At 43.2% G+C, this 144,179-nt stretch overlaps 6 protein-coding genes and 1 pseudogene across 9 annotated transcripts; 5 read left to right on the forward strand and 2 right to left on the reverse strand.

Moving 5' to 3' along the window:
• Positions 1–16,944: 16,944 nt before the first annotated feature.
• On the forward strand, positions 16,945–39,094 carry LOC133918703 (actin-related protein 2/3 complex subunit 3-like). Of its 4 annotated transcripts, none has more exons than XM_062362720.1 (5): positions 16,945–17,179; positions 18,641–18,749; positions 18,840–19,109; positions 19,380–19,544; positions 38,840–39,094. In XM_062362720.1, exons 1-4 carry the CDS (start codon positions 17,177–17,179, stop codon positions 19,520–19,522), a joined length of 525 nt encoding a protein of 174 aa, XP_062218704.1. In that variant the 5' UTR covers positions 16,945–17,176; the 3' UTR covers positions 19,523–19,544; positions 38,840–39,094. The 4 variants fall into 4 exon arrangements, with proteins under 4 accessions (XP_062218704.1, XP_062218702.1, XP_062218703.1 ...); XM_062362718.1 differs by lacking the exon at positions 38,840–39,094 and adding an exon at positions 27,613–27,824; XM_062362719.1 differs by lacking the exon at positions 38,840–39,094 and adding an exon at positions 26,430–26,537.
• A 2,272-nt stretch (positions 39,095–41,366) lies between these two features.
• LOC133918704 (large ribosomal subunit protein uL5-like) lies at positions 41,367–43,271 on the forward strand. The gene is made up of 4 exons (XM_062362721.1): positions 41,367–41,520; positions 41,620–41,770; positions 41,879–42,074; positions 42,843–43,271. The coding sequence occupies exons 1-4, from the start codon at positions 41,518–41,520 to the stop codon at positions 43,039–43,041; spliced, it is 549 nt and encodes a 182-aa protein (XP_062218705.1). The 5' UTR covers positions 41,367–41,517; the 3' UTR covers positions 43,042–43,271.
• An 868-nt stretch (positions 43,272–44,139) lies between these two features.
• LOC133918706 (tetrahydroberberine oxidase-like) lies at positions 44,140–46,305 on the forward strand. The gene has a single exon (XM_062362722.1). It carries the CDS (start codon positions 44,408–44,410, stop codon positions 46,124–46,126), a length of 1,719 nt encoding a protein of 572 aa, XP_062218706.1. The 5' UTR covers positions 44,140–44,407; the 3' UTR covers positions 46,127–46,305.
• Positions 46,306–51,221: 4,916 nt separating this feature from the next.
• On the forward strand, positions 51,222–55,625 carry LOC133918707 (aspartate aminotransferase, mitochondrial). The gene is made up of 10 exons (XM_062362723.1): positions 51,222–51,558; positions 51,660–51,745; positions 52,067–52,273; positions 52,510–52,615; positions 52,957–53,061; positions 53,156–53,328; positions 53,716–53,875; positions 53,989–54,084; positions 55,057–55,151; positions 55,261–55,625. Exons 1-10 carry the CDS (start codon positions 51,367–51,369, stop codon positions 55,331–55,333), a joined length of 1,293 nt encoding a protein of 430 aa, XP_062218707.1. The 5' UTR covers positions 51,222–51,366; the 3' UTR covers positions 55,334–55,625.
• Positions 55,626–58,833: 3,208 nt separating this feature from the next.
• On the reverse strand, positions 58,834–67,836 carry LOC133918708 (probable LRR receptor-like serine/threonine-protein kinase At5g45780). Its single transcript, XM_062362724.1, has 11 exons — positions 67,523–67,836; positions 67,302–67,434; positions 67,088–67,159; positions 61,387–61,530; positions 61,238–61,309; positions 61,083–61,142; positions 60,772–60,845; positions 60,541–60,690; positions 60,124–60,459; positions 59,550–59,941; positions 58,834–59,463 (listed from the first exon to the last, which is right to left on the reverse strand). The coding sequence occupies exons 1-11, from the start codon at positions 67,662–67,664 to the stop codon at positions 59,146–59,148; spliced, it is 1,893 nt and encodes a 630-aa protein (XP_062218708.1). The 5' UTR covers positions 67,665–67,836; the 3' UTR covers positions 58,834–59,145.
• Positions 67,837–72,705: 4,869 nt separating this feature from the next.
• Positions 72,706–79,390, reverse strand: LOC133918709 (shaggy-related protein kinase eta-like). Its single transcript, XM_062362726.1, has 12 exons — positions 79,139–79,390; positions 76,106–76,195; positions 75,947–76,006; positions 75,586–75,858; positions 75,411–75,485; positions 75,276–75,332; positions 74,656–74,796; positions 74,489–74,539; positions 74,302–74,397; positions 74,133–74,216; positions 73,400–73,501; positions 72,706–73,238 (listed from the first exon to the last, which is right to left on the reverse strand). The coding sequence occupies exons 1-12, from the start codon at positions 79,202–79,204 to the stop codon at positions 73,143–73,145; spliced, it is 1,191 nt and encodes a 396-aa protein (XP_062218710.1). The 5' UTR covers positions 79,205–79,390; the 3' UTR covers positions 72,706–73,142.
• A 20,561-nt stretch (positions 79,391–99,951) lies between these two features.
• Positions 99,952–104,859, forward strand: LOC133917803 (nuclear pore complex protein NUP214-like; annotated as a pseudogene).
• The last annotated feature ends 39,320 nt before the right edge of the window (positions 104,860–144,179 follow it).

The raw sequence follows: 144,179 nt of genomic DNA on the forward strand, positions 1-144,179 counted from the left end.
GTGAATATCTTGAAGCTCACATTCAACACACAAATTGGCCTATATTGTTGAATATGAACTGCCTCTTTTATTTTTGGAAGAAGCGTAATAACTCCGAAGTTAAGGCTGTCCAACCAGAGGTTCCCAACATGCAATTCATTGAATAAAGTCATCAAATCATCCTTGATGACATCCCAAAAAGTCTAGTAGAACTCAGCCGAAAAGCCATTAGGGCTAGGAGCTTTATTATGTTCCATTTGAAAGACTGCATCTCGTACTTCATTCTCTGTAAAAGGCGCAATGAGGAGGTCATTTTCTACATTAGTCACCTGAGTGATATCATCTCTACATGTTTCTAACAATGATAAGTGATTGTCATCAGGTAGAGCAATAAAGACATTTATAATATCTTGCGATGTACGCCTTTAATTACGCCTCACCCTTAGTTGTGGCTTCATTCTATTCATAACTGAAAATACGGTGCTTTCGATGGTTGACATTTGCAACCATGTGAAAAAAGCTTGTATTATTATCACCTAGAAGGACATATTTAACCTTGGCACATCGGTACCATTTTATCTTCTCTTTTCGGAGAAGCTTGACTAACTGTTTGTTAGACTAATTCTTTAGATTAATCTTGAAATCAATTAATCCACACACCTCAAATACTTCATAGAGATTATCAATGATGTCTAGAAGTTTTTTCTTTTCTTTTTTGTATGTTCCACCAGTATTCGTAGGCCAACCTCTGAGGTGTCTTCTTAGAGAGCTGAGTTTGTTGTTCCACTTTAGAATGATCGTCCGTCCTTTAGGAAGAAGATTCCACATCTTTGACCCAGTCCATGAACCCCTCATGACTTAGCCTTCCTAACTAGAGTTTGAAGGGTTTTTGATGCCAGTGAGAGGACGTCTCTCCAGTGTCAAGGAGTAGGGGAGCATGATCTGTCATCTCTGTCCACTCAAGACCATGAACATTTACTAATGGAATTTTTAATTCCTATTGATGATTTGTGAACCGCTGATCTAACAAACTTGTTGAGGAGATATGTGATGCTTTGAGTAGACGAATCACATAAGAACTGACAATGAATAATAGATAGTTACTATATCTGGGTACCTTAGAGTTTCCCATAATTCTCAGGTATATTTTTATCTCTAGAAAGGGGATCCCTGGAAGAAAGGAAACTACTCGCAGGTACCTAAGGTACCCCGTAACCGGGAAGGTCTATCTCCAAGAATAGAAAGGAAGAGTCCAGAGTATATACGACACCCCAATATATATACGGAACTAAGGGGACTTGCGGAGCAAAGCCTGAAGAAGTTTTCACAAGCAATACGAGTTCCACAAACCCATACAAGCCAACAAAAGCCAAGGAGGAAGTCGTCGATTAGGTTTTGATCTATCTAGGCTAGTTACACCTCCTTATAACAGGCTCAGATTAATACAAAATAAACATGACATAGGATTATTATCCTCAGGGGAGCCCGAACCTATCTAAAAACTCATGTGTGTTTCTCTTGTGATTCGTCTACTCAAAGTATCCCATTATTCTTCAACAAGTTCGTTAGATCGATGATTTACGAATTGTCGATAGCTGGCACTATTTGTTGGGATCATGAAAAAAGGCGTTGAAGAGTCTACACATGATATGCCATCGACATCACCTGAAGCTTTTCCAAAATCTAGTTTTTTGGATGAAGGGTTCTATGACAACTTTACCTCTCTTTCTGACGAACCAGTGATCGATCAGGTAGATTTTGGCGATGAACTTTCTAGTGACAATTCAAGCGATGAGGTAAGACAATTTATGGATCAATGCTCCAAACATTACGGTATCGAGTTTGAACAACTCGGTTGCCAAGACAACTGTGGATGTCCGATTCATAGCAAGTTAAGATCAATCCCTGTAATTTCTGACAACATGGATTGTCAAGATACCAATCCATAGCAATCCGATGAAGCATCCATGATCGATCTGGACACCTCTTCTAGCGAAGGTTACCCCCAAGAAGTTTTTTTCATCAGAAACATGGGTGATGATCTGGGTCATCTGATGACCCTGTAAATGCTCAGGGTCCTCTAGCCTTGACGACAGGCAATGGTCATTCTCACACGAACACACCACCTCTGGCCCTTATCGGAGCCCTGGTCATACAATAGTGGGGATGACACGAACACGATGTCTTTCCAGCCAGGCGAGAGGATGACCGACCACATGTTTGGTGGTTCAACGTCCTACGAGTCCAAGCAGCAGTACAAGATAGTGGCTGAGAAGTCTTTGCTTCTATTTCTAAGGGTCGTCATGCCGTGAAGTGGTCGGACACAGAAATTTCCTTCGACCAAGAAGACTGCCCTGATAACTTTGTACGATCAGGCCACTTTCCTATAGTGGTCGAGCCTACGATAAACAATTGTAAGTTTACCCGAATCCTTATCGATAGAGCAAGTTCCTTGAACATCTTCTTCGCTAATGCACTTGAAGGAATGTAGATCTCTAGGTCTGCAATCAAGCTGGCTACTCAAGCCTTCTATGGTATAGTACCTGGATTCTTGGCCACTTTAATCATGCATATATCGCTACCCGTCACCTTCGTGAAGCCTAACAATTTCTGAATAGAAAAAATATGTTTGATGTAGTCGATTTTGAGACAACATACAATGCCATCTATGGTAATAGCAAACCTAATATTTCTTAATTCTTCAGCAAATCAACCAAATGTGTAATCAATGGTTTGCCACTGATTTGAAACTGCGGAGTGCCGTATCATTGTATTATTCTTACGATGCTCCTTGTGCTACTGCATCAATTGAGACTCCTTTTTGTTCACGAACAAACGCTTCAAATAGAGAATTACAGGGAAATACCACATCACCTTCCTAAGAGTCCCTTTTCTCTTGCTGCCTTTCTCCGCATCACCACCATCATTTCTACGCTTATATCGATGGATTTCACAAACATGACATTGATTCAAGCCTGCATACTCTCCACGAAACAGGACACAATCCTCCTTACATGCATGCTTTTTTTTATTTCCAATCCCATTGGACAAATTATGTTCTTCACATCGTAGACAATCTTAGGCACCTTGTTCCCCTCTGATAGCATGTCCCTTAGCAGATGCAACAATACTTTGAAACTCCTATCAGACCAATGATGGGTTGCCTTCAATTGCAGAAGCGTAAGCACTGCAAACAACAGCGTGTATTTCTCCTTACAATCAGGATAAACTTGTGTCTTTGAGTCTCGCACCAGTTTCTAGAATTTGCAAACTCACCATCACTATAATCGTCGTGCCCCTCAGCATCGCGCACCATTTGGTCCACATTCTCCACCAAATCCATGTAGTCATCATTGATCGTCCCTGAGATCCCTATCACCGACTGGCAGGAGTCCTTGATCCATACTGTCATCCAGGGGGACCTAATCTATTTTCCCTTTGTTAAGGCCTTCCTAGCTGTGTTTATTTCAAATGTGATATCTCTCTTTGGATCCATGCCTTAACAAATGATCGTACATATTGTTAGGTTTTGAGAACTTCTTCTCATTCTTGCAATCGCATCATGGACACCACATTGCCATTTTACCCCAACCTTCCATATCCGCCACTACGACACTCATGAAAGACTCCACCCTGCTTATATACTTGTTACAAGTATGGAATTCGAGGTACATCCAACGGCTCGTCATCTACAAACAAAAAAAATTCATTGTTAATAGAAATGACAGAGTACATATAATTGAATAAGTATTAAAATTCTAACTAAATTTAACTAAATTAAGTCAATTTCTTATCTAAGGCGAATGATCCTAGCTACCTAATTTCTACATAGGCAAAGATAGGTTCTAATCACATTCGAGGATATGTGGCCCAAGTAGGTTTTTATTCTCTTGTATGGTTCTAGAGAAAATTTTGGCAGCATCTCCCCTCTATTCTTCAAATACACGTCGTGACAATGAGTCAAGAGGGTGTGTATCAGGAGAGCAACAAGGAGATGACACCGAAATTCTCTTTAGAACCATACAAGAGCACAAAAATCTACTACTCAGATCACATATTCTCGAACTGTCCAAAGTACGTGGATAATTCGAAAGCATCTTCTTATAAATATAACGAGTTGCCAAGTCATATTTATAATCAAACACTCCCGAACAGGAGACATAGGTTATGCAAACTGGGTTCATTTTTAGGAATATAATTAATATAATTGCATCATAAACATATCAAGATTCTCCTCAAACCCTACAATCTAGTAAATAGGAGCAAGATGAGAAGGAAAGGAGGATGAAAATCTTCAAAGGCCAAGAGAGACAATCCACATGTATCAAGATTTGGGAGATGGGGCAAAATTGTTGATTCCAACTCAAACCCTAGAATCCACCATATATGATCAAGAGGAGGAGGAGGAGAGGGGGAGGCAAACCTTCAAATGCCAATGGACAATCCCAACTTCAAATCATCAAGATTTGGTTCGTCCTTAACAGAATCGCCAAAAAAAATTGCCCCTTTGCCGAGCAGCCAGCGAACAGACACTATCTGGTCATGCTGCTCGGCGTAGTAAACATCACTTATTAGTGATGGGTGATAAGGACACCCGTCACTAATGACTACATCATTAATGACAGGTATCCTCATAACCCTTCACTAACGACACTGGTCTCGACCAGTCTAAGAACAACACATTAGTGACGGGTGTCCTCATTAACCCATCACTAATGAGTGGCTCTGGCTATGAATTAACCGCCTGAAGCTACATTTAGTGACGTATGCCCTATCTACCCGTCACTTATGACTACATCATTAGTTACTGACTTTTTGTGACACATCACTATTATCTTTAGTGACGAGTCGTTTCCTCCCCATCACTAATGACACCTTATTAGTGATGGGTCTTGGCTGGGTCCCAGCCCAGGCCACATATTAGTGATGGGTCATCACTGGACCCATCACTAATAGTGCATTAGTGATGGGTTCTGGTCGACCGTCACTAATGATGTGTATCCTTTGATGTTTTCTTATATAGTGTTCAACCCTTCGTCAACACATCATTAATTTCTCAAAGACATGAATGTATGAGTTCTAATGGTACTAAATTTCTCTCCTCAGTTACCTTGTGAGGCTTACAAGGTTTCTTGGATTGCACACAGTTTTGGCACTTAGAACCTTTGATAATGGAAAAATTAGAATTAAATTCAGGCTGGAAAGCTGAGACATACAACCAAAATTTATATGACATAATCGTAAGCGCCAAACACTAGCCTTATCTTGATTAATATTGCCAAAAATATGGTTTACAAATTTATTGCAAAAATCAGAAAGGAAAAAAACGGAACAAGCCTTTGCACTCATAGCCTTTACTAATAAAAAGTGCCTGCTTTGACACAACTACTTTATTGGACTCAAACACCAACTTAAACTCGTCTCTACAATGAAAAGAACCGCTAACTAGGTTCATGTTTCTTGAAGGGACATGCTGCATGTTCTTCAGCTAGATGATCTTTCCCAAAATAAATTTAGATCTACCGTGCCAATACAATGAACAGAAGCATATAGCCCATCCTCCATTAGGACGGAAGAATCCCGAGCGACCTGGTAAGAAGAGAACATTAAAATATCAACACACACATGTATATTAGCCCTAGTATCAATCCACCAACTGGTAGACTGACTCACTAAAATAATAGTAGTTAAATTACCATACCCAATAGCTCCATCTCCAGTGTTGCCAATGGTCACGTTGACAGACTTCGAGTTATGTCCTTGATTAACCTTTCTTCTTTTGTAGTGTGAACATTTTTAGCCCAATGTCCAACTTTGCTGCACACAAAGTAAGATTTATCTTCTGTATTCTTCTTCTTCTTTTAGAAGTTGGTGGTTTGTATGGCCTTATTATTTTTCCTTTTGTACTTACCGTTAGAGGGCTATTGCACCACATTTGTGTTAGAATGTCCCTTGTCTCCTTTGGTATGCACATCTTCAGCCCAAGATTTGTCCTCAAAATCAAGAGACGCGATCAGACTCTTAATAGAGATTTCTTATCTCTTGTGTTTTAGAGCAGTGGCAAAATTTCTCCATAAAGGAGATAATTTAGCAATAATGGCTCCAGCGATAAACTTGTCAGGTAATTCATACTTCAAGAGTTAGAATTCCTTTACAATGCACTAAATCACATGAGCCTATTCGACTACAACCGATTATCAGTCATCTTATAGTCATGATACTGCTCCATGATATATAATTCATTGCCTGCATCTGACATACCAAACTTAGCATTCATTGTGTCTCACAACTCCTTTGCATCCTTTATGTGTATATCATAGAGATGATCAGCAAGAACACTAAGAACGCATCCTACAAATAGTGTGTTGGCATCCTCAAACTTTTTCTCATTAGAGAAAAGAGTTCCTACATGCATGCCAGACGCAACCTGGTAGACGTTCATAGTTGTAAGCTACAAAGTGGCTTTGACCTGACATCTCTTAAAGTGCACACTGGTAAACCTATCTCTGGCTTTAGTGCCTCGGAAAAATGAGCCATAGTTAAATCAAAGCGCCTACCCTAATTTTTTTGGGATTGTTGGATATATGTGCACTTTCATATTTAATTTAATTCCTAAATATAACATAAACATATCGACTAGCATCATCATACTCAAGAGTCTATCATAGACATATATCTCTGTAATATATAGCAGGACGAAAATAGCAGGAAAACATGTATGATGGGCATGATGGATCACATTGAACATTACAGTTGGCGGTGTGAGATGCAGAGGTCCCAGTGATGGTGATGCAATAGACAATGATGAAGAGGACATAGAGGAAGTAGACCGTGATGATGTAAAGGAAGAAGATTGTGAGCAGTCGTGCTAAGCACTTCCTAAAAACCTTATTCGCCCTCTCCCAGTAAATGATCCCAAGAGTGATGGGTTCTAAAGACCTGCTCACCCTATCGCCAGTGCATACCGACAGAGCAAGGCAGAGCAAACTATATGTTGCGGTGCAGCAGAAAGAGAGGCAAAACCCTAATTCGTTGTATTCTATTAGGATGGCGGCCAACATATATATAGAGAATTGTGTGGTTAAGACATGCCATGATCGAACTCAGTTATGTGCCACAATCTGATTCTTAACCAACATGATTTTCATATATATTTGTTTGCCCACGCAATAAAAGAATAAAGCTGCAAAAGGAGGCCGCACCTATGCAAGCTATTGAACCCAATACTACCATAGAACTGAGCTTATATGGCAGCCCATCACTGCCGGTTCATTAGCCGCATGGGAAGAATCAGCCTTCGTGGCTTATGAACTGGCAGTGATAAAGGTCATCACTACTGGCTGATGGATTGAGCCGGTAGTGATGCACCCACCCTCATCACTGCCATCTTAATCTACTGACCGGTAGTGATATCTCTACATCACTTTTGGCGGAACATATGAGCCGACAGTGCTATCTCTGCATCATTGTTCGATCTTACTTGGTGCAGGTCGTAGGTTCGATTCTTTTTGCGCACACGTGAAACTAAAACAATTTTTTTGCATCCTGCGGCACTAGCAATGAAAAGGGTTTCACTACCGGTGGATATATTGGCCCGGCAGTGAAACTACTTTCACTACCAGTGGATTTATTGAGCTGGCAGTGAAAGTAGTTTCACTACGAGTCGTCCTCTTGAGTCGGCAGTGAAGGTACCCTTTCATTGTCGGTGAGCATATTGAGTCGGCAGTGAAAGCCCTCCTCAATAAAATGGCTCGATGCCCGCGCCCTCTGATACTTGAATTTTTCCCCCTTCCCTCCTATGCCCTCTGACGAAACGCCTCCCGATGCTGAGGAGCCCACGACACCGGAGGACCACGAGCTTGAGCCTGTTGTCCCTATCCTCCTCGACGTTGTTGTCCTCCTCCCCAGCGCCATCACCGTCCTCCTCCCTGGAGCCATTCCCGTCCTCCTTGACACCGTCATCCTCCTCCCTGGCCCGTGCTCCTCCCGACTCTGACCGCCTCCTTCCTGACTCTGGCCGCCTCCTCGACGATGACCGCCAAAGCCGTGGTGAGTAGCCATCCCCTTCCCGGCCGAGCCGTCATAGCCGATGCTCCGGTCGAGCCGTGTGATGCCCCTCCCTTCTTCTCTGTGTGATGCTGGCCATCGTGCCGCTGTGATGCCCGACCATTGTGACGCTGTCATGTTGCATTGTGCAATAAGGTGCATTCATATATCACATTTGCTCATATTTTTCCTAAATTAATGGATATCTGTCACTTTGTTCCTAGTGAGCTAGAAAGGTTTGATTATACAAACTTGAACAAAATGGAGACTAAACCAGCAAAACTAAATTATAGTGGCTTCCTTGCAGAAATTTGATGGTCTTATGGGCTTACATTGGTTTCTTTTTTCTAGTAAGTTATGGAGATTCTTCTCTAGCTTATTGCTTTGTATGTTTTATTTGTTTAGAAATGCAGTGAGAATGACATGTAGATATAGAATTACTAAAATGGAGTTGTGCTAGTCACAACTATTTGGGTTACCAAGCTTGTCTTTATCCTGTTTGGATTTTTTTGATGGTGTTATGCAACCAAATTATTTCTTAGGAAAGATTTATTTGTTTTCTACGTTTCAAGTAATTGGAACTTGACTTTTTTTAGTTAAGCTCAAATGTTATTTACAAGAGGTGTCAGTTTCTGTATATTGATATGATAGAATAGTGGAGGACATTGGTGCAAATTATCAAAGTCCTAATCATGCCATACTCTCTACAAAGAAGAAAACATTTCTTTTGAAATACAATAAAATAGTGGCGATGATGATATGGCTCGATGCTATATTTCTTTATTACTTCTAGGATTTTAGTACTGATTACCTATTCGGAGAGAAAGCTAGCATTCTTCTCAAGTACTGAAGTCCTAATAAGGCCATTTGCTTCCTTTCCGAACAGGTAATTAGTATTGAAGTCCTAATAAGGCCATTTGCTTGAGTCACTCTGCTGTAATGTAATATGAACACTATCTTTTCTTCGCAGTAATATTTTTTGGTGTTAGTGTGGTTTGTATAGTATATCATTTTTGCATATTCTCTAAAATTTAGGACTGCTATGATATGGTATGTTGTTCAACCCTGACATAGTTCAACTCCTGTTATGTGTTGTATTAAAAATTACACTGTTTTCGTACTTGTTTTACTTTTTTTGTAAGTGATGAAATTGGAGAACTATTTACCATACATATGACTGCAAAGCTCGATTGGGATGGTTATTACACATACACCCTGCACGTCTTTTCACTATCCTAGTCAAGCTTGCAGTTGTCTATAATTATCTCCATAATCTGATACAAATCAATCAAATAATAGGCTCTTTGTTAGATTGTGGTTGCGTATGATGCTGATGACTGATTTTTGTTTTTGTTTGTTGCTTTTCTTCTTATACACCCTAATATATAGATATTGATGTTATGCTTATTTTAGTACTGATCAATGCACTGTCATGATGAGTTTGTATGAAAAGCACTGCCCAATATATCATTTATGCATATTATATGAAATTTAGGACTGCTTTGACATGATATCGAGGAGAGAGATGGAGGATAGAGAGGACAGAGAGGGAGGATAGGGTCGGAGTAGAAGGGGGAGGCACAATACTACCGACTGAAGCTTTCAGCCGGTAGTGATGCCTTGGAAATCACTGCCAGCTGGTGGTATCAGCCGGCAGTGATAACCCCTTTCACTGCCGGTCTACGGAGTCGGCAGTGAAGGGGGTTTTGGAGCTGGCAGTGATGTACTGTTCTGTAAGTAGTGCAATTTTGGTGGATCATTCACGCATGTGTCATGCTCCCGCGCCCTTCGCCCATGCCCAGCTCAACGAGCGAGTATACGCGTATGTTCTGCTAGTCCTCACATCCACATATACTAAGTGGATGGATTAGACTATTCCTTTTAAGTTGGTCTCACTCCTCCTCTACTTAGCAAGGTGGGACTAAAAGAACTACAACCTTCTTTCACATGTTAGGATTTTAAGATTTATTTGGAGTTACACAAATATAATGACCAAACCTATATATTCTAACAGATAAAGTGAATATCTTTCACCTTATTAATGTGGTATAGTTGAGAGTGGAAATACTGACACAACTGTTCCTCATAGGACAAAATATTAAATTCTACTTCTCTTTGCATTTGCCTGTCACTGTGTCAGTTTTGACTTTAAGCTATTGAATTTGACTTGTTACTTTTAAAACGACAAAAAAAAATGAATAGCTCAAATTTTAGAATGTGATTAAATAAATTTTCATTACAAATCTAATAATATCAGTTTTATGCTACTCCCTCGGTTTTTTTGTTTGTTTGTGCTTTTAGGATTGTGCACATGTATTAAGAAAATGTATTTTGTATCTGCATCCCTCTAATAAAGCTACACTCATTAAATTTGTTTGTTCCCCAACTAACAATGATGACAAATGAAGAAAGGAATTAAAATTTGAAAAATGCGGCAAACATATGAGGAGGAGTTTGTAGCTATCTCTTGTCTTGAAATCCAATAGGGACAAATAAAAAATAACACCTTTCAAACTAAAAGGAAAAAGGAACAAAGAAGTACCAAATTACATATTGAAAAAAGATTTTGGTCAAAGTTTGATTAGTCAAAGTTAAAATGGGCAAGTAAATGAAAATAGAGGAGTATTTAGCACCACTTTTTCTCTTTTCACAATTGTTCTCTTTTCGTTGGTTCTAATAGAGGGCGTTAACATTCTTCATTGGATTCCCTCACGAAAAGAATTTGTCCATCATCGAAGAGTGGAGGCCTCTTGGTCAAAGGTTGCACTGAACCAAGGAAGATGTTAAATGACAATGCAGTTAGTGTGCAAATTACACTCGACATCCTTGGGGTCAGATAACCATTCAACGCGCCACGAGTTGCCTTCAACCTTTGTCGTTTTGTTGATTGCTCGTTCTCATCACTACATAAGCCATAAAAGGAGAAGATATTAGTGATGGCTGCTTAAGTACGTGTCACTAATACCTTATTATTGATGGGTTAAATGACGATCCGTCACTAATGTGTGATTCGGGTTGGGACTCGGCTAAAACTCATTACTAATGAGAGGTTATTAGTGACGGTGAGGGAATAATCCGTCACTAAATATAGTAGTGACGAGTTACCTCAAAACCCGTCACTAATGATATTATTAGTGATAGGTAGAGAGAGCACACTCATTAGTGATGAGTGATCTCAAAGTTTATCACTAATGATGGAGTCATTAGTGACAGATAAAGAGAGCACACTCATTAGTGACGGGTTACCTAAAGGCCCGTCACTAATGAGTCAGTAATAGAGAGAGCACACTCATAACCTCTCACTAATGAGTCAGTCATTAGTGACGGGTGATAAAGACACCCGTCACTAATGACTGACTCATTAGTGACGGGCTTTTAGGTGATCCGTCACTAATGACTGGTCAGATCACAAGTCATAGTTGGTCGGGTAAAAAATTCATAACTTTTTTATACTAACTCAGACGGGGAAAAATTTTATATGAAAATTGTAGCCCTCGACGAGGTCTACAACTTTGTAGTTGACCATTTTTTTATTTTAAGTCATATAGATGCACAAATAAATATATAAAGACCGTCAAAAGAACCACACACAGGGCCACAAACTAAAGTGCTGTATCTAGTATAAAACTAGTATGAATCATTGAAAAAGCCACACATAGGGTCATAAAGTTGAAAATTGCAAATTCAAGATTTTTATCATGAGTTTGGTAACTCGGATTGATGAAATGTCTGTGCAGCACTAACTTTTAAATGTAGTAATATGTCTCCAAAAATTTCTGGGCAAATCAGAGAAGGTCAATTTTCGACGAAAAACTTTAGAGGTCCTATCGAGGGTTTCTGAGCCTTTTTTAGGTCAAGAAAGGTAGAGATCTAAAGACCTATATTTTTTTGGATGCGCCTTCTCGTTAGCTTCGAAAGTAGAGGCCAAATGTCGAAATTGGTCTCCGTATGCAAAAGTTATGGCTGTTTTACTGAACATTGCACGAGTTAGACACAAATTTTTTCATGGAGTCAGTAAAGATAAACTTTATATGAACATTGTAGAATTCGATGAGATCTACAACTTTGTAGTTGACAAATTTTTCATTTAATATCATTTAGATGTTCAAATAGCCATTCAAATGTTCAATCAGAAGATGTCAAAAGGATTGATTTTGCTATTATACTCAATAATGAATTAGAGGTGAGATGATTAGAGGGGTACGCGCGCGGAGCTCACTTCTGAGGTCGTGAGTTTGAGTCCTGAAATCGCGTGACTTGTGAATGATCAGGTGCGGTTGGGTGAGCAGTGCCTGGTCGGGTGTCAAATTTTTTAGACAAAAAATTATTCCCTTTTTTGTTTTTTAAAACACATATTAGTGATGGGTGAAGACCAGATCCATCACTAATGTGAAGTCATTAGTGACGGGTCAGATCTAGACCCATCACTAATATTTGTCATCAGTGAGGGGTCGGGTCCAGACTCGTCACTAACGTGTAGTCATTAGTGACGGGTCGAGTCCAGGCTCGTAACTAATGTGTAGTCATTAATGACGGGTCCAGATCCGTCACTAATAAGTCTACATTAGTGACGTGTTAAGAGTGACAAGTAAAATATCCGTCACTAATGAGGCTTATCACCCATCACTTGTGGATTTCTCAGGTAGTGCATCCCACCATCCTCCTTCCGCCTCCGTGACCGTAGGCTGCCGCCTCGCTAGCTAACCTTTTACCTCCTCCACCGCTGGCACTACCTGCCGCCTGTTGCTCCAGAGGCACTAACACACTCTCACATTATCACCTCATGCTCCCTGAACATCTCTTTAAACCCAGGGACCTCCCAAACCTTGAAACCTAACCCTCCTTTCTAACCCCCATCCTCGAACCCTAGAGCTTGTCGATGTCATCGGGTGTAATCTCTACTATTTTCCATTGATTGATGGCTAGGAAAAATGTTTAATTAAACACCATCTAGTGCAATTAAAAAACACAGTTGGATGTTCATCACGCGGTTAGAGGGGCTTATGTCCTGTTTGTTTCAACTGTGGATTCTGAAAAGCAACTTGCGGATTCTGGATTATAGAAAGCTGGATTGTAGAAAGCTGAGGATCCAAAAGCTGATGATTGTTTGTTTACCTGGATTCTAGGTAGGTTGGATTGCTGTTTATACATGTCAAAAGTCAGTAATGCCCTCAACTATTTTGGATGCCATGTTTACCATTTTGTGACATGTTTCTCATTCGATTGAACTTGTAGCATATTTCTAAAATATGAAACTGCATAATTAAATAACAAAAGATACATCATTCATAAAAACTTGAATTTTTGTCCATACAAATATTCTCCTACAAACAATCTACTCTCTCATAACAAACAAAGCATTAGCAAGGTTATCATAGGAGATATTCATATCTCCCTCTTTATCTCCTAATTCACCATTGCCACCACTCCTTTGAGATAAAGATGCTTTAGGTATTGGCATGCAGTTTTCATCTTGATCACATATGTCAAAATCTTCATCACTCATAGCACTATCTCGAATGATGTTATGAAGTGTCATACATGCTAGTATTATTTTTGTTTGCTTTAGCATAGGATACCTTGGTAAGTCTAATAAAATTCTCCACTTTATCTTCAAAATACCAAATGAACGCTCAATCGTATTGCGAAGAGATGAATGCAAAATGTTGAATACATCTTTCTTACCACTAGGACGTGGGCCTTGTCGAAACTTTGGTAAACGGTACTTCGTCCCTTTGTATGGAGCTAGAAAACCCGCTCGATTAGGATACCTGAGTCAACAAGATAAAATTTTGTTGGGAAAACAACGTACGACATGAGAAATAGCTTCAATATTGAAACAAGTAAGATAACATCAAGGGAATATGTGACTATATCATGTGGAGGAAATAGGAACTTATCGACATATTTCTGTAAAGCATCATTGAACACCCTCATGTCATGTACCGATCTGGGTCATCCTGCAACAACAAAAGTGAACCTCATGTCAAAGTCGCATATAGCCAACACATTTTGAGTGGAATATCCATGGCATCACAAATGTTGAACCAACTTTGCCGAAGGCACAACGACTGAAATATGAGTACCATCTATTACACCTATGCCATTATTGAAATGTGGTGCAAAACAAGCACCTTGAAGTCTTGGACGCACTGTCGTGAATTCTAGATCCCTTGGTTTGACAAGATCTTTAGAGAGGAGATATATACTATCCAATACTTCATTGGATTTTCTACTAATTGTTCTTTTGACCTCTCAAACCGGTTTTCAACTTGCTTAAATGATTGAGAAGCACCAATAGTCCATAAAAAACATGCCTAAAGCTTCAATAAAGCTCATCTTGCAAGTTGACTTCAAGCCATAAGATGACACCAATAAGTTACGTAGCCTATCAAAAATTGGCCTACTCACACTAAACATGTCCTAGCAAGATGATGGAACATTAAGGGTATTCATAACCCATTCATGACCAGATACAACAAGTTCTCTTCTCTTAGACTTGTTCCAGAAAGTGTCAGCATAGTACATACCAAATGTGCATGATATTGCTCCATATTGTTCAAGCACATTAAGTTGGTTGTGTGCAACCTCAAATGCTTCATCGTCATCATCGCTTCCATATGTGTTCATCTACAAACAAACTAGCAATAGGTTACACATAATGTCAAGCATAGGTTGTTGTCAAACATAGGTTCAACCAAATTATTACATAGCCATTGTCAAACATAGGTTCAAGCAGAATAAATTGACATAAGCTAATATAGATGACTACTAGTAGTCTTCCTTGTTGCACCACATCTTCAACCAAGTGAGCCTCCCTTCCTTGGTGGTTATGGTGCGGAACACATCATGATTTTCAGCTTTGATAAAGAGTTCGCTAGCCATGAAATGCTCCACACTTCCTTCTGTTGCCCCGCAATCCACCGCAAAGGCCATCACTTCCTTAATGGACTCAAACCTCATTTCACCCTGCATCACCTTGTTGGCTATAACACTATTGGACTGCAAAGTATCCCAAATACCCTTCATTATCTTCACCTTGAGATTCTGTACTTTCTTCTTTGGGCTTGTAGCATTGCTACTACTACCTCTCTTCGATTGATTGCTGCCTTTTGAATTGCTCTCCTCATGACCATTTTCTGCACCTCCTTCATCTACCCCTTCTCCAATTTCTTCTTAAGGAACACAAGAAGAAGAACTATCCACTACAGTAAGATCAAACATGATATGAAGTTTGTCTAGGCATTCTGGTGGGTCATTCTTGAGCTTCCTCCATTCTGAATGATTCTGAAAGTATTAGAAGATAATATCAGGTTCACCTTGTCTATAATACATATACCGTAAATAATGGACATTATTAGATAATTAGTACCTTTGTATTATCTTTCCAATAAGTGTAACTTGCCGTCACCGTTCCTTTAGCATTGTCCCATCCAAGGCCAATATCTTTGTTAAGCCTTAGCCAGAAGTTGTACAAAACCTTAAGTGCATCCCGCCTGTTCTTCCATTGCGTTCTAGAGTGACACAACCTTGTGCTTAACAAGAACTTCTCAACTATGTTCTTATAGTCTCTAGTAGTCATAACTGCAATAGGCCTATTCTAATCTCTTATTTCCTCAACACATATTTAACAGAATGTTGTATTTTGAAGGTATTCCAATCAGCTTTGTCAAACTCATCCATCTATTCGGTAAAAAAAATAATAGAGGTAATGGTTGCTATGTAACAGGAACCAAAATTGTCTAATGCCAAAATATGAGATTTGTGTATGTTTAATGTTAACTACAATCTGATATATATATGTGTTCATGGTATCACATATCTATTGGTGAAATTAATTCCTAGATGAAGAGGTAGAACAATGCGACTGCAGTTTATGATCACAACATGCCCAAATTAGCTCACAACAGAAGCTAAAATACTACATAAAAATACACTAAACATGCCACTGCAGTTTGTGATCACAGCACACCCAAATTGCTTTCTAGTTGAAATTATGAGAAAATCAAGTTCAATATTAACTGAAATTCCATATTTTTTTTTTCTCTGAGCTTATTGTGCTTGGGATTGGAGTTACACCACATACGCCTAGGAGGGGAGTTGCGCCAACCACCAAGTCTTGGAGGGGACCAGCTTCGGTTGTCGCACGGGAGGGCTGAGACGCCCTATACCCGGCCACACCGAGCCACACCACCGCGCCGGGGATGTCAGGCCGCGTAGGCATGTCGGGCATCGCAGCCATGCCATCGTCGGAGAAGTAGGCCATCGTGCCACCTGTGAAGGAGCCCAGGTCGTTGCTTAGAACAAGGCCACCACCACACCTAGGAACTGTGCCGCGCGAGGAAGACAAGCCAAGCGAGGGAGTGCTGTCGTCGCCTGGGAAGTAGGTCATGCCACCGTCGCTGGGGAATGAGGACTGCGCTGCGCCTCGAAACAAGGCCGCCGCAGCGCCTTGGCCCACCATCGCGCCTCGGAACAACACCACGCTGAGAGTGGTTGTGGGTGAGGGAGAGGCGTTGGCCATGCTGTCTTGGTAGGAGAGGGCAGCGTCAAACTCGTCAGTGGCGGCTGCGCCGAACTCATCCATGGCGGCGATGCTAGGGTTCGACGATTGGGAGATGCGCTGGAGCGAGAGGTGTTGGAGGGAGTGCGTGGGTGGATTCGGGTCCAGGGACGCGTGGGTAGGGGGTAACAAAGGGGCAGTGATGGGTAATTCTACCCTAACATTGATAAACAGTTTGACCTTTTTGTAAATCAAAAGTTAAGCGAAGCCGATGGACAATAAAATATGAAATTGCTACAATCTAAAAGATATATTGTTAAAAGCTAAATTTATAATTTATTTATTTATTTATTTTTACTTTAGTAAATTATAAAAACGGCTTTCCACACCTAATACATCCACACGTCTGATCCGATATGCGTTGCCATTTCTGCACAAAGGACCCTAACATCATGAAAATTTACACATGCAGACCTCCTTCCCCAATCCTCCTCTCCCTCAGATTCCTCTCCGGCCACGGCCAGCCAGGGTTGATCCGCCCCCTGCAGCTCGGGGAACTGCTGCGCCGCCGCCGGGCCGTCCAGATCGCGGGCGCGGCCTTTCAGAGAGGTGCGGCAGCATCGGCTCCTCCTGGTTGGGACCAGCAAAATGGTGCGCACCTCTCTGTCTCGTCCTACCCATGCCAAGACTCCCCTTTGATTTCCTTTCTTGATTCGATCCCGCTGGAGGACGCTTCAATTCCCTATGCCCTCAAACCCTCGTACGAGCAAAACTCGGACCCATCCCTTTTGGGGATTTCCTTTTTCTTTCCTTGTCTTTCCCGAACTACACATTGTTTGCAGGATCTGAATATTGCGTAGCTACTAGTCTTGTTGTTGATGGATGCGGCTATTAGAGACTGAGCTGTGTGACCTGTCTGCGAGCACCAGAATTAGTCTTGATATTGGAATGCATTCGTTTAAAGATTCCGTGTACTTGATGTATTTCCCAGTGGATCAAGAATCAATCTTGCATTTCAATCCGTGGCAGCGTTAAATTCGGGATCCAAGGCTTGACCATTAGCAGTTTTAAATATGCTTATTGTGATTTGTGAACCGCTAATGAGAATAAATTGCTAGGACAGCCTATCACAAGGTAGATAGTTTACAGGTTCACAAGCGTCTTTAGTATCATGCCAGTTGTTCGTTGCATTGTCAAAAATGGAGGTCAAGTGTGTGTTCGATGTCACTGTCATGGTGATATCTGGAAACAAGAATGCGAGACTGTGTCACCTCTAGTTTAAAGTTAAACCAAACTAGTACACTTGTCATAAAAAAATAGGAAAAATATCTATTCAAGTTTTGTGGTTACTAGTGATTTAATCAAGTACCTTGAAATGTCTCTAGGAAGGTGATTCTAAAGTAGAGCAGTGGCTAGACAGATCTAGTGTGATTCACCATTAAGAGCTGCCAAACAACCTGCAGAATTGCATGAGATATCATTGGTACTGTATTGCCGCAAAAGCAATATTTTCTTGGGTTAAGTCAATATGTTGAAGTCCATGTGCAAAGTAAAGCTGGCAACATGTTTCAATGTTTGATTTTCAGATTAATGAAATCATTTTCTAGATTCAATATTGGCTTACTAGTTATAGCTACTGTATCCTATGATTAATCTACAAATCAATACTGAATGAAGTACATACTCAAAAAATATGATATTCTGCAAAAACACAAAATTATGAGTAACGAAATGGACGCAAATATAATGGAAACAGAATAAGAAAATTGTGATGCACATCAAGCCTAAATTATCTTTCCAGACGAGAACTGCTTTCCTGCTCTATTATATGGTTGGCTCTGGTTATAACTGTTGATGCAGTCCAACAGAAGAAAAGTAATACCACACAATAAATATTGTAGATCAAAATGCTTCACTTAAACTTTCATGGGTTTAATGGCTTAAGATGGGTGATGGAGACCAAATGAGCTTATCACCTTTTCTCCTTGTTTCTTCTGTACTGATTTTGTTAGCTAATTTTTGGTTCTGATAACTGGTGATATCTATGTAATGTATGGATTTCAAAAAAAAAAAAAAAAAAAATCACTCCATGTATTTGATCCTTGTGGGCAGGTTTATCACTCTAGTTTTGTTGATGATGATGGGGTCACCAAAGCTTGTGGTTGTCCTTTGCTTCCACTAAAAACTCATATAAAAGGCCCAGCCCCAGCCTCTGACCCAGGTATTCTGACAACACAGAACACATTTGATAATGTACTTCCATCACTACAAGAACATGATGAACTTCTTATTTATGTTGATGCTATTACAGATAAAGCGGATATACTTGATGAAGCCATTACATTCTTTCGAGCGAATGTTTTCTTCAAGAATTTTCACGTCAAAAGTCCAGCAGACAAATTACTGATATATCTGACATTTTACGTCAATATTGCCTTGAAAAGACTAGAAGGCTGCCGGACACTGGCTGTTGGGACCAAGGCAATCATTAATCTGGGCTTGGAGAAAGTTCCTGTGCCTGGGGAACCAGGGTTTCCTTTTCCTGGACTTTTCACTCTTCCCCAATCTCAGGAGGAAGCAGGTATACAATGTCGTCTGTGTTAACCGCATGTGCCATATGCTTTTCATTGAATTGAACCATGTCTTTTCTTGAGTACTAGCAGAAAAGCACCTATACCTAACAAAATGAAGTGAATACCCAAAATTGTAGTCAGTAGAAGTAATAAGTTGTTTCCTAGTATTTCACCTAAGTAGGATTTTTTTTTACACTGTGGACTAAGTTAGTAAACATTCCTGCCCCATGGATTGCGATGATAAATTGACGATTGGACATTTCTCTGTCTGAATGCAGAACTGTTGAGGAATTATTTGAAGCAGATCAGGGAGGAAACAAGTGGAAGACTCCTCAACTGTGCATACAGAGCTAATGGCTTTCCAAACAAATGGTGGTTGGCTTTTGCAAAGAGGAAGTTCATGAACATTGTCATCCTTTAGACGTAGGCGTTTTCAGCAACAGGTTAGATCTGTTTGTAGAAATACTTGTTATTTTCTTATGATTACGTGAAGTATTAGGGAAAAAAAGAGTTGTTCTTCATCTGGAGTGATATGCCAAATATTTGGATGAGATGATGGAAAGAATGCCCAAAAATCATTTCTCGCAATGTTGAACTGAAGGAAAACTTTAGCCATGTTGTCTTCCCTAAATTTTCCCATTTTGCGTCTTGGGTCTATAACCTAAAATTGGGCATATTTTCCAATAATGTGTCTAGGACGAGATGACATTTTGTACAGATGTACTGAATCTGTTACTTACAGTAAATGTGATATTTATGTTGTAATAATTATTAATTATCCATGGTAAACTCACTGCCCATCTTGCGGTTCTCAATACTGGTCTACAATATAACTAGGAGCATACAGAGAGATTTTAATCTTTTTGTAACCCAAGGTTGCCAAAGTATGCCAAACAATCTCGCCATTGCCTAACTTGTGACCAACAGAAAAGGCACCACAATTTAAGCTTGCCTAAATGAATCTTGCCACAACTCGGGGTCTATGAAACGTCGTGGGACCTTCATGGAAAAAGTTTGGCATGACTAAACTATGGCTAGAACTAAACACTTTGTGAACATGACTAAGAAAACTGTGGCTAAGCTTGACATCCAACCAAGCAACCCACTTTATAACAAGTAATATATAAAATTATACTTTTCCTAGATTACATTTGACTAAAATTTGAAGAATTTATGAGTGATGTTGCCGGCGAGAGGTTAGCGCTGGTGGTTTTGATTCGAGGGAGGCGTTCACTCGTGTTGGCCTTGGAGGGATGCTCTGGGAGGCATGTAGGGCTGGAAACGAGTCGAGCCGAGTTAGGCTCATCTCGGCTCACACGAGCTTGCCTTTAGGCGAGCCGAGTCTGGCTTGGCTCAACTACTTCACCAAGCTAGAAAACGGGCTCGTCACTGGCTCGCGAGCCGAGTCTGCTCCTCCTCAGTTCCTCGTCACCATCTCCTCTTCACCTCCTGTCGCACCTCCGCTCACGCGCTTCCATGTTCGACCTCGTCACAGGGCTCCTGTGGAAGTGTTGCACAGTGGCGCTGGCGTCGAACGCTGACAAGGTGATGCACATGAACTGCATCATCAATGACCACAGTGGCAAATCCGGTGCTGCAATCCTAGAAGGCTACTACGGCAATGCATTCGCGTTCCCGATGAGGGAAGGGGAAGAGGGGAATGGGGGGGGGGGGCGATCCATTCCTACAGCCGAGGAGGGCGGTGGCGGCATGGTCGCTGCGACCAAGTGGCGGCGACAGCAAGCAAGCGGAGAGGAGGCGACGGCATGGCGGGTCGGCGCCTCGGCAAGAGATGTGGTGGGTCGGCGGTGGCGACGGTAGCGGGTGGGCGGAGAGTCGGTGGCAGCACGGTAGGTTGGCAGGAGATGCGGCGTCATGACGGGTCGATGAGAGAGGCGACGACAGCGGGCAGGAGGCGGCATCTCTCTCTCTCTCTCTGGGAGACAGACGATCGCTTACTGATGATGGGGACTAGATTGCTGGGTTGTGGCCTGCTCTGTGTGTTGCTTGGCTATGGCCTGGCTGCCTGGGCTGGGCCGATGGCTGAGCCAACGAGCGACTTGTGAGCCAGCTTGGGCTCGGCTAGATAGGCCACTGAGCTGACGAGGGAGCTCGGGCTCGGCTCGCTTAGCCTTCGAGCCGAGCCGAGCTCGAGTTGGCTCATGAGCCTCGAGCTTTATTTCCAGCCCTGGAGGCATTACAAACTAGTGGTGGTGACGGATGCGAGGGCTGGGTGGTGGGTGTCAGGGTAGGGGTGTCACGGTCGCCTGGTTAGCATGGTGTTAGGCATGGATCTGGCAGGGATGCTGCTGGAGACGGGAGGGGTGGGCAGGGCGAGCTAGAGAAAGAGTCTGGTACATTTGGTGGTCATCTGACGGATGCCATACATCGACTGAAAGTTCGATCATTTCATGCGATTGAAATATAGCACCACCCATAAAATTATTAGCCTAAGTGAATGAACCGTGTGTGCAGTGCATGTATTACTTTAGATGTAGGAGTCCTCGATCTCCACCAACTGCTAGGTACTGTTGTATGGATCAACTGCTAGCTACTAGGAGGATCTGAGGATGTCGACCACTGCATCAGCATGATCAGCATGGGCATGGTGGTGTTAGGCAGGATGGATGCTGCTGCTTCCATGCCCTCATCTTGTGCACGCTGTGCTGCTGCTGCACCAGCACGGAACCATCGCCCAGGAAATCGTCGGAGGCCAGTAGCTCCCCGATGGGGCCCAGCTCTGGGAATTCCTCGTTCCAGTCTCCCATGTTGCACGTCATCGCCCCCACCCCCGCACCACCGCTGCTTTTGCCCAAGATGAAGAGCGAGTACGTCCTCGCTAGGTAGCTCAGTGCATTCACCATCTCTGCGCTATTGATCACGTACCTCTCCGTGTACGACACCTGCCTTGGCACCACCAGCCTTTCGTGCAAGTCCGCCATGAACTCCTTGTCCGCCATCACCTCCTCATCCTCCACCACCACCAACCCCCTCGACGCTGGAAGGAACCTACACACCGTCACGCTCACCCACGGGTGTGCCGCCAGCCGTGACGCATACGCCACCGCCTCTGTCACAGACCTCAGTTGATCCAAGCAATCGGATCACACACAACACCCAAATCCACTCAACCGATGTGTACTTGCGATCTCACAGGGAATACACGAGTTCAGCAATGTAGGAATAAAGGAAGGGAGGAGTCTAGAATAGAGAAGCCTGGAGGGGAAGCAGCAATGAGGGAGAGGATCAGAGTAGAGTCCAGAGGAGGAGGAAGCCGAGAGGAAGAGGAGCCGAGGAAGAAGATGCCGGGTTTAGGGATCAGAGTAGAGTCCAGAGGAGGAGGAAGCTGGGAGTAAGCCGGGAGGGAGCCGAGGAAGAAAAGCCTTTGTCTGATGGCCTTTTGTACTGGTGTCCAGCCAGCCAGGGGCCAGCCCAACCAGTACATGACATTCCTCCCCTCTTGAAAAGAGACTTGCTCCCATGTTGCCGTGGTAGCACCACCGAGATCCCAAGAAACCTGGACTTGCTGCTCGCTTAGATTGCTTACCACGGCCTTGAACACATCGATGAATTTGCGGTCCACAATGTTGGGGTGCTTGTGTGTCCAGAACGTGGTGGCATAGAACTCCCCCATGATAGCCTTGTGGAGCACGGGCGCAGGCAGCATGAGCGCGAGCTTGGCATTGGTGAACGACGTGAACATGTAGGAGGGCACCCCGAGGTCACGCACCATGTCGGCATGGGCGCGGCAAACACATCGAGCACGAGCACGGTGACCGTGCACGCTATGGCCACCACGACATCGATGGTCAGAGGCATGAACACCCACTGGCCACCGTCATGGAGCGTGATTTGTAGGCCAGACGTGCCGTTGGAGCGGAGCATGGAGATGAGCTGTAGGTCTGTGTGCTCGCTAAAGCCGGTGGTGCTGCAGTCGAAGCCCTGTAGCGTGGGGCACAATGGGTAGTGGTTCACATGGAACACCTGGTTGCTCCCTGCCCCCATCACCATCACACACATCACGTCCGAGGGCACAATGCTCAACCCCTCGACCATCGCCTCCAGCACCCGCATCACCACCTTCCGCACCGCCATGATATACTCGTCCAACGCAACCTGGAAGACGACGGTCGAGGGGATTGTATAGGTGTCAGAGAGCGACGCGGAGTTGATGTCGAGAGGGCACTTGATCTGCTTGTGGCCATAGCCAAACGGGTAAGCCGAGCCGACGTGATCCTTGTCGGCTTGCGCCTCATCGGCGTTGAGCACGCCATAGAGGAGGTGGCGATAGAGTGATGGCGTGAAGTTTAGGCCGAAGACCATCGCGTTCGGGATGCAAACCTGTGATTGGATGACGTGCATCATGGGCTGCAAACCTGTGACATCGCACGCCATACAGGGCTCGAGGTCGGCACGTGGTACACAGGCTTGGAACCGCACGCCTCAATTGATCACAAGCACAACCAATCTTCACAAAACTTGGATGATTTACTGTCAATCCAATTCAGTCATGCTAACCAGGTACACATATGAGATGAATGGAAGCCTAAGCTGGGAGAGCAGCTACAACTGGAAGGAGAAGAGGGATGGGACACGAGACATCAGCAGAGGGCAAGGAAAAACTTATTGATAAAAAAATTTGGAGGTTAGCGATAAACAGAATTATCATATTTATCGGAATTCTATCGGCAATAGACAAAATTTTTCAGACAAAATTTGAAAAAAAATGGCTCAATTTCTCTCGAAAATCACATATATTGTATCCAAACCATTTGATATAGAAAATAACGCTTAATAATATATAAATGAGATAATATCGCACTTTCATAGCACACATTCAATATGTTCCATTTGATAAGTGCACAAAACATCATATAAGCTCATGTCCTTCCACATGCATAGTCCATTAGATAGATTTAAACATAACAACTGACATAGTCTCAAATACTACATGTTTAGAAAAAAATAGAAAACATTAGCATCAATCCATAGTCTGTTGATTGCAAGTGACACTTGCGCAGTCCCAAATATTACAAGTTTGAACGAAAATGCACAACATAAACATCAGTCTGTAGTCTCAAATATTACAAGCATATAAACCAAAACAGGGCCACATAGGCTCAATATCTGATCACTAAATCAGCCAGTACTCCATAGTTCCACATATTACAAGCACATAAACCAAAAGGACAAAACATGATGACATACTCAGATCTGATCACTAACTCCGTCCATAGTCCTTGGCGGCTTGGATCACTGCAAATAGTGACATATACTCAAAATCTGGTCACAATATACAAATGTGTAAGCTCAATGGCAACTGCATACTATGTGCATTTCATCAATTTATTATGATCAAAAATATATTTTACATGATCAAATCCTAATTTAGTACATGATCATCCAATACTAAGCAGGACAAAGGTGTAGATAATATACCTAACTCATAGTTATCACAATTGACAAAATCTGAAGCATTCAAGGAAGGAAACGATTCAAAAGAAAACATAAATTCAATGTTTAGATATAAGGGCAAGAGATTTGTCAATTCAATGTTTAGATACGAGGGCAAGAGATTTGTCAAACCTTTTTAAGATAGAGGCCTTTGACAGAGAGTTTCTTTTGCCTTGTTGATCTTGGACGGATAGGGATTGATTGCTCACATCTAGCACCTACAAATTCAAATATAAGTAACATAGGTATCAATTTGAATTTAAATGCGACATATGCAATTGAGTTATCATTTGTACCACAACCTACATCATCATCTGAACTGCTATCCCCTGATTCAACATAAGTTGGGCTACCTTGTGAAGAATCCAACTCAAAATCGTCTGCAATGCCTTCTTCATATTTCTCCAATCCTACCTTCCCTTTCTTCTTACCGCCCTATCTACCAAAATCAAGCTTCCTCTTAGATATGGCCACTTCTTCTTCATCCATTCCTAACTCTTCTACCAGAAATCTACTTGTGCTTGGGGATTCAGGCTCATTGTCAACATATTCATCAAGAATAGGCGCATACTCACTCCTAGAGTTGCACAACCAATCCATGATTGGATTGCTGTCACATCTCAAATTCCATAATCGCATGATTAAGCTTAATCATGTGTCATTAGCGTCATAATTAAATTCCAGGGGAATTATTTTGGCACATTAGATGAGAGAAACTAATTTGAGAAAGAAAAGAATAGAAATCACATTGAAAATACCTCCTTTATCTAACATATAGGCCCCACAAGTGGCCCCACCATCCTAACCACTCAAATGGGCTGCCCCACCTGCCCTCTCTCTCTCCTCCCTCCCTCCCCACACCTCCACCCAGCAGCTGTTGCTACAACAGCCCCCTCTCACTCTCCCACTCAAGCTCTCTCTCTCCTTTTCTTCCAAAATCCGACCTCAAGAGAAGGATTTGAGGCATGCATGTGGTACCATTGCATTCTCTAACTCATGAGCTACTCATCTATCTAATTCATTTTTGTTTTCATGGAGGAATCGAGTAATTCTTGAAGTTCTTGAGCTTTTTGGAGCAAAAATAGAGTTTTGGACAAATTTGAGATATAGAGTCGTGTTGCTAGTTGATGAGTGAGTTTTAGGACCCTTGGACTATTCCTAACATGTTCTCTTTAGGCTTGGAGAAGATCGCAACTCGAATCGACCAAAAATCCACTCGACAACAGCTTTTCTGGGCTGACCTGGATACTCCGACCTCACCCGGATACTCTGGGTTCAGCAGAAATCGTCCGTCAAATTGTGTTCAAAAGTTGTTAGGGTTTAGGGTGTAAGATGGGTTTAGAATCCTTTGGATAGGGCATATACACGTTTGTGTAACACAGATTTGTAAAGTGAGTCAAATCGATCGAAGAAAAACATGTGAAAAAACCTAAGTCTGCCTCACTTGGATAATCCGAGTAAGCCCGGAGACTCTAGGTAAATGCGTTAACGATTAACCGAGAGCCTCTCCCGAAGTGTCCAACACAACCCGGATAGTCTGGACCAACCCGGAGGTTCCGGGTTAAGTTAGAAAAGTGGCTAACCGAGCACCTTCACCAGAGGATGGTCTGGAGGCTCCGGAACCTGGATACTCCGGGCTAGTCAAATAAAAAAGCAGTAACCGAGCGCCTCTTCCGGAGGTTCACTTGGAGGGTCCGGACCCGGATACTCCGGACCAACCCGGATACTCTGGGTGGCTATTATTTTTTAGATTTCATTTAGATCATTTAGTATTGCATTGATTCGCATGTCTTGTACTTCTAGCATGTTGTTAAGCATTGTGGCATACCTTGTTGCATTCATTCATGCTCATCATTGCACGTGTTCTTGTTTAGTGAATAAGGAGCCGAAGCGTGGCGCGGTTGCAGTTGAAGACGACTCTAATCTTTCGGATTTCTGTGAGTGTTGCATGGGTAATTATAGGCAGCCACCTGAGCAACAAGGTAAGCAACTAAGCATATTGCACTTTTGTTCAATTGAATGAAGTCTAAAATTGATAAACTATGCTTATGTATGTTTGCATGTGTCGAGTCGAGATCGGGTACAAGTGGGTAGATCCTATATTGAATGCATTACTTCTACATTGAATTGTTGTTCATCCTTTCCTTGTCGCCTTGAGTATGTTGTTGGTGTCCAGATTACAAGTTAAATCGAAATACTTAGCAATACATAGGTCATTCGGTAGAAATCGAGCGGTGACTTATTTCATCGTTCGCGAGCATAGGCGTTATTTACTTTCGTAATGATCACAATATTGGATATGGGTTGATGATGGTTGTGTGAGTGGTGAGTATGAGACGAGACGTGAGCGGTGCTAGTAGGTGTTTATCTTGTCCGGATGTGAAGTTCCCCTGGGTATGTCGGAAGAGGAAATCGGACACAGTAGACCGCTTGCGTCATTTAAGCACCGATCGTCGGTGTAGTCGGCTTTAGCACTTACCGTACTCACCACATGCTGATCTAATGGTAAGGCAAGCCGACTATCTTTGTAGCAGTGGTAATTTGGGGCCTGAACATCGATAGTGTGAGCGGACGGGCTTGTAGTGGTACTAGTTTGCTCCGGGAGTAGTTCTAGTACCGCAACACCAAGCGATGCATGTTTCAAATGATCACGGTTTATTAGGAAAGGTTGACATGAGTACCTCCTTGTATGGATCTGTGTGGTCATACAAGTCGTATGGTCCTCAAGTCATGTGGGTCCAGGAGTATCCCCCTATAAGGTGTAAAAATATTTCGAAATACCGCGTTCTCGGTCATGAGCATGCTTCTGTCCATCTGCATCGGTCATAGAGTTTTCGCTTGTGGTTGATGGTTGGATATGTAGAAGATGGTTGAGTTGGTCTTTGTTACTCATATGTTCCTTTGTTCCAGTTATTTATGTTCAGTTAGTTATGACAGAGTAGAATTATGTTTTCTTGCTAATGGCTCAATGCATAATCCTTGGAGTCGAGCTATGTATATGTGCTCTATATGGTTTAAGTCTTGCGAGTACCTTCGTACTCATGTCTGCTTTTTCAGGTGTTGCTAGTGAGGAAGAGCCGGTGTTTGGCTACTTCATGTCCGCCGTTCAGGGTGGCAGACAAGAGTAGTGCATCCTGCTCTCGGAGGTCGTGCTTTTAGGGTGGAGCCTAAGGGCTTGTGGCTCCACTCTTTTTGTTATATAGGTTTATGTTAGGCTCCACAATCTTTGTTGTATAGGTTTATATTTTCGCTGTGTAGATGTTGTTGTCTTTTGATGTAAATTGTTGGAAATGGTTGCATATTAAAAAATTGTAATATAAATATTAATTACTTGCTCTTTCTTAAGCTATGTTGTAATGCTATATGTTGGAAAGCATGTGTTCCGATCTTGGTCACAAAACACGTGCTGAAACTACCAGGATGATATTCTGGTTAATTATCGAGGTTGTGATTATGAATAATGATTCTCCTGTTGATTAATTAGAATATTATTTGGATGGTTTTTTACAGCGTGGTATCAGAGTTTGGTTTAATTAAGTAGCATAAATATAATTAGAATATTGTTTAGTAAGTGGTTAACTTCACTAAGCAACTCACTCAAATTTCTTTGTGTATCTTTTTGCTAATATGTATGAACCTGCTATATTATGCCCCTAAGTATAACGTATGTAGTTATGATGCTTGATGGGGAGAGATGCATTTGAGAAAGATACGTGTAGTTCAGAAGCGAGCATGCTTTCATGTTTCATTTCTCATTTTGTATCATGCCTTTGAACATGCATTTTCATCAGTGTATAGTATACGGATCCAAATAAGCGAGGTCTGACATAGCAAAGTAGCATTAGTTGGAGTTAGATCTTTCACTTATGTCGGAGTTTAACCTTTCGCATCTCTTCCTTTTCATCGTCACAACAGGATGAGAACCCATGGCAGTTTGGGTGATCTTCGTGAAGGTTCTAATGAGAATAATCCGCCTCCACCGCCGAGCATGGTGGAGGTGCTTATGCAAATCGAGCAAAACTGTCAAGCTCAGACAGCGCTTCTCGAAGCTCTCGTGCGTAACACGACCCGTCAAGGAGGAGGTGGGGCCGGACGCCTTGATGAATTCTCGGATTTTCTGCGGACTCAGCCGCCTACCTTCACGCGTGCTGAGGACCCGCTCGACGCCGACCATTGGCTTCGCACCATCGAGCAGAAACTCGCTATCCTTCGGTGCAAGGACCACGGGAAGACACTCTTCGCCGCTCATCAGCTTCACGGCCCGGCGGGCGCGTGGTGGTCCAACTACTTGGCCATGCACCTGCCAATCATCGGGTGTCTTGGGCGGAGTTCCGTCAGGCATTCCGGGATTTCCATATTCCTAAGGTTCTTATGGAGATCAAAAGAAGGGAATTCATGGACCTCAAGCAAGGAGGTAAATCAGTGATGGAGTATGTATAGGTGTTCAACCACCTTGCACAGTATGCTAGGGATGAGGTCAACATAGACGAGAGGAAACAATACTGCTTTGTCAATGGCCTCAACTCGAAGATGCAAGACCGGCTATCCACATATGAGTTCACTGGCTTCAACAAGTTGGTGAGCACATCTCTCACGGTGGAGTTCAAGCTCAAGAACCAACAGGAGGAGAAGAAGCGCAAGAGGGGTCCGCTGCCTTCCATGGGCGGGAGCTCTCAACGCACCCGCACTGAGAGTCAACCTCCACCATCTCACGTGTCGGCACCGACTGCTCCACGGCCGATGTGGATGGTGCGGCGCCCGTCTTTCTCCACTCCACAAGGGTAGCCTGCAAGACCTGTTGGCACCCAAGTGAGTGTGACAGGTGGCCCCGGTGGCCCGTGCTATAACTGCGGCCGTGTCAGCCACTATGCTCGGGATTTCCTATATTCGAAGCCAGGAGCTATGGTGACCGCTCCAAGGCCACCACTTGCTCAGTCTGCACCGCAATCTTCTGAAGCTACCCACGTCCCCAAGCATGGCCGAGCGCACGACACCACCGCTGAAGAAGTTCACGAGGGCGACAACGTACTGATGGGTACGTTGAATATGAGTTTTAATTCGGTCATCATTCCCACAGTTGTTCTTTTTGATTCTAGGTCTTCTCACTGTTTCATAGCAATAAGTTATACATGGCTTCACGGGTTGAATGTTAGCGCCACTCCTATGCCTTATCTCATAGATGCATCTGGAGCTGAGGTTTTTATTAATCAGTGTGTTCCCAAAGCATTGTTGGTTATCAATGAGATACCCTTCGGTACAAATCTGTTGGTAATGAACTCCAAAGGAATAGACGTCATCCTAGGGATGAATTGGCTTACCAAGAACAAGGCTGTCATCGATTGTGCTCGATGGATCGTCACTCTTAATGGCCTATCCAGCACTCAAATTCATTTGAAGCTTAAGGTGTCAATCCTTCTCTTTACGCTCTGAAGGTTGTCCCCACCATGGATCTGTTAAGCATCCATGTAGTGTGTGAATTCCCGGATGTTTTTCCGGATGAGTTGCCAGGGATGCCACTCGACCGCGTCGTGGAGTTTTCTATTGATCTTGTACCTGAAACGACCCTAGTATCAAAAAGGTCTTATAGGATGCTGCCAAATGAATTGGCGGAACTGAAGAAGCAGTTGAAAGAGTTGCTAGAGAAGAGGTTCATTCGTTCGAGCTCCTCACCTTGGGGATGCTCGGCACTCTTTGTGAAGAAGAAAGATGGATCTCTTCAAATGTGTGTTGATTACCGCTCGATGAATAAGGTCACTGTCGAGAACAAGTATCCGCTCATGAGGATTGACATTCTGTTTGATGAGTTGACCGGTGCTCGGGTTTTCTCAAAGATTGACTTGAGACTGGGCTATCATCAAATCAAGGTCCGACCGGAGAATATTCCAAAGACGGCTTTCTCAACTCGTTATGGTCTTTATGAGTTTACCATCATGTCCTTTGGCTTGACGAATGCTCCGGCATATGTCATGTACTTGATGAACACGATATTCATGGAGGAACTTGATAAATTTGTTGTGGTTTTCATCTACAACATTCTTATATACTCTAAGACTGAAGAAGAACATTCTGAGCACCTCCGTGTTGTTCTTGGCCGACTCCAAGATCACCAACTCTATGCCAAGTTCAGCAAATGCGAGTTTTGGTTCAAGGAGGTTGCTTTCCTAGGTCATTTCTTGTCAGAGAACGGTGTTGCAGTTGACCCGAGCAAGGTGCAGGATGTGCTCAGTTGGGTTCAGTCCAAGAATGTCACCAACATCTGGAGTTTTCTCGAACTCGCAGGTTATTACCGCCGGTTCATTGAGAATTTCTCCAGAATTACCAAGCTAATGACCGAGCTGTTGAAGCAAGGAAACGTGTTTGAGTGGTCAAGTGAATGTGAGTCAGCTTTTCAGACCTTGAAGAAGCTGCTCACGATTGCTCCTGTTCTTGCTCAGCCTAATGTGGGCAAGAGCTTCGACGTCTATTGCGATGCTTCTCGCATGGGCCTCGGATGTGTCCTTATGCAAGAGGGCAGAGTTGTCGCTTATGCCTCCCACCAATTGAAGCACCACGAGGAGAACTACCCAACACATGACTTAGAGCTTGCCGCAGTGATGCACGCTCTGAAGATCTGGCGCAATTACCTAATGGGCAACTTGTGCCGTATCTACACGGATCACAGAAGTCTCAAATATATCTTCACTCAAACAGATTTGAATATGAGGCAGTGAAGGTGGCTCGAGTTGATCAAAGACTATGAGCTGGAAGTTCATTATCACCCCGGTAAGGTGAATGTGGTCGTCGATGCTTTGAGTCGAAGGGCTCATTGTCATTGTCTTAGAGTCAAGCCCGGGAATGCCACACTTTGTGATGATTTCCACCGGCTTGGACTTGAAATGGTTTTGAATGGTTTTCTCGCCAATCTAGAGATCAGATTCACTCTCCTGGATGATATCAAGGCAGCTCAGAAGGGTGATAAGGGCAGGGCTAGAATCTGGGAGAAAATGCAGATCAGCAAGGCCGTGTGCTTTTTTAAAGATGACCAGGGTATTTTGTGGTTCGGGAACCGTTTAGTGGTTCCGAAGGTTGAAGCACTAAGTAAGAAGATATTGGATGAGGCTCATGACTCGTTGCTATCCATTCATCCAGAGAGCACGAAAACGTATCAAGACCTCAAGCCACGGATTGGTGGACTCGTATGAAGTGAGAAATCGCTCGATATGTTGCTGAGTGTGATGTTTGCCAAAGAGTGAAGGCCGAGCATCTCAAGCCAGTTGGTACACTTCAACCTTTACCTATTCCCTCCTGGAAGTGGGAGGAGATTGGCATGGATTTCATTACTGGATTACCGAAGATCTCACATGGCTATGACTCGATTTGGGTCATTGTGGATCGGTTGACGAAGTCCGCACACTTCTTGCCCATCAAGACCATATTTTTGGCCAAGCAATATGCAGAACTATACCTCACTCAGATTGATTGCCTCCATGGGATTCCGAAGAAGAACATTTTTGATCGAGGCATTCAATTCACTTCTCATTTTTGGAGGAGCCTTCATGAAGCTATGGAGACCGAGCTCTTCCATAGCACCGCGTATCATCCTCAAACCGACGGTCAAACTGAGAGGGTGAATCAGATTCTGGAGGACATGCTTCGAGCTTGTGTTCTCACTTATAGGAAGAAGTGGGACATTTGCTTGCCATTTGCCGAGTTCTTATATAACAATAGCTTCCAAACGAGCATTGAAATGTCACCATTTGAAGCTCTATATGGCTGACGATGCCGAATGCCATTGAATTTGTCCGAATCTGGCGAAAGAGCTTTTCTAGGCCCAGATTTGATCAAAGAGGCCGAAGAGCATGTTCTAGCTATTCGAAAGTGTCTTCTCACTTCACAATCACGGTAGAAGAGCTAAAGCGCCACGGGTTATCCCCGGTGCTTAAAACCATTATTATACCAGTCTCTGGATCAGTCGCTGGTAAATAAGAGTCTTACAACAGGTATTACCAATGCCATACAACTCGAGGAGAGGTGAGTATAATCCACCAGCCTAATAAAACATACAGCACTAAGCCCAAGTGCATTATTACAAGGGTCCACGACAACAGAGTACACAGCAAAGACAACATGGAGAACATACCACTCCACAGGCAACTCGGGTGCAGACGTGACCAAGCCTACTCGCCTACCTCACCGTCTGCCTCGGCGAAGTCCGGGTCGTCCTCTGAAAGTACAAGCAAGGGTGAGTACAAGATTACTCAACAAGTCTCAACCCTTGCCCTATGGCATGGGTACGAATACATGCATAAATGGATGACAAGGATAAGTTGTAAGGTTGAATTTGCAGAAAGCTAAGTTTTACACATGCATGGTTCATTTTATATAAAGCGGTTTATGAAAACGACATCAGTAATAAAAAGGGGTTGATCAAGTTTTATCGTTGCTGGACACCCCGTCCACGGCACACGGCTGGACCTATATTCCAAAACAGGGCACACCTTGCCCACTCACTCAAAAGGAGAACACACGCAACCCATACTAGTTGCTGCGACCAAACCGTAGTTCGTCCATGACCATGGACACGGGTATTTGAATAGTTTTACCTATGCAGAGTTATACACTTTACCCACAAGCTGAGTTCGACAACATTCCACCATCGTGGAAGCGCGACTCAACAAAGCTATTACCCACCATAGCATCATCACACTAACCACCTACGGGAGCTAACCAGGGGTTCATGACCTTTATCTAGACCTCCAACCGGGTCGCCAAGCCTGCACCGCCTGCACCTGCTCCATGGTTCCCCGCTGCACACCTGCCTCCAGATGATAGTAGACTAGCTGGGGGGATTTAGACTAAGCCCTGCCCATATAGGGTCGAGTGGTTGTACTGTATAGACTAGGTAGGATGTCACATCAACTCGGTCCTTAAACGAGCCAAGGCAAACATCTTCACATGAAGCCTGCCACCCAGGCAGCACTCCTCCTGAAGCATGTCTCACGGACAACGCTTTCACTCCCTAGGCATTCCCGAAGGAACCTTGGTTTTGCCCCAACTCTAACCCCATCACAGAAATTAACATTATCATCCAACAAGGTTTTATCCGACCATAACCCACATAACACCAACACCAAGTTTTACACCTTTGAAAAGCTAGATATGATTAGCATGAAGGAAAAGTAAAGATTATCATTCCTAAGCATACTAGTACAAGGTAATTGCCTAGCATAAGTAAATTAGCTATGGCGAGATCCTAGGTTTACCAAGATTAAGCACACAAGATAAACACAAATGGCTGGCTAAGCTACATTAGGTTATAACTAGATCAACAGTTTAAAATATGCCAACTAGTAATATTGCATGCATTATATCAGAGTAAAACGGCTGCTACGGGTTGTGTTGATAAAACTGGGTTCAATATGGTCAAAGGGAAACAAATTGAGACTTTTCTTTGTGAAAGTCCTCGAGGGGGTCCTGCTCAAACTCCTGGGTTCCTTGCACCTCCTCCTCCTGCTCAACGAACTTTCCGACGTCTAGTCGCGACACACAGTCAAGGCAACACATAATTAAAACACAAATAAAAATATAAATAAATTTGAAATAATATGAAAATGGTATGAATAGATAGAGCTTGAATTTATATGAATTTTGGTGGGAGAATCGTCGAAATCGGAGTTAAAATGGAGGAGTTATGGGCTTTGGAAGTTTGCCGGGAATTTAAATCGAGAAAATAAAAAGGAAAGGAATATTCCTAGAATATTCCCTGTAAATCTGGTTTTTACCAAAAAAATAGGAAACGGTACTGTGCATCACTTGTTTAATGGGCTTCGATATTTGGCTGGTGGGCTGGCTTTGTGGGCTGGTGGATTGGGCTGAGCTGGGCCGGCCTTGTAGGCCATATGACCGGGGCGGTCCAAGCAACCCGAGGGGGATTCGGCGCCCGGTCGAGCGAGCGCTGGGTGGTGCTGCCGCTTTGTTCATCGGACCGCGGTGGCGGGGTCGCCGGAGGATGGCCGGAACGGCCTTTTCGGCTGTCTCTCGCGACAGTGAGCACACTGAGAGAGAGAGAGAGGGGAGAGAGGGGATTCGGATTTGGGTGGAGTTTGGGTTGGGGAGGCAACGGGGACGGCCGCTGGCTTGCGGTTGTAACAGCGGCTCAGTGAGCTCAGCGTGGAGCTTGGTGAGGGCTTGGTGAGGGCTCGGTGCAGTTCTGGGCGGTCAACAGTGATGGTGTTTGGTAGCTCGGTCGAGGAGATCGCCAGGGAGGTAATCTCGGTGGAGATAGAGAGAGTAGTGAGAGTGGGAGAGGATGGGAGAGAGAGAGAGAGAGTGGAGCTTGCCTCAAGGAGCTTGGGTGGGCACAGTGAAGCGGGGCAGAGCTCGAGCAAGGCTGTTTATAGGCGGGGAAGGGGTAGGAGCTCGCCGGTGAGAGGACGGTGGCGAGGATCGCTCGACTTGCTTGGTACAAGTGGCGTAATTGTGGTCGTAGCCGAGTGAATCGGCTCTGGCAACCCTGTACGCGTGTGCGCGAGTGTGTTGGCACGGAGAAAGGGGGCCAGGGGCCGAGCGGATGACACTACGAGGTTGGAGGTGTCCGGTGGCTGGCTTAATTAGGCACGGTCGCTGATGGTACAGGACGTGAGAAGCTAGGGCAAGTGGGAGAAGAGGGACAGCACGGTGGGAGGGCGTGCACACCGTGCAGACAGAAGGGGGATCACGCGTGTACGCGGCCGTGCGAGCTCTTCGCATGCGCGTACTGTGGGGGCATGGTCGACACGAGGAAGGAGAAGGGGGTGCGTGGGCCGGGCTGGAGCTGCGCGGGGAAAGGAAGAAGGGAGAGGGAAGGTGGGCCGGAGAAGGAGGGGGAGTGAGGGCGGCCCAGGGAGGGAGGGAAGCGGCCAGGCCGGATGGATGGGTGGGCTGGCCAGGTGAGGAAGGGGGAAAAGGAGAAGAAAAAGGAAAATGGGCTAGATGGATGGAAAAAGAAGGTTGGGCCCAAGGGAAGTGAAAGGGTTTGAGGTTTTGGGATTTTTGGGAAAAAAGATTTGAGATGGTTTTGAATTGATTTGAAAGAATTGATTTGAATAAATTTTGAAATTTGATTTGGCCAAAATTTGGGATGTTACAAACTATGCAGATCGCCGCTACCGAGACCTCGAGTTCACAATTGGACATTATGTGTATCTCAAGGTTTCACCTTTCAAAGGCGTCCAACATTTCCATGTTCGAGGCAAGCTAGCTCTTTGCTATGTGGGACCGTTTCAAATTGTTGACCGACGTGGAGAGGTAGCCTATCAATTGGATTTGCCGCCGTCTCTCTCCACCGTGCATAATGTGTTCCACGTGTCGCAATTGAAGAAGTGCCTCTGGGCTCCAACCGAGGTCATTGATGTTGCACCTCAAGAGTTACAAACGGATCTTACATATTGTGAGCGACCGATCCGGATATTGGATGTAGCGGAACGCAAAATTTGGCGTCATTCCATAAAATTCATCAAAGTCCAATGGAGTAACCACACCAAAGATGAGGCAACTTCGGAGCGTGAGGATAAAATCCGCTCCGAGTATCCCGAGCTTTTTAGAACTTGTAAGTATTGTGTAAATTTTGCACAATTGAAACCTCTTGCGTGTCTATGCTCATCACTATGTTGAATAAAAGTATTGCATTAGCTTACGTATCTCACCGCGTGATATCTCTCACAGCGTGGTTCCTAGACTCATCGTCCTCTCCCCGACTCGTACCGAATCTCGAGACAAGATTCTTCTTAAGGGGGGAGGTTTGTCATATCCCAAATTCCATAATCGTGTGATTAAGCTTAATCATATGTCATTAGAGTCATAATTAAATTCAAGGGGAATTATTTTGGCATATTAGAGCAATTCGTTTTGGGTCAATTGGATGAGAGAAACTAATCCAAGAGAGAAAAGAATATAAATTGCGTTGGAAATACTTCCTTTCTCTAACATGTGGGCCCCACAAGTGGCCCCATCATCCCAACCACTCAAATGGGCAGCCCCACCTGCTCTCTCTCTCTCCTCTCTCACTACCCATGCCTCCACCCAGTAGCTGCTGCTACAACAGCCCCCTCTCACTCTCCCACTCAAGCTCTCTCTCTCCTTTTCTCCCAAAATCCAACCTCAAGAGAAGGATTTGAGGTATGCATGTAGTACCATTGCATTCTCTAGCTCATGAGCTACTCATCTATCCAATTCATTTTTGTTTTCATGGAGGAATCGAATAGTTCTTGAAGTTCTTGAGCTTTTTGGAGCAAAAATGGAGTTTTTGACAAATTTAAGCTATAGAGTCATGTTGCTAGTTGATGAGTAAGTTCTAGGACCCTTAAACTATCCCTAATATGTTCTCTTTAGGCTTGGAGAAGATCGCAACTCGAATCGACCAAAAATCCACTCGACAACAGCTTTTCTGGGCTGACCCGGATACTCTAGGTTCAACATAAATCATCCGTTGAATTGTTCAAAAATTGTTAGGGTTTAGGGTGCAAGATGGGTTTAGAATCCTTTGGATAGGGCATATACACATTTGTGTAGCACAGATTTATAAAGTGAGTCGAATCGACCGAGGGAAAATTTGTGAAAAAACCTAAGTCTGCCTCACCCGGATAATCCGGGTAAGCCCGGAGACTCCGAGTAAATGCATTAACGATTAACCGGGAGCCTCTCCCGGAGTGTCCGGCACAGCCCCGATAGTCCAGACCAGCTCGGAGGTTCCGGTTTGAGTTAGAACAGTGGCTAACCGAGCACATTCACCGGAGGATGGCCCAGAGGCTCCGGAACTCGGATACTCTGGGCCAGTAAAATAAAAAAGCAGTAACCGAACGCCTCTTCTGGAGGTTCACCCAGAGGGTCCAGACCCGGATACTCCGGACCAACCCGGATACTCCGGGTGGCTATTATTTTTCAGATTTCGTTTAGATCATTTAGTATTGCATTGATTCACATATATTGTACTTCTAGCATGTTGTTATGCATTGTGACATACCTTGTTGCATTCACTCATGCTCATCATTGTACGCGTTCTTTGTTTAGTGAACAAAGAGCCGGAGCGTGGCGCGTTTGCAGTTGAAGACGACTCTAATCTTTCGAATTTCTGCGAGTGTTGCGTGGGTAATTATAGGCAGCCACCTGAGCAGCAAGGCAAGCAACTAAGCATATTGCACCTTTATTCAATTGAATGAAGTCTAAAATTGATAAACTATGCTTATGTATGTTTGCATGTGTCGAGTTGAGATCGGGTACAAGTGGATAGATCCTATGTTGAATGCATTACTTGTACCTTGAATTGTTGTTCATCCTTTTCTTGTCGCCTTGAGTATGTTGTTGGTGTTTAGATTACAAGTTAAATTGAAATGCTTAGCAATGCATAGGTCATTCGGTAGAAGTCGAGCGGTGAATTGCTTCATCGTTCGCGAGCATAGGCGTTATTTACTTTCATAACGATCACAATATTGGATATGGGTAGATGATGGTTGTATGAGTGGTGAGTATGAGACGAGACGTGGGTGGTGCTAGAAGGTGTTTATCCTGCCCGGATGTGGAGTTCCCTTGGGTAGGTCGGAAGAGTAAACCGGACACCGTAAACCGCTTGTGTCGTTTAAGCGCCGATCGTTGGTGTAGTCGGCTTTAGCACTTACCGTAATCACCAGATGTTGATTTAATGGTAAGGCGAGCCGAATACCTTTGTAGCTATGGTCATTTAGGGCCTGAATATTGACGGTGTGAGCAGACGGACTTGTAGTGGTACTAGTTTGCTCCGTGAGTAGTTCTAGTATCGCCACGCCAAGTGATGCATGTTTCAAATGATCGGGGCTTATTGGGAAAGGTTGAGATGAGTACCTCTTGTATGGATCTGTGTGGTCATGCAAGCCGTATGGTCTTCAAGTCGTGTAGGTCCAGGAGTATCCACTCCAGGGTGTAAAAATATTTCAAAATACCACGCTCTCAGTCATGAGTATGCTTCTGTCCATCTGCATCAGTCGTAGAGTTTTCACTTGTGGTTGATGGTTGGATATGTGGGAGATGGTTGAGTTGGTCTTTGTTACTTATATGTTCCTTGGTTCCAGTTATTTACGTTTGGTTGGTTATGGCAGGGTAGAATTATGTTTTATTGGTTAAGTTAGTTGCTCACATCTATATAACTAGATTGCTTACCGCTTATGTTTAACTTAACTATATGGCTTTTCCTTGCTAATGGCTCAATGTACAATCCTTGGAGTCGAGCTATGTATATGTGCTCTATATGGTTTAAGTCTTGCAAGTATCTTCGTACTCATACCTGCATTTTCAGGTGCTGCTAGTGAGGAAGAGCCGGTGTTTGGCTACTTCATGCTTGCCTTTTAGGGTGACGGGCAAGAGTAGTACATCCTACTCTCGGAGGTCGTGCTTTTGGGGTGGAGCCTATGGGCATGTGGCTCCACTCTCTTTCTTGTATAGGTTTATGTTTCCGCTGCATAGATATTGTTGTCTTTTGATGTAAATTGTTGGAAATGGTTGCATGTTAAAGACTTGTACTATAAATGTTAATTACTTGCTCTTTCTTAAACTATGTTGTGATGCTATATGTTGGAAGGCATGTGTTTTGATCTTGGACACAAAATATATGTCGGGACTACCGAGATGATATTCTGGTTAATCATCGAGGTTGCGATTATGAATAATGATCCTCCTGGTGATTAATTAGAATATTATTTGGACGGTTCCTCACAATTGCCTTCATCATACATAGCAACATCCATCATGATGCTACAAGGATCAGACTCCCTTTCTTTAGAGCCTTGTATTTCTTTAAGGCTTTTCATGTCAGTTTTGAAATGTTAGATGCGCAACTTCAAATTGTAGTGGACATAAACCAACTTATGGAGCTTATCATAACCCAACCAATTTCTCAACTTGGTATGAACCATAGCAAATATGCTCCAGTTTCGCTCACACGCACTGGAGGACATGCATTGTGAAACAATACGCCGTGCAAGCTTTTGTAGTTCTTTGTGCTCTCCTCCATATGAATCCTACCAATCAGCTACAATAAATGACAGAACAATTATCACAACAAGAGAAGTAATAAAAAAAACTTGCAATGACACCATTAAAAAGCTGCAATCAAAACAAAACTTGCACTCATACGGCCACTAAGTGCTGATCGTCGAGCCTCCTCTCCTCCAAATAACCCTCTCTTTGCACTGAAGAAAGCAAATTGATCAATTACAATAGATGCCTTCGAAGATGAGCTTGTAATATTCTTGAGGGCTAATGTTACAGCGTGTTTGGAAGATGATTTTTTCACAAGCTTCGACCTATATAATGCTTCGAGATCAAGTGCAGCAACTAGAAAAAGAAACAAGTTCAGCAATATTCAAAACAAGTTCAGCACTCAACTAGGAAAGGATACAAGTTGAGTAATATTGTAGCTTTGACCAATATAATGCATGAATAAATTTTATTTCAGCCCTTACCTGCAGCCATGAGCATTTCATTGAGAAGATATCGAAGTCTCGTGTTGATTACTTCCATTATCCTATCACGGAGATCTTCCGTATTGCTTAATGTAGCACGTATGTCATCTATGACTTTCAACATCTTTGAAAAGAATCCAGATATAGATGCACTTTTTTGCTAATCAGCAAAGCGAAGTACATAGTAGATTGGTGTGACAGCTTTCAACACCAATTCCATGTCACTCCACCATCTTCTATTTGTCAAACAATCATATGTGAATTCATGGTCCTCTTTATCCCTCCACGCACTGTTGATCCACTCATCAGACACCATCCATGCCTTAAACTTATCTTGCCTGTCCCAGAAACTTTCAAGGAAGATGAAAACTGTGCCAAACCTGGTGGTATTCTACCGAACCAACTCTCCACCAATCTGCTCCCTCATCATAGCATGCAGCCTGAAAACGAAAAACTAAAGTAAACACACAAATACAATTGTATTCAATATTAGTTTCTCAAGTATCCGTGTTGGCACCGTGGCATCGACATCGCCCAGTGTTGTAGCCTCACCCGCCGCCCACCGCTCGTGCCCCCATCATCCTATGTAGGTAGTGCGGCTATGCCCCCTTCGCCCAGTGCTCCCCTCTCGGCTAGCCGCCACCGTCGCCATATCCCAGCGGGTGTGAGTATCCGTCAGGTTCCTGTTACCCGCTCGGGTCCAAGTATAGGTAAAAATTGTACCCGTGAGTGGATATATGTATTATGGTGGTTACATTTGTTTGAGATGGATACGGGTATGAGGTGCTATTACCGGGTGAGTTTATACTCATTACCATCCCTACTTGAAGCAAGTACATTATGGACTATGTGAAGCTGCATTGCTGGGCAACCGCTCCGTTGGCAGGTGGCACGGTGTCAGCCACCTTCTACCAAAGGAGATTTGCCCTGCGATGTGCTTGCACTTTAATTTGATGTTGCCGACCGGAGGACGATGCCATCTGCACTATCGATGTCCACTCTGCGTAGATCCAAGCTCCAGCTCCACGGTGTCTTTTTTTCATATTTTTATGTTGCTAGAAAGATACCAAATTTATTACTTACACAATTAGTGCAAGATACAGAGAAGCTACACAGAGGACTAATGCATCTCTCTCCTCCCTTCTCCCTCTCCCTTATTATGATAAAAAATTGTTGGCCTCCTGATCTGCACCTGAGTGCAGTGACTTTGCTAACAGTATAAATACATGTATTTGTACGGCCCAACAGAATCGCCCATCTATTTGTACGGCCCATCAGAAAAGTGAGCGAAGAACAGTCGGCCTGGATTGCACCAGAAAAAGCCCATCACATCACATGGTCCCCTAAAGCCCGAAAGGGCCCATGAAAAGCCCATCAGAAACCTCTCATCGCCCCCACCTAGGGTTGCTGCCTTTTAACCTCGCGCCGCCACCCTCCTCACTCCGTCTCTCGACGCCATCACCTCGACCCTCCGCCGCCGCCGAAGAAGAAGGAGATCCGGCCGTCTCCTGCCATGGTAGCGACCCCATTCCTTCTCCCCCAGCTTCTCCTCCTCCTCGCCTTGCCTGTTGAAGCTAACCTCTTCGTGCACACGTGTGTTTCCCCACTTGCGCAGGCGTCGGAGAAGAAGCAGTCGAACCCGATGCGGGAGATGAAGGTGCAGAAGCTCGTCCTCAACATCTCCGTCGGGGAGAGCGGCGACCGCCTCACCCGCGCCGCCAAGGTGCTGGAGCAGCTCAGCGGGCAGACCCCGGTGTTCTCCAAGGGTGAGTAGTGATGACCTGCTCTCTCTCTCTCTCTCTCTCTCTCTCTCGCCGTTTCTTGCTTTGCGCTGACGAGTGGCGACAACGTCCCTGCCCGCGGTGGTGTGGCAGCGAGGTACACGGTGCGGTCGTTTGGCATCCGGCGCAATGAGAAGATCGCGTGCTACGTGACGGTGAGGGGCGAGAAGGCGATGCAGCTGCTCGAGAGCGGCCTAAAGGTTAAGGAGTACGAGCTGCTCAGGAGGAACTTTAGCGAGACCGGCTGCTTCGGCTTCGGTATTCAGGAGCACATCGATCTTGGCATCAAGTAAGGCCTTCTTCCTTGGCTAGACCCTTGCTATGATTTCCTAAACAGGTTGATTATGTCAATACGTCTTTGTTTGCATTATCGTATCCTAAGGACATGATGTGTGTTACTGCCAGAAGTACAAGTTTTTCTAGTACTCCATTTATATGTTGTCAGTTGTCACCTAGGAGGCTATCATGCTGTTCTCAGTGTCAATCCTATGCTAGTAAAGCTTGAGACGGTACAGATGTGTGTTTAACTGAGGCCTAGCCATGTTTTTTTTTAAGTTGGTTGAAATTCCACTTTAGGTGATGATGCTATTCAAGGCTTACAAAACATCCTGAAACCATAAACATTCCTTAGAGAGTAATTTTACTGTGTGTTGTTAGACAAGTGGATGGCAATTTCTTATCACTTGATGCATTGCCAGTTCTGAAATCTTGTGATAATGCAGTTTATTAATACATCAGTGCGTATTTACACATGGTGTTCATTTCCTACTTTCAAAACTGAAACAGTATAATTTAGCATCAGTTTATCCTGTCATTCCCGTACATGTTCTGATGCTCCATGATACCACTAGCTGTGTTCTCGATTCCTTAGCCTATTTACACATCGATAGCTGCTTAGTGACTGAAAATTAGTTGATGTGAATCTCATACATCAGCTGTTCATGGTGAGGACCAAGCAAGCTACCTAATGATTTTTGTGTTAGTTACATGCCAATGCAAAGTTTGATTATTTTTTTCTGCACATAGCCACTGAGCTTAACTCTCTTATACTCTACAGGTACGATCCATCAACAGGCATTTACGGGATGGACTTCTACGTCGTTCTTGAGCGTGCTGGCTACCGTGTTGCCCGTCGCAGGAGGTGCAAGTCCCGTGTTGGGATTCAGCACAGGGTGACCAAGGAGGACTCCATGAAGTGGTTCCAGGTTAAGTACGAAGGAGTCATCCTCAACAAGTCCCAGGCTAATGCGTCATAAAACCTCACCTGTAGGCGCAGCTGTTAGAACCTTCCATTTGTCGCGAACACAAGTTCACCTCTGCAAGTTTTTGTTCACTTTGTACTCTATGGCCTGATGTTTAGCCAAATACCTGAAATCCAAAAGGCGTGACATGCTCACTGCTGTTGCATCGAAACATGGTTAGTCTGATTGTTTGGCGCCTCCTACGGCCTGTCTTTTTGACGATTGGTGATTACAAGCTTCATCTTCATCCGGATCTAAATTTTCTATGACAAACTTGTCTATTTTTGGTGTTGGTAAAATTCGAACCTGGGAGGTTCTTTTTTCAAGACCCTGAGATGAGGTTCTTGAAAGCAGGATATAGCTGCATTGCAAAATGATTTGTACCGATTGTGGTCTTTCTACAGAACGATGTTGATAGCAGTAACTTTATGAGTTCCTGCAGAATTCAGAGTTGTGCTGAATTTTACAGTGATCCTCGTGGGTCCTCTTCCTCCGTTCCTGCAAAAAAATTTGTGATGCAAACGGACTCATGGGGTTTGTTTGGTATAACTCTCTCTGAATTAAATTCTCTACGATGAGTGATTTTCAAAGGAAGTAATTATATGGCCGAAAGTGATTTTCTAAAATAAAATATATGAAAAAAATAAATCTTTACGGGAAGTGAATTAGGGAAATTATTTTTTTAACTCTATAATTTTTAGTTTATTTTAAAGAATCACTTCTACAAATTCTATTTAGAAGATAAAAACTAAAAATTACTATTTAATAGAGTTTCTCTAATTTCAGCTAGCAAGCTACTTTGAAAGGGATCCGGATCCTCTGCTTTAATTACGATTAATATAGAGAATCACTATATAAACAGTGTAACGAGCCAACCGTTACAATAGTCTGCATTAATTAATCAAATAATACTATAGTAAGACTGTAGCAACAGGGACATGTCATACTGTAGTACCGCATGTTACTGTTTATATGTTACTGTAGCGGCAGATCTAAACTCTCCACTCTCCATTTTAATTGGACGGTGCAAATTCATCTTAATGTAGAGGATTGTAGCCTCTCTGCATTGAGCTAGAGTATCTCAGTCCCTTTGAAAGCTATGTAAAAACCAATGAGCTCTCCTAACGCTGTAGTACAGCACCAGAGAAAGCTACGCCCACTGCCCAGTCGGCGTCACGGTGGACGATGCTCACCCGGTCCCTTCGCTAGGTCGTCAACCTGTCGAGTCACGATGAACTGAGCTGAGCTACCGTTGAAAGCTTGTTCAATCTTCGCTATTGCTGTTTCTTTTCTTTTCTTGTGTGCCAAAGGTGTTGTAATCACATCATTATCATCGTTGAGTAGTAACTAATCCATCTTTGCTCAGCCACAGCAAGAGTAGATGAGGCCGGGAGCAAGCAAGAAGGCGATGCAGCCAAGATTCGTGCACCTCTCTCTGCTCGTCCTCTTCCTCCTCGCCTCGCCTTGTTCCTCGCGGGAGCAAGAAGACGGCGGCGGCGGCCTCCACGAGAGCTTCCTCCGCTGCGTCGCGCGCCTCTCGCCGGCCACCGCCGACCTCTCCCGGCTCGTCCACGCGCCGGCGGCCGCCTCCTTCAACTCTTTACTCAACGCCACCATCCAGAACCTCCGCTTCGCCTCGCCGCGGACGCCGCGCCCGGCGCTGCTCCTCACGCCCCGGACCGTCGCAGAGGTGCGGGCCTCCGTCTCATGCTGCCGTCGGCACGGGCTCACGGTCCGCGCCCGCAGCGGCGGCCACGACTACGAGGGACTCTCCTACCGCTCGCTCCGGCCCGGCGGCGTGAGCGGCGCCCGCCCCTTCGCCGTCGTCGATGTCGCTGCGCTCCGGGAGGTGCGCGTCGACGCGGCGCGCCGCGTGGCCCGCGCCGGGCCCGGGGCCACGCTCGGGGAGCTCTACTACGCCGTCGCGCGCGAGGGCGGCGGGGAGCTCGGGTTCCCTGCCGGGATCTGCCCCACGGTCTGCGTCGGCGGCCACCTCAGCGGCGGTGGGTTCGGGCCCATGATGCGGAAGCACGGCCTGGCCGCCGACAATGTCGTCGACGCCGAGGTGGTGGACGCCGACGGGAGGCTCCTCGACCAAGCGGCCATGGGCAAGGACCTCTTCTGGGCGATCAGGGGCGGCGGCGGTGGCAGCTTCGGCATCGTCGTTTCTTGGACGGTGCGGCTGGTCCCTGTGCCGCCCATCGTCTCCGCATTCACCGTCCGCCACCTCCGGCGAGGAAACGAGCAGCAAACCCAAGCAATGCTTCGCCTCCTGACCAAATGGCAGCGCGTGGCGCACGCGCTCCCGGACGACCTGTTCGTCAAGGTGGCCATGGAGTCCAAGCTCGACGACGCCGGCGAGAGACAGCCACTGGTGACCTTCAAGTCACTGTTTCTTGGCAACTGCAGCGGCATGATCACCGAGATGGACGCCCATCTGCCTGAACTAGGCATCAAGCCAAGCGACTGCAAAGATATGAGTTGGATTCAGTCCATGCTCTACTTCTACGGCTACACCAATGGCCAACCTGCCGAGGTGCTCCTCGACAGAACGCTGCAGCCCAAGGATTACTACAAGATCAAGCTGGACTACCTGACATCGCCAATTCCGACAACCGGCCTAACCGGACTGCTTACGAAGATCGTCGAAGACAATGGCGGCTCGATCGACATTGACCCGCAAGGTGGCAGGATGAGCGAGATACCAGAATCCGACACGCCTTACGCGCACCGGCGAGAGTACCTCTACAATGTGCAGTACTTTGTCAAGTGGGGAGGTGACAAGAATGTGTCATACGAGGATGAGCACCTGGGCTGGGTGAGGGGGTCGCATGAGTTCATGACACCCTATGTGAGCAAGAGGCCTAGAGCTGCGTACATCAATTTCAGGGACCTGGACCTGGGGCAGAATGTGGAGGGGAGCACGGGCTATGAGGAGGCCAGGGTTTGGGGCGAGAAGTACTTCAGGGGCAACTTCAGGAGGCTGGCAATGGTGAAGGGTGTGGTGGATCCTGAGCAGGTGTTCTGGAGTGAGCAGAGCATCCCTCCTCTGGTTGTGGCCACAAGGAAGAGCCAGAATGGATTGGTTTCAGGCAGTTGATTAATTATTCAGATCCATTTGGCTTTTTGTTCTTGCATAGTGTGTCTGCCAGTGCTTTATGATAATGCATATGATAGTGTGTAATGTTGTGTATTGTATTAGATGTCATATTGTATCTATATTTTCTTAGAAATACATCATGATAATCAGTGAATAGATGTATCCCTGATGCATGCTCAGCTATCTGTGTCTATTGTTTGTCTCAACTTTCAAAGCCAAATTGCTTATGTATTGCAGGGAGATTTAGCTCCCAGGTTCTATACATAGACCAGGGCTAGTAACAAAATTGAGATTTTCGAGCTACTTGAAATCAGTTTTGATATCTCCTTTCGTTGTGCTTGGGATAGGTCGGAGTCCCAAAGAGGACCTGACTTCAATCTTTGACGACGAATGAATTCGAGCAGGCACAGGCTCGGCTCATGTGTCGCAGTGGAGCCTACCTATTCGTCGCAGTGGAGCCTACCTATCCAAGCTGATGTTGAGCTTGCTTAGAATTTACAAAATACTAGGAACAAAGCACGCAGTTGGCGTGCGATATTGACCTGTTGCCGAGATAGTAATGTATAATAAGTCTCAATAAAATTCCCTTATCTTCATCTGTGCTGGATCAGAGATAGCCAACAGATATTTTATGTATGCATTATGGACATATATTATATTGAATAAAAATATGTTGTAGATGCGTAGAAGCATTAGAAAATTATGAATCCATCAATCCTTTATGAGGGTTTATGACTTCAACATATGACATTATATTATGAATTAAAACAAATATATACATATTCAACCTCATAAAGGCAGAGAAAAGGCCAATAACCTTTGAACTACCCACCTATTGTCTAAGTCCAGCGGTGCTGCCTAGGGTTTTGAGGATTAGTCTATCTAATGCTTCAAAATCAGATCTATTATGTTTTTTTATGTCATTTTTATTTTTGTTATTGTCAACATTGAGAGTAAAAGGAAAAAAAGTAATAACAATAGAGGAATAACCAACAAAATTGTTAATGTATATTAAATCGGATCCACAGGGAGCTATATTTTGCAAACAAATCGCGCTTTCGCCACGGCACCAATGAGAGCGATCAGGTCAAGAGTGTTACTCGCAGTGAAGAAGACGTGTGTGAGCGGGGTTAGGAGATCCAAAAGAGAGCGAGGGTTCCAATATGATATCCACAACAGCTCTGATTCCTCAAAGACACTTACTTCACCTGGGAAGAATATTCTGATTATATTAAGCCTAAGTTCTATACCAAATTATACTATGGGAATGTATTTGTTGCCAAAAACAGTTCATTAGAAGATGGAAACTGCTAGAGCAAACTTCTTTTGGCATGGGCCATGGCAAAAGTACAAATACTACATGATTAAGGTGGGTGTGTCAGCATTTGAAACATATCTTCATATTTGATATGATATGATTCATCAATTTATTTCTAATCTTAATTGGCATACATAATCTTCCTATATCAAAAGTACTTGTATATATTGTCTAATTTGGCCAAACAGTTTGGACCTAATCCAATAATTTAGCTGGCATATTTGACGGCCATGAGACCAATGCATGGAATTGACCAATACATGAATAATTTTATGACTGATGCAAGTAGTGCTTGACATATGTGTGGAAGTATGCAAATGCAATACTATTCTGATCATTCTGGTGCATGTCTTCATCATGGGTAATGACAGTTGTGCATTATAGCTATACAGTAAATAAAGTATAGCAAAGGTTATTTCTTTTTCATTGCAAAACCGGATGTCAACATCTTCAGAGGTAGAGTTTGCGTTACCAATAGATTATGATCAGAATGATTGCTCTGCCAAAGTATATGGCCAACCAAGGGCAAAGTTTTGAAGAAACTAAACCAAGTTAATATTTCTCATGTGAATGTTCCATATAACAGTTAAGAAACAACACTAATTAGAATAGCAACGTATGAATCATTCTGTCATTTAGAACTACAGACATCCAAACAGGACAATGTTATTGTTTATGCTCCACATGCATCCAAGAACCTTTAGATGTGAGTTATAGACATGATTCATGACTGAATGATCCATTTCCATATCGGTATAATTAGCAAAATTGGCTTACCTCTGGTCGTAGGATGCGATCAACTTCCAAGAATATGTCAAGAGTAGAACATCTATGCTTGTGGCTCTTCTCAAGTGATATCAAGCCATCAGCATGCACCGTATCATATGTTCGTGGGTAAGTTGGAAATGCTTCACACCTAAATAAATGTTTGGCCATCCATAACTGAAGGTTGATCAGAAGATCCACATGCCAAAAACTGTTCATAAATTTGATGTTTTGTGTATGCATCAATCTCTGTGTAATCTAACAAAACTATGCGAAATCGAGGATGCTATGGTTCCAGCAACAATTTTTTCCATATGAATTTTTCTATTGACATTTGTGAGTTATGATTATATGCATGTACATATGAGGTGCAGTATGGGAAATTTTATTAAGAAAGGCAATTCAAGATTTAGCATTAGCAGGGTATACAACTGAAACAAAAAGAAAACACTCCAGACAGAAAAAAAAGATCATGGACTATTACTTACCTATCATGTTGAAGCAACGTAGCAACGTTTATTTTGTGAAAGATGCCCTGAAACATCTGCAGTGAGGCACCCACATTTGTTCTTTTACAGAGGAAGATTTGCATTTGTCTCAAACTAAATTATAAGGAAGTACATAATTAGAGTCTGAAAAGAACCATTACAAAAGCATCAATATTGTAGATGTACACATACCATCTATCCACAAATTGGATCAGGTAATGATATGAATAAATTTTATCAATATGAGTGTTGCAAGTATGATGACAGCTAAATACCTTTTACTTTACCAAATACAAAACCGAAGGTTCTTCGCATCAGGTTCTGTGATTAGCTGAGCTAGTTGTTTCAATCTATCTGGTAAAAGATTACTGCTTGCATCTAACACCGTGCCCCAATAGTTGTTGGAGCTTCAACTAAAGAACCAATCTCATTCCTGAACTGCAAATATATTTTCTGCATATATATGACAGACTGTTATTGCATAGAATTGGAGCAATGAAGCCATTCAAATATGCAACAATGATCTCCCTAGAGGCAATCAAATCTCTACACAGAGTTTCAAAGCCATCATATTACAAGGAAGCAAACTAAATTAGGAAGTCAAGATTGAATCTTGATCAAGATGTACCTAAGATCGCTATTAGAATCACACGCACAGACATGGTCGCACGTGCATACCACATGAATACTTATTGGTATGTTCACACACATGGTTCTTGTTGGCATTTCATCAGACACAAGTTACCTATAGTGCTACGATGAAAAAACATAAATTAGCTACCTAATCTGATCCTAATCCGACAGCTTCTAAAAAATAGCATACGTTGGGAGGTTATCTATTTGCTTCTCGTGCATAATGTCAAACACTTCCAATGTAGCTTACATAACACAGAATGCACGAATAGACAGTTAACGAGAAAAACACCGATTCATTGGACAGCAACACCGAATCAACACACTTCCAATCTGCAAAAGTACCTAAAAGGCAATGGACACCTTAATCTACACAGGGTGTCAAGGGTGGGGGCTGAGCAGAAGCGATTACAGGGTGGGAGTGGGGAGGAGAGAGGGTGGGAAGAAGAGATTACGGAGATGAGGAGTCCCCTGATGGTCACCTGCATGCGGCCTGATCTCCTGAATGTGGCCAAGAGAGAGAGAGAGAGACTCTGCCATGGATTTGTGCGTGAGAGAGGGAGAGAGAAAGAGAGATGGAGAAGAAGAACATGACAGAGGGAAAGGGAGATGAAGGTGCGTGGTTGCCGACCGCTCGAGATTCACCAGCGTTTAGCCGGCGGCACAGCGGCGAGATTGATGGATCATGTTCTCCCTCTGCCATGGATTTGTGCGTGAGAGAGGGAGAGAGAGAGAGAGAGCGTGTGGAGTGGAGGCGGTGATGACCGGCGTAGAGCGCTGGCAGCGAAGGCGCGCGGAGCGGCGATGGTGAAGGCGGCGGTGGCGGCGCAGAGCCGGAGTAGCTCGTTGGTGAGGCGGGGGCGAAGCGAAGGTGGGCGGCGGAGCTGCGAGCAAGGAGCGTGAGCGGCCGAGCAAACAGAGAAGATACTCGAAGCCTCACGGAGCCCGCGACACACCAAATCGGACGATGCTAATCTGCTGGAGGCCTTATTGGAGGTCTCGGAATCAATAGTCGACATGGATAGCGTGGGAGGGCTCAAATGCGATCGCGTTTAGATATAGAAGATGTCCATGTTAGAAATTTGGTTTCCTCTCGTATCAACAGCGGGACTTGTGGCGATTTTTCTTACAATTCGTACAACTTGAGCCGTCTTTCATCTATTAATTTAGACTCATCTGAGTAAATTTCAAAAGACCTAGGGCATATTTGGTTCATCACCCTACGTGGCAGGGACATGGTGGTAAACGGTGGAGATACATCACAAAGTCATTTCTAACGATACACATTAGCTATCTATAAACTATCACACTACATTTTTTTAGAACCTGGTCACTATGACTAAGTCTAGCTAGCTAAGGTTTTAGCTTCAAGCTTCCAAAAAACCCACATCACATGGTCATATTACTCGAGTCTTGATCTAAGTGGAGATCGGAGGGCAGTGAAACAGTTAAAGAGGGAGATTGTGACATAACATATTGATCAACTATGTACCCTGTTTATTTGTCAGCGACAACCATATGACCACCGGATGGGATGCTTAGGGCATCCTAAGGATTTTTTTCATGGATTTGTTTATTTCATCGTTTTAAAGATTTTCCTTCGTACTTCCCGTCACGAAGGGATTTTTAAAATCATTCTTTTCGGAACGGAATTCTAAAAAATAAATAAAAATAATAAAAATAAAGAGAATAAAAATAGGAAGTGAAATCAGAAAAAGAATAAAATAGAGAGAATATAATTGGAGATAATCTTACACTGGTGCTGCAGATACATGAAGTCCTAGCCCTATGTCAGCAGAAGTGCCGTAACGGTACAGTACACAAGAACCGCGTCCGGGGCCGCCGCACCGCAGGCAGCGAACCGTCGCAGCAAAACTCGTCTTTTATATTGTTGGTCTCGCTAGTGCGCAAGCAAAACCAGCGGCGCAGCGACCAAAAAGCCCACAGCTTTCTTCTACCTTACCTTCCCCCCTCCTCCTCGCTTCCCTGCGCCACCCAAGAAGCTAGCAACCGCTTCTCCCCGTCCCATCCCAGCCATGGCGGCGCTGTCCCGCGCGGCCTCCTCCGCGATCCGGCGCCACGGCGGTGCCCTGCTGCCGAGGCTGCAGCCGGCGAGGCCGATGGCGTCGCTGTTCGGCCACGTCGAGCCGGCGCCCAAGGACCCCATCCTCGGCGTCACCGAGGCCTTCCTCGCTGACCCATCCCCCGGCAAAGTCAACGTCGGCGTCGTACGTCCTCCGCTCCCCTCTTCTCCCCGCGATCGCCTTCATGCGAATCTTGCTTGCCATGCTTTGGTTCCTGATGAAATGGGACGGTACTTTCACCGCAGGGCGCCTACCGGGACGACAACGGCCAGCCCGTCGTGCTCGACTGCGTGCGCGAGGCCGAGCAACGGATCGCTGGAAACCTTAACATGTGAGAGATCTCCTTCTCGCTCCCCACCTTTCGCCGGCTGTTTGTGCTCTTGCTGTATTTGTCCATTTCTGTGCGATCTTGTGAAAATGACATGTTTGGAATGATACTGCGTGCTTCTGGACGATGTACCGTGACACGATCCAGCTCGTGGCGCAGTATCTGTTAATCTCAGCTTATTAGGACACCGATTTGGGCTTCCTCTGAGAATTTTGCGCTTCCCTTTGGCTTGTCCAGTCCAATAGTGAAAATGATTTGTTCGTCCGAGACATGGTGTCTTGTCCATGGGTTCTGATTATTGCATTGATTCAATTTGCAAAACAGGGAGTACCTTCCAATGGGAGGCAGTATGAAGATGATTGATGAGTCGCTGAAGCTGGCGTACGGGGAGGATTCTGAGTTCATCAAAGACAAGAGGATCGCGGCAGTGCAGGCGCTTTCGGGTACTGGTGCGTGCCGGCTCTTTGCTGATTTCCAGAAGCGTTTCTTGCCCGATTCGCAGATCTACATACCTACACCAACGTGGTCCAAGTGAGTAGACATCTTGTTGCCACCCCCATTCTTCTTTTGTTTGCTTCTCAGGAAAAAAGAGTGAAACGGAGCTATGGAAACGAGTGTATTCCATTGCTATTTGTTTGAGAGAGAGTTAATCTCACCGTATTTCTAGCTGCTACGGTAGCCATCCAGGATTCTTCACTGAATTACATTTGACTTTTCGGTGTTATTTACACACTTAATAGCTAACTTCAATGTGGGAACTTCTCCAGCCATCACAATATTTGGAGGGATGCTCAAGTGCCACAGAGAACATTCACATACTACCATCCAGAGTCAAGAGGGCTTGATTTTGAAGGATTGATGGATGACATCAAGGTGATTAATTTATTTAACATTTGCACAAGGATATTATTATTTCTATTGACTTCTTGCATTCTTGCTGCTTCCTGAATCCATTTTTTTATGGATTTAGTTTATAGTTCTCGTGGCATGGCAACTATCAACTTTAGCTTCTCTTGTTACTTTTGTTGCAACCTTGCCTCTCTAATAGAGGTCTGGTACGTGCATTTATAGTTCTTTTAGCACAATACCTAGTTAATTGGAGTTTGGAAATTGGAACCTAGAGAGACTAACTATTTTCTGCTTGGTGATTCTGGCATGCTGACAATTTGTGTGAAATTGATTTTGTTTATGTTTTTTTTTTCTGTCATCATCAGAATGCTCCAAATGGTTCTTTCTTTCTGCTCCATGCATGTGCTCATAATCCTACTGGAGTAGATCCTACAGAGGAACAATGGAGAGAGATATCCTATCAGTTCAAGGTAAGGGGAATGCAAAAATATCAGACAATGGTATTTTCTGTAGTGAATTCCCACCAGCCACATCTTATCATATATCACTCTTGTGTCTCTGTAGGTGAAAAAACATTTTCCCTTCTTTGACATGGCATACCAAGGATTTGCCAGCGGTGATCCAGAGAGAGATGCCAAGGCAATCCGAATCTTCCTTGAAGATGGACACCAAATTGGATGTGCTCAGTCATACGCAAAGAACATGGGGCTGTATGGACAGAGAGCAGGATGTCTGAGGTATTCACTTGACCAGTGCTAGTTATTTCTAACATACAGTGGATCACTTTTAGTTCTTCTTAGTTTTAGCAATAGTTTATGTTTCCTAACGATGTCCATGTGTGCTTTTGTAAAATGATGTGTGGTCACTGGTCAGTGGCGATTTTTGAGAAAAAAAATTGTTCGATTTCTCAAGATATAAAGCCCTCAAAAGGGAGAGAGAGAGAAAAAAAACTTACACGTAGTGAAAGAACTTGTTTTTCAGTTGGAGTGCTCCTTACTCCATGCTCTCTTTAGCTAAGTGGATGGCATTAAATATAATTAGGTGCTCCATTGTTTCAACTTTTGTTCCAATAGTGATGATATTAGGATCACAATAATGATTTGTGTTTATTACTTATATTGCAGTATTCTATGTGAGGATGAGATGCAAGCAGTTGCTGTCAAGAGCCAACTGCAACAGATCGCAAGGCCAATGTACAGCAACCCACCTATTCATGGTGCACTGGTTGTTTCTATAATCCTCAATGATCCAGAACTAAAGAGTTTATGGTTAAAAGAGGTCAAGGTAAACTGTGGATCCTGCGTAACTATAAAGTTCTTAAATGGCTAGATCAATTGTAAGTGCATAAAGAAAGAACTTCATTAATAAGCACTTTTTATCACCATTGGTTGTCTCAGGGTATGGCTGGTCGTATCATTGGAATGCGGAAGGCACTTAAGGAAAATCTTGAAAAGCTAGGTTCACCTTTGTCATGGGAGCATATCACCAATCAGGTAAATAGAACTGTGAGAAATATCATTGCCATGTTTCTGAATATAATTGTAGATATCACCAATCAGGTAAATAGAACTGTGACATGCATATTCTATCAGTTAACAACAGTGACCAATAGCTAGCACTCCGAAGGCTGAGAGATTGTTTGAGTTGTATCTTAGTGCCGGAGTATGGTTCATCAAGAAATCAATTCCACATGTGCTTTTTTATCTATTGTTGGGTTTGGAGCTTGAAGTTGTTCAATTGCAAACTACAGCGTGTCAGCAATGGTTTTGGATTAATTTATCATTTACAAACACAAGGCCCTGTTGAGCTGGCTCGCCTTGAGACTAACAATTAGAAATGGAGAATAACACATAATCCATAACGATGTGTCTAATGTGATTATTTTTATCTTCTTTTTTTATTATTTGCGAAGTCGTCTAATATATTACTTTTGGAAGTGAAGGTTCCACCTCACTTCTCTTTTACTTTGTCGCTTTGAACATTGACAGTCTTTAATACACCCCTTCAACCATTGGTTTTTGTTGTGACACTAGCAGCAAGTGTAATAATTGTGGTGATATGGAAGTGTTTTTTATGAGGAACCCGCTACTACTATTTTCATGCGACAGATCAGAATATGTTCATGCATATTAGTGATCAAAATTTTATTAAATGTTGAGCGCGCGCATTATAGGACAAGAAGTAAAATAGAATGGAAGGATTATATCAAAACTCAGTGACATCAGCCATTCACATTTTAGGTATACCAGCCCGGACCAATCTCATCTTGTGTGGTGTTGAATTGCTGATATCTGTAGTTGTACAGGAATGCTCTGCAACTTAGATCTCGTTCTAAAATGGTTTTTTTCCTGCCATTGCATTTTATTTCATTAATGTTTCTTTTTGAGTTTAGACTCCATGCACAACCTTATTATTAGTTATTTGGTGAATTTGTATCTAAAGAAATGGTACGTATCTTTGTGCAGATTGGAATGTTCTGCTACAGTGGGATGACACCTGAACAAGTTGACCGCCTAACAAATGAATACCATATTTACATGACCCGCAATGGGAGAATAAGGTATAACACTACTCACTCACTTTGCAACATCACATTGACGCAATGATCTACCCTTCGTACCTGCAGGAGAAAATAAAGGAATCTAACTTTGTTCCTGTGTCTATTTCAGCATGGCTGGTGTAACAACAGGAAATGTTGCTTACTTGGCAAATGCTATTCATGAGGTTACCAAGCCAAATTGAGTTTCTTCCTCCTGCCCTCTTCGGCCGATGAAATGAGGCTTGCAAGCGGCTTTTTTTTGTTCATGACATATTTGCAAGGTCGTCCGTGAGAAATAAGTTCAACCTGTTGGGGCTGTCCAATGGCAAATTTCACCTGTATGGAGAACTATTGATGGGCAACTTAAATGTTGAGAGCTATATGGTGATCATGCCTCTTATTTTTCCTTTCTTATGGCACTTGTTACACTAGCGGCAAATGGCTGTAGCATGATTTACACAGTACTGAAGAAAATAAATGCGACGAAATTGATTACTTGGATGGGTTTCCTTCCTTTCAGCATTACAATGTTGTCCTGTCTGGCATTTCAGCCACTTGGGTTGCTTTGCATGTCGCAAGCAGCATTATACATACAGCTATACCAAGTTGATACTGCGTTGTTGGGGCTTGCCTCAAGATGACAGCATTATGGCCTGAAATTAAAGTTACTGCGACTGGCCGTGAGAAGTTAGAACATAACAAATGTTTTATCGGCTAAAGTATACCATCCCTCCGACAATTTCTGCTCGAAATATTCTCAAACTGTGCAAAAACACGCCCAAAACTCGCTGTATCTGTATGTTTTTTATAATTGAAGCTTTATTGACCCTTGTTGTTATACCAATTAGATACAATCATATAAGAGTTTGCTATTGACCTCTACATAGCTAAAATGCATATAACCATCTCGGTTAACGAAGAAAAAACCAAGTACAAAGCTACAAACACAAGAGCAGACTACCTAGATAAATTAGATCCAGAGCATGGCATCATCTAACTAGCTACCTAGCTAAACTAAACCAACAATGCCATAGAATAGACCAAGGCTGGACCGAAGCTAGCCACCACAGAAAACACAGGGAAAAAACTCACAGACGACGCTTCTAAGGAGAACACAACCTCAAAGGTGCCACCCTTGCCCATTCAGAAAACCGAAATTAGGTTTTCACCCGAAGAATGCAGGAAAGCATCAAAGCACTGCCTCCAAGGAGCGAACGGTGCCCAAGGGTGTTGTCAATGTTGGCATCGACAGGAAGCCAATTAGGGCTTTTGCCCGGTGCTCCTGCACCCAACCAAGACAAAGGGGCCAAAACACGGGAGGTGCCGAATTGGCCCATGGATGCTGGAAACAGCGACAAACACCACCCAAGCCCCCTGGAACTACGCCTCAACCATCAAAAGCTTCCTGCAACAAAATACCACTCATAGTAGACCATCACTGAGTGGATCCAGCCAACTACCACAAAGATCCTATGAATCGTCATCACAAGGATCCCGACAGTGGGCCATGAACGACCGATCGCCACCACGAAGGAGTCAACTGTCCACGCACCTCGCCGAGCAGCGTCCCCCTTGACCCTAGTGTCGGCGCTTGCGCAGCACGTGAAGACCACACGCATGAAGGGGCTAGGCGTGTAGATTTGTGAGATGGGTGCCCCTGGCATGGCGAAGTGCACGACGGCAAGCGAACTCAATTTGGATGGTGTGACGGTCTCGATCTAGATGTGCGCGATAGCAAACGCCCAACCACCGCTACCCAAGGAGACAGGTCATCGCCACGCAGGATCCCATAGATCTGGGCCATAGACGCGAGATCCAACTTCCACTAAAGAGGATTTGACTGCCGCTGATGAAGGTGGTGGTGAAGGCGAGGCAGGATAGTGCTGGGCTCTTCGTCGGTGACCCCTCATTGTCGAGCATTCCGTAGCGATGCCATCGCCACTGCTAGGACCTTAGAGCTCCCTATCAGCTTGTACACCAGCTGCGGCATGAGTAGGCCAGATGCGCAAATCCGAAAGCCACCGACTCAGTTCTGGCCACTAGTCGACTCAATCTGCTGGCCTCCCTCCCTACTCTGCTCCTCATCCATCCAAAACTAGCCATGGAGCCTCAAATCTATGGAAAAAAAGGAGACAACTGAAGGAATGACACGAGAAACCAGCTTTGACTCCCCTCGCTGGTCGCCGCCATCAGTCGGCCAGCAATAGCGACGGCAGCCAAACATGGCAGGTTGAAGGGGGTGGTTTAGTGGCGGATTGGGTCACCCTCGCGTCGCCCTGGGAGGCAACATCGTGCGCTGTATGTGAGTATGTATTGAGGGTTGTTTAGCAATTGGCATATATTTGTCACAGTAAAGAGTTGCAAAAATAAATCATCTCCATGAATATATCAAACAACATATCACGACAAAAGTTGATGACCAGCTCAAGGAAGACAGATATTGTAGGGATCGTGGGACATCCTAAGAGGGAGGAGGTAAATTAGGACACATAAAACTAATTGACTATAAAACTTTACAAGATGAATATATATCAATTTCTATCTAAATATGCTCTATGTTTATTTAGTATGTCTACTATACCGCTCAAAAGGTTTGCAACCTATAGTAAATTCTAACAAACTACTCTATAAAGTTAAATAAGCAAAGGTAGATTGCAAGTATGTAAATGGAAAAGCATAAAGATGGTAGAAAGAACAAACTCAGTACAAGAGATTTTTATCCAGTGGTATCAATAGCATAAATGTCACCCCTAGTCAATGTTAGAGCAACCACCTAGACTATAGCTCCCGAACAGCGCCTGGTCACAACCCTTGAGCCACTTAGTTCTCAAGTAAGTTAAGCCACCAAGGCAATACCTCACCACAAACCTCTCTTCCGGTCACTTGTCGTTGTCTTCACTTCGGAGCTTGAGCCACTAAGACCCAAAGGTGCCGCACGAGTCACCAAGATTTTAATACGCCGGCATACCACTTGGTACAATATATAATCACTCTTTGATCCACTCTCTAGATATCAATACCTAGCAACAACTCTCTCTAGGTCTATTAACACTAATCACTTCTTAATAATGTGTTTAAATACCTTCGATGAAAACTTTTAGCACTTTGATGACTTAGATATATTCTCAAGTGTTTATAAGCTTCTCTATACTCCAGACCACTCAAATAGTCGAGTAGGGGGGTATTTATAGCCTAACCTTGCAAATTAGCCGTTGCCTCAATGATCAAATTTTTTCCTTAACACTTGATGTTCCATGATATCCTTTTCTGAACACCTGACCATCCGATGTGTGATCCACCCTCGCAGCCTGCTGATGCTAGCTGTCACTAGCCGTTGATCCTCTGACGATTCCTCCGATGTTATCGTCAAGCTATCCAGCGTGTGTAATTTCATCTCTACTGGGACGAAGAAAAACCTTCTGGAAAATGCTTCAACAAAGCTTCTAGTATGCATAACTTCATGCGCCAGACCACCTGGTGTGTGTAACACTTAAACTCCTTATTCTGAAATGCTCCAACATGCACAACTCTTCGTTGCCGAACCATCCAACATGTACAAAGCACATAGGAAAACACTCCAATGTGTACAATTGACTCTACGCCGAACCATCCAACGTGTAAACATTTTCTAAAATTTCTTCAATCCAATCAATCTTTGTTCGACTATGGTGATTTCTTCGTGTATTGCATCTATAAAATCTGCTAAAACATATACTTGACAAATATATTAGTTTCACTGACTATATTATCATTAATCATTAAAATCACATACATATCTTAAAAGAACCAAGTTCGTTACTGATACAATACAAAACAAAGCTTGGGGTAAAACAGACTTGAACTGGACGGAGGATGCGGCAAAATAACCGTGATGATCTCCCCAGCTCTTCACGTTCAAAATTGTCTTTAAGGTGCAGCAACCCCCAGCAAACTCTTTCCAAGTAGAAATACATCCAGACTATACATGTTTTGTACAATTTTATCTTCTTTTTCCCCAAAAGACCCACAACAGCTATCATCTAGGGCCAGATAGTTCAATTGGCTCTATTATGAAGGACGATGAATCATGAGGATCCTCATGTCTTACAGAGAAACTGTAAGAGCCTCCATAAGGAAGAGGTTCTCTATTCAACTCGACACTGCTCTCTCCCAGCGTGACGTTAGCTTCAAGAGCATGTAGAACTTCTGACATCTTAGGGCGAAGAATAGGATTCGTCTGCGTACATTGAAGGATCACATCAACGGAACACTCCAACTCAGCAACATCAAATGAATCTTTGAGATCCCTGTCAACCAGTTTATCGAGTTTCTTTTCCTCCTTTAGTTCTCGAACCTGGAGATGAAATATGGGTGTTAAATTTCTCCAGCTTGGGAGTTTAATGCAGCAAATAGTGCATAAAGATGTGCATACGAATTTACCCAATCTAGAATCATCCCCTTCTGGGACTGTCCATGTCCATTGCTCAAGGTTTTAGGACCAGTAATCAGTTCCAACAAAAGAATACCAAACCCATAAACATCAGTCTTTTCTGAGGACTGTCCAGTTGAGAGGTACTCTGGAGCAATATATCCAACAGTGCCCCTAACTGCAGTAGTAACATGTGATTCCTGTCGGTCAAGAAGTTTAGCCAATCCAAAATCCCCAACTATTGCTTCGAAACTTTCATCGAGCAATATATTTGCGGCTTTAACATCCCTATGAATGATCTTAGGATTGCATTGTTCATGAAGGTAGAGTAATCCCCTGGCAGCCCCAAGAGCAATCCTCATACGCTTACTCCAATCAAGAGATGGATTTCCATTACGGTAATCTGAAAATTGCAACTCCATATTAGAACGAGGAAGTATATAAAAACACAGGATAACCGTGGTGCAGAACCAATAAAAACACAGATTATAAGCGAAATATTTCAAGGAACCAGAAAGACATACACAGAATGACAACTATAGCCAGAAATCACAAACATGGGAATGTTGTGGACAGTTAAGTTACCTCTCAAGCGGTCGGCAACACTGCCATTTGGCATGTATGGATATACAAGCAACCGTTCTTTTGAGGTCATGCAAAACCCATACAAGCGCAAGAGATTCCTGTGCACAGCAAGGCCAATCAACTCAACTTCTGTTTGGAATTGAACTTCACCGGTAGCATCAGGATCTTTTAACCTCTTTACAGCCACTAAAGGTCCATTTCTCAGACAGCCTTTATAAACAATACCGAAACCACCTTGACCTAATATATTCTTTGAATTAAAATTGTCGGTTGCACTTTGCAGCTCGTGAAATGAGAAATGCTTGAGATGGCCCAACTCAAATTCTAGATCTTGATCTACAAGTAAACCAAAATTTTAAAAAAGTTCATCAAATCTTATATTTTAAGCAGTAAAAATGTATATGCTTAGATGATTACCAGCAGAAGCAAAAGGCAAGCGCCATCTGCAATAACTTAGCCAATATATGAACAACAAAACAAGTACTGTGGCACAGGTGACGCTTAAGGAAATTGCCAGCGCTAATTGATGATGGTTCTTAGCTTTTTGCACTTGTCTGTAAGTTGTCCCTGCAGTCAAACACTCAAAGTTAAGCCCCAATTTCCAAAGGAGACAAATATAAAAGAGATGGTATCTAGCAAAGTAATTACCATCAGTCACTACTGTCAGATCCGTGCAACCATGTACAATTGACGAATTGCAAAGGAACCTGTTTCCTGCAAGACTGAGAAGCAGAGGAAATAGTAATTTTTCAGCCAAATATCAACACCAACAGAAAGGAATGATGTGCATGATCAGGCTTAGCATAAGCAATTAAACTGCACCAGGTGAACTATATTGTCAGAAAAGGTAGGGAGGAAATAATCGTTCATTGCTGGCCAGGGAATTTAGACGAGCAAATGGAGGAAGAAAATAATAAAAGGATACTAGAGCTTATCGTACATTATTCTCACAAACTCACCTGTAGTCGTGTGCGTAAATTTTTGGAACTGGGCCACTTAAATTGTTGAATGATAAGTCACTGAAACATATTCGCTTCGTCAGTTTGAAAGACAAGTGTTACACACAAATCACTTCAGTGAAATGAGAAAATAAACAAGTCAAAAAGAGACATACAGGAATGTGAGACCTGGAAGCTTTGCAACATCTAGAGGAATCTGCCCAGACAAGTTATTTCTACCAAGGCGCCTGAACAATTGACAAAGATACAGTCATTGCAAAATATGTGTCACAAAATTTAAAGCAGTATTTTGACATCAACTCACAGATAATTTAGTCGAGTCAGCTGCCCCAATGAACTTGGGATATCACCAACAAACTGGTTACCAGAAAGATCAAGAGCGTTCAGATTGGTCAGCTTCCCTATCTCTGGAGGAATTTCCCCTGATATTCTGTTATTCTGTAGTGACCTGAAAAAAGTCAATAAAGAAGTTGAGGTATTGAACACTGGTACCATATCAAAAGTTCACTAGGATAGATAGTAATCATAAAACAACTGTAAGGATATAAGACCATGATTGAGAGGAGCAAGTACTGTTAGGTGATAGTCAAATAGGCTCTAGCATTTTAAGATAGATGAATGATGCAACATAATTTTAAATTTTCGAATTGAATTATCAGCCCGGCTGTTAAGTGCTGGATTACTGTTCACAGAAGTGAACAGTGATCGCAACTGTAGCATGTGATTGGTTTGTAAGTTTGAATCAGTTTCGGTTTAGGAGATAAGATAGAATTTGGTTAGTTTAGATAAGAAGAGAATTAGAGATAAGATTAAGAGATAGAGTTGGATTTAAATTAGAGATAAGATTAGAGATAGAGTCAGTTTGAATGAAGTCTTTATAGGCCAGCTAGCCGGCTATATATATGTGGCATTGCGGCTAGATCAAATCAAGCAAAGAAGAATTAATCTAGTCTCCCCTAATATTTTTCTCCCCAATCTATGGTCTAATCCATCCCCTAGTAGCCAACGCCACCCAACTACTTTCGTTAGAAAAACCAACACCGATGTCAAGATCAGTCTCCTTTCTCTTTTCCGAAGCAGAGAATCCGAAAAAATAAAGGTTTTTTTTTAGAGAAGCCTAACATCCTATCTATACCCTTGTTCCCCCCGTAGGGGTCCCTCCGGACCCACAAAATGCTTTGGATTTCTTATTGTACTGATTGAACTCGACAAATTCTTGTCCTGCATAAGAATTTGTGCTTGTGGAAATTCTCTAGCGAGCGTGGCGGAAAACGAAGACGAAATATTTTGTCGGTGCGTTGGTCAGACCAAATCGCATGACCTTGTTTTCAAAATGGCCTTGGTGGTTCTTGAATGCAGTCTTATATACATCCTTCTCTTCCATATTGAGGTCGGGATTCCTGGAGGGATTCAATCACTAAATCAAAGAAGCCAAGGTATCGAAGGAACATAAGGAAGAGTGTACAACATAAGGATTGGTATCAGTCACACATTTAGGAAAGAAAGTAAAAAGGCGCTATTGGTGCGAGTTGTAAGGAGTCTTGGTCTGCGGGTGGAGGTTCACGAGGGGGTCCGAGCTCCCTTTCCTCCCTATGCTCTCCCGGCGCAAGCCATTTACTAGTATTCAATGAGATTCTGAAAGACCAGAAAGACAAGTGATATGAACTGATTTTGTATGCACCCACTTTCCTTCGTTATCTTCAACTCTTTCTCTTTTGGTAGAGGAAGGCATTCTCAATCTAGCCAGAGAGGGGGATCTCTTAACCAGAGTATTCTGAGTCTAGGGCTAGCGGAATGCCTTCTTTATAAAGGACCCAAACCTTACTTATGTATCATTGGAAAGTGCATTAACATAAATACGGCAGTAAGCAGAGGCAGTACAAAGGTATGAAGTTGCTGGGGGTCCAAACGAGCAAGTCTTTCAGTGGCATGTTTCAGTCCTCTTTCAACTCGATGTTTAACTTAACATTTGGTATCAGAGATGCTAGATTCTGAATCCAGCGAGGGCTCTACCTCGCAGGCTGTGGACGCCCTAGCCAAGGTGGTGGCCAATTTGTAGAAAAGCATCCAACAACAAATGGGGGAATTTGCGCAACAAATAGCCACCATATCTTCGTAGTTGGCCATGGTCGACAAGTGGCTGGCCGCGCTGCAAAATGGCTCGTCATCCAGTGTAGCGGCTCCTTCACTGGCGGCAATCCTCCCAGCAGTCGCTACGTTGCCTCAACCTGCGATGGTGGCAGAGGCGCTCATTGCGTGACGGTGTCATTGCTATTGTACACATTTGTCCAGCATGAACAACGTTGCCTCTTCAAGCGACGCCAATATGATAGCTTTGAAGATCGACGTCCTGCGATGGCGGCGATGCTATGTGGAGAAGCGGAGGCGTCTGCTCTACTTGCGGCAGTCGTGGTGTCGCATCGGGTGGTAACATCCATGAAGGGCTGCAGGCAGGTTGGGGTCGTGTGCTCCTCTTTGAACCTTACCACTGTGGCGCCTTGCAAGGAGGCGTGCAAGCCAGTGCCGATCGGGAGCAGCGGCGACGTTCACTCGTGAGCGGTACAGCGACAATCGACTTCTTGGGGCGTAGCGATGTCGTTCGGGATCCTATTCGGTGTGGATCAGAGTATGTTGCGGCTCGCCGACGCATCTGCTTGTTCGTTTGGTCACGAGCTCAATGGGGTCGATGTGCGACAAAGTTCGGTCGCCATGCACGCGTGCAGAGAGTTGTGTGGCTTAGCGGAAGCCACTCGTTGGCATCTGAGCGCGAGGCTACATGCAGTCGACGGGGCCACCAAAGGATACCGCCATGGTCGCCACCACAACTCGAGGACGAGCTGTCTTGCAACAAGGAGTGAATTATTAGGTGCTAGAATTACTGTTCACATACTGTAACCGCGAACTGTAGCACCTGATTGGTTTGTTAGTTTGAATCAGGTTCGGTTTAGGAGATAAGATAGAGTTTGGTTAGTTTAAATAAGGAGAGAATTAGAGATAAGATTGAGAAATAGAATTGGATTTAAACTAGAAATAAGATTAGAGATAGAGCTGGTTTGAATGGAGTCTTTGTAGACCGACTGGTCGGCTATATATATGTGGTATTGTGCCTAGATCAAATCTAGTCTCTCCCAATATTCTATCTCCCTAATCTATGGTCTAATCCCTCTGCTAACAGCCGTCGCCGCCCGACTGTCCTTTCGGTGGATGTTTACTAACACCGGCAAACCAAACAGACAATGCTACTATTACTGTCTCATTCAAGAGATAATCCTCCACCTACAAGATGAAGGCTCTAGGTCCAACATTAGCCTAGTGTAGCACAGGTACTCCCTCTGGTCAAGGCAACCATAGTCGTCTTGGACATCAACATGGTCACCAAAAACTCACGTTTTGTGGTAAAATGATCTAAGAACAAAGGATAACTAATTGAAAATCGTTAAGAAACGGAAATATCTAGCCCTCAATCTAAGTACTCTGGTACAAAATATTCAGAACAAATGTTACCTGGACATATTTGAACTAAAATGGTAATAAAGAATCATAAACTATGAAACCGGCTTCTGCTAGGATATATTCTAAGCCGATTATAACCCATAAAAAAAATAAGAAACCCGCGTTGTATGCTAAATCACTAGTGAAGTTGCGCAAGCTAATAGGGCTGGCTCTAAATAACCACGATACTGACAGCCAACTCCTTTGAGTGTTACAGGTTATAACACATGGTAGCAACATGTGTTCACAACCGGGTGGTGCGGGTTCAAGAAGTTGCAAAAAGTAGAGAACACTAAATAGGAACTCTAGCCAAGCTAACGTTGACAATGAACTTTATTTGCTTGCTTTTGGAACAAAAAGAGCTCGGGACACCTAATGTCCTACCTTCTTGTCAAATAAAGAAAAGAACGTTTCACGAGAAAAGGTTGTGGTGTCCATCGTCTCTTAGTAATATATTTTACTAAGTAGTTCTTGTCCTGACCATCCCGCGATACATGCCTTATTCCTAGGAGAGGCTTATTACCTTCCAAGCCTTGTACTCTGTATAAAGATGCCCTTGAGGCTCAATAATACATCCATCGCATTACGCCAATTTGTCTCAGATAGGTTTGAGTCCTAGCCTCCACCACATGCTTCCGCATCACACCGCCCCTGGGAAGAGATCAATCTTCATGATCTCCGCTGGGGGTCGCGCCACCCATAGCTAGGGTTTGTGTTGCTAATCATGTTGATTGATCACCCTAGAGTCTTTTTCCGATCTGTTGATCGGTTTTTCTCTTTTGCCAATTGTTTGATCGGCGTTTCTTTTTTGGTTTGCTGATCATAGATCGGTTTGCGTCGTCCACTGTCGTCAATTGTCCTCACGCACCTCTACTCCAACATTGGCGTCGACTACACTGGCCGGTTCCTCGTCTCCAACTGTGTGGCAAGGTCAGGCGCGCGGTGCCCAAGGGACACCTTCATGCACTGTTGCACTGTTGCCCTGTCTGCACGTCTCTGCATCGGCTCGTCGTCGCCACCACAGTTCTAGACATCCTCGACATCGCTGCCACCACATGCACGACGCTGCCCTAATCCACTAGGGTCAAGTAGCTCCGATCTGCATGGCGTCGTCCGCGACAGTCATGTTGTCTGCGACGCCCTCGTGTTCTCCATAGGTTGTACAATCCTAACACGGTTGCACTAGCCTTTTTGGTTAGGTGTGCTGCTAAGGTTTGGCAGTCCCTGTCCAAAAAGCATCACCCCCGACGTCATCATCATCACCCCTCCCAATTTGATCGTTCCTGACAATGTCGCCACCAATTCCGATATGCGCGACATTGTCCACCATCGTCACATACCGCGCGCACCTCGGTTTGATCAACCGATCAGTGCACAACTGTGCCACACATAGTTCATCCTGGGATGGTCGTCCTCGAGTATGTGCGTCACACCTTCAAACATTGGGCTGCCATTGCATTGCGACTTCGGGCCACAATGTCGCTGCCCATGGTCAACACCCATTGGCTACAACAACACCTTCCCAAGCGTAGCATCATCACCAATGGTCTCCTGCCATTGCATCGACACAAGAGTTCCAGCCACGTCGCCACTCTCGGGTCGCATCGTTGCTGCTTGTCACCATCGCCATTGTCCCTCACACCAACAACACTCAGACTGGAGGCCTCTCTTGGCACGGCATCACCACCAGTCATACGTGTGCATGGTCATCGTCAAGCTGCTTGAGTCCTTCCTCATGTGTCGCTGATCCTCTTTGATCACCGCTCCACCACCTAGTCTGCGTACAGCCGCCGCGTTTTTTCCCAGGCTACCATGTGGCCACCTCTATGCCCGCTGGTTAGTCCATCCAGTTTCTATCCTGTGCTCTTTACCTCGTCCACCACAACTATGCCACTAGTGTTGCCATCTATTTTTATTTGCATGCACAATTTTCTCCTCACCTTAGCTCAGGCTTTTTGAATGCAACTGATCGATCCATACAACTCAATATGATATCAAAGACAAAGGTCTTGAGTTCAAGTCCTGCACAATTTAAATAAGAGAATTGTTGACCGCTCCTATTCCACGTCTGAGGCCCGAGGGAGCCTCCATGTGAGGGGATAAGTGAATTACCCGCATTTCCTCATCAACTTAGGCTTTTGGGATCAATTGGTCGGTGCATAAAACTCAATACTTAGAAAGTCAAGAGTTGGCGATTCAGGCTTATATTTAGTGCACAAATCCAATGTAGGATTTTCATGGACCTAATTATAAACAAAGAGCCGTACTGTAAAGTGTCCACCCTCCTAATTTTAAAGCTCTGCAACCGGCACAATAGTGACACATCATTCGCCGTTGAACTTTGAGTAGTTCGGCAAATTGACGACACTAAACTTGAAATTATGCTTCTCTAGTCGCTATCAATTTCCTGCTTCCAGCCACACAAATAAACCTTCCCATTCATGAACCACCTCCGCTAATGAAACAAGAAACAACTGTGATAGACAAGGTGAATTCGTCCCCCACACCCTTACATTGTCTGCAGGTGGCTGAGGTTCCCAATGCTAGGCGACAGCGTCCCCGACAATCCGTTGTTCGCCATCTGCCTGCAGCTCCAGCAAACCAAACAAAAGAACATCACGTCACCATCATTGGTTCACACCGAGCAGCAATCCAACCCAAGGAGAGGCCAAGCTGCGGCCGTGCGGAGAAAGGGAGAGATCAGAGATGGGGGTCGGGGAGGCTCACAGCGAGACGACGAATCCGTCCGAGGAGCAGGCGACCATGGACCAGGTGCATGGGTCGACGGAGTTGATGTCCCACCCGGCCATCACCCCTTTCTCGTCCCGCACCCGGCTCTTCACCGCCATCAGCGCCGCCACTGCAAAACCACACCAACACCCAACCTATCACACACCACATCCCTTCCTCGAACCAAACCCTAAACCCTCCAAACCCACCCACCGTACCTTCGTAGTTGAGACCCTTGGGCGAGAGCGGCGGGTCCGCCGCCGCCACCCCACCACCAGCAGCAGCTAGCAGCCACGCAGCAACCACAGACGCCACGGCGGCAGTGACTCGCGTCCGCAGAGCGCGCGGTGGCGTTGCCATGGCGAGCAGGGGGGATTGGGGAAGCGTAGTAGCGCGAGCAGCGGCGGCGGCAGCGAGGGCGAGGGCGAGGGCGCGGCCATGGGTATAATACTCCACGGCGTAGATTAGCGAATAGATTAGAGTAGGTTGGGTTTAATTAAGGCGCTCGGTTGGGGAATTGAGACCTAATTAAGAAGGGCAGGTGCTGAGCGAGGGACGGGAGTGGAGGAATTTTTTATATATATTTTTTAAAATAAAATTTAAATATATATTTATTTAAAAAATTGTAAAACTAGACTCCCAGTGCTAAAAGGAAGAATGGGGCCTATCGTCCGTCCACAGATAGCATATCGTCCTTCTAATGGATAACATATTTAAAAAATTAAAAAAATATTGTATTCTAATATTTTCAAAATTGAAAATTCTATCATAATAATCATAAAATTTTTGAAAGAAAATTGTGGTGTAGAGGATTATACTGTCTTACTCGTAAAAAAAATTCAACTCAAACAGTTATGTGTTGCAAATGATCCTAAATTTTTTCTCATTATAAAAGTTATATATATATATATATATATTGAAAAGATAGATTATCGCATTCTCTACGCTATAGATTTTTTAAAAAATTTCCATGATATATTTATATTGTTTTGAATTTTAAGAGTATGTAACGCTGTATTCTTAATTTCTTTAAACTCATCACCCGTTAGAAGGTCAATCAGTCGAGTCTAAATTTACAATTTTTAAAATAGACACATACATCCACAATTTTTTATTTAAAAATAAAAATTAGAAAAAGTTGGGGGAGTCGAGCGGAGGCGAGTGGCCGCTGGGGAATTGTGCCCAGTGCTTGGCTTTTGTTCCTCGATTCGGTTTCCTTTTTCCTTTGCGGCTTCGCTCTTTTGTTTTTGTTTGATTCCGTGGAGAGGAGAGAAGAAAACCGGGCGAGTGCGTCCAGGCATCGAGATGCGGGTGGCCAGGGAATTGGCGCTTCCGGTCTGCCAATTACGCCTCTACGCTCCTTGACCTGTTTGTTTGGCTTTGCCTGCCCTCAATCTTTGTTTCTTTTTCTGCTGCACGAAGTTGTTTGCTCATTTTGGAAATGTCCGAGGCTATTTTTTCTATAATACTTCTTAGATCATTATTTTTAAGCAACGTAAAAGATTCGGTATGCTAGTAAAGTACGTTAGATTACAGATCTAAAATCGTACCACTTTTGTGCCGAACAATTAAATATTTTAAAGTTATTGTTCGTCACATCTTAATTAGTCAAAGCCAAAGTGATAAGTAATAAAATGGATGAAGTATTAGTATTATGAGCCACACAGCGACGGATCTACATAGCTGCTGGAGGACTCTAGCCATCTTTAAAGGCTAGAACTCCACTAAATATTAGAGACAGAGGAGAAAAGGAAGGAGGGAAAAAGAAGAGAAGATGAAAGTGAAGATGGAAGATGAAGAAGATAGAGCCTTCTACACACAAAGTATGTGTTCGCCATTGGAACCACATGAGTCAAATGATCGAGCGTAATACTCGTTGGATGTTCGGTCAACTAAGGTAGTTGTGAGATCATGTGATAAAAAAATGGGTTTGATTGATGAAATTGGCAGAGTAAAGTGATTTAACATAATGACATTTGGTTGATGTTCATAAGTTGCTAAAATATACTTGGATAGTATAGTTAGTTTGATGCGTTATCATTAGTTGGGTATGCTTATGTTAGTATGTTGGTTTTGTTTGGAGTTTACGTGGTGTTGTGTGAACTGATCTTGAGTCAAGTCGGGAAGAACTTGTGCTCGTACTCGATTGTTATTTGATTCATGTGCTGGTGTTGCTCAAAGGCGAATGTAGTCAATGACGGATTGACAAACTAAGTTCAGTGAGGAATTGAGATTCGGTGACTAGATTCAGGAGGAACTGAGGTCGTGATGATCGAGGATGTCATGCGAGACGTTTGAACTGAGAGAACAACGCATATAGAGACAAGATTTCGCGATGGATGCTGGAGGCGATCTGATCGTGAGAGGACGTGAAGACGAATTCTTGTTTGAGTCGGAGTAAGCACGAGGGAGTTGTGTGGTGGCTGGACTCAAAACAAGAGTTGGCATCGGAGAGGGACTCTGAGTTGGTTACGTATTTGCATATGTGCATAGGAGATGTGCATGCATGATTACGTAATAGTTGTTGGCTAATTAGATTAATTAGTGAAAGTTATTTGTCCTCTTGTGATTAGAAGAGGATAGAGACCAGATTGAATACGACAGGGAGTTGTAGTTCGATTCAGTTACGTTTATGCGTGTGGCTACCTTATAAATAGATAGGTCTGTTGTATTGGATAGCAGGGGCGCAGAACAGGGCAGCATAGAAACTCGAGAGAGAGTTGTTTTGGGATTTTATGGAAATCCTTATTGAATGCTTTGGAGAGACATCTTGTAAACTCATCTATGCAATGAAAATCAAGTTTCGTAAGTTGATGAGTTGCTGATTCGGAATTTTCTCTTTGTTTTATATTCTGCATACTCAGTTTTGGTTTTCAGTTAATTTCATGTGTCTAAGAATCTTTATCTTGGTTTAATACATCCAAAACCTTGCTATAATATCTAGTATTTTATTTGAGAAAATTTCAAGTGGATTTGGTTTGTTCTCGAGTAGCTTTTTTTTATCTCGACTAAGTTTTGATCTACTCGATACTGGTTGAAATAGTCTGTTTCGACCGGGAATAACTTTTGATCCAAATATCCGATTTACTTGATACTTGTTGTGTTAGTTTCGTATTTGAATCTAGTTTCTTCTGACAAAATTTGAAAGCAATCCGACCGACAGATCTTGCTGTACATCATTTTTACTAGGGTGTGTACATTCTGTTTTGAGTGGAATATCGAGTATAAATCGAGTTTCGATTTGGGTGAGCTAATCTTTGAATTTAGTTTTCGCAATCATTCACCCCTCCTATGATTGGGTATTTTACATGTATTCGATCCTAGAATAGTGTTGAGAACTTGCCTAACCGAACAAAGCAGTGGCCCTAACCGAATAAAATGGATGTTCGTACCCAACCACTTCCCGTTACAGTTTACGACATTACCTCTTCAACTGTCATATTCTCAGCATATTCATGGGTAATTTTGTACCTTCACAAGTACAACCAGCATATTTATAATTCTGCTATTTGTTGTCTTCGGTTCATGAATGGTCACTCTTTGCTTAGTCTCCCGAAGGCACGTGCTTGGCCACGCCTTCGGCCTCTCTTCGGTCGTCCTCTTGGTAGCACCAAGCGAAGGTCTTCGAATGTCCTTCGAAGGTCCGACAATGGTTTTGTCTATGATGATACATTCGGCGTCCATTTAGTTGATTTCCTTATGGCGCCGAGCGAAGGCCCTCAGTCCAGACCCGAAGCCCTAGTGTAGGCTTCGCCGATTCCCTCCAATGGAGATATTTCTGTAGTTCAGATCAACCGAAGAGTACCTTCGGTGTGTCGAACGATTCCTACATCATAAGACTCACAATAACTATAAGCTTTATCGGTAAACAGTGGCTGTAGAGGTCTTCGACCCGATATCCAAAAGGGTCTGTGAGACCGTTCCCCAACCAGCAAAAACCCAACCACTCGGTAATTCTTTTTGCAACTCTTGCGTGGAACTCCTAAAAAAATCATGTGAAATTCGTGCGTTCCAGTTATGAGCGTGGTTTTGCGAGGTTGCCATTGTCGGATTCTGAGTGCTAAAGTCTCGTAATGTCCATCCTGTTTGCAACTCATCTCGTTTGCTGCCAAAAAATTCTTAGCAAGAAGCTCATCGTCACAACCTTTTTTTTTTGTTTTTCATTCTCTTTGTCGCAAATTTTGGCCCGTTTGTGGATGATCAAGATCATGAATAAATCAGGCACATACTGGATCAAGGGTATGCATTGGATAGGAACCGATTTTCAACAAAGGGGAAGGATCGGGGTTGTACGATCTTTTTTTACTTTTTACCCTTCTGGAATATTCTTTAACGGAAGCAGATTCTTAATAAAGTGATTCTTCTTTTTTAAAAGTTTTTTTTAAGGAAATGTTCTAGGTAAACTGGCGTTCTAGCCTTCTAGGTTTGGGTATCAGGTTGCTCAAGGACGTGGTGTATGGATCAATTGAGTTGACACTTACCTTGTTTGGTATGCTGGACGTGATGATTGGGTATTGATGTTGTAGCGAACAAATTGCATCAAACAAATTGTTGCAGTAAGCTCGGATGCTTGACATGTTTGAAGAATCGAAGCCGATGCTGTTGTTCTATTCATGCAATACTCGCTTGTTCTGTACTACTAGCTAATTTGGTGTCGTTTCGTCGTTCGTCTACGCACAGAATTAGCCATCCCCCAGTTACTAGCATCTAGGTGGTAGTGGGGTGGATTTTCCCCGAAATAAAATAAAATAAAATGCAACTCAACTTAGAAACTATAATCTTCAGAATATATCCTACACAATCTATTTATTATCTATAGCTTCACCTGCCCACTTAGAAACCTGCAGCACTGTTGATTTTTAATTCCAACCTGTCAGTGCCGTGATTATTTTTGTATTGGATGTCTCCGAGGAGACGTGCCGTGATTATTGACTACGGAACACCGAAACGATGCAGGAGACTACACATCAACCAGTGTGAAACCAAGAAAGCTTCAAAGAAGAAAACAATGGCGTGCAGCGAAGCTGTTGGGAGAGAAAGCTGAGCAGGTGTCTGCATCGTGATGAAGAGATAAAAGGTGACCTGCTCAACCAAGCGAACCCACAGAATCAATCGCCAATGGACCACGCCGAAGCCGACACAACCCATTCGTCCCCAACTGTGGCTTTTATTCCCTCATTATAACATTGTTGGCCCTTCTGCCTTGCATTAGACATGCCAATTTCATACTTCTTGGACATTTCACACAAGAATGTTCAGCAAAGAATTATCAGAAAGTCAGAAAAAAAAAGCCTCGTTGCAAAAAGCAGGCGAAAACTACTATCTGATCCCTGCTCAACAAGACCGACATATGTGATTGCAACAAAAAGGGGTAATATGTGACTGGAGTTGCGGAGAAGGATAAACAAGTCGAGCATCACCATAACACGATATAATTTTGCATCAATAACATTTACACAATTGCATTGACTGACAATAGGGGATATGGAACACTTACAGGCGCGCTACAACATTAAACATTGGAGAAAGTACAATAGTTGGGTTTTCATTCCATCAATAGCTTAACAATACACCATCCCCTTCCCTCCCGCTATTCACATAGTTCTTGGCTAATCCTGATCACCATGGCCTCCTCGTAATATAGTTGGAGTGCTAAAAAAAGTAAGAAGGGCTGGCTGCGCGAACATGCCGCCTCCCTTTATGTAACACGCTGGCGCCACCTCATGTTTGGCTTTCCAATAATGGTCAGATTCTACATCTTAAATGTGAGAGCATGCAAGTCGCCCTTCCGCGCAAGGAAGCATCGGCAGCACAAAGTGAAACACCATACAGCCTTCCCTATGGTCCAGTTGCGGGCAAGAAATTGAGCCCATGATGTCGCTTAGCATGGTCTGGTATCAACCTGTTGATGAGCACTGGGGAAGCATTTGCTAGCTGCAAATTAACAGAAACAAATACATCGATAGCATCATATTTAGAAAAGCATTTATGTTCAACTGTTTTTATGATGGAAAATTCACATGATTTGCCTAGTTTCTTACATAAATTGCTCATGCAAGGTATTAATACAGTGTATCAGTCTTAAAGCTACTTACTTCCTGTTTAAAGTTGAACAGTGGAGGGAAAGGTCGTCCATTTGGCAACCTTGCATGGGGTTCTCGCAACTCATCAAAAAACGGATGTGCACATGCTTCAAGCTGCCAATATTAACAAAAAAATAGGAATAAACTCAACAATCAGAAGGAGCAGCAGGTGTGGTTAGCCATATGATTGTCCCCTAAAAAAACACTCTATATAATCAAATCCTCTGATTGTCCCCTAAACAAACACTCTATATACAGTTAACTTCATATGCATTTAAGTTCATAGCCATATCTAATCAGAGGAGTGAATCTTCGCAATGTCAGAATTACATTAAAGAATAGACATCCAACTGAGAACAGTATAATCATCCAAGCTCCATATAGGCTGATAACCTCTTGACCGATAACACAAACTAAGACTTTCTCAATTCTTTTTTAACACATGGTCCAGTCACTTCCAAGAGGAGAAAAACTCACTGAGCAGTCTTTCCTTTGAGGATATCAGGTGAAAGTTTGCACACCAACTGTGCTATCATATCCAATCATCAGTGCTAGTTTTATACACACGAATTGAGAGGATCGAAATAGTTGACAACTAACATAGAAAGCAATGGGCCGAATATGACCATCCAACTTGGAAGAAACATTTGATGTCATTACTAGTGTTTGGCAATCATTGATAGGTAGATGGCTTCTTCAATCTTCATTTTACTAGAATCAGCCAAGGGGGAGAAGAAAAACTCACAGCAGTGCATCGCAAATTTGGTGAATACTGTAGAAGACGTGATGCAAGATCTATAGCTTCCGGAGGCATTCGCTTGTGGAAAATCTGCAACAATAAAGGTATTTCAGTTGAAGTTATGGATCATTACATCAATTAATGAAATAATCTGATCAATAAATTTTTCACATACCTTGTGCCATGGATGGGCTTTGATCTGAGGAAATCTAAATTCTGTGTAGTTGGGATTCATACATCGGATTTCCTCGCGTGTTGGAGTACCAAGAACCTGCCAGCAAAGCAAATACATTCAGTTTGAGAAAACAAACACTAATGAGAACATTTCTTTAGAACTAAAGTACTGCAGAACAACGGATTACCTTTATTATCTCAACAAGCTGATCCACAGCACTTTCACCAGGAAAGAGAGGCTGATAAAATCATGTTAACAGAAAGATGTTTAGTTCTGAGTTTGCTGGTCAGATGGATATATATCCAGAGGGTGCAGAGAAAACATCTGTGGGAGAAGCATAGAACAGAAACTAACCTGGCCAAGAAGCAGCTCAGCAAGAACACATCCAGCTGACCATATATCAATTGATGTTGTGTACTCAGTTGCCCCAAATATGAGCTCTGGAGCACGGTAATAACGTGAGCAAATATATGATATGTTTGCTTCACCTTTAACCTGATTAGATGGTGAATCAAAAGAGGATTAAAGTGAGTAAATTATAATTGTATATATTCAAAACTTGAAAATCTAGAAACTCTGAAAATGAACCATAAGAATTAGATAAACCCCAGAAGGAACTGGTTCGCATTAAAGCAGCAGTAAAAAGGAGGCAAGGAAAACCCTTGTGTGACACTGGATCCTTCCCTCATCCCCCATGCCACTGAAGTTCTTACTTATGTGAGTCCAGACCCACACAGCCTCAAAGCGAGGAATTTCACTTATTTAGAGGCATATACAGAATTTTCTCTAAAAAGGGGTAGCTTCCTAAATTTGAAATTCAATATCTTTTTAAAGAAAAAGAGAGAGCTACTTCAATCACTAAAATTCATGCAGGCTAATCAAAGTACTGAATTACGCCTTCATAGAACAGTAAGAACTACTATGATCTATTTAGCTGCAGAAGAGCTACAAGACTAAATACTGCATCTACTTACCAACATTTTGGCACTCCCAAAATCACAAATCTTGACTTGATGAGTCAGAGGATCAACCTGTAGAAACCAGTAAAGTGAATATCAATGTATATTAAAATATTGTTAAATCAAATGTCAAGTATAAAAAGAACATACCAAAAGATTCTGAGGTTTCATGTCCCTATGGCAAACTCCAGGTACAGTATGAATATAGGCTAAACCACGAAATATCTGCATAAAAGGACCAAGCAAAATCAATATCACAACATCAAACTATTGTAGTATCAATAAATAGTCGTAAAAGTTCTAAAGATTAGAAATGATTTCCCACCTGGTAAGTGTACAGTTTGACATATATAAGTGGAATCCTCTGGTTCATGTTGCTATAATGTTTCAACACACGATATAGCGACTCAGGAACGAATTCCATCACCAAATTAAGGAAAAGTTCGTCTCTGCTGGTGGTGGAGAAGAAGCAATGCTTCAAGGAAACGACATTGCAATGATCCATGGATCGCATTATTTGCAACTCTCTATTCTTGTAACGCTTGTCCTGTAAAACCTTCTTAATTGCAACAGTCTCACCAGTCTCCAGACATTTTGCCTTGATTTACACACAAAAAAATACAATCAAGATAATTAAGAAAACATAGAAAGGAGGAAATTTTACAAAAAAGCAACCATCATTGTACCTGGAAGACAATTCCGAATGATCCAGTTCCCACAACTCTCTCTGCCATGTAGCTGATGGTCTAAGAAGCACAAAAGCACACAACCCAAGTTGGCAAGGAGATCAATATATGCATAAAGTTCAATAAAGTCTCACAATTTATGGGCTTGCTAAAAATTACCCTTTTAGGTTCTCCATTCTTCCCTCCAATCGTTGTGGAGATTATGTGACCAGTGACTGGATCACTCCCTTCAATAAGAGAACCACCATGCTGTCACAAGATAACAATCTGTAAGATAAGACAGCACAGCCAAAGCAAGCAAACTCTCCAAAACAAACACATCAAGAACCAAAGTTCATGATACCTGACATTTCCAAGGTCTAAGATGGCATTACATTACATCATACGGTGTAAAAAATAAGGGGTGCTCTGTCAGGAGGGTCCACACCGGCAAATGTCAGCTGATAGTTGATATTATCAAGACCATAGCCCCACCGCGCGACCAAGCGGGGCTCGCGCGACCAGTCCCCTGATCGCAGAAGGAAACCTAGCAACTAGCCCTTCCTAGTCGCGGGGCAGGTACTCACATAACCCATCTAATCTTATTTAATGTCATTCACTCAAGTATTTTCCTTCCTCAAGCGTCTCCTCTCGGCAAGCAAAGTCGTGACCAACGCATAGGTGCAGTGCCCTGTCCCATAACATTAAATGCTACAGGATGACCTTGCAGACAGACATGGCGCTACTGGGTGGATAGGACATGGCTTGCAGGACGGCCAGCCAAGTGGGATAGTCTCACAGGCGAGCGTGCAGCGTGCGGTTACAGGACAAAGAGCGTGAGTGAGGTCGAGGCACGACTTGACCCTAATGAAATTCTCGCACATATGAGCAAAGATGCTTAGCATGATAATAGAATTGGGGTTGAGGTGCAGGTGGCAGATGTCGTAGAAGGAGTTAAAGGTGGTGAAGAATTCGGAGAAGGACGACACATGACCGGCCATGAAGAAGATGAACATCACGATCTCCCCCTGGCGGGGAGCAAGCACGCTCTCCCCAGGGCGATACCTCAAAGACAGGTGGTGAAGGAGCAGGTGGTTCTCGCGCATCTGTCTCAGCTTCACTGCATTGCACTTAGATTTAGGGAAGTCTGGCTCGTAGCCGGTGCATGGCGGCATTGGAATGCGGCCGAGGTTGCGCGGAGTACGGACGGCGACGGAGGCAAAGGCTTTGTAGCGGGAGTACGAACGGCAATGGAGGGCAAAGGCTTGATGGCTAAGGGAGATGATGAAAGGATTTGAGGGGAGCCATCAACGCTCCATTTATAGGACCGATGTGGTATCTCAATCGTCGTGGGGACCAGTTCATTCGAAATTTGAAAGGTTACGCATGGGGAACTGAGATTCCCTCAAGTCCGGCGGCAATCAATGTTTTTCTCCCCCACATCCTCCTTTTTTCTCTCCCACGTTCACTCTCTTCGGATGTTTAATCCCCCTCGGAATGCAGTTTCTTGAGCTGACCACAAAAGTGGGCCGCGTCGACAACCACTCCCTAGGTGAACTTATGTCCTCATGGGGCTTAAATGGTGCGACTAGGTCCGACCATGACCACATGGCAAACCACTTAGTCTCCCACATCCACGAAGGAGTTTAGGGCTACTGTCGATGTAAAGAATAAGGGGTTAACTATCAGGGGGGTCCACATCGGCAAATGACAGCTGACAGTTGATATTATCAAGATCGTGGCCCCGTTGCATGACCAGTCCCCTAAAAGGACGTCCTTGTTATTTCGAGGAGTACGGGGCATCTAAAAGGAGTTTAGCAGTAGGGGAGGGCGGACATGGTCAATGTGTCAGTCTGGCTGGCACTTGGAATCTCCCTTCCAGTAAACCCGCGACTAGGGCTGGTTACGGGGCAGGTACTCACCTAACCCGTCTAATCTTATTTAATGACATCCACTCAATTATTTTTCTTCCCTAGACATCTCCTCAGCGAGCAAATTCGTGGTCTTACAGATAGGCATGGCGCCATTGGGCGGATGGGACAAGGCCTGTAGCACGACCAGACAGGTAGAATGGCCAGGCAAGTAGGATGGTCTCATAGGCAAGTGTGTGACACGCGGTGACAGGACAAGGCGTACCGATTGACCAGAGTAGGACAAACCTGTCTACCTTTCGTCATCATAGTCTAGGAGTAGTTGGCTCCGTCAGTGTTAGACCAGTCTCAGGTTTATCACGGTCTGTTTATATGTACCTCTCTCCTCCTACTATATAAAGAGAGGAGGACCGGGCTTGTAAGGGACGGAACTTATTCTGTAATAAGTTCATCCAAGTAATAAGAAAATACACATGACGTAAAACTGTTATTCTACGGGAGGACTAAACCTGAATAAATTCTTGTGTTCTTAATTTTTCTTAGACACATCCACGGGAAACGTTGATTACGCGTCTGTCGTCCGGTATACACCAGAATATTGTCAGAGATTAACCCTCAACAATCACTAATGGTCACAAAGCAGTACAACTACCGAATCAAGGCGCAGAGCACTATAGCTAACCTCTGGCAAACAATACTCGCTTGAAATGGAAACTCCCCCACCTTTACTTCAGAAAACTCGGACCAAACAGGCATCCCAAAAATGCTCATTCAGCAAGCCTTAGCACCAAAGAATTAACAGCATGCTAGCATCACCCTACGATTCAGGAAATCCTTACCCATACAAGTAAACTACAATCCCAACAAGACCAAACAATTAGTACCTCATAACCTTGCTAACCGCACCACACCTTAGCCACAAGAGTAAGATTAACTAGCTTAATTCCCCCACTTGGAACATCTAAGCCATCATTAACTAGCACAGCAATAAAAACTTGCAAAGGCGCACAAAGCCGGCATGCCAAGCCAATCAGTCTAGCACAAGCAGCGAACGAGACGCTTGCATAGCGCGCACGCAAAGACCAGCCCAAAGGCAGGCGCCGCATCTCCTCCCCGCCAAGCGACTCTTCTCCTCCTTAATCCCCAAGGCCTGGGGAGATAAATCGCGCGCGGGGGTGGGGAGCAACCAGCCCTAGCCTCGCCGCGCGCGGCCGCAGATCTACGGGCGGATCGAACGCGGAAACCACTCAACACCACGCGGGGAAACGAAAAGCGGGCGCGGAGAGATCCAGGAGGCCGGCGCAGCCGGAACCACACGCCGCGGCGGAGAAATATCGCTTACCTTGCCGTCCGCGGCGGCGGCTTGAGGCGTCTGGTCGACCTGCATCGGGTCGGCGGGGTGGGCCATGTGGGGAGGGAGGACTGCCGAGAAGACGCTGAAATGGAGCTCCCTCTCTCTCTCCTCGGTGATGAGGTTGGGGGGGGGGGGGGGCTAGGCTAGGGAGGCAGCGCCATGCATGAGCCGCCCCTTGCCGTTTTCCCCCTTGTTTTTTATTCCTCTTCCGCCACCCACTACGGTGCTACGGGAAGGAGGCGTTTTTCCGGACAAGGACGGGGCGGTCTCGTAAATAGCGCGCCGGCGTCGACGACGCTGTGTGGATTTTACACTTGTGCCCCTGGAGGGACGTCCTTGTTATTTCGAGGAGTGCGGGGCAGCCGAAAGGAGTTTAGCAGTGGGGGAGGGGGACATGGTCAATGTGTCAGTCTGGCTGGCACTTGGAATCTCCCTTGCAGAACGGCTTTCCTTCTCTCTCTCTTCGGCTCTGAGGATATAAAATGGGGAGGCGTTACAGGTTTACCGTTGGCGGCCTCGGCGGTGTGAATGTCAGGAGCCTTGATAGATGCCGTTGTTTGTCTCAGCGGCTGGGTGGGTGAACGAGCGGATCGGATCTTCTGACTTCGGGGTCTGACATCACGGCGTGCCGTTGATCTGATCAACTATTCGTTCCATCCAACGGCATCGCTGGTCTTCGCTGAGAGAAGTTCCCACCGTTGCACGCCTGCACCTAGGGTTGAAAACGGGCGGGAGAAATCCCATCCGTTCCGTCCCGTTTTCTATTTTTTTTCGAACCAATTACATATTTTTGGAATTCTGCGAAAACGGTTCGAAAACGGGAAAGTCGATGCGAAAACGGTATCGAAAACGATATCTCTATTATCCCAGCCGTATTTTCGAAATACCGTTTTTATTCGGGATATTTTTGCCGAAATCCCGTTTTCAATATGAGCTCAGCCCACAGCCCACACCACAGGCCGCCGGCTAGCCCAATGGTCAGGCTCCGGCAGTCCGCAAAGGCGCTACCTCAGGACTCCAGCTCTGCAGTCCGTACGCAGGCGGCAGGCGGCAGCACGCTAGATCTACCGGTGGCAGGCGGCGGGCCCATATAGCCCTACCTCGCCGGTTCGCCCCAGACTGCTGTCGCCTTCCCCAGCCTGCGCCGTCCCTAGTTAGCGCGCCATCCCCAGCCAGTGCCGCCCGTCCCCAGCCAGCGCGCCGTCCCCAGCCTGCGTGCCATCCCCAGCCATCGCCGTCTCCAGCCAGCGCGCCGTCCCCAGCGCTCGTCCCCAGCTAGTGTGTTGTCCCCAGCGCCGTCCCCAGCCAGGCGCCAGCGCTAGCCGCGCACTGCCCCCAGCCAGCGCGCGGGGCCGTGGTTCGGCCGGCAGGCCCGGTACTCAGCACGCTACATGTCGTTGTCCTGCCTAGTGGCAACCCTCGGCCACCGGACTTCGTGCTGGCCCCCTACTTTGCGCTGGCCCCCTACTTCGCGCTGACGCCTCACACCAGTCACGATGCCGCCAACGGGAGACAAATCCCATCCCTTTCTCTTGGAGCCGCCACGAGCTGCTGTAACCACCAACATAGGTTTGTTTTTTGTTTGCATCAGACACAATTTAGGTTTTAGACTGCAATATAGTAGTGTATCAGCTAAATTCAGAACATGAAGCTCATATGAGATGGATATTGTGCAGTACTTTCAGATATTTGTCTTTGTTTGATCATTTGCCAATTGCCACTGTGCTGGTAAATTCCCTTTAGATGTAATTGTTTGATCAAGCAATGTAATGGTAAATTCCCTCTAGATGTATCGTGAGCTGTGATGGGGGATTAGTTATGCAATTGTATAAATGTTTCTGCATTATGGTCTAGAGTAAAAAGTTTGAGAAACATTTGGTCTCATGTAATTTGTTATTTGTCTCTCATTTGGTCTATAATATATTGCAGAATGTAAGAGGCCTGCAAGTGCGAATGTTACAGGTAGCTCAACTCCTGCAGCATCTGAGAGTGAGAGGGGTTCTGTGCCAAGTGAAGATGCACATAGAACTATTGGCGGTGGCACTGGTGATGTAGTTGCAACTCCAGATGTTATTTGTATTGATGAGCAAGAGGAAGAGCAACCTCAGCTTATTGGAAAGAGACAAAAGAAGTGCACATTTGAAGTCTGGCAGTACTTTACCAAGAAAAAAGAGGTAGTAGTGGTGAACGGGCAGAAGTTTGAGCAGTTGTGGGGATATTGCAATTTCCCAAATTGCAAGACCAAATATAGAGCTGAGAGAAACCATGGAACCACTGAATTTAAGAACCATCTAAAGTCAGCACATAGTATTGTAAAAGGACAACAACAGCTCAAAGTTGATAAAGATCATGGAAGTGACATTACTCATGTTCAGACTTATAGGTATGATCAAGAAGCTAGCGTAAAGAAATTTTACTTGGCAATAACTATGCATGAGTACCCTTTCAATATAGTTGAGCATGAATATCTTATTGATTTCATTAAGTCCCTACGCCCAAGCTTTCCAATCAAGTCTTGTGTCACTGTTAGAAAAGAAATAATAGACATATATTTGAAAGAAAAGGAGAAGTTGTATGCATACTTTAAAACTGTCCATTATCGATTTAGTGCAACCATGGATATGTGGACATCATGTCAGAATAAATCATACATGTGTGTCACCATTCATTGGATAGATGAAGAATGGCATATTCAGAAGAGAATTATTGGTTTCTTTCATGTGGAAGGACTGCATACTGGTGAAAGGTTGTCAGAGACCTTCACTGAAGTTATGGTTAGATGGTACATTGAGAAGAAATTGTTTGCTTTGACTTTGGATAATGCTAGTGCAAATGAAGTAGCAGTCAATGATATAATTTCTTATCTCAATGTGAATGTTCATGTTTCTTTAGTTTGTGAAGGTCTATTTTTTCATGTGAGATGTGCCTGTCATATACTTAATCTGTTTGCTAGAGATGGATTGAAAGTAATTTCAGGAAATTGACAAAGTGAAAGCACTTGTGCTAGCTGTGAAGAGCTCTCCATTGCAGTGGGAGGAACTTATGAAGTGTGCTACTGAGTCTAGATTGGACATATCGAAGGGTCTCTCACTTGATGTTTCAACAAGGTGAAATTCAACCTATCTAATGCTGAGGGATGTCTTGTACTACAAGGCTGCTTTTGTGAGGCTTAAGTCTTCAAATCGCTGTAAGTACGAGAAAATATCTTCATCTCCTGCTGAATGGAACAAGGCACTACAACTTTTTCAATGCTTGAAGAAATTCTATGATCTTACTAACATTCTCTCTGGTACTGCATATCCAACTGTAAACTTGTTTTATAGAGGTTTTTGTGAGATAAAGATTTTGCTTGCTGAATGGTGTGCTAATGAGGACACTACTATTAGTGTAATGGCAACTGCTATGAGTACAAAGTTTGAGAAATATTAGAAGAAATCCAACATTGTTCTTGCTGTGGCATGCTTTCTTGATTCTAGGTACAAGAAAAAGTTAATAGAATTCTATATGAAGAAGTTCTATGGTGATATGTATCAAGTTGAACTTGATGAGATTGTTAGTGTGATAAAGAAATTGTATCAATCTTATGTTACTTCTGCACCTTCATCTTCAACAACAAAGAGTAAAGCACATGAAACTTGTAACAGAGGTGATGTGTTAATGGAAAATGTAGATGATGAACTAGCAAGCTTCTTATATGATACAAGTGAACCTGATATGTACAAGTCAAATGAGTTGGAGAAATACATGGCAGATCCACTTTTGAAGATCAGTGGTGAATTTGATATTTTAGCATAGAGGAAGAACAAGAGAGAAGAGTATCCTATTCTTTCACAAATTGTTCATGATGTGATGTCCATACAAGTGTCAACGGTTGCATCTGAGTCTGCTTTTAGTGCTGGTGGTCGTGTCATTGATCCTTACCGTAGTCGTCTTGATCCAGAGATGGTAGAAGCTTTGATTTGCACTAAAGATTGGGTAAAGGCCGCAAGAAAAGGTGATACTTTATTTAGTTACAATTGTGCAAGGATTGATTTTTTTTCTTTTACTAATGTAACTGTTTATTGGCTTTGTCTTTCGCTTTGAATTTTTAGATTCTAACAATGTTGCTTCAATTGTGAGTGATCTTGAGGTTCTGTCTACTGCCATGGCTAATAAAATGTTGATTATTCATAAAATATGCAACATTGTTGCTTCAATTTTAGTGATCTTGAGGTTCTGTCTACTATATGGCTAACAATGTTGCTTCAATTTTAGTGCTGCTGATTTTCATGTTTTGCGTGTTTGAAATGTAGGAGAAGGAGAATGAGAATGAGGAGAAAGAAGAAACAGAAAGTGATCCAAATATGATGAATGATGCTGATGAGTGATGAGCTGTCGGCTACATAGAAGAATATTTGTCTATGTGTTTTGCACTTTTGCTATCCTATATTCCTATTAGGCTATTATTGTGACTATGTTGTGTTGGTGTGTGAATTTATCTATTTGTGACTCATATGTCATTATGTGAACGAACACGGTTGAATGTGGTGTACTAGTGTGACAGTATTCAAACATCTAGTGTATGAAAATTGATCGGTTATGTCCGGTTTGAATTACCGGTTCCCGACCGATACCGACGTGTTTCCGTTTGGATTAATTCGTTTTCGATATCCCGACATTCCTGAGTTTGTACTCGTTTCCGATTTTCCTGTTTTTGATTATGTTTTCGAGATAAAATGTGAAAGTGAAAACGGTTAGAGGGTTTTCCCGACTGTTCCCGTCCGTTTTCAACCCTACCTGCACCTGCCGCTCGGACGCCAGCATGAGGGAAGCAGCACCAATTCTTTATGTGCGCTCGGTGTGGCCGGCTTCATCGGTGGTAGCGCTAAGGCGCGATCAGCACCACAAATAGATTCACCTTACCCTGAACATCTAAGCCTCCTCCAAATTTCTGAATTTTATGCCAATTAAGGTACCCAATTAGGCACCCTTAGCCTCGAGAAAGGTAACAATCACATCCCGTACGACTTCATCATGGGGAATCTTCTTTAGTTGCTTTGCTTCCTCATCTGCTCATATATGCCTATGGTTGCTATGCTGCAAGCCTGCAACAGAGCCAGGTGCTAGCGAAGCACGAGAAGCAGAGGGAGTGAGCGAATCAAAGACAGGGGTCAGCTCGCAGCTTCGAGGCCTACTCGATTTTCACCTCCTAGCTTGCCTTTTCTCGTCCTCAAAGCCTAGGCATTGTTGTCTTTCCCCTCATCATCGGTGTTGCCCCTACCACCTCTACTTCTACTAGGCACTCTAAGTCATGTGAGCCATGCGTCGAGGCCAAAGTTGAGCTAGTCGTTAGATGGAATGAACAACGGATCTGGTCGACTGCACACCATGACGTTGAACAGGTGAAGTTAGAGAATCCCGATCCGAACAAGGGAGATTGCAAGTTGCTCCCTCCTTCATATCACAACTGGAGTGGGATTTCGATTGGGCGGTAACGGGCAGAGTCTAAGTTGCCTTCCAACGTAGAGCTACTCTTCAGCTCGGCTTACGCAAATCACAAATAGTCTTGAGTTAGATTGATAAAGATCGACAGTTGCATTTTAATATAAAAATGTTCTAGATGAAGGCTCAACCAAAGCTTGAAAATGCTTAGAAACTATTGTTGGTCTTGTATAAAAGCTTGGTTAAAGTTCAAGTTGCATCTAGATTTTGGGAGTGGAATACGTGGGGCCAAATAAGACTAGACTAATCTCGCCGTTGCGATGTCCATATGGTGTGGACAAATGGTTGGGCCCACATTATTGAAGCTCAATCTTGTTAAGCTCACGAGCTCAGCTTCAAGCTCGAGCCAATCCCCAATTGAGCGTAAGAGCGCACCAAGCTGGAGTAGCTTGTGGGCCTTGAGCATTTTTTTTTCATAGACCTATTTGAACACATGTACTTTCTAAAAATGCTCTCTAACTTTTATTGCAATTCTAGATACTAAAATATTGTGAAACTATAATAGTTTGGGAATACTTTCCAATGCAACTCAAAGTATATTTCTTGTGTATCTAGTCTAAATACTCTAAAGATATGGGTGCTAATTTAAATGTTAAGTCCATACAACCTAGCTTGCAATGCCATTTACCTTTTGATCGGGGAGGAAGTACCTACCCATAACATATTTCATAGTATATTTGTTGTTCTTGTTTGTCCTTTTCTCTTTGTTTTCGTCCATCTAATTCTTGGCTGATCTTTCTACGAAAGAACTTGGATGATTTCTACAACATTATTTTACCTCTTTCATTTTCTATATTTGCTAGTACCTTTGATTTCCGTCCAGGAACTATTTTATCGGTTGATCTCTTGACCCCTTGATCACAAGCTCCGATGCAAATTTTAGTTTGAACTAAGATACAAGAAACATCAGAACTGTAGTATGATGGGCCAAAAGAAAGACAGGGCTTTTTCACAATAGAGAGAGGAATCATAGTCCAGATCGGTTGTGTTGTCTTGGGCCGTTTCAGATTGTTCTTGTCAACTTTTGAACTCCCAGGTGCAGTCATAACTACTACTGCAACTTAAGCAGTAGGTCTTGATCCAACCCTCTAGCAAGGAGAGAATGGTCCAGATCAAACCGAGTGCACATCTACTACTTTAAGCTACTTACTGAGTAAAGATACTGCATGAGAGCATATACTAACAAAAGGAAAACCCACATATCTTCATCAATAATTAGTATTCTGTAGATATTTTGCATTCACCGTGATACAAAGAGCTTATACTAAGTAACACAAAAGAGAATATTCTAAACTCAGAGCCATTAATGTTTTCTATTCCTAATCTCATATACAAAAGCTTTGCATCACCCAAAAGTTGACTTTATGAGACCTTCCCTCCATGATTTTGCAAACAAAAATCATTTGAAGCTGATAATTTCTTTATTGAATGGAATTAGTTGGAAAATTCACCCATACTTACATCGAAGTTTTTCTAAAAGTGTCACCCATCTAACCCTTCAAAGGAGTAAGGATTACTGACATCTTGAACAACATTTGAACTCTGAAAAACAGAGAGGTTATAAAGAAGATAACAAGATAGTCAAATTAAATTTCAATGCCTTGGTTAAAAAAATTAGTTTCAACAAATGTGTCAGCATACCATAAGAAGCTTGGTATAGCTACTAAGTGATTCATATTTTTGATATCCTTCTATAGTAGCACCCATGTTTATGTCATATGCTTGTGACTCAGTCATCTGGCTTTCATTTTTTTCTTACTGCACAGGTTTGCTTAATTTGTTCTTCTTTGCTTTTTGAAATTTGTCAACCCAACTTTTCTTTCGTTTTGATCCACCTTTTTGGCATTGTTTTTTCTGTATACCATCCACATGTGCAAATTGCCCATGTAAATTGAATGGTCTTGAACATTAGACTTTTCAGCATCAACATTTGGAGTTTCTCTGATTTTTTTTCTTCTACCTACTTACTAATTCTATGAAGTGATTCTTCCACAAGCATGTAGCATTCTTCAAAATCAGTAGCTCGCGAAGCCAATGAAGGAAGTTTTGGTAGATATATTTGTACCGAAGTGCAGCACCTACCTTGGGATTTTCAACTATATCCCTCCCATGCATCTCTTGGATAATTCCTGACCGTGCACCTCGAGTCCATCGCTTCAAAATGTCTCACTCAGGCGATACCTTAATACTGACCAAATCGAGAGCTTTCAGGGCATGTCTACAGAACAAACCAATTCTCGTAAAGAGTCGACAACTACACTAGACTAACTAATCAGCATCATTGACAGTAACCATGTGTTCTTCTTCAAGTGTAAATGTCTCTTCAAGAGTTCTAATTGCAATGAAAAATTCATCAGTTCCATCTAAATCTTTTGTGTAGGCCACCATGGATTTTTCATATTCGCCTTGGAAGACTTCAAATAATACAGGTGTGTAGAGCTTACCTGCTTGTATCAACATAGGGGTCATCATCATAATCCTTGGCTCTTCCTTTCGAGATTCAAATTCAATTTGTAACTCATTCTCTCTCTTATCTTCAACAACATGCTCCACACGTTTGTGGAACCTAATGATGTCAATATCTGATTTCAAATGGCCTTTCAATGCATTATTTAAGCTCTCACTTACTTGTGTACTTCGCATCTCTAGTGTAACAATGTCCAATATGTAGCACTTAGCCCACTTCTCTTTCAACATGTAGATGCTGATGCGCATTTGCCCGATCTTCCAAATGTAATATGCTAAGTCGATTGATGGAGTTTTGACGTTGATGATCCAAAGGCTCGAACCATAACAGATCGAGAACCCTCGCAACCACTACACCACTACTACGTAGTTATCAACCGTGCCAAGACGTGGTTGACCTCTCCAAGAAGGCTTTTACTGCAAGCAAATCAAGAACACAAGCAAGAATAGATAGATGCAATCTGAATATTGCTAATTACCAATGAAGCACTCGAGTTTTGGGTTCAACAAATCGATAAACGGCGAAACTGTATTAAACAGAATAATCTAAGGTAAACCCAAGTCTAAACTACGATGGCTACTGTGTATATATAGGGGCATGGGGAGGTCGATAGAAGGTTGTGTAACCATGGAGAGAGGCGTGCACAACCTAGACTCCGACTCCGACACGATTACAAAACCCGGCAGGGTTCAAAACGGTGATGCAGCACCTTATTCCTTTGACTCTGACTAAACTATAAGGAATATTTGGTTGAGCTCATATCCATTGAAAATGGCTCGTTGTAAGCTTTCCAGAATATCCAAGATTACCTAAAACGAACTTCGTATAAGAGAGTTATGCCTGTTTTACTGACGTGTTGTCCTGGCACTCGACTTCGACCACGACCACGACTACGACCATGACTAGAGCTCAGACTTGAGTCCGAGTAGACTTGGCCTTTGAGGAGTGACATCCGAGTAAGGTTGTGGTGCTTCTCCTAAGTTCCTATGCAATAAAATATCACAAGAATATAGTAGTAATCCATCACAGGAAACATGAACAGCAAGGAACGAGTTCACCTAGTGGTCTAATTGCCGTGCGCGTACTCTTGTAATTGGACCTTGTATGATTTAAGGATTATTTGTGGTATTGATTGTATCCGAATGAGCCATGGACTCATCATCCTCCCCCTCTTGAATTGGAGTCGTTCACGACTCAAGCTCATCATCTTCTCACAAATATGGCTTCAAATCTGAAATGTTAAACGTGGGACTAAATCTGCAGGTAGGTCCAATTTGTATGCATTGTCATTGATTTTATTAATTATCTTAAATGGTCCATTAGCTCTAGACATCAACTTTGATTTTCTTAGTTCTGGAGACCTATCATTCCTCAAATGTAACCAAACTAAATCACCCGGTTCAAATTTTATTTCCTTCCTACCTTTACTTCTAGCAATCTTATACTTTTTAGTCATGCTCTCTATATCCTTTTTTAGTTATTTCATGCAACTTAAGAATAAACTCAGCACGCTTCTTAGCATCTAAATCAAGTCTTTCAAAAGTAGGCAAAGGTAGTAAATCAATAGGAGCACGGGGATTAAATCCATACGCTACCTGTAACGGACTTACTTTGGTTGTGGCGTGTACCGACCTATTGTAAGCAAATTCAATATGTGTTAAACACTCTTCTCACACCCCCAAATTATTCTTTAGAACTGCCCGTAACATGGTCGATAATGTGCGGTTGATGACCTCTGTTTGACCATCAGTTTGGGGACGATACGTAGTAGAAAATAGTAGCTTTGTCCCCAATTTATTCCAAAATGATCTTCAAAAGTGACTCAAAAACTTTGTGTCACAATCTGAGACGATAGTATTAGACACTCCATGCAGTCAAACGATTTCCTTGAAAAATAAATCAACTATGTTTGTAGCATCATCGCCCTTGTGATAAGGTATAAAATGTGCCATTTTAGAGAATCGATCCACAACCACAAATATGCTATCCTTCCCCCTCATTGTCTTAGGCAATACTAAAATAAAATTCATGAAAATATCCTCCCAAGGTACACTAGAAACAGGAAGAGGCATGTAAAGGCCATGTGGATTTAAGCGAGACTTAACTTTATTGCAAGTGATGCAACATGACACGTAGCGCTCTATGTCACGTCTCATCTTTAGCCAAAATAAATGAGCGGCCAACACATCTTCAATCTTCTTTGCTCCAAAATGTGCCATCAATCTTGCTCCATGCACCTCCTGCAACAACAAAAGATGAATGGAGCTAGTTGGAATGCATAATTTGTTAGCACGATAGAGCAATCCATCATTCAGCACATATTTATTCTATGCTTTCCCTTCTGTACAATGTTCACGCACTTCTTTAAAGTCTAAATCAGCATCATATAAGTCCTTAATGGTATCTAAACAAAAAATCTTATGACCAAGTTGAGATAATATGGTATAACACCTAGAAAGCGCATCAGTAATCACATTATCTTTTTCTTTCTTATGTTTTATAACATATGGAAAACGACTCAATAAATTCTATCCATTTAGCATGTTGTTTATTCAGTTTAGCTTGACTTCTAATATGTTTCAGCGATTCATGATCATAATGTATAACAAATTCTTTTGGCCATAGATAATGTTGCCAAGTTTCAAGAACACAAACTAAAGCATACAATTCTTTATCGTAAGTGAAATAATTCAGACTTGGCCCACTTAATTTCTCACTAAAATAAGCAACATGTTTACCTTCTTGAATTAGCACACCTCCAATTCCAATCCCATTATCATCACATTCTAGTTCAAAGGTCTTACCAAAATAAGGGAGTTAGATCAATGAAGTATGGGTAAGTTTTTCTTTCAACAACTTGAATACTTTTTCTTGTGCAGGTCCCTATTTGAAAATTACTCATTTCTTTGTCAACTCGTTTAATGGAGCAGCAATAGTGCTGAAATCCCGCACAAATCGTCGATAGAAACCCGCAATACCATGAAAGCTTCTTACTTGAGTAACAGTCTTAGGGGTTGTGATGAGTAATGTTGGCCTGATCTTCCGATAGGTAGCGATAAGTCGGTGGATGGAGAACTCGATGTTGATGATCCAAAGGCTTCGACCCGAACAGATCGTCTCCCTTGCAATCACTACACCACAGCTCCGTTGGTTATCAACCGTGTCGCGCGGTTGATCTCGCCAAGAAGGCTCAATCCCTGCAAGCGTACCGAGAACACAAGCAAGAACGTAGAAGATGCAATCTGAAATATTACGAATAGAATTCAAGCATTCGAAGTTGGGGTTCCACAAACACTTGCGGCGGCCTAGTCGGTCCGGAACAAGAGCGAAAATCTCACAATCTGTGTGTAGATCAATATCTAAGTAAAACCCAACCCTAATTGGGGCGGCTGCTAATGTATATAAGAGACTAAGGTCAGCCAAGGACCCTTGGACGCGTCCCTAATGGACTCCAACACGTTACACGGCCCAACGGCCCAAAATATGGTGGCGCGGCACCCTGACAGATTCTAGACGTCCACTTGTTTCGATAATTCCTGTTGACTCAGAAATAATTTAGACATAGGACCAGTCCCGTTGGAAAGCCTATCTCCTTAGCTTTCCAACCATGTGTAGAACGTCGAAAACGGAGTCCGTATACGTCCTGAGCGACGATTTTAGTGCAGCATGGTCCTGGACTCCGAAACGGACTCGAACTCGATTGGACCTCCACCTTGGCTTGGGCGCCCTTGCTGGTCTTCTCCTGTGTTCCTAAGTAACAAAATATCACAATTATTCAGTAGCATCCCATCCTTATCTAAATATAAAGGAACACTAAAGAACGAGCTCACCTCATGATTTAGTTGACGTGCACGAGCTCGTGTCAATGGACCTATTGTTGGAGGAATACTCGGTGTGTGTGTGTATCCGAAAGAGTGATGTCCTCATCATCCTCCCCCTCTTGAATTGGAGTCATCCTCGATGCAATGTCATCTTCTTCTCCCAAGTAAGGCTTTAAATCTGAAATGTTAAATGTGGGACTAACCCCATAATCTGCAGGCAACTCAAGCTTATATGCATTATCATTGATCTTTTCCACAATTTTAAAAGGACCATCAGCTCGAGGTAGCAATTTAGACTTTCTCAAATCAGGAAACCTATCTTTGCACAAATGTAACCACACAAGATCACCAATTTCAAAATTAATATGTTTCCGACCTTGGCTACCATAAGTTCTATACTTCTTATTCATCTTTTCAATATTTTCCTTAGTCAACTCATGCATTTTCATAATCAAATTAGCACGTGTCTTAGCATCAAGATTCAATTTCTCGGATGTTGGTAAAGGCAATAAATCAATAGAGGCACGAGGATTAAAACCATACACTACCTGAAACGGACTTATCTTGGTGGTGGAGTGAACTGATCTGTTGTAAGCGAACTCAATATGGGGTAGACACTCTTCCCACATCCTCAAATTTTTCTTCAAAACAGCCCGCAACATGGTGGATAATGTGCGGTTCACAACCTCCGTTTGTCCGTCGGTTTGAGGGTGACATGTCGTCGAAAACAGCAGCTTTGTCCTAAGTTTATTCCAAAGTGACCTCCAAAAGTGGCTCAAAGATTTAGCATCACGATCCAAAACAATGGTGTTAGGCACTCCATGCAAGCGAATGATTTCCCTGAAAAACAAGGCATCTATGTGTGTAGCATCATCGCTCTTGTGACAAGGTATAAAATGTGCCATTTTTGAAAAACGATCCACAATGACAAATATACTATCCCTCCCCCTCTTGGTCCTAGGCAATCCTAAAACAAAATCCATAGAAATATCCTCTCAAGGCACACTAGGAACAGAAAGAGGCATATAAAGTCCATGTGGGTTCAAGCGAGACTTAGCTTTATTGCAAGTAGTGCAGCGTGCCACGTAGCGCTCGACGTCGCGCCTCATCTTAGGCCAAAAGAAGTGAGCAGCCAGTACATCCTCGGTCTTCTTCACTCCAAAATGTCCCATCAAACCACCTCCATGCGCTTCCTGCAAGAACAATAGGCGAATAGAGCTAGCTGGGATGCAAAGCCTGTTAGCACGGTATAGCAATCCATCATTCAGCACGTATTTATTCCAAATTCTTCCTTCTTTACAATGTTCAAAAGTATCTTTAAAGTCCAAATCAGTAGCATATAATCCTTTAATTGTTTCTAAACCAAAAATCTTATGATCGAGTTGGGACAGCATGGTATAACGTCTAGATAACGCATTTGCAATGACATTGTCTTTACCTTTCTTGTGTTTAATGATATAAGAAAATAACTCTATAAATTCAACCCATTTAGCATGACATTTGTTCAGTTTGGCTTGGCTTCTAATATGTTTCAAAGCTTCATGATCAGAATGAATAATAAATTCCTTGGGCCAAAGATAATGTTGCCATGTTTCTAAAACTCGCACTAAAGCATACAACTCCTTATCATAAGTCAAATAATTCAGAGATGGCCTATTTAATTTCTCACTAAAATAAGCAACGGGTTTACCTCCTTGTAGTAGCACTCCTCCTATTCCAATGCCGCTAGCATCACATTCTAGCTCGTGTCAATGGATCTATTATTGGAGGAATACTCGGTGTGTGTGTATCTGAAAGAGTGATGTCCTCATCAGGTCGGCCAGCTCTTTATGACTTCGATTTTTGCTTCATCCAGCTCTATTCCCTATGGAGTAATAACATAGCCAAGAAAAGAAACTCGATCCGTGCAAAATATGCACTTTTTGAGGTTACCGAACAAACATGCATCTCTTAAAGCATTAAAAACAGCACGTAAATGATCAAAGTGTTGTTCTTGTGACTTGCTGCAAATCAAGATATCATCAAAATAAACCTCCACAAATCTTTCAATGAAAATATGTAAAACTTCATTCATCAATCGCATGAAAGTACTAGGTACATTAGTTAACCCAAAAGACATTACTAACCATTCATACAAAGTAAACTTAGTTTTAAAAGCAGTCTTCCATTCATCTCCAAGTTTCATTCTAATCTGGTGGTATCCGCTTCGCAAGTCAATCTTAGTGAAAATTAAAGAACCACTCAATTCGTCAAGCATATCATCTAACCTAGGGATAGGGTGACGATATCTAATAGTAATATTATTGATGACTATACAATCAACATACATACGCCAACTACCATCTTTCTTAGGAATAAAAAGAACAGGAACATCACAAGGGCTAAGACTTTCTTGTACATACCTATGGTCCAAAAGGTCTTGGACTTGTCACTGAATTTCCTTAGTCTCTTCCGGATTGGTCCTATATGCAGCACAATTTGGCAAAGTTGCTTTCAGAATCAAATCAATTTGATGCTCAATCCCTCTAATAGGTGGTAATCTTGGGGTACCTCAGTTGGAAATACATCCACAAACTCCTGCAAAAGGTTAGCAACAGCAGGAGGCAAAGAGGTAGATATATCCTCAAGTGAAACTAAAACATCTTTGCATATCAAAGCATAGCATGATAGTTCATTATCACAAATTTCAGCAATGTCAGATTTAGTGGCAAGCATAACACACCCTTTCAGTTTAATTCCATCGGACTTAGAAGTTGCTGTTGCTTTCTCTTTTTTGGGTGGAAAAACTTTTTCCGCTACTTGCTGATTTTCAGATTCATTCTCAAGCTCTTTTCTCTTATTTTCAGCGATCTCTTGTTCATATTTCACAATTTCAGTAAGGGTTAAAGGTAGAAAAGTTATTTTCTTTCCTTTATGCATAAGAGTGTACTTATTACTTCTGCCATGATGTGTTGCATGAGTATCAAACTCCCATGGTCGTCCTAGCAAAAGAGAGCATGCTTGGATGGGAACTACATCGAAATCAGCACAATCATGGTATGAAACAATAGAAAAATACACCATAGCTGTTTGCATTACCTTCACCTTACCGCTATTGTTGAACCACTAAATGTGGTATGGATGAGGATGCGTTCTTATCGGTAAGGAAAGTTTCTTGATCAAATATGAACTTATCAAATTGTTGCAGCTTCCTCCATCAATAATGACTCGAACACGAAATTCCTTGACTATGAGGAACATCTGAAATAGATTATGTCGTTGTAACTGTTCCACTTTCTCCATTTGAGTACACTCGCTGCACAATGAGTGTTCTATAATTCTCTGTAGTAGCTGCACTCAATTCTTCCTCATGGTCGATATCCGTCTCGAGTTCATCCTCTTTTCCTGCAAAGTTAGCGGCAAGAGCATATTCATCCTCAACATCACTAGCACTTACATATCCACCGTCCTCTATTGCAATGTATGCTCGTTGACTTGGGCAATTCTTTATGACGTGGCCCATTCTCTTGCATCGGTGGCATACAATCCCGGTCAATCGGCCTGTGGAGGCAACCGAAGAAGAGCTCTTGGCTGGACCCTACACACTTATGGATTTGCTTACCTCAGGAGCATGTGACGGTGTTAAGGGTACTGCTGAACGTGCCCTACTCGAGATGGGGGCAGCAGACCGTGAAGCTGAACGTGAGGCCGTTTTGTCTTGATCCGACGTTGATTTTGAAGAAGTCGAGCTTCTAAAATTGTTCCTTGGCCTCTGCTGTCATCCCTGCAATTCTTTTTTCTACCAAACATGCAAGTTGGAACAATTTAGTAACACTATCGTATTCTTTATAATCAACTATGTCCTGAATTTCACGCCTTAACCCTCCATAAAAGCGTGCCATTGCAGCCTCTTCATCCTCAATAATATCACAACGCAACATACTAATTTGTAGCTGCTGATAATATTTTTCTACAGATCTATCACATTGGTTTAAGCGCTGCAATTTCTTACGCAAATCATGTTTAAAAGAGGGTGAAACAAATCTATTACGCATAGCAACTTTTAAAGCATTCCATGTTGTAGGCGCTAATCCATCGATGCAAACTCTATTCCACAAGATGATTGCAAAATCTTTAAATTCACTAGTGGCTTGCCTAACTCTGTGCACTTCAGGAACCAAATGAGCATTAAACTTCTGTTCAACCGTCATTTCCCAATCTAAATACTTTTCAGCATCATAAGCACCAACAAAAGATGGTATAGTAAACTTAACCTTAGCAAATGGATTATCATTAACACGTGAGTTATGTTGCTGAAAATCATTACCTCTCATACCTTGACGGTTGAAGTTCAATCGATTCCGTTGTCGTGCATCAAAGGCTTCATGTTCTTGCCTCAATTTTTCTTCATCCGCGATGGACTCCTCTTGTTCATGAGCTGCAACATAAGGATCCAGTCGATCATTGTTCAGTGGCAGATTAACCAATCGATCAAAGCATGTATTGAGTATTGCAATGCTTTCATTGAGTCGTTGAAATGCGGTATTGGTTCCCACAAGCTTCTTATCAATGTCGTTACTAATAGTTTGCCGTTGATCACCCAACAACATTGTGAGTTCTTCTCTCAAAACACACTGTTTCGCATCCGATGTTTCACCTACCATGGTTAGTAGTAGACAGAACATAACAAAAGATATTATCCCTATCGACTACTAGGTGGTGGAGGTGGAGTCACACACTCTCAAGCATCTTACCACGCTGTTGCAAGTGTTCTTATCATACACAACATTTGGCACAACCGGTGGCTGGTTCGTGATACCTTATCGAGTGCGAGTGAGGTAGTTGCAAGGGGAGAAACCGTTCTGATCGAAAGAAGGTGTAGCTTGGATAGACAATACTTAGTAGCAAGGAATAGCAATAATTGAAATCAGATTAGCAAAGTTGAATAAAAGTCCACAGTACTCGTCACAGTTGTTGACCCGAACACGTACCTAGAACTAGCTCAAGGAAGCCAAAAACTATAACAGATACCAACACAATGGAACAAAATTCGTAATGCAAACTGATTTCTTTTTTTTTTTGAATTCTCTCTCTCTCTGTTTTTTTGGCACTCTTTGCTTCTTCTCTTTTTTTTTTTTGCTTCTTGCTTTCTTTTCTTTTCCTTCTTTTTTTTTGAATGTGACACAAACTCAAAACTCTTCTACTGCCTTTTGTAAGACCAGTGAGGTATGTATGTCACAAATTTTTTCTGGAGTGCAGGGGTATAAAGTTAATAAAAAGATACTCTCTTTCTCTCTCTTTGAACGCTGGCTACCTCTGTTTCAGCTATGGCGGTCGGATCCGAGAAGGTGGACAACTGCGACTAAGTGGTCGGATCCGAGAAGATGGGCGGAGTGACTGGTCGGACCCCGAGTGGTTGGTCGGAGTGACTGGTCGGTGGTCGGAGTGACTGGTAGGTGGTCGGAGTGACGGATCGAACCCCGAGTGGGTGGTCGAAGTGACTAGTTGGAGTGACTGGTGGGTAGTCAGAGTGACTGGTCAGGACCTCGAGTGGGACACAAACTCAGCTATAGCAGACTAGGCAAGCTGAGTAACTCGATGACTAAATTAGCAAAGACTCGAAACTAGAACACGATTACTCGACCAGCAACAGGACACCGACGATTGACCCAAACTCAACAACGTGAAAACTGAAAACAAAATTGTGAAAGGCACAAAATGGTTTGGACAGCGGAAAACTAAGATCAAAATCCTTTTTTTGTGGGGGTAATTTTCTGTACTCTGGGTAAATGAACTCGACGAAACAAAAGGGATAACTGAGATTACCTAACGGGCAACCGTGGCTCTGATTCCACTTGATGTGCGTTTGCTCGATCTTCCGAAGGTAATATGATAAGAAGATTGGTGGAGTTTCGATGTTGATGATCCAAAGGCTCAAACCAGAACAGATCGAGAACCCTCGCAACCACTACACCACTACTCCATGGTTATCAACCGTGCCAAGACACGGTTGACCTCGCCAAGAAGGCTTTTCATGCAAGCAAATCAAGAACACAAGCAAGAACAGATAGATGCAATTGCATATTGCTAATTACCAATGAAACACTCGAGTTTGGGGTTCAACAAACTGATAAATGGCGAAACTGTATTAAACAGAATAATTTGAGCTAAACCCAAGTCTAAACTACAACGACTACTGTATATATATAGGGGCATGGGAGGTCGGCCGAGGGTTGTGCAACCATGGAGAGAGGTGTGCACAACCTGGACTCCGACTCCGACACGATTACAAAATCCGGTAGGGTTTAAAACGGTGACACAACACCTTATTTCTTTGACTCTGACTATACTATAAGGAATATCTAGTCGAGCTCATATCCATTGGAAAGGGCTCATCGTAAGCTTTCTACAATGTCTAAGATTGCCTAAAACGGACTTCGTATGAGAGAGTTATGCTCGTTTTACTGACGTGCTGTCCTGGAACTCGACTTCGACCACGACCACGACCACGACTAGAGCTCAGCCTTGAGTCCGAGTAGACTTGGCTTTCAAGGAGTGACATCTGAGTAAGGTTGTGGTGCTTCTCCCAAGTTCCTATGCAATAAAATATCACAGGAATTTAGTAGTAATCCATCCAAGGAAACATGAACAATAAGAAACGAGTTCACTTGATGGTCTAATTGCTGTGCACGTGCTCTTGTAATTGGACCTTGTATGATTTTAGGATTATTGGTGGTATTGATCGTATCTGAAGGAGCCATGGGCTCATCATATGCTATCCAACCAAGTCACTTTATTGACTTTTCTTCTCATGGCATCAAATTTTTCTTCAAATTCCGCCTTTTGCCCAGACTCATACATGCAAGAACTGAAATTTGATAGGATACTTGAATCTTCTTCCTTCTGAGAACTCAAATGCTTTACTGTATTTTGTGATATATGCCAAGTACATAAACCATGCCATGCACTTGTAAAGACATCAAACACCGCCTTTTCCTATTTCAATATCTTGATCTGTGAAAATTGTTTGAGGTTGCTTTTGATTATGTGTTGACAAAAATACAATGAAAAACAACTTGAGTGACTCAAATATCTCATCGTACATCAATGCAACACCAAAAACTACGATCTCTCTAAACTGATTGAAACCCACAAACATATCAAATGGTCTATATTTTTTGTTGGTTCCAAAGGTGGTGTTTAATGTGGACACATAAGCAAAGTGAGCATAGTCAACAATCATCTTTGCATCAGTCCAAAATATATTTTCTATATGTTCTTCACATTCCATTTGTATTGCATAATGAACGAGGGATTCTCCACAACTTTATCTTGAAAATATGTCAGCAAACTTCCAGCCTCACAATACAACATAACCTTTGGCGCTTAGTTCGCAAAAAAATTCTTATGATCACGATGGGTGTACCCAAGGTTAGCTGATCCACCAACATGTCGACCAAGAAACTCATGTGCTGCTTTAGATCCAATATTAGAATCATTAGCTACCTCAATTTCAACAGCTTGATGTTCGGAAATGTTTCTCTGTGATGGAATCATACGACTTGTTTGTGGAGTTTGAAGCATGTGGTTGTGCTCAAGAAATATGTCATGTACCTTGAAAGTCATATTTTATCTATCCAAAGTAATGCCCATACAAACTTTACAACTTGTTCTTGTACGAGCTTGATTATGCTTGGCAACACAAAATTTCTTATCTTCTGCTCGAGAACCTTGATTTGAACAAATAAATCTGCTAGAAGTTGCTAATCCATCAAAATCACTCATGTTTGTGTAACACCTTCGAACATCAAAACCCACTCGACCACCATATGTGACACAAAATTCCCAAGTTTCCTCGAAACTGCTAAATGTCATGTCAATTTGAGGCGTTCAACAAGGAGCTGTACCCATCCTGCTATAAGATAGATGATACCTAAAAATCAATAATGGGAACAACAAAGAAAATGCTACTGCAAACAAATGTCAAAAGAGAACAATCCAAGTAAGAGTTTTGCAGAGAGTTACTTGCCCAGATTTTCCTGCACCGTCATTCTAGTCATTGCATTGAACTCCAACAATAACTGCATATGGTCAATTATGGTTTGCCTTTTCTATGATGTAGTTGGGAGGGAGAAAGAGCGCATGAATGACCATGGAATGAGTTTCTGGTGTTGTAGTCTCGCTTAGGAAGAAAATGGCACCAAAGTATACTCTTTTTTTTTTTGGGGTTTTCCCTCCAAAAATAGCTATTGCAGCAAAAGTATAGACTAAAGGAGGGAAGACATGGGTTCTTATCCTAGACATTGCTTGCATCTTGAAGGGCTCAGACATACCTACTGCTTAAGTTGTAGTAGTAGTTAGGATTGCACCTGATCCCGGTCCGACCCCAAGGGTTGCTATTTGCTACTCTACCAGGCCGATACAGAATTGGCAACTCTTGCATACTCTCACGAAGAAAAAAAAGGGTGCAACTCCACCTGTGTGGGCAGTCGGAAATTGATCATTACTTCTCTACTATATAAAGCACGAGTTAGCTCCCACGTTATATTTTCCTCTACTCGCCTCACATATAATAAAACTCCTAAAATTCAAATAATTTTCTCACTTTTGCTATTTGCCCTTGTCCTCTAGCCTCCCTTCCTCGTTTACCAGCTACAGATTTGGGACCCATTTTACTAATAAAAATAAATAAAAAAATCAAAAGGGAAATTAGTGGATAATCTCCTCCTTTTCATATCCCATTTGAAATCAAACTACGTCATCACTCTCAACATATTTGTTCAGCGGTGCTCCCTTGGCACATCTACATCTCTATACCTTGAGTTTGTGATTGATGTTACCGCATCCAATATTTATGTTTTCGTTGCAACGCACGAGTACTTAGCTAGTAACCGTTAAAAGGCGTGGATTCCTGGCATGCTGGGTCATTCATGGCAGTGGCGTTACCTCATACTATTGGGCCAGCCTGCGTGGCACCTCCTTGGGCATCAAATCTCAGCTGAGCCGCGACATAGGCTAGTGTTGTAGTGCTACTATAGCGCTAGGCACCGCGGATGGTCGGCTCCAGGTACAGCATGACACGTCTTGGCTCCTGATCGTCGCACTGCTCCAAGCTCCATGTCGAGTCATCGAGCGAGACGTGTACTTGGGCGGGGTGCCCTACTCGCCTGCACATTGTGTTCCGCGTGTTGTATGTGTGTGCTCTAGAGCCACGGTGCATTGCCCGCCACTCGGCAGGGCATCACTTGTAGTGCCTGATGTTTGCTTCTATTTGTGTTCCCATCCTTGGATGTCCTTCACCACCTGGATGGCCCCAGGTGCCAGCATTGTGTTTTACTAGGAACTGCACTGAATGTGTCACGCGTGACCTGTTCTAATGAGCCATGCGACAATCGTTTGTTGGATGTGTAATGATTGCTTGGTGTTCACTGGCGCGCGGCGGCTTGTCCGACTGAAGGTGTATCAAGCCCCTAAATGTGGTTTTGATAATTAATGACGATACTTATGGACTAATAATTATATTGTGAATTGCTAGTAAATTGTTCCATAGGTGATGTATGAAGCATTGAGCATGGATTCATTGAGGAATGCCATGTGATCAAGAGAAACACGTCAAGATGAATGGGCTCTAGGTGATGGTCGAGTAAGTGGTGACAATACCTATGGACTAACAATTATATTAAAAATTATTAGTAGGTTGGTACATAGGAGATGCATAAGTGATAAAGCATGCATTCGTTGAGGAATATCATGAGATCAAAAGATATGCATCGAGATCATTGAGCTCTAAGTGATGCTCATGTAATAAAGAAGAAGCTAGAGAGGAAGATACCTTGGAGTTTGAGGATTGTCTCAAGAATATTGACAATAAACATGAAGACCAAAATTACTTATGGAGATCAAGTAATTAAAGGTATGAAATTATCAATTGAGCTTTTATGGACTAACCAAATTATTGTGTGCTTGAGTGAATGGAGTTAGATTCCATATAAAGACAAATATTGAATTAAAATATTCAATATGCCGTATTGGAAGAGTAAGATCAAGACAAGCTTAGTGGACAATTTGTGTGCTTGATTCTTGTGGTTCATGTCTTGGTGATGAACCGGATGAAGATGATGTAAAAATAAGAAGTCTTCCACACTTGGTGCATGAAAGCAATCAAGTAAACTTCATCAAGCTTTCGGAAGATCAAGAGGGGATCAAGATGGGAAGTAAGAATGAACATCGTCATCAAGCTCAAATGAAGAGTTGATAACAAGCCTAGAAGAAGCATCGAGAGTCAGATGATGCGTTTGTCAAGTCCAACAGGATGGTTAGCTCAAGGCAAATGTATAAAATATAGGGTATTTTCTTTTACCAGTCAATGATGATTAGAGAAGAGAAATGACCGAATTGATAGGATAAATGTTATACTATTAAGAGAGATTTAGACAATTACTTGAGTTTTTTTACTATGTGTTGATAAGCTCAATCTTGCATGTGCATATTCTCTTTTGTAGAATGCTATAGTTTGCAAATGTGTTTCGCAAATAGCTTACGTTCATGTTCCTATTCCATGTGGCATGCCACTAAGTTTGAAAATGTGTTTTGCAAGTTATTATAGTGAATGTTTTAACCCTTGGTCACATGAAACTATTAATTTGCAAATTTGTTTGGAGACAACTGAGGTTCATGCGGTTTTCCTTGTGGTAGATATTTGGACTATGTTTCTAGGTTTGATCAAATGTGTTTGAGATCAAGCAATTAGTTGGAATGTGTAGCTCTTTGAATAAGCTTTCTGTAGAGTCCAAGATTACAAAAATTGGACATTGGGTTCAAAAGTTATCGACGTTTCTCTGAGTGTCAGCTGTGTTGATTTGGGAGTGGCTGTTTGACTGCTAAGATTACTGATCTGGTAGCTAGAGTTGACAAAGAAACTTGTTTTCCTAGAGAAGTTGGCGATTTTACCATCAAGTTGGCCAGTCTGATCACTGAAACTAACAGAGAACTTTCATCTCTCTAGAACAGTTGGCTTTCTAACCGCCAAGGTAACCGGTCTGACCGCTGGAGGCCTGAAAAGACTGTAATGGCTAGTTTTAGAGCTGTTGGGCCAGTGGCAGTCTGATTGTCATTTATATTACGATCTGGCCACCAGATGTCCAGAGAGGCCATCTCGGGTATAACAATTAGTTTTGGTGGTGTGGTCTATATATATACCTCTTGTCCAGGGACTTGGAGAAACACTCTTACTCCCATTGAACATCTTTGAGCTAAGTGAAGTCTTCCCCACATATTTGTGCATGTGTTGCATATTGAGAGGGTTGCGAGGTAAGAATCAAGTGCATTTGCATTCGAGATTGAGCTTTAGGCACTTAGGGAGAGTCAAGTTCATCTTGGTTTGTTACTCTTGGTGTTTACCAACACCTAGATGACGTGGTGGCAGTATGATATGGTGATCTTGTCAAAAAATCTTGTGAGAAATCCTAGTGTGATTGCAATAGGCTTTGTGCACGCCTTGCTAACGTGGTAAAGTGCAACTCTAGTGGAATCGAGGTAGTGAGTGGTTCATTGGATTAGTCTGGTTCAAGATCAAGTTGCCCGTGGTGAGCCTCTTCTCGTGGTGAGAATTGCATACTTGATAGGGGAGCTATTAAAGGCTTGAACCCATCTCAACTTGGATTAGAGGAGACTGACAAAGTCTCCGAGACTATGGTAAACATTCGATGTATCCTTTGTGGTTTGTCTACTTGAGCTTTTTATTTTTCACAATTTACATTCCTAAAATTATAATCGCTTATTTGTCACCCTAGGAGTGCAAACCTTGAATATAGACATAAGGTGTTGGTGCACTAGTTTGAGATATAAATTTTTGGGGGTTTAGTTGTCTTGTAACTGATTGTTTTTATTCCGCATTAAAATTGGTTAAATCTTGCTAGATTTTTTATAATTGACTCTTTACTCTTTTAGTCGGTCTCCTTAATCCTACACCAGTGTGGAACATATTTGCACTGCAGGACCCGTGTAGTGGGTGCCTGGGATGGACGGGAGAGCCCCGCTTGTCATTGCCTTTTGCGTGGATGGTTGTTGAATTTGCCGTTGCCTGGGGGGTGTGGTTGCATGAGGTTTCTTGCCTGACTGGCTTTAGGTCCGTTTGGATCGACTGTGGTGTCAAAACTTTTGGCTAGCTGAGGAAGTGGCTGTGGCTATTGAATTTTAGTTGTTGGCTTTTATAATAAACTTTTAGCTTCTCAGCACACCCAAAAGCTAGCCAAAATACGCTTCTCAGCTTTTAGTTCATTTCAGCTGCAGCTGCTTTCTCAGCTAGCCAAAAGCCACCAGAAACCAAAACCAAAAGCTAACCGTCTGGATAGCTTCTGCCCTTTTTTTTAGGAAAAAGCTAAAAAATCCTATCCAAATAGGGGTTTGTCTAGCACGAGAATGGTGTTCGATCCAATTTTGCTTTTGGGCGATTATTCTCTTTCTTTATTCTAGGTTGCAGTCCTGTGAGAGGGAAATGGTGGGCTGCTCACGCTGCAGGCCTAACTTGCAGTGACCCTGGTGATTGCTACATATTATTCTATACCCCTATATAATGCACCAGTTCAACTCTTTTCTACGTCCACACAAACTTCTACCCTCACACAGGTGATCTTTCCTCCATCCACCCCAATCTGTGCACACAGGAATCCTACTTTCTCAAAATAAAGCGCTCAAATCTCTTCTCACATGGCTTCATCAAATCCGATGGCCTAAAGCGCTCGGTTCATCCAAGACTCACTGTCCCATGATCGTTTCGCCTCGACGTTCCGCTCCTGGATTTTTTTGCGTTTCGTCCCCACCCTGCGTCCGTATTTTGCTCCTGTTACCGTCAAAACGAGCACCCTAATTCCCCACGTCTCCCTCCCCAAGCTGCCATCTTCAACCTCCCACCGCGCCGCCTCCATCTCCCTCCCTCTGTGACACCGCCCATCGGTCCACCCTCTCCACTACCCTAGCCCACTGCTCACTGGTCCGCCCTTTCCACTGCTCTAGTCCACCGCCCGTTGGTCCGCCCTCTCCACTGCCCCAGTCCGCTGTCACCGCGCTGCCGTCCCGATTCACCACCTCTAAGCCGCTGCACAAGCTGGACCTCTCTGACGAGTTTGAGGGCGAGCAGGACGGCATCACCGACTTCATCTTCCGCCTCGCCGATGACCTCATCCCCATCCTCTTGACCTTCTCCTCTCTGCTCTCGCTTTTCGACCTCCAGTTCCCTCTGGCCCACCCGCTCGTCGTCTCCGACCGCCACGCTGCTGTCTTCCTCACGCACCCTAACGGTATCTCCTCACAGTGAATCACCCAACAAGGGGCTACTCAGCATTCCCGTCTCAATCTCACCACCTAGGGTTTCTCATTCTGTTTCCAGGGCTTATGGCAGTGAGGACGAAGGAGTTGATCAAAGCCACTAAGGAGGTGCGGGAGAAGGGCAATGCGGGCACCCGCTACGTGTAGGACTGCTGTATCACGGACGTGCCCCTCCCAGGTCTCTCTCTCCTCACGCTCTCCCATGACAAGTCTGTGCTAGCTGCATGCATGAACGACGAGGTCCAATTCTTCTCATTTGCTTCCCTGCTCACTCATAAGGGTATATGATTTTCTCTAGTTTCAACAATGTGTGTATGCTTGATTTCAATCTAGGCTAGCGCTGTAATACATGAAATGTGGGATGGGTTTTGTTGCAACTGATTAATTTCATTTTTTCAGAACAATTTTTTACTGATTTTTTCATGTATGAACAAACTAGTTAGTAATGGGCTAAGGGCATATCCTCATATTTGCTTCTCACTGAGTATTTAGGACTTGTGGTAGTTCGTCACTGCTTGCTGATTTCATGTTGCTGGATAAGAAACCATCCTCGTCATTGTCTTGTGTTGATTATTGATCTGATTTGTTTTCAGTGTCATCAACTTGTTTACATGCTTCTGTTACGGACGGAGTAATAGTTTTTTGTTAAGATTATAACTTTTGTTAAAAATTATGCTACACAGGATGTGGAACCATCCTTGTCATGCAGCTTGGGATGATATGGCACTGTTAAAGATTTTAAGTGGTTAAATCATACCTCCATAACATATATTGTACTCTCGAATGGTGGGTTGCTGTGTCATGGGACTTCGGGTGAAGGTTTGAAGGTGTGATGGAAAATGTTGATGCTAGTTCATTTCTTTTTCTATTATTATTCTTGCTGCATTTATATTTGAGGCACATATCAGGAATTGCTACTATGAGTTATACTGAAATATCCTTAAAGCGGGATCTAAAATATGGCATATACTGACATACTAATATTCACACTATATCGGAGCTGTCTGACCGGCCACTGACATACGGGCACAACCTCATGTTCAATGAAGTCAGGAGCAACTTCAGTTAAAAAACTAGCTCATTTGTACAATGTTCTTACAAGGTACCCTTCTGATTTTTTCCATTTTTTGTATTTGCAATAGTTTTCCTACATTTGACTGCATGCTTCTTTGCCTCTCTTGGTTAGCTTGGTGAAATACCGCTTTTGTAGAGCACACTGCCTTGCTATGGTGTAAGGATCTGGTTGGTTCAAAAATCAAGAAATTATGGTGAGATAATGGTTTCCTATTGCTGAATTTGGCATATAGCCTACCAGCAATTATTGTGTCATAATCTTTGCTATGCAACACCAATTCTGTAGAGATCCAGCTCTCTTTCAAGCATATATCAGATGCTATGTAGTCTTCCTTTCTATGGTGAAAGAAAATTAATCATGCATCACCATCTCGAATGTTAAAAGTTTGTTTATTCTTTGTCATTAAGGGTAGCTTATAATTCTCTCTAAATCATTTTGATGGGATGTTGTTGATTGGAAAATTATCTGAACTTTGGTGTCCCAGGGATATGCATATAGCTAAGTGTGGGTTCCAAAAATCCTTATGCACATGCCATAATTCATATTTTGGAGATATAATGTGCAAATCCATCCTTTATATCAGAGGTTGCTGATGAATTTTACAAATATGACATTCCATGGATTTCTGATTAGACATTGTTTCCCTTTTACCCAGATATACATGCCAAATCTATGCACTGTGCTTTTTTATTTTTATTATGCAGTCAATTTTTGTTTGTTGAGCAGTCTGCCTTTTTTAACACTAGATTGATAATATGTATGAGCGGGTCACTGTATACATGACTCATGTTGTATTTACATATGTTATTTTATTTTGGTAAACTCAAGCTTTTAATAGTGAAATTGCTTTATTCAATATATATCTATATATATATATATGATGTTTAGGTTCCTCAATTCCTTTTGGGTTTTCTTTTGTTTATTATATATATATATATATATATATATATATATATATATATATATATATATATGATGTTGAGGTACACAGTTAAAATTTTCTATTGCACATTGTTAGTTTCCTTTTATTTTATATAGTCATGCTTCCATCTTTTTCTTCCATAAGAATAGAAAACCATTTGCCTCTTCATCATGTATGAATTAGGTGTCTCTATCAGTGAGAGGTCGATCCAGCCTGGCACCTCCACTCAGGACTATCAATCGAAAAACTTCATGTTGGAGTTCCATCTTCCATCGTGGCAAAAAATCAGGTACTAGCTTCTGTTTTTGCCTAATGATGCTTCTACATTACCCGGTGATAGTGCTTTTGCTCACGCTAACCATGCCACAGTTGTTGAGCCATTTGTTTCCAATGATGAGTCGCATCCTAGCCCTCCGAGTGAGTGTTATTTTTTTGGTGTAGTTGTGCCACCATTTGGTTTATATCTATTTCATCGAGCCATGTTGTGTCATGTCCCGCTCCCACTCCATTGAGTTTGGTTTACATCTGTTTCATCCATCGGTGTTAATTCCCAGTTCGTGTTTCATATGCCATGACGATAAACAAAAGCCAGGGACAAACACTTAGTAAAGTTGGTCTTTATCTGCCAAGCCCTATTTTCTCACATGGGCAACTCTATGTTGTTTTGTCCCGTGTTACATCGTCAAAAGGACTATGCGTACTCATTGAAAACATCTCATCAGGATTGGAAGCAAACACACATAATGTCGTGTACAATGAAATTTTCAGATACATGTCAATCCGACGTCGTTACTTCTGCTCGAGGTATTCAGCTATGTACCCTCTACCTCGCTTCACATATGTTGCATGATGTTCATCCTATTGTATTTATGCTTTTATGGTCAGTTCTTTCCATACTATAGAGCTACTAAAGTTATTTTGCTACATTAAATAACAATGGCTACTGGTAGCTCCAAATAAAACAACAGTTAGTTTTAAAGATAGATGACCTTCTGGTTGCTACATAAAAATAGCTTACATCTTACTCAAATGTGAACTGCAATCCGTCTAATATTTTTTTGTCTTTCCTATTGCCTTCTCAACTTTCCTGTAATTTACCCTATTTTTGCATATGAACAACTATGAGGATGTAGTCTATTACAGAGTTATAGGCTTCCAGTCTCACCAATTCGCTGACAAAAAGTGCTCATGAAATTCTAAACCAAACAAGAATTCAAGCCTATTTACAAATACTGGAATATGTTTTTTTAGGTTTGTGATATTGCCATTGTCCAGCACTGTTAAGTATTATTGTTGGTACATGTATTTGATGTAGTGCTGGAATCAGGTCAAACCATTATTTTGCACTGCAGGAATATACTACCACTGCATTTAGAGGAAATGCTTGAATTGCCCTCGAATTTTCTAAAGTTGCAGCCCCATATTGGTAAATCTATTCCATGAATATATGATGTGTCCTTTTAAATAAATCATACATGATGCTACCTATAGTGCTCAAAGTTTGAAGCCTTTGCATGCTACTTATTTTTTCATTCAGTGTGTATTGGCTAATGCCTCGGTCAGAATTCACATAGCATACATATACCTTGTGGATTTTGCCACCACCTCTAAATGTAACAAGTTCTCATGTTGTATTTCTTTTCTTTCTTGCATGCTTTCAGCTGTAGGAATCCATAAAAGATATAGAACCTACTATTAGATTATATTGAGGCCTACTGTTTTTCCGGTTGATACAATGTTACGTTTCTGCTAAAATAAGTCATCTTATACATGTTTATAAGGCCTCCATAGGGCTAAAGAGAGAGCCAAAAAAGGATCTTTCGTGTATAATCCTGCATAATCTCGGAATTATTTGCAATAAAATATTGGCTACAATCTTCTTTTTGAGCTTTCATAATGAGATCAACAAAGTATTGTTGTATGGTCTGTAATTATTTTAACAATTACTTTTTAAGAGATTTTTTAGTACTATAGTAAGTATACAGACAACGATGTAGTCTCTTTAGTTTTTTATGATGTTAGTGTCATTTAGTTACGAAACGTATCAAATCCAAGGCGAAACGATCGTGGGCTGGGAGTCTTGGATGAACTGGGCACTTTGGGGCATCGGATTTGATGAAGCCATGTGAGAAGAGATCTGAGCGTTTCATTTTAAGGAAGTAGGATTCTTGCATGCACAAATTGAGGTGGATAGAGGAAAAATCATCTATGTGGGAGTAGAGAGTTGTGTGGATATAGGAAAGAGTTGAAGTGGTGCATTATATAGGGGTATAAATATAGATGCATCATAAGAATGCACTACAAGGGCATCCCTCTATTTTCACAAGCCAATAGATAGTATGTAAATGTGGAGTATAGGAATGCGTAACCGTGGAGTACAAGAATGCGCAATCTATTTTAGCCAACAGAAACTTATAGCCGAATTGTATACACGTATTGATTCGATTCGTATACATTGTGATTAGCTATCAAAATCGTGCATCAGATGTAGGCAACCCAATCAAATTAGAATAGGTTTGTCTTGCCTGCGTGTTGTGCCTTACTTGCTGCATGCTTGATATGACGAACTTGAGCTACACAAAGCTTCTTAATCTATTATCTTAGCAATTTTTTTGAAATTTGTCACTATTTTTATTACGAATTTTAGCTATTAATTAATTGTATTTCAGATGGACTCTTTATTTAGCTATTTGATTTTTAATAAGACTATTTGATATTGATCCTTATTTTTTTTCTATTTTACCCCTAATTTTAATTATTATTAAATTTATTTTATTTTGGACTCTTTATTTATATATTTTGCTTTATGGAAACCATGCTACTAATTTTCTATAATTTTTAATTCCAAATGTATGTATTTATTAATTGTATTTGATATGAACTATTTAGTTTCCAAATTTAGCTATTTATTAATCATAATGGATATTGACTCTTTGATTTAATCTAGACTGTTAAATGTTCATAAAATCCTTTTATTTTTTTACAATTAATGTGATAATTTTGTGATCTTGAGAATGAATATGATGGCTATTTTTTTAAGAGTGAATGTGGTTCACCACACAAATGTGCATTGTTCTCCATGATTTCTCAGTGATTTTTTGAAAAGACTTGGAACATTATCCGCTTATGTTAAGGTACGGGAAGAAGCAATTACATGTGTCAATGACGTAAAGTTAAGGTGCAAGCAAAACTGACAGTAGAGAACTACTCATAAGAGCACAACTAAGAAAACTAGAGAAGAGAACACAAGCTGATTACTCGCAAAGGATATAGACAATATTCTTAAAGTTATATAGCAATTTCTTATGCGCATTAGGATTTAGATGGTTTCGAAATATACAAAAGTTGCGATGTTATTTTACGCACATGGCTATATATTCAACAATATAATAACTCTTTGTATAGTTCTCTTTTACATGAATCTTAAATCTATCTCATTCTATGCTTGATTACCAAAACATATATAATCTTTTGATTGTTTTATTTACATTACCAAATATCGTCGTAGTGTTAGCACGGGCATTACACTAGTCTGCGTTTGGATGTGGCTCGCCATTTAAGGTTGTTGTTGCTTAGCCAATTGTTAGAGGCCATCGTGCACTGTGTTTCATGTCACCATGTGATCGTTCACGCCAATGTGGCCCTTAGTGCTGCCCATATGGTCCCACTAACCTATTTAGGGACGGTTTGGCTTTACCACCCCTCCACTAGGGATGAAAACGGATGGGAACGGTCGGAAAAACCCCTCTAACAATTTTCACTTTCACATTTTCTTAACCGGATGGAAACGAAAACGGGATAGGCGGGAACGAGAACAGTCGGGACATAATCGGAAGGTCGAAAATAAACCAATCCGATCGAAAAAATGCTGGTATCGGTCGGGATTTGAAAACACAATGGAAATATCGACCCACAGAACCATCAAGACATGCCAACATGTACAAGTTTAACATGATATACAATAAATGTATCATCTATACATAACAACATGTATAAGTTTAACCATATAAGCAATAAGTCTCAACTCAAACAATACAAAGATACAACCATCTCCTTTTCTCTCTGCTCCTGTTGCTGGGCCACGCAGCCTGGGCCGGCCTAGGTCGCTCTCGCTCCTCCCATAATTTTCCCTGTGTGGGCCCATGACGAGGGGATCATCTCCAACCTCCCATCTCTCTCTCAGGAGCTGAGCTGCCTCCCTTTGCTGCTTGATCCGCATCTGAGCGCTTCCTTTCTCTATGCTCTATGGATCATGCACCCCCTTCTCGACTCTATCTCTATGTTTGTTTTAATCTTCAAATCGATCTAATGTTTATCTCTACTGTGTTTGATTTGGGTCCGTTTGGAGAGAGTCCCGCTGCAGCAATCTTTACAAAATCCAAATGGATTTGGGTCGGCCTCCCTCGGATTTTCGGTTGTAGCCGTGCATATATATATATGAGGAGGAGGGGGTAGAGGTGCAGGGGACATCGATATGTTCTTAGTTTGCCGAAGCGCTGTCACTCTGAGTGCTTTGACACTGCTGTAAGTTTGATCTGATTCCGCCTCAATCCGTTGTCACCACCGATTTGATTTGTCGCCGTTGAGGATGATGGCTAGTGGCCTTGCAGTCGCATGTGTTCGTCAAAGTGAGTACTGATGTGGTGTTCTATCTTGTGCTTCCCCTTTCCTCTCTCTCTGGTTGCGTGTTTGCTGTCGACGAGATGCTCCTGCCGGCCTCCATGCCGTGGAGGTTGAGATGCTCCGACCGACCTCTGCGCCATTGCCGTTGAGGGACTTGGTGTGTCTATCGACTCCGGTTAGTGCGTCGTGGAAGCGTGCATGTCCGGCGTCTCACTGTCACCGTGGTTGCGGGAGATGAGGTAATGGCTTATCCCGCGAGTGGAAAATAGGAGTCCAAACGGGAATATCTCGCATAAAACGAGAAACCGAAGAAACAGACGGAAATAGCTCAAACTGTATTTGGTCCCGTTTTCACCGGTGCTATACCATTTCTGTCCTGTTTTCGGATAAGACCGGAAAATACAAAAAATGGACAGGAAAGAATGGGATACAACACTGGAACGGGACGGGATTTTCCCATCCCATTTTCATCCCTATCCTCCACCGATGCCTTCTCGCGTAAGCCCAGACTCATTTTTTCCTCCTTTGCTCTGGGGTTTTCAGGTTTGTTTCGCTCATCGTCTCTGTCATCCTGTTTCTCGACCCTCTTTGCTCTCTCAATGCTTCTGTTTTGGTGAGCCCTCTTGCCATGTGGCACATTTTTGTCTGTGGTTCTTTCTTGTTCTCCTTGGGTTCGCTGCTGGTCTTCTTCTAGCTTGACGTTGCCTTGTTTCTTTAGGTCGGCTAGCTCGTGATGCCTGAGGAACATATCAAACCCCTTGTGTGTCCACAGCTCCTTCTTCCCGAAAGTGAGTTCAGCATGACGACCCTTATGGTAGTGATGATCCTCATCGCCTATGATTGCGTTGTGTTATGAACTTGAACTTCGTGGGCGACGTCCATTAGCTCCAAGTGCACCACCACCCATGGCATGTTCTAGTTGTCGATGCCACCGGGGTAGCAATGAATCACCGGCACCCACCAACGGAGAAAACATTGGTCTGGAAAAAATCACCCACCGATGAAAACTCAGCTGCAGCGGCGTTCTCAAGGGCAAAATCGATGTATGTGGATGTATTACACATGCCTCTGAAATCCATGGCTATGTTGTTGGCCGCACGCAAGGGAATGGAGCATTCGTCACAACGTTTATATACCAACAAGACACGATAAGTTGCAGACATCACAAACTGCACATACAAGGAGCGTGCAATCAGGTGTTGGGTGGTTGGAAACCACAAATCGGTTGTGTGGGATGATTCATAAATCGTGCTACAAAAGAGGTGCAGTAAATATAACTGCTTACACTACCACATAAATATCATTCCTTACCCTTCTGTCACTACTAGTTCAGATATAACTTGCAGTGATAATGTATTAATGCTGTTCTTATCAAAAACCAGCAATAAGAGTCCATTCGAAAAAGAACTAACACTGAAAATAATTATAACCGCCGATTCGTGTTAAGAACTGACACTAATACTATTACTGACGGTTCTTGATATGAACCGACAGTGAAAATAGATTTTTTACTACCGATTTATATTATAAACCGTTGTAATAGTGGATGGAGTATTACTGCCGGTTTTTGTTATCAACCGGTACTGATAATAATAGATATCACATCTTCAGAAACTAATAACTTTTTTATACGAAGTCGGATGGAGACAAACTTTATATAAAAATTGTAGCTATCGACGCGATCTATAACTTTGTAGTTGATAATATTTTCATTTGAAGCCATCTATATGTCCAAATAATTATCCAAAAATTTGTATGGGAGAAGTCAAAGGAATAAATTACCCTGTAGCCATCGATTAAAACTATGAGGTGAGATGGTAAGGAAGTTTTGCATGAAGGGTGAGATCACAGGTTCGACTTTGACAAAATGCGCTTGTGCGTAATTTACTATATTCTCGGGTTTGACTTCCACAAAAACTGTGGGGGTTCGTTGAGTGTAATTTTTTTTTTCGGTTCAACAAATATTAAATTTGGGACCAGCTATCATTGTTGGTTTGTAACACAAACCGGTAGTGATAACTGTATTACTGTTGATTTTAAAATCAACAGTGATACTATTGAGTATCGCTGCTGACTAATTACTGTCGGTTCTAAAATCAGTAGTAATGATCTTTTCTGTAGTAGTGGTATGAGAAGTGGACACTCCCTCTTGAAACAACTGAAATAGCAAGAAAATGAAAAAAAAAACCCCGCATTGAAGCCTTACTTACGCCATTTTGCAGCCCAAACCGTCAGCCCGCAACACCCCTTCGGGCCATGCACTTAGCCATCCCACACCATGGTACACGGGTCCCCACTAATTTACTTTAATTGCTACACTTCCACCTCTTACTACATTCATCACCGAGTCACACCACTTTATCCTCAACACCTTTCATTTGAAGCATTTTGATACAAGAAAGACCATCTAATCTTGTCATATCTTTTTCAAAGTCAAGCTTTAAAAGAATTCTACATTGTTTCTTCCTTTGGACCTCATGTATTGTCTCAAGCAAGACCAACACACCTTCCATTATATTGTAGCTCAATCTTTCGATAGGCAGCATGCCTTTCTAAAAATCATCAAACAAATCCTTCAAATCAAATTTAACTAAATCCTAACGTAACTTTGACAACTAGTTTTTTATTGTAATATATCTATAAAGATCTAAAAAAGTTGCAAGTTATGAAAATGCTTTTGGACAGCACGTACAGTGTAAACGTATGTGCCTCAACTTGCACGGAGCTCTAACCCTAGGCTGGATGGATCAACTAGCAGGCACAGGTCCCAGTAGTGCCAATCACCGAGCCCATGCTGCACTAAAGGTAGGACTACTTGAGTTCAGATACCGTGTCATAAAAGTTGTGTGCGACAAGTATGGTTGCATTGAGAGTGACAGAGGACATAACAATGCTCAGAGAAGCAAGCAACTGCACGCATACACGTGTTGTCATCAATCTTTTTTTGGTGTGTGCGCTCGCGTGTGTTGTGTTTATGTGTGTTTGTATATACACACCTAGCCCAGGACAACTATGGCTACCGTAAGCCATAATGTCATGTGGCGAGGTGGCGTTAGTGACCACATAATCCAATGAACACTATAACTCGCACCATCCAATAGATGATGAGCACCTTACTCAAGAACTTGCAGTTGACCATATTAGATGGTAAAATCTTGTGCTGCAATAGGTGTACCAAGCATTGGGGGAGGGGGGCTCATGCCTCCTGCCAGCCACTCTCTCCCTTCGCCACGGCCTTACAAATAAAGTACATGAAGATAGTCATATATAAACATGGAGAGTTGAGCAAAAAAAATGAGTTGTTTAGATATGTAGGAAAAGATGGGCAAAAGGTCATGTCGTTGCAAAGCATCCTTGCAAGGAGAAGCAGCTTGTCTTTCCTGAGGGAGCGCCATGTGGCTACACAAGAACAAGAAAGAACTAACACAAAATGGGATGCCAAGAGTTCATTTTGAATTTAATACATAACTTATAGCACAAAATGATACAAGTAGAGGCATGTTGAGAATTGAGAGCAACTAAGAAATGGTACACAAAGCCCAGCAAAGCATTGTCGATCGCTATCTTAGGAGTTTTGAAGCAAACGAGAATGTGTGATCAATTATTCAGAGAAATAAGCTGTTAGATTTGCACCGATATATACTACTTTATATCATTGCCGCTTGTTCTTTATTTGATGTTTACTTGATCAAAATGTAAAACTGATAATAACATTTTTATTACTAGAGATAAATCTAGCACAAGGCTCAAACATTTATCAGCTTATGTGCATGCGCGGATTGATCTCTTCTGGAGCAACCACCACCTTCGGTGCTCAAGTTTTTGGGAGATCGGTAGGTGATGGCGTGATGCCACTCGTAACGCTTGCCAGTCAGTGACGTCTACCTGAGAAACTGTTGCAACAGGCTTGGTCACGTGCGTGAGCTGGACTGCGTATAGGGGCCTTCGCTTCGGGCTTTGGGCTTTTTCATATTGTTCTTGTGAATGTTTTAGATATTTTTTAAAGAAGAAAAAAAATCAATATCAAGATTGATCAACGAATCTCAAAAAAAATTTGATCAAAATAATTGATCGTATCAAGAAATAAAAGAAGACCAAGAGCAAAAGAGAGATAATAAGAAGAGCTAAAGCATTTGCATGTATGACAAGATAGGTGAGTGAAGATAAAGATTCAAGTTCAAGTGATGAGAGCTTCACCACTCACTCCACCAAGAGAAGTTCTTCCTCAAAGTCATCATCACGTAAGTTAATACGTAAGCCATCTCACAAGTCCCTTATGTCCAAAGATATAGATAGCGATATAAATAATGATGAATCCGATGAGTATTATCTTTTTTATGATGAACTCCTTCATTTGATCAATGAGCAACAAAAGACCCTTAAGAAATAATTAAAAGAGCTTAAGAAATTCATGCATTTAATGACATTTATGCTACCTTTATTTCTAATTGTGAACAATTATTGAGCAAATTCAATTTGCTAAATAAGGAGAATTACGAGCTTAAGGAAAAATTTGGGTGCATTGAATCTCAATCTAAGATCTTTTTGGAGCAATCTACCTCTCTATTTAAATTTAATTCTAAGATACATGCTTACACTTCTTATGATGATTTAATTGATTTATCTAACTCACCCCTTTGTAATAAGATATGTGTTAAGAATGTTCTCATAGAATCATCTAATGAACTCATTATATAAGAAAATGATGAGCTCAATTAAAAAGTGGAAAAATTTAAGAAAGACTTGGCAAGATTAAATGACAAGAACCATATCCAATCTCCTCGAGATAACCATGCTACCATGGTAAAGAAGCTTACAGAGGAGTCCACCTGACATGCTTCAAATGTAATCAAGAATGCCACAAGTCCTTCCAATGCAAGTACGTTAAGAAAAAGACCAAGGAGAAAAAAAATTAATGAACCTCTCCAACAAGACCTTAAACTTCTACACCAAGCTCAACTATAAGATCAAGGCCAAGAGCAACCACTACAAGCTAAAAAAAAAGAAAATGATAAGGTGGTTGCGCATGTGGTTGGAAGAAAAAATTGGGGGAGAAATCAACCCATTTGGGTGCCTAAGGTAGTTATCACCAACATGAAGGGGCCCTAATCAATTTAGGTTCCAAAGAAGACTTGAAGCCCGATACAGCTATGAGGATTTGAAGACTTGACTCACAAAATGAAGTGAAGGTTAAAGTAAAGAAGCCACGTGTATAAGATTGGGTGTTTTGATGAAGATTATGATCATCATATACCTAAATTCCCATTCAAAGGTAATGAAGTTAGATGCAAAATCTTTCAATTGTTGTAGCTCATTTGCCTTGATAGGATTGCATGTGCATATTTCAATTTATTGCAATGCCTAGTGTATGTATTTATATGGTATGTTGCTTGTGTTTCTCTCTTTCTTATGAGCAACTTACATGATTTATTAGTTGTAGGTCCCTTACATGGCACTAGTTTCACAATTGGTATATTTTATGTGCCATAAACCAATAGGATAAATCCCTATTTTTATTAATAACAAGTGCATATGTCTTGCAAGTATTCAAAACTTGCATGTACACTTTTAGGGGGAGTATATCCTATGAGTTGTGACTTTGAGACTAACATATGTTGTTAGATGTATCTTTTATAGTCTCATAGAGAAATCAACACGTTCCTAGAGGTATGCAATGCTTAAATATTTCATTTCTATATTTAAGCTACCTCCATGTATGATATGACTTAAACTTCCTACCTCTACTTATTGTCTAGATGTACATATATTACTACATTCCTACAAGTGGTATTTACAAGTGGGTCTCATTATATGTATGCACACATAAAGGGAGAGTTTAGATTATATCATGTGAGTTTCATGAATTATGATCTCTGTTTATCTTTTTCAATTGATATCAATGTCTCATATCATTACAATTGGTGTATCTTTTCAATGGGTATTATTTCATTGGATCATGATTTATGAAGCTCTCTCCCATATGCTCTAACGCTCTTCCTCAAGTTTAACATATGTTTGTAGTCCTTTTTGAGATTGTTGACAAAGGGCGAGAAGTTTGATGATCAAAGCAAGAAGCACAATACAAGATGTCTAGGAATACTGAAGCTGACAAAGAGGGAAAGAAGAAGATACAAAAAGCAACATAAAGGTACCTAGGTTGACAAAAGGCGAAAATCTCTTGCATGGGTCGATCAAGGGAGATAGTGACAATCGAGAAAGGGGGAGCTATAACAAAGGAGACTAAATGGTAAGAACATGCATCCAGACAATGTGGTAAGACTTTGTGCTCTTTACGGTCGATATCATTTATTATTTGCGACTTGCTTTGGTTGTGTTATCATCAATCACAAAAAGGGGGAGATTGTAGCGAAAATAGCCACATTAGGCCATGATTATAATTTTGATAATTAATGACAACATAGTCATTGAGACTAACATGTTTGTCAAGAATATATGTTAGTAGATCTCATGGATGCAATACATAAGAAAGCCACCGTAGCCGGGATAAAGTTTGATTGAATTGGAAAAGTCCTAGGAAGATTTGCCCCACCGGAAGGTTTGGTGCAGATGAGTCTGCACTCACCGGAGTATTACGTCCAGAGACAAAGTGAAGGCTAATGACTTCACCGAAATTTCCGGTGCTCTGTGTGTTGAACTCATCAGAGTATTTCTGATAAAGGAGAAGAAGGTTGAGGACCTCATCGGATAGTCCGGTGATCTGAACTGGGTAACACCGGAGCATTTCTTGTAGAGAAGAATACAAGTGCAGAAGACTGAAGATCAACCCACCGGATGGTCCGATGCTTGGTTTGTGCACACCAGAGTATAGCACCAGAGCTTTTCCTCCAGAGGCGACTGCAAGTATTGAAGAATGAAGATCAACTCACCGGATAGTCTGGTGATCGCAGATATAGTTGCACCGGAGCATTTTCAGGGAAAATAAGAGAAGGTTTAACTCACAGAATGGTCCGGTGTGAATGGAATGAATATCGGATGAATACACCAGAACATTTTACACAAAGAGACTGCAAAGGCTCGGATGGCTCAAGATAACTCACCGGAAGGTCCGGTGATGGATTTGAAGGCGCACTGGAGTCTATGGTGTTCACAGAGGTAGTGAGTGGAGTTCCAATGCCTAGTTTTTGAGTTTCTACTCACCGGATGATCTGGTATTAGTACTACTGTTCTCACCGGATTATCTAGTGTTAACAGCTTTTCTGAGCCGTTGGGAAAACAGCTAGTTGGCGGGTTTGAGACTATAAATACCCATCCACTCAGTCATTTGATGGGGTGGCATGCTGCTGGAGTCTAGAGGAAGCTCATATACACTTGAGAAGACATCCAAGCTACCAAAGTGCTTAAAGTGATTATCCAAGGTAATTAAGCACAAGATTAAAGAGTGTTTAGTGCTTACAGGCCTAGAGTGAGTTGTAGCTAGGTGCTGCAGCTTGAAGAAGGGATCAAGGAGTGATCCTAACTTGTATCGAGTGATACATCGGCACCTTAGAGTCTTGGTGACTCACCGGCATCTTCGGTCTTGGTCGCTCAAGTTTGTTAACCCTCTGACTTAGTGTGGAGCAATAACAAGACATGTGTACAGGGACGTAGAGACTCTTGCCTTGGTGGCTCAAGCTCCAAAGTGATCATGGTGGAAGAGAGGCCAATGGTGAGACCTTGCCTTGGTGGCTCATCGTGCTTGAGATCTTGTCTTGGTGACTTGGTAGCTCAGGAGCCATGACCTGAAGAGACTTGGCGACTGGGAGCATATCCTTTGTGGAGCTCCAATGTATATTAGGGGTAGCATTCATGTCATCGATACCACGGGATAAAAATTCCTTGTGCCAAGTTTGTCTCTCTACCTTATTTACGTTTTCGTATTTACATTCTTGAAATTTACCTTGCTAGAGTAGGTTGCAATCCTCTTAAGCGGTAGAGTAGATACACTAGATAAACCTAGAGCACGTTTAGATAAAAATTTATATAGGTTTATCTTGTAAAGTTTTTGGAGCCAATTTGGTTTGGTTTCTAAGCGTCCTAATTCACCCCATCTTAGGACGTCACTGTTCCTCATAGGACTCAAGAACTACTAGTTCATCATTTGGTCCCCTTAGTGGCCTCCATGCACGCTCCTATGTTTGCTTCTTCATCAACTCATCCAGTGTTTTTCACATGGCATGAAACTTCTGCTATTGGTTCTGATAGCACAACCTATTGAACATGTTCATGAGGTTCTTGTTCTTGAATTGCTAGAAGAAGTTAGCACCCAAATACCTCATGCACCACCTACTCTGTAAATCTGGCCACACATGACCCATCATGCCATCATCCGTTTCATTCTGCAGATCTTGAATAGCCTTCAGCATCCCCGCATGCTAGTCATGTATAAGGCACACGTCTGGTCGAGAACCCATAATTATCATCCTCACACGGTATAGGAACCAATACCAACTGCTAGTGTTCTCACTCCCCACAAATACAAAGACCAATGATAGCACTTAGTTGTTCCCATCAACCCCAATAGCAATAAGTATATGACCATTGTACATGCTGGTAATGAAAGTACCGTTGATGCAGAGGATAAGGTGACAATTCTTGAAAGCTTTGATACATGCTCTTAAGGCAAAAAAGCTACACTTCAGGACATACTTGTCAGGTTTAGATAGCAACGGGTACTTATCGAATCGTAATAAGTCTCTGGGTTCCTTCGAGCGATGGTCCAAATCAAGTATGGAAGATTATCATATAACGCTTTGTAGGTCTCGAACCTCATCTCAATTGCCTTCTTCTTTGCCCTCCAGGCCTTGTTGTAGCTGATAATGTACTGGTATTGCTCCTCTATCTAGGCGTACATCACATTGGCAACAAAGGTTGATGTCAGGTTCTTGTAGCTCGGCTCAAGTTCATCCAACGTGCAACTGTGGTCCACCATAATCAACACCTCGAAATATGCAACCCACTTCCCCTTAAAGCTATGCACCCACCACAGACAACCCTCCTTCACGCACTTCACATTGTACTCCTTCTTGCTTGATTTCACAACATAAAACTACCGTCGAAGTGATGTCGTCCATTGAATCACAACATCTTCATGGCATGACTGGTAGGACACCTAGCCTACTCGGTCACCTCATTTTGAATATACTCCCAGGGCACCTGATTCCCTTCATTGACAACAAGGTTGTTAAAGCTCAGATTGTTCTAGTCCGCAGGGACAGGAGCATCATCCTCATCATCTGATATATCATACTTAAGAGCTTTGTCGGTCTCAAAATCATCCCATTCCATTTGTTCAATTAGAGTAGGGATGAGTTTCCCCTCGTCTGCCTCACAGGTGGGTTTGATAGAAACAATCGATGATTGTCCAGCATTCGGTTCGCCAGCCTCATCACCCTCCTCCTCGTCCACATACCTCCCACCTTGCATATCCCCAACTCCCTCCTTATTCTTACGTTGCACAAGCAACACAGGTGGCCAACCTCTTTCCACTACATCCTATAGGTACCTCCTTCAAACTTGGTTTTTCATGAGTAGCTACACCTCCCAGTATGCACTATCCCTCCTACGATTGTCCATAATGCTAATGGTCATCTTTTGAACCTCAGGGTCTATTTTGAAACTCCGCATCAACCAATCATACAAATGTCCTACACCTTTCTGCATAGATCTAGATATACTCTTGTCCATTGATTCAAAGACCAAGAACACTACCCCTTCAGGACCATAAAAAATCCTAAACTGCCACTTATGCGACATACCTACCAACGACCGACAAAAAACTTTACTATTAATGCGAGTACGGACAACTATATTCAAAACATTTAGACCTGCAAAACATTAAAAAAACATATGTAAACCTACTCTGCAAATCTATATCTAATAGTGCAAAATTGCTTAAGAACATGATCCGACATTTACTCTATATTGCAAAAAAAACCTAACAACAATACATGCAATACATCTAAATCCTACATATATTTTCTAAGTTATGTTTAAAACTACATCCCATTGCTAAACTATGTCTAAATCCTAAATCTAATTCCAAATTATATCTAAATATACATATGTATTGTAACATATGTTTAAATCTAGACCCAAGCTATAACATATATCTAAACCTAGCACTAGCGACTATCCTACCAGGTTTGTAAAGAAAAAATAGAGTAAAAAAAATACCTTTTTTCCCGCAGATCTTCCCTTCTTCTTCCTCCTCCCTCCCCTCTCTTCTACTCTCCTCTCCTCTCGCACTCTGCTCTCTTCTTGCTCTTTGTTTAGCCAGTAGAGGAAACAAATGAGTGTGGGAGTGCTCGAGCGGCCAGCATTGTGCTTTTATATAAGAAAAGGAGTCATCCATTCAATGGCGACACCTTTTCAGTGGGCCTGTGGACAGGTGCAGTGACATTTCTATCACCCGTTGGACGGGTCTCACAATAAGATATCACTCATCTAATGAATGATACCTTGACGTGACAGCCAGATCAGCCATCATATTTAATTCTGACCCATTTGACCATGAGACCCACAAGGTGTCGCTCGTTGGATGGGCGATATGCTATCGCTCATTCAACGGGCGACGGTAGGCTATTCCTGCTATTTTTTGAACTAGGCAGATATTTTTGCAAATATTAAAACATATATATATATATATAAATATATAATTCTTGTTCTTGTCAGGTTCTGTATTTCCAGGGCCCAAAACCAAAACCTCCACACGGGTTGGGCTGATGAACTGCATCCGAAGTACTGGATCCCATTTCATGTAAAGCCATTAGTGGCGATCGAGACACGGGCCTGGCCCTGCAGGTCGATTATCCCGGTCGCTCATGGAAACATCTTTTAATGATGGAATAAAATTATTACTGCCCTTACATCAATTGATGTATATAGCCGTATCTGTACACTTGAAATACGTAGGCAAATGCATGTGTAGACAACTTATCCTCTAGGCAAAAGAGTAGACAGGACCAGATGAGCCCAAAGATTTGTGTTAGTTGCAGGTAAATATGATCAGTCTCTGGAGCAAGAGGGACAGGCCTGGATCCGCAACTCTATATCCATTGATTTGCAGCTCGCTTCTTTGACAATCTCTCCCTGTTTGAGTAGCACATTTATGTGCTGCATGCTTCACTGCTTGTCATGGCTGACTGTCCTTGAACACTCTAACTTGATCCCCTACAGGTTTGATTTTGCAGGGAATATATATAGCTTATGATTCGGCTTGATATTAATCGATAAATTTTCACACTGATTAAAAAAAATTCTCTTGTACTGAGGTGTTCATACCAAAACATTTCTTCATTTCTTGTGGAGCACAGTTGGTCTTTTCCAGCAATTTGGTCTGTCTACTTAGTCGAAATACGGGTTATAAAAGAAGCGCGTGAGCTAGCCTCCACTTTCTTTATTTTCACCTCCTTTTGCTTCTCGAACTCCTATTGGCGTCATAGTGGATTACAGTGATGGACATCTAGCCAGTGGGTAGAGGTTCTCTCTTCCTCTACCTTCACCTTCACCCTCTTTCTCTTTTTCTTCTTCTCCTTTCTCTTCCTCGATCTCTAATCTTCAATGAAGTTGTAGCCGGTAGAAGGCTGATGGCCTCTATAGATCCGACCCTTTTAGATTATGATGATATCAAATCTGCAAATCACTCAAGGCAAACCTTTCTTACCAGGTCTGATTCCACTCCCTAAAGAAATAAAATTATAAAAGTCGTTTGGTCACGTGTTTCTCATGCTTCAGTTGGCATCGTGGTGGATTATGATATTTTCAGTTAGCTGAATCGTCTATGGTTAGCCTTTTGTTTCAAAAACTATTTCTCTGCAAAAAAATCTTGTTATATTATTCTTAAGGAGAAAGGGTAGCGGGTTCTAAAGAATATTTTCACTTGAAAGAAAATTGGGGGCGATTGACCGTTGGGTAATCCATAGCAAAGCATAGCACAACTAGGTGCATCAACCATGCATAAATCTAGATCTTGGTACGTAGTTGCAAATTTTGTTAAATTAACGATACTCCTTATACCAATGCAAATGATAAGGGAATGCTTTAGTAACCCCTTCAAAGAAAAACCATATATATGAATCTTAAATCAAATGAAGGGTAAACGATACTTTACCTTGAGAGGAAAGGTGACCGTCAAGGAGCACTTTTCTTCGAACCAAGATATCAAGAACGTTTATTTGATATATCACCTTCACACCGTTCACTAAAAGAGTTACAAGTTTTCCCTACAATTGTTTAAGAGTGGCCGGCAGTTTTTGTACTATTTAATATTTTTCTAGTATAATTTGTATCTTTCTCTACAGTTTTAACTTTAACAAAACACCAACAACATCATTGCCAAAAAAACTCATTTCTCCCAGTATTTAGATACTTCATAAAAAAAATACTGCAAATTATTGGCCACTTGCAAATAAAATCCGTCAGGAAAAAACAATTAATCTCGTAGTGGTTGGCCGTTGGGTATTCCATAGCAAAGCATATAGCATAGCATGGTGCAATAGTTGAAAATTTTGGTAAATATATACTCCTAAATAAAATGAAGTATCACCATGGAAGGGAATAAAATAAAGTATCACCTTGGAAGGGGATTAAACTGGTGTAAATGATAAGAGGCTACCTGAGAATAAATAAATATATCGCCTTGGAAGGAAACATTATGAATCTTAACTAAAATGAAGGGTAAATTAATTAAGGACTCTCTACCTGAGAGAAAAGTGACTTTAAATTCAAGGTATACTTTAATTTGATATATCACCTTTAGACAGCATGTTACACATGTCGTTGTACATGCTTAGTAACTTGTGTACTTACTTAAGAACAAAAACGCGCAGATACTTCACATAATGCGACAAAGGTCTCCTTTAAGCACATGGTTAGTAATAAGATTCTCCACAACTACTACCTCACAGCTCAAGGTACCACAATCGAACAGGGACCTGTAACTAACCCACCCTTTTCTCTCTGCACAGTGTGACCACCAAGCCAACTTCTTCGCAAGGAAAACTTCTGCCAATCCGCTGTCTCCTTTTTTGAAATTAGATATTTTATTCTCCTCTAAATTCTTGAAATTTACAAAAATTTCCTGAAATTTTAATCCCTGGTATGCATATACCGAATGCAGAGTGCAATACAACACAGGCCGATCGACGTTTCGTCGTCGTTTTACTAAATTAGATATTTCGTTTCCTCTAAATTCTTGAAATTTACAAAAAATTTATGAAATTTTAATCCCTGGTATGCATATACCGAATGCAGAGTGCAGTACAACACAGGCCGATCGACGTTTCGTCGTCGTTTTACTAAATTAGATATTTCGTTTCCTCTAAATTCTTGAAATTTACAAAAATTTTATGAAATTTTAATCCCTGCTATGCATATACCGAATGCAGAGTGCAGTACAACACAGGCCGATCGATGTTTCGTCGTCGTTTTACTAAATTAGATATTTCGTTTCCTCTAAATTCTTGAAATTTACAAAAATTTTATGAAATTTTAATCCCTGCTATGCATATACCGAATGCAGAGTGCAGTACAACACAGGCCGATCGACGTTCCGTCGTCGTTTTACTAAATTAGATATTTCGTTTCCTCTAAATTCTTGAAATTTACAAATTTTTATGAAATTTTAATCCCTGCTATGCATATACCGAATGCAGAGTGCAGTACAACACAGACCGATCGACGTTCCGTCGTCATTTTCCTAAAGCCACAAGCTTCCAAACCTTGGATGTGCCCTACGCTAGCTGCCTCAACTCGAACCATATAAAAAAAACTCGCCCATACAAAAAATACTATGCGGTGCAGCTGCTAGCAGAAGAAGAGTTCAGGAGATGTCAAATGGGCAAGCACCAGCTAGCTTTGCATGCACGTACACAGGTCTCTGTCTGACAAGTTTTGGCCAGCGCACTCTGCTTTCGCCTCTTCTATCTCTACCTAGTTGCAGGCTGTTTACAGATTGGCTGCAGGTTAATCATGCAATTTGTGTCTGATTAGTCGTCCTAGCTAAGGTCACTGTACTACCAACTGGAGAATGAGTGGTGACATGAGCCATTTGATCAGTGCACAGATAAATTAATAACTAAATTACTACACTCGTCGTGTTCTAGATATACTAGATAGCGCGTCCATTTAGTCTTGCAGCTACGTATTTGGTTGGGTCTAGGTGTGTGGTAAATAATGATAAATTATTTGTGAAATAATAAATAAAAGAGGGTTTAACTCGTGAAAGTTTTTGACGGGTTGAATTTTAGATTTGGCCTAATAAGTTCGTAGGCTGAATCTGTGTCGGGCCGTTTCAATTTTGGGCTAAATATGTTTTTTATTTAGTTATCGGGCCTTGTATTCATCTGCCCTCTCAGAATTTTGGCGGTGGTGACTAGTGTTACGGGACATGAGTGTAGGTATCGATGTCCGACTCGGGTACGGGTGTCCGATTCAGCAGTCTCTAGAAATAGAATTCACGGATTCGTCTCATATATATTATCTTTGAATTAATAAATACAGAATTATGATTTATATTAGAATAATTATATTTTTTTAGTGAATATTAGAATTTTTGTGTATACTATTGTATCATATTATAGACTAGGTTGTGTGACTAATCCACAGCACTTGCATCACATGTTAAATAAAAAAGAGAAAGGGAATAAACGAAGAGATGGGCTATTGGGCTGCCATTGCATGGCCCACTTAGCCCATCTGGCCACTACTTGCCCTAACCCCTCACAGCCTCACATACTTATCGCTATATTGAATAAGGAGGTCCCTTGTTAGGGAGGTCCATACAAGGGAGTGCCAGCTGACGATAGATATTTTTTTATAAGACTGAGCCTTGTCGCATGACCAGACTAGGCTGTCGCAACCAGCCCCTTGATCGAGGTAAGCCCTGCGTACTGATCGCAGGTTAGATATTTCATCTTAACTATCAAGTCGTATTAAATGCTATCTACTCAAGTGTTTTTCTTCCCAAGAGACTCCTCCAGCGAACAAAGTCTTGACTGATGCAGATAAGTAATATCTCGTCCCGTAGCATTTATACAGACAAGCGTGGTGCCACACGGCTTATGGGACGGCATTGCAGGCGGGCATGCGGCATGGGACGATGTGAGAGGGCAGGCCTTTCGACCAGTGTAAGTTTGTATACCTACCCTAGCTAGGGTTTCGTTAGGGTTAGATCGGTTACGCTGTTGGCACAATTTATTTGTATGTACACCACTCTTGCTATATTATAGAGGAGGACCGGAATTGTAAGAAGAGGAGGGACACATCTATAAACAATTTCATACTATCCATAAAAGAATACACAGGACGTAGAGCTGTTATTCTGCGGGAGGCTTGAATCTGGATAACTCTGGTGTTCTTGAGTTCATATGCCACATACACCGAACACATCGATCACGCACCAATCGGCCGATATACCTCGAAAGTATTGTCAGGGATTAACTCTGGACAGTTGGCGCGCCAAGGGGGGGCATTTTTGCGTTTCGGTAAGTGCTAATAACTTGATTGGGCTACCCATGGCCGGATCCATGGCAACCATTGAGTTCCGCTCTGAGGACTCCGGTCGCCGCAAGGTGTTTGTCATGGGGTATGACCCGGATGAGCCTGATGTGCTCCAAGCATGGGACATCGAATCGGAGTCCGAAGGCTTCATGACTCAACTTGAAGTTTGCATGACTGACCATGCAGCAGGGGGAAGTGGAAGCCCTCGTGCTCCAGGTACTGTCAATGAGCCCTAGGCCTTGAACCCAAAGGGAAATCGGCTCGACACCGAACAGGGAGGCGCTCCAATACAGTTCTCACAACTACAATGCCGTCCAGAGGAACTCCCGCATAGGGCATAGTCTATGGCAGCGTTGTCACCTAGGCTGTCACACCATGTGGGCACTGGAGGCTCCCCTTCTCGCGATATGTTGCTGCTTCGCGCTCGGCAGCTTGACTACGAGGCCATGACACCCGCACAAAATTTGTAGACCATGCGAATGCTTCTTAGCCACCCGCCGGTAGTAGTACCGGAGGGTTCGCCAGTAGCCCCATGACTGTGTGACCTTGCTCTCCTGGTTGAGACCGCCCAACACCAAACTTTGGCGGCAAACACCATATCCGTAGCAAGGGCTGGTGGAGGTCGCGATCACCAAAACTCATAGTAGGCCCAGCGGCAGGAAAGATCCCATGCTCCCTCCACGTTAGGAAATGCTCGAAGACCCCCATCACGTTGGGATAGCAAACCGATTGACCTGCGCGACTCTCTTCACCAACGCGACCTTCGCGGCATGATACAGGGTTAGAGGGCTAAACGAGAGCAGGGAGCTCACGCTAGGCGTGAGCTGGAAAAGGACAAGCAGCTCTACCACTCACTTTCCCCCTGTATGGAGGCATTGGATTCCTCCAACCCATCACCTAGGCCACGAGACCGTCGTCTCTCCCTGAGCACGTCCCGCCACCCATCAGCGAGCGACCCCCCATTACAGAATAAGGTGCAATGTCCTATCCTCCCAGCTCCAAGAGGTGCGCTGGCCGTACAAGTTTCGACCGTTCCTAGCCAAAAAATATGACGGCTCGATCAATCCTGATGAGTTCCTGCAACTCTATACCACCATGGTGCAGGCCGCGGGATGCCACAAAAAAGTCATGACCAACTATTTCCTGATCGTCTTGACCAATTCAGCCTGGTCCTGACTTATGAACTTCTCCCGCGGGCCAGTTCACTCCTGGCAGGACTTGTGCGACCAGTTTGTCGCCAACTTCCAAGGGACCTACACCCGGCTAGGTGTCGAGGATGACATGTATCAGGTATGAAAATGACAGGGCAAGTCGCTGTGAGACTTTATCCGGTGTTTCACCAAATGGCAGAATACCATTCTAAGGATCACGGGTGAGTCCATAGTCATAGCCTTCCAGAGGGGGTTAGAGACCAGAAGATGGTTGAGAAGTTGGCCACCAAGGAATTCTGAAGCACCACCGAACTCTTTGAGCTCACTGACAAGTATGCGCCGGCTATCGAGGCCTGGGGGCATCAAATCAATGCAAAGCCACGGTAAAGGTTCGGGTTACCGAGCTCCGGAGGTAACCGAATTATCGCGGTAACCGCGGTTACCGGACAAAATTAAAAAAAAATTGAAAAAAATTCATTCAGCAAAATTTGAAATTTAGCGGAAAAATTGATTTTTTGCCCATTCGGTAACCGGTTGGTTTGGATCGGTTACCGAGCGGTTTGCTCGGTAACCGAGGGATAAAAAACTGACCGAATTGATACGATAACCAAACGATTTTAAGCGATTACCGAGATGTATGGATGCCTTATCAATAATTATGTAGGAAAATCATAATAAACAAAGAATTGACCGCTAAAAATTGGAAAAAATAGTATAGAACCGTGGTATGTTTTGTAATATCATATAAAATTTTGGCATGACCTTTGCTATATTTTGGAAGTTTTGAAGGCAACAAACAGATAGTAATAGCAATTCAAGCATGAACATATAATTATTGCTTCGAATATATGCGTATATTACATATGCAGCGCCTGAAATTAATAAATATATATTGAATTGTCCGTAGTAAAGCTAAAAATGCAATTACATCTCATCCTTCAGTACTTACTATGGTATCCACGCCACGTGCAACCTACGAGATGGAAAAAATTAGTGTAACAACATGGTATGAAAATAAAGTAGTTGCAAAAGGTAAATTTGCATCACCTTTAGAACCACCAGCTTGGGGGGCAATTACATTCGGCCATATGGTACTCATCGGTGGACATTAGCATTAGTCATCGTGTTGATAGCAACTCTGCCTTAAACTCAGCCCATGTTTGCCCTGTCCATGCAGAAGTGGTTGACCATTGTCCTTGCAAAATGGCGTAAAACTCAGGGTCTTGCCACTCATAGACCTATTGAATAGGAGGCTCTGACTGAGCATCGGGGACAGTATAGTGGTACGGATATGATCCAGAACTACTCTCCATGCCATAGCTACTGGAATAGCTCGTGCTATCTTGTGGTCCATCGTGGCCACCATGTATTATATGCCTTGGTGAGGATGGAGCACCGTGGTCCTGATCCTGTGTGATATGCAAAAACTGACTCTCACCAGTGAATTGCACAGGAGGAACAACAGATGATTGGCATGAAGGAACATCACCGCACTGACTATCATTATCACCGCTGTCAGTCTTTGAGCTGCTGTCATTCGATTCTTGGTAAGTTGGGCTCTTTGGGTCACTATCCATGCTCTCATCGCTTTGCAATTGTCTTTTGCCCTTGCCCTTAGTCCTCTTTCTCTTCTTTGTATGCGTCATTTGCTTCTTCCTCTTTCCCGTGTGTGTGTCACCAACCACTGTAGTAGCCCATTGTTGTAAGTCAGGTGTGTTCGCTGTGTCTGTCACCAGGTGAGTAGGCAGGGGTACGTTGCTATCTGTGTCCTCCTCGTCAAGCTCAGGGACTGCATTTGATCTCCCGGTCTCCATCCAGTCCCGAAGCAGATTGTTATCCTCGTTCAATGTGAGCTCCATAAGCCGCTGAAATGGATCATCATCAACAGTCGACCTGATACCTGCATCCAAGTTGTTCTGTATTCTCAGGTTGTAGTTGACATATACCAACTTATGGAGCTTCTTGTAGCTTAATCGGTTGCGAACTTTGGTGTGGATGAAAGCAAATGTACTCCAGTTCCTCTCACACCCACTAGATGATGCGCACTGTGACACTAGGCGTCTGGCAAGCATTGATAGGTGTAGGTGTAGACGATCAAACATAGACCACCATTGCGCTGCAAGTAGGTAAAGTGATATGAGTCTCAGAAAAGTAGGTAAAATGATGCATCAGATAGATATGTAAAAGTTTTCGTACCAGGATGAGTCCTGCCGTCAGATGCCATCCGTGCAGCTAGAGGACCTGAGAACAAGAGAGACTTTTTCTGATATGTTTCAGCCTCAATAAGTGCTTCCGCAGCAGTAGTAACATCAGTCATCCTCTCAAATGCCTCACGGAGATCTTCGAACAAGGTTGGACCCGTGCCATACGCGTAATGTGTGTGGGGGTTCAAAGCGGCTGTTGCAAGTTGATGATCGAAACATTAGTACTAGAAGCATTAGAAACACAAGCATCAGTACAAATAAGATAGCAAGTGGTAGGAGTGTATTACCGGCATTCATGTATGTCCCATTGGCTAGATCATGCATTCTGCGTTCGATAATTACCATGTACTTATCAAAAGAATCTCTATCATTCCGATACAACGCTTCATACTCTTGCTTCACAATGGTGTATCTCAGGAGCACCTCACTCAATGTTGGCACTTTGTCCTCATCAGCAAAACAGAGGAATGCATACAATGGCTGGACGGAATCGACAACCATTTTTAGATTGTCCCACCATGGTAAGCTGGATAGGCAACTATGTGCATATCTCCCAATATCAGAACTAATGTATCGAGACTACTGGAGCTCACTAGATGCCATCCATCGCATGAACTTATCCTTTCGTCGTAGAAAGCTATCAAGAAATAGGTAGTTAGTTCCAAATCTTGTGGCATTCCACCTCACCAACTCTCCACCAATCGCGGCCTTCATCATTTCATGTAGTTTCGAATGATTGTACAGCCATCGCGATATGACCCTTGCACTTTGGATGACAATGTCGTGTTCTCTAAAATCCCCAACCGATTTCAACATTAAATTTATCGTGTGCGCCACACAAGGCTGCCACGCGATAGCAGGATATTCCCTTCTCAAAACCTGACATGCCTTCTTGTAGTTGGACCCGTTATTAGTCACAATCTGTACAATATTTTGTGGGCCCAAATCAGTTACCACTGCTCTTATCTCCTGCATAAAAGAATGAACCAAATAAATATGCAACAATTGAAACACTATGTTAGCAACTTAGGAAAATAATGTACCTTGTTCAAAAATATTTTGCATCTTGACTGTAGCAGGTCGCATCTACAGACTTGTGAAAAAATATACAACCATTGCAATATAAGAGGAAATTAATAATACTCATGTGCGTCGGTCCCGTCCACGAATCGCACATTATGGTAACACCATACTCTGGCCATTCTAGCTTCCACTTGTCAAATATTTTTTTTAAAGCATTTTCGTTGTCATCCAAATACTTACCATCTGATGCCTTTAGATGTTCCACTGATGCCTTTAGATGTTCCCACAAAACCCAATTCTTCTACCGGTCTCTTCCCTCCATGTGCAGACACTTGGTCGGCTGCAGCCTGATCGCCCCTGGTCTGGTTGGGGCGAGGTTGGTCGGGTCGAGGCTGGTCAGAGCTAGGCCGATCGGGGCAGTGCTGATTGACCCTCTGCTGATTGGTGCTACTCCCAGAACCATCGCCCACGATCGGTACCTAGCTCCGAGAAATCTGGTGGCCTCCACGGCCAGCTGGGTCGGCTTTACGACTGGGTCAATGACCGATCGGAGCAGCGCTGGGCAGCGGAGATGACATGAGGGTAGCAAGATCAAATTCCTGGGCAATTGCCATGACCTCGTCTATGATCGGGAGTAAGACATCAACCTCGGGAAGACCCTATGGTGATGCAAACCATGAAACTCTGACCCAGGAGAACACTTGGAGGTAGAAATTTTGGGAAAAGGCCAAACATACCAATCTCACCCAAGCCCTCTTAGATGAAGAGAGGTCACACAATGGTGGAGAGCCTCGTGGAGGACCATTCTTCCTCGGGGCAACCGCCATTAAGAATTTGACCCACAAATCGAGGGTCTCATCGGGGAGATCTGAATAAAAGAGATACCTAAGATACCTCACAATTAGCAACAAGCGCCATGAAAATAGTCGCGGCGTTACCTGAGGAGCTCTCTGAGGTGTCCTCCTCACTCCCGGAGTGTAGATAGGCCGGGCGTGCTCTCCTGCCTAAGGGGCAAAACCAGTGCTTGATGAAGTCCCGAATGACGTCTGACCTCGACAACTCAGCATCCACAAGCTGCGTAACCCGAGCAGCGAGGCTCAGCAGCTCTGGAGTTGCCGTAGGGGCGCTCCCCTAGTTCTCGGTGACTTGCACTAGCCTGGCTGGCAAGCGGATATTGTCCAAAGAATCTTCTGTCTAGAGGTAGACCACTCGTCCCTCCAGCTGAGTCTTAAGGTAGGAGCTAGCGACGCCATCACGGAGTTGGAACCCATAGCTCCCGGTGGCTGGCCCGGTCTGTAACCCGACCGTATAGAAGAATCTGAAAATATCGAGGGACTGCTCAACCCCTATGAAATTCTCATACATGCGAGCGAAAACGCTCAGCATGATGATAGAATTAGGGTTGAGGTGGTGGTGGAAGATATTGTAGAAGGTGATGACAGTGGTGAAGAATTCAGAGAAGGACGGCACGAGGCCAGGGACGAAGAAGGATGCAAACATAGCAATCTCCCCCTGGTGGGGAGCAGGCACATCTCACCCAGGGCGGTAACCCGAACACAGGTGACAGGAAAGTAGATGGTTCTCACGTGTTTGCCTCATCTTCACTGCAGTGCACTTGAACTTGGGGAAGTCGGGTTCTTTACTAGAGCGCGACACCATTTGAATGTGCAAAGGCTGTGGAGATAGCACGGACAACGACAAAGAAGAGGGGCTTTGAGCACAAGGGCTGGGGGCTTGAGAATGACAAAAGAATCTACGGAGAGCCATTGATGCCCCAATTATAGGATGGCTACGGTATCTCAACCGCCGCAAGGCCCGGCCAGTTGGAAATTTGAAAAGCCGTACAGGAGAAGTAAAAATTCCCTTAGGTCTGGCGACCATCATTGTTTTTCTCTCCCGCGTTCTCCATTTTCTCTCTCCCACATTATCCATTTTTTTCTCTTTCCCATGATCTCTCTCCTTTTATCCTCCCCTCATATGCGGTTTCCTGGGCCCATCACGAGGGAAAACTAGGTCGACGACTACTCTCGGGGTAAACTCTTGTCCACCTAGGGCTAAAGTGGTGCGACCAGGTCCGAACACGGCCATGTGGCGAACTGCACAGTTGACCACATCTGCGGGAGAGCTTAAGGGCTATTGTTGGTGTATTGAATAAAGAGGTCCTCTATCAGGGGGAGTCTGCACAAGGGAGTGTCAGCTGACAGTAGATATTTTTTTCATAAGACCGTGGCCCTATCTCGTGACCAGGTAAGGCTCTCGCGACCAGCCCCTAGTCACGGAGGTAAGCCCTACGACCTGCCTCACTGGTCATAAGGTAGATATTTTATCTTAACCTATCAAGTCGCATTAAATGCTATCTACTCAAGTGTTTTCTTTCCTCAGACATCCCTTCCAACGAACAAAGTATTGGTCGGTGCAGATAGATAGTGCCCTATCCCATAGCATTAAATGCTACGAGATGGCATTACACAAATAGGCATGGCGCCGCACGATCGATGGGATGGCATCGCAGGCGGGTATACACTGTGGGGCCACGGGACAAGGCAGGCCGACCAATCAATGTAGGGTCTGCATACCTACCCTAGCTAGGGGTAGTTGGTTTCGTCAGGGTTAGACCGGTCACACTGTTGGCATGGTTTGTTTGTATGTACACCACTCCTACTATATAAATAGAGGAGGGCCAGGTTTGTAAGAAGAGGAGGAACACATCTGTAAACAGTTTTATACTATCTATAAAAGAATATACATGACATAGAATTGTTATCTTACGGGAGACCTGAACCTAGATAACACTGATGTTCTTGAGTTCATACACCATACATCAAACACGTCGATTACGCACTATTACCTGATATACCTCGGAAGTATTATTAGAGATTAACTCTCAATAATACTCAACTGACCCCACCATTGTCTCTTTCCTCTCGATCCTTCTGTCTCCTTTCACAACACGATGTTGTTACTGCCACAAATTGACCGCCGTCGGTCATCATACCTTATTGGGTATTAACAAAATCAGCAAGCCTTATCCTCCACCTCTCCAGCATCCTCAGTTTCACTGGAAACCATCTCTTCTAATATGGTAGTCGTTCGGATTGCGCTATTGCCACAACCATTGCCCTCTTCGCTAGAAGGGGCGCCGTCGATGGCGACGAGGTAGAAAGCCGCAGCAAGCCAGCTTGCAAGAAGTGGATAAACATGATGATGATTGCAGGGATAAAGAGGAGGAGGCGGATGACGCAAGGAGGGCTGAGGCTTTTTTTCCTCAGGCCGTGGCCTCATGGTGCCCGCGCCCGCCTGGCGACGTGGCACAATCATAGCCGCTCAAATGCAGGGGCACATTACCGAGTCTTTGACGGCCGGATCGCCTCGACGCGCGAGATTGGATGGCTCCACACGCCCGTGGGGGCACGAGTCACGCGGTGGATGGCAAGGAGGTCACAGAGCGCCCTGAGGCCTCCAAATCCATGTCCTATCAGAGTATATATACTTATATGCTTGCATACCAAGCAACTCTATGTAACCACATATGTCGTCCTCGATTTGTGGCCTCATTTTGAGAACACTCCACTATTTGAAAGATACATCTCCTCGTATTAATCCGAGCCTGCTTATCTCACTTGTTGGCTCGATGCAGGTGCTAGCTTTCTCTCATTCGTATGGCCTGTTTATTTGGGTTGTGTTCTTTTTAAAAGCTATTTTTGGCTGATGGATCTGGAAAAATTGCTTTTCCAAATATGACTTCGTAAAAGATTTGACAGTTTGGCAATCCTGTTTTTAGATGGCCTCACTGATGGCTTTTAAGCCGAATAAAGTGGGTAATATCTGTAATGACTCTGGTTATTTGGAGTAAATGTATCTATTTCTGTAAACTGTTTTAGTAAGTGATGTTAATATATGTGGAGAAAAACTAATTTATAATTAAGGTGTATGCACATGTAACTAGTTTTATTATAAACGTAAATAGTTGATTATCCATATATTTTATTTTTAAAAAATATGCATGAGTCTCAAAATATGTTGAGGTCATTCCCTTGATTAAAAAAATGCAAAAGGATGACAAGTAACATAACATCAAGGCTATTCTCTCTTGGTCATGAAAGCAATAGCAATTATATCGCGAAAGGCATTCATATCACTCTCACAAGAAAATATCTAACAAGAAAATATATATTTCGGTTTCTTGTTCGGACTTGGGACTTCAGAGCACTAACCACGCACCGGCCAAACCTAGTTTACGTCCCAGTGCAAAGATGACTTATGGGATACCCCGGTTTATGAAAAGCGGTTTTTAAATACAAATGATTTGTTTAGGCTTCTGGTTTTTGGATGAGAATCCAAAAATAAGCCCAAACAAATGAGATCTTAATAATTAGACATAAATTTCATTTTATCTCACTTGCAGTCGCGTCGGCGTCAAATCGCTACAGCAGAACATAAATTGGCCCAAAAAGATTAGCACTCTTAAACATGGATCGATCATGGTTATCGCATTTCGCGTGCCTGCGTGGATATATACGGTTGGGGGAAAGGGAAGGCTGGTGTAGCTAAAAAGATGGTAAAGCTGGAGATGCGCTTGCTGATTGATTAACACAGGGCTCCTAATCGCAACAACAGCTCACATGGCGATGGCCGATGGGGAGGATGATAGCGCCAGCCCAACCAGCTGCAAAACCTAATCGGCCAATCATTTGCCGTTGGATGCGGGGGGTGCTGTCCCTTCGTAGTCGCTGGACGCTGGCTAGCACTGCCTTTGATCGGCGCCAGTCAGGTCAGCCTCTCCAAAAGTGAACGTTTGGAGTAGGCCACAGGCACCTGCCTACCAAACTACTCAATTGCAAATAAAAAGAACTGAAGAATGTAGTGGTTCCATTCCATCTGTGCTTTTGCAATGGAGAAAATTCTCGTTTTCAGAATAATCGGAACCACTTTACTGTAGTATTACAGTAGATAGTGGTTGGATATTGGAATAAATTAAACAGAGAATTTATGCTTTTTAAGTATATAGTTAACCACCTTGACTAGTTAAATCTTGGCTGGTTCTATCCGTGCAAATGATTTTAGCGCCTTTCGGTCTGATATATGTAGTGGCGGGGATTCAACTTCCAAAATTGCAGCGAACAATTTCAGTTAATACGACATTTGTTAATAATAAGATTTGACATCTATAGTAGTTATTACAGTGATAATCGATTTAATGGAATATTGTTAGATCTGATCGAATGTGTGAGAGTGATCGAACCTAGCATGTGGTCTCTGACTAGATGATCTTCGAACAGGTGATCTCTTGTTATGGTTATTCTTGACTAGGTGATCTCCGGCTATGGTTATCTTCGACCGGGTGATTTTTTAGCAGGTGGTATCTGGCTAAGGTGGTATCTAACCAGGTGATCTTTGAGCAGGTAGGTGCATGTTTCTGATTGGTCGAATCCGAACATATGGTCTTCGAGCAGGTGACAGACCGAGCAGTGATAGGTCAAATTCAAGCAAATGGTCTCCAAGAAATGGTCAAACTGGGAAGCTGGTCGAGTCAACATTGACTAGTCGAATTCGAGCACATGGTCAAACTAAGCAGCTGGTCTCTGTGCATGTGGAAGGACTGATCGGATTCGAGCACATGGAAATTTAAAGCAATTGGTCTCTAAATAGGTGGTCAGACCGAGCAGGCGCTACGAAAACAGATGTTCAGATCGAGTAGGTAGTCAAATCTAAGAATGCCAAACTTCAATAAAAGTTACTCGGTAGATGTATGAGAGTTTACATGGTGGAATAGGAAATATATGTTAGTTATAGAAAATTTAGAGATCAAATGGTATAACCAAATCATATCTATAAGTTTTGTTCGGTTTGAATTAAGAGTCCTAATCTTTTACAGTTAAACCTACCGCCCTTTAAATATGAGAGGGTCATAGCCGATTAAGAAATCAACATCTAATCGATCAAACACAATTTACATTACCTTTCATTTTTAGCTCTTTTTGCCCTAATTATCTTTTCCAACCTATATTGCTATTCGTTCTTGATCTTGACAACCAAGGACAAGCCAATGACCATCTACGCTCTAACAGGATCCTACTATAGTGAACATGACCCTTTTATGGTATGTATGTGATTTTAATGATTAATGATAACATAGTCAATGAGTCTAACATGTTTGTCAAGTATATGCTTTAGTATGTCTCATAGATGCAACAAATGCAGAAGCCACTGAAGCAGGACAAAGATTGGATTGAATTGGATAAGTCCTAAGAAAATTGTACATATCTGATGGTTCGATACAGAGGCATTGGTACATGCTAGAGCTTTCTTCCTGACTGCTTTATACACGTCGGATGGTCCGACGATGAAGAGTTGGTTACGCCAAAGCATTTTTTAGAAGTTAGTTTCAAGTGACGAAGAGTTGGTTGTACACACCGGATGGTCCGACGATCAGGAGGCTTATACACACCAGAAAAATACACAAGAGAAGTGGCTCGGTTGGCTCTAGTCTTTATACCGGATAGGCCGGTGATATAATTAAAGGTAACACTAGAACATCCAGTGTCCTCAATGAGTTTGAGTGGAGTTCCAGTGGCTAGTAACGAATATTCCTAGGTGGACGATGCACATCGGAAGGTACGGTGTTTGGAGGTGGTGCACGCTAGATCATCCGGTGTTTAGGAAAAATATGATCGTTAGAGAAATGGCTAGTGCGTAGGATTGAACCTATAAATACACCCTACCACTTGATCATTTGAGTGTGCTGGAGTCCAGGGAAGCTCATATACACTTGAGAAAGACATCCAAGCCATAAAAGAGCTAAAAGTGATCATCCAACGCAATTAGCACAAGATTAGAAAGTTATCAGTGCTATTAGGCATAGAGAGAGTTATTGCTAGGTATTGCTGCCTAGAAAGGGAATTAAGAAGTGATCCTGCCTTATATCAAGTGGTACGTCGACACCTTGGAGTCTTGGTGATTAGTTGGCACCGTGAGCCTTGGCGACTCAAGCTTGTCAACCCTCCAACTTGGTATGGAACAGTGGCAAGAAACTTGTACAGAGAAGTGAAGACCATTGCTTTGGTAGCTCAAGCTACGAAGTGAAGACGGTAGCAAGTGACAGGAAGAGAGGCTTATGGTGATCCTTACCTTTATGGCTTAGTGACTCAAGGGTCATGACAGGGTGCCATCCAGGAGCAATAACCTAGGTTGCTACTTCAATGTGGAATAGGGGTGACGTTCATAGCATCGATACTACGGGATAAAAATTTCTCGTTCCGAGTTTGCTCTCTCTACCACCTTTTCACATTTACATACTCACAATCTACCTTTGCATTTACATAGTTTTGCTAGGATTAACTATAAGTTGTAAACCTTTTTGAACACTAGAGTAGACACACTAGATAAACCTAGAGCACATTTGGATTGAAATTGATATAGGTTTATTTTGTGAAGTTTTTAGAGCCGAGTAGTTTTAGGTGTCCTAATTTATCATCCTCTTAAGATATCACCGATCCTTATAGTGGTATCAGAGCAGATTCTCACAACCTTTCAATTGTTATTAGAGCCGGGACTAACACCTTTTACAAGAATACATCAATCCAAGTGCATTTGAGTCGTGGTCTCTTTTTGATCAGTTAGGCTTCACCGCCTAGTGAGTTGTGACGTCCGGTGTAGGGATGGATTTCGGTAGTGCTCTAAATTTTGATGGCACTTACTTCCCCTGATGAAAGATTTTAATAATTTATTTTCTACAAGCTAAATGTTTAGATGTTTGGAGAGTCATCGAGGAGGGGATGAAGGAATATCTCAGAAACAAGGAGAGGCAATTTGATACTTTAGCAAAGAGTATCATTTTATCTTCTCTATCCATCGATGCATTCAATCGAGTATATTCTCCCACCAATGCACATGATATTTAGACTAATCTCATTTGAATACATTAAGGCACAAATGATATGCGTAATAAGAAATATCGTGTGCTAGTCTCTTAACTCAATATCATTAAACAATTTTTCCCACGAAAGTGCTAGTGACATGTACTCATGTTTGAACATATTTGTTAATAAGATTAATGCGCTAGGTTTGATGCCAATTGGAGACGATAAAGTGGTGAGAATGATACTTCAAGCTCTTCTTTCAAAGTACAAGTTAATTATCTTCATCATTTATGACAACAACGATATTAGTAAAATGACTTCAAGTCAAGTATTTGGCAAGATCATCGCCCATGAGATGATCATGAACATAGGGGTTAAAGCTTCTTTCTCATCTAATGTCAAAAACCTTGCCCTCACAAACAAGCAAGCTCAAGCGAAGATGAGAATACAAGAGAATATAAGGAGACAAGAGCAAGAGTTAAGCTCAAGCAAAGACCGAGTAGTGATTAGTCGAAATTGAGCATATGGTCTCCGAGGAATGGTCAAACTAGGAACCTGGTCGAGTCAACATTGACTGGTCGAATTCGATCACATGGTAGAACTAAGCAGTTGGTCTTTGAGCAGGTGGAAGGACTAGTTGGATTCGAGCACATGGACACATAGAGCAATTGGTCTCTAAGCAAGTGGTCAGACTAAGTAAGCGGTACGCAAACAGATGTTCAGATCGAGCAGTTAGTTGAATCCAATAAAAGATACTTAGATAGATGTATGAGAGTTTATGTTGTAGAATAGGAAAGATGCGTTAGTTATAGAAAGGTTGGATATCAGATGGCATAACTGAATTATATTTGTAAGTCTTGTTCGGTTTGAATTAAAATTCAAGGTCTTTTATAGCTAAGACTTACCATCCTTTAAATATGATAGGGTCATGGCCGATTGAGAAATCAACATCCAATCGATCAAACATAATTTATATTACTTTTCGTTTCTATCTCCTTTTGAACTAATTCTCTTTTCCAACCTACATTGCTACTCGTTCTTGATCTTGACGACCAAGAACAAGCTGCCAGCCATCTGTACTTTGACGTGGTCCCTTCTAAGCGTGGGTGACGATGAAGGTCCGACGACACAACACCACGACCATAGTACTCTGGGTGCTGCTCACCGGATATTGCACACAAGGTGCTCAATATTTGGTGCACGTTATCTTTTCGCGTCAACAATATTGAAGATTTTTAGTTTAGAATTTTGGGTTTCAGAATTGGATTTGAATGCTTTGAGTTTCAATTGTTTAATTTTCAAATCAAGATAAAAAACTTTAAAATTAGGATTTGAATTGAGGACGAGAAACTTTCACCGGATTTCTTGAACAAGAATTCCTTTTTTTGTTTTTTAAAAAATTAAAGTTCGTCTCGACAGATGTGATGGTGAGACTGACACCGCCATTGCATGACTTGTAACCTTCAGCCATCATAAAAGCAATTGGTCTCGCGATACGGTAGCCTCCTTCTCAAGTCTCAACAGAAAATGAAAAATCTGCATGGTTATCAGAGGGGACAATAGGACAACCGGTTAAGGCCAACTCCAGCAGATCCTTCAAATTTGCAGATTCGGGTGCTACAGTCACTACTACAAAACCTATTTTCCAAGACACCTAGGATTGATTTGTACAGGCGGTTCATAGGAAAAACCGCTTGAGAAAGTGGCTGCGGCCCCGTGCTGCCGAGGACCGCCTGTGAAAAGTAATTTCCACAGGCGGTTCCTTACGTGGACCGCCTGTGGAAATGGACCGCCTGTGGAAATGGATCCATTTCCACAGGCGGTCCACGTAAGTAACCGCCTGTGGAAATTACTTTTCACATGCGGTTTATTAAGTCGACCGCCTATGAAAATACTCTATAAATACTGCTTCTTCTCGGCCAGCTCCATTCAGACAGACTTACTGTTTGAAACAGTAAGAATTTACTGTGGCGGCCGATTTGGAAAATAGGGGGGGGGAAGGTTTTGTTTTTGATTTCCTTGGAGGAGCCAAATAAGGTATGTATATCTCATCCCTAGCTTGCATTTTTTTGAAGTTTAAATTTAGATTTAAGGCTGAATTAGAGTTTCAATGTGATCTAGAGATGCTCATTGTCGGAGGATTAACTCTTGTCGCAGGGATCCCGAGAGACCCCTTTTTAGAGATCCGGTCGGGGGGATGATCCTGAATAAGTTCGTCGGAGGAATAAATGGAAGTGGAAGTAAATGCAACGGCCGGTGGTGGGGGATGATCGACCTAGTGCAAAGGGAAGTAAATGCACCGGAGTTTAGACAGGTTCGGGCCGCACGGGGGCGTAATACCCTACTCCTGTATGAATGCAATAACTGTCCTGAGGGAGATCCCTCAAGGGTGTAGCTGGTTACAAGAATATTGTGTCTAACTAAGAGCTTGAGGCTCCTTGTTCTTGGGCAGGGACTACGGTTTTGTTCTTGGTGCTTCTGTGCTCGATGCTTACGGTCTCTTCTTCGTTGGTTGCCGCACGGTTGACTGCTTGGGCTTTTTTCGATCGATCGATTCATCATTCTCTTCTGTATGCTGACTCTTTTATGCACTCGCCGGCTGCGACATGCCCCGAACGGGAAGGAGGGGGCACAAGTTCCAAGACGCCATGACTGGGAAAGGCGTCATTATTTCCTCTGGGCGAAGTGACTGGGGGGGGGGGGTGGAAAAAGCGCGGCGCACGCCCGGTCACTTGTCACCATAAACGCCCTGGCAACAGGCGCCGTTGAGAGGGCCCACCGGGTAGCCACAGAACTACCCAGCGTGCCCGCCCTGTCTTGTTCCTCTGCCACGGCAGGGCGGCAGGCGGAATGCCTTGATCCTGGCGATGTTATCCCGAGACACACCGGATGATACGGGACGGGACCCGTGCAATAAATTGCCCCATGCCTCTCTGCCAAAACGTGGCAGGAACTGACACTGTGGCGGGAGCAGTTGGGAATGTCAGGCCGCGCACACTCATTAAATGCGGCCTCAGGCCTCTGACTAATTGACACCTCATTGGCGGGCCCCTCGGGGGCCTTTCCGGGTCGTCGAGGCACCGAGCGCTCGGGGGTACTGTTCACCTCCCCGAGCACTCTCTCCCGAGAATGCTTATCCTTGCCCTCGGGGCATCGGGTGCTCGGGGACACTGGTTACCTCCCCGAGGACTCTCTCCCGAGCACTCGCGCACGAACCTTCGGGGAACCGAGTGCTCGGGGGTTGCCACGAGCAACCCCGAGCACTCTCTCCCGAGCACATTTGCATAGACCTTTCGGGGAACCGAGAGCCCGGGGGCTGCCACGCGCAGCCCCGAGCACTCTCTCCCAAGCATTCTCACACTGGCCCTCGGGGAACCGTGCGCTCGGGGACTGCTGCGCGCAGTCCCCGAGCACTCTCTCCCGGAACTTAGCTCATCTGATCGTCGGGGGACCAGGGTGCTCGGGGGTGACTGGGCACCTCCCCGAGCACTTTCTTCCCGGCACTTAGACTCTGCGGGTCATTGGGGAACTGGGGTGCTCGGGGACCAGGGACTGTGGCCCCGAGCACCTTCTCTCGGAACTTAGACTTTCCTCGCCTCGCAGGTGGGACCTTGCGGGGTGGTGACACGTGGTGGACGGCTGGCCTGGCCTCGGGACTCAGGGACCCCCGGTTCCTGATACACCAACAGTAGCCCCCGAGCCCATTGGCAGGCGATGGCACGGAGACTGCGGATGGGCCCTTCATCGCGAACGAGGCCGAGGCAGGCATGGACGCCACATGGCAAGCTTTCAAGAGGTGGCCCTTTAGACTTGGGCCTCTGGTACGGCCCAACGGGGAGACAAGTGGACGCGTGTTCACACAACTCCACGGGCAGCACGCGCGGCTACCACGCAGATCGAGGAAAATACACCTGGCAGCTGCTGACGCCGCACGACCTGCGGGAGATCCGCCTGGCAGGAGACGTTTGAATTCTCTGAGATATAAAAGGGGGAGGGGATCGATCCACCCCCCTCTTTACGCTATCTTGTGATCTTGCTCTCATTTCCTTCGTGCTCTGGAGCCCTTAGAACCCCTTTAGGCGATCGGAGCGCTTCTCCTCCTTCCTCTCCACCACCAGGCAACCTCCCCTCCCGACGAGATGCCGAGAGCCGGAGGAAGCCGTCGTGACAGGACTCCGGACAGCGTGCTGCCGGAGTCTCGCTTGAAGAATGAGGAGGCGGCAGATAAAGTCAGGAAGCTGCTGGTTCCCGAGGGCCAGCAGGGAGCCTCGGTGGTGACGCCGGTGAACTTCCCGTCGGTGACGACCATTCCCGAGCTCATCGTCTTGTTCACGTCTTTTGTGGCGGCGGGACTGGTGCCGCCGTTCTCAATGTTCTTCCTTCAAGTCCTCGACACCTACGGCATCCAGTTGGTGCACCTGAGCCCCAACTCCGTCGTGGTGCTGGCGGTGTTCGCGCATCTGTGCGAGATGTTCGTGGGAGTGGCGCCTTCGGTGACGCTTCTTCGACATTTCTTCGTCGTGCGATTGGCCGGGAAGAAGAGGGGGTACTCCACGGTGGACGTCGCGGGGTGCTGCAATCTTCGGCTGCGAGACGGCCTGGGGGAGCAGTACATCCCCCAGGTGCTGCGTAGCAAATGGGAGGAGTGGCGACGGGACTGGTTCTTCATCGACGTCGACCCCCATGATCATCTCGCCCTACCGAAAGTGGCGGCGGAGCCCCAGAAGTCGACGTGGGAGGTGCCACCGCCGGAGGATGCGAGGTTGGAGCCAGTGTTCGAGCGCATCAGATTCCTGCGTGACGCCGGGCTGACCTCGGTAATGGTGGTGGCGGACTTCTTGCGCCGCCGCCTGGCGCCCCTGCGGGAGCGGGCCCGGCCGTGCTGGCTCTACACCGGGCCCGAAGACATCACCCGGACCCAAATCGGCGCAAGCTGGGACCTGGGCCCAGCGGAGCTGTGGGGCATGACCCGGGTGGTGACCGGCGTGGAGGACATGAGCCGGGCGGAGCTCCCGTGGCCGGAAATGGTGCTCTGCGCTAACCCCGAGCGCGCGACGATCCTGGCGAAGCTGCCGGAGTTCAACGCCCAGGGGCTCGTCGACCGGCCGAGGAGCCGGAGCCCCGAGGCCCCCGAGCTCCCGGGGTTGGATGAGGTGGCCAGCGAGGGGGCCGCGAGCAGCCCGGTGCGGGCCGGTGGTCCAGGCGCCGCGTGCAGCGAGCCGCAGGCCAGTAGTGGAGCCGCTGCGGGCAGCAGCCACCGCACTGGAGAAGAGGGCACCGCCGACAGCGCAGTGGCGGTGGCGCTGGGAGACCGGGGGAAGCGCCCCCCGGGTCTACATCCCCGTGCCGGAGTCCCCACCGTCGCCATCGGCAGCGGCGGCGTTCCCAGTCTTGGAGCCGCGCCTCGTAAGGATGGGGCCTGACCTGGCGCCCAGAGACCGCGCGACGGCCCCGCCGAGCCCCCGGCGGAAGAGGAGACGGGAGGATTCCAGGCCGACGCTGCCGGGCCCGGAGTTTAGGCTCCCGACAGCCAAATGGCAGTACCGGGGGACTACGATCGCATAAGTTTCATTCTTCGTTTTTTCTTTGGCGCTCTCCGC

The sequence above is a fragment of the Phragmites australis genome, chromosome 5 (assembly GCF_958298935.1).
Source record: "Phragmites australis chromosome 5, lpPhrAust1.1, whole genome shotgun sequence".
NCBI classification, from domain to species: Eukaryota; Viridiplantae; Streptophyta; class Magnoliopsida; order Poales; family Poaceae; genus Phragmites; species Phragmites australis.

Bases quoted from the DNA above. Each gene is read 5' to 3' on its own strand.
- LOC133918703 (XM_062362720.1), top strand. The intron at 18,750-18,839 runs GTATTCTGACAA...ATGCTATTACAG, and splicing joins AGCCCCAGCCTCTGACCCAG to ATAAAGCGGATATACTTGAT. The intron at 19,110-19,379 runs GTATACAATGTC...GTCTGAATGCAG, and splicing joins CCAATCTCAGGAGGAAGCAG to AACTGTTGAGGAATTATTTG.
- LOC133918704 (XM_062362721.1), top strand. The intron at 41,771-41,878 runs GTGAGTAGTGAT...GTGGTGTGGCAG, and splicing joins GACCCCGGTGTTCTCCAAGG to CGAGGTACACGGTGCGGTCG. The intron at 42,075-42,842 runs GTAAGGCCTTCT...TATACTCTACAG, and splicing joins CACATCGATCTTGGCATCAA to GTACGATCCATCAACAGGCA.
- LOC133918706 (XM_062362722.1), top strand. From the start codon at position 44,408: ATGAGGCCGGGAGCAAGCAAGAAGGCGATGCAGCCAAGATTCGTGCAC.
- LOC133918707 (XM_062362723.1), top strand. From the start codon at position 51,367: ATGGCGGCGCTGTCCCGCGCGGCCTCCTCCGCGATCCGGCGCCACGGC. The intron at 53,876-53,988 runs GTAAACTGTGGA...TGGTTGTCTCAG, and splicing joins TATGGTTAAAAGAGGTCAAG to GGTATGGCTGGTCGTATCAT. The intron at 54,085-55,056 runs GTAAATAGAACT...ATCTTTGTGCAG, and splicing joins GGGAGCATATCACCAATCAG to ATTGGAATGTTCTGCTACAG.
- LOC133918708 (XM_062362724.1), bottom strand. From the start codon at position 67,664: ATGGCAACGCCACCGCGCGCTCTGCGGACGCGAGTCACTGCCGCCGTG. The intron at 60,846-61,082 runs GTGAGTTTGTGA...TCTGCTTCTCAG, and splicing joins ATTTACGCACACGACTACAG to TCTTGCAGGAAACAGGTTCC. The intron at 59,464-59,549 runs GTAAATTCGTAT...TTTCATCTCCAG, and splicing joins AGGGGATGATTCTAGATTGG to GTTCGAGAACTAAAGGAGGA.
- LOC133918709 (XM_062362726.1), bottom strand. From the start codon at position 79,204: ATGGCCCACCCCGCCGACCCGATGCAGGTCGACCAGACGCCTCAAGCC. The intron at 75,486-75,585 runs GTGGGAAATCAT...CCTTTTATGCAG, and splicing joins TCAAACTGTACACTTACCAG to ATATTTCGTGGTTTAGCCTA. The intron at 74,217-74,301 runs GTATGTGAAAAA...TTATTGTTGCAG, and splicing joins AAGCCCATCCATGGCACAAG to ATTTTCCACAAGCGAATGCC.